The 144,179-nt window shown below is 43.2% G+C and overlaps 1 pseudogene across 1 annotated transcript; it reads right to left on the bottom strand.

Annotated features, from left to right (window-relative positions):
- Positions 1-23,702: 23,702 nt before the first annotated feature.
- LOC310824649 (cytochrome P450 3A27-like) lies at positions 23,703-87,203 on the bottom strand (annotated as a pseudogene). The gene is made up of 14 exons: positions 87,199-87,203; positions 45,198-45,267; positions 44,859-44,896; positions 42,347-42,446; positions 42,100-42,213; positions 41,574-41,662; positions 41,328-41,463; positions 40,866-40,970; positions 40,668-40,743; positions 40,301-40,461; positions 37,305-37,524; positions 36,939-37,101; positions 25,367-25,753; positions 23,703-23,864 (listed from the first exon to the last, which is right to left on the bottom strand). The product of its transcript is annotated as a cytochrome P450 3A27-like (transcript).
- Between the last annotated feature and the right edge of the window lie 56,976 nt (positions 87,204-144,179).

The following is a 144,179-nucleotide window of genomic DNA, read 5'->3' on the forward strand; positions in this document are numbered from 1 at the left end:
TGTAAACTATATACAATTATTTATTTCCTCTGGGAAAACACAACACAAGACACACGCCAAGGAGAAAAGGGAACTATGAGCGGTGCCAAAGCAAAGAAATCATAAACAAAGGTGATGTCCTAAACTAGTGCAATAGTAATCTATACTACCAGGGCTATGCTAAAGTGCTATGCTACACTAGACTAGAACATACATGGGGCGGCACCCACTCCTAACCTGGTGAATTGTAACAGAGATGAGCCTACGTGTTGGAAATGTAAACCCATGGGTCTCTTACCTATTCACCTTACCCCTATGGCGTACATTTAACAGACAGACAAATATTGAGAAAAAAACTATACGTAAACAATGACGCAAGTATACCAAAAGAAAACTAAATGTAAATAAGTACGTCGGAGGTTTCGAACAACTAAGCAACAGCGAATCGACAGCAAACATAAGCTACGGTACAACTGGGTCGACTCCCGAGGGGAAGGCCAGCGGGGCTTTTAAATGACACGGACAGCCCTCTGATTGGTCAGGAATGGTGATGACTGATTGGGACGAATGGCCAATTGCTGACGGACACCTGAATGTAGAGTGACAGGTCAAGGGAAAAACAGAAGGAAACACAAAACACAACAAGGAAACGCACATGTAGGAGTGGGAACGTAACAATGCCAAACAAGGCTACGGATAACAGACGCAAGGGAATAACTTACAGAAATTCAAAATAATCAAACAGGAACCTTAAAGGGAAACTTTCTGATTAGAAGTGAATGGGAGAGTAGTGGAGCGCCTCCTCACCTTGAACTATGAGATCATGGGGTTCTCACTCTGCTTCAGTAAGGACAGGTCTAACCGTCTCTGGTAGTCCTCTAGTCCCTGTAAGGATAGGAACGTGCACACACACACACACACACACACTTATGAGCACTGAACAATCACACATGTTGTCCTGTGGTAAATCATGAATCATTATATTACTAACCAAAACATTGAACATACCACAAAAATAATGACAGGTGCTTGCTAATATGCATTCTGACCAACTTGTGCAGCTCAGTGGCATTCTAAACGACCTGCTCCTTCATTTTAAGCATTTAAATCACAGTCCTGGTTGTCCGATCACAAGTATTATCCGATTACCAGTATCAATATCAATAATTTACGGAAACAAGTAATATGAGATCGGCACACCCCTCATCGGCATGTGACCACCAATGTTGGGTCTAATCAATGGCGTCTATTCACACGGTCCTGGTTACCTGTTTGTTCTCTGCCTCTTTGACGGCCTGGTTAACATAGTTGAGTATCTTCCTGCAGCAGTCTCCTGTCCTCTTCACCTTGACCCTCTCCTCCATCTCCTCTAGGGGTCAAAAACAACAACCAAACGTCAACCAGTCATCCATCAACTCATCATCTCATTGTTAATGTGGGCCGATAAGTGCACTACACCAGAAAGTGAGCAAGTGTTTTGAGCTGGAGGGGGTGGGTTGGGGGGTGTTAGGTAAAGGGGGCGGAGGTGCAAAAAAGGGAGGTGAAAGAGAAAGCAGTTTTAAAAAGACAAGGTTTAAAAAGTGTGCAGGTGAGGCGAAAAACACATAGGGGGCTTGTAGGAGAACCTCACCACAGGAACATACATGTATTGTAGTCGTTGTGAAATCGTAGTAGTCTATGGTACGTGTGTACTTGGCTATGCTCTCAAGCAGTAGAGGATACTTGGTCAGCCTCTGCATCTCCACAGGAATGATGTCCTTCAGCTGCAGTCGGCGACACTGGCGGTTACTCTCGGTTATTCTCCGCCGTACCGTGGTGGGCGGACAGAGAGGCGGTCGAAATCCACATCAACCTGCTCAGACAATAAAACTATAGGACACTGGTTAGAAGACCCTAGCCTACCTAACTTGCGGTTACTTTCCTGATTCAACTTTGTGTCTACCTTCTTGATTCAACTTGCTTTACCTTCCCTGGCTCCCCCTTCCCCCTTCCTCTTTCATCGTTAGCTGCTCCGCCTTTTTCTTGTTGTGACCGTCTAATTGTCACCTCAGATTTCCATCCCCAAACCTTCCAATCTACCTTCCTCGACCCGTTCCGTAACTTCTTTATCTTACCAGCAGCATGGTACAAACAGTTGACCTTTTAAAACATTTTCGAAAACATTTTACTGTATTACTATATGCTGAGTAAAAGTGATTCTTAATTGAAGAGTTTCATGTTTAGGCTCAGACTGATTCATTTCACATTCTAGGGTTCCATATACACTCATACACACATCACACACTCACACATCTTACACACTCACACATAATCATACAAATATAGACACCCACTCATTCTTACATTCTCACACATACAAATACACTCTCAAGCACACATACATACATGCAAATACACACAGTTGTTGGTTATACCTACGTTTGATTCCCAGGGTATAAGACACCAATTGTGATTAGGATATCTCAAGCTGATTCCAAAGCTGCTTCCTAACATATTTCTTTAATCTCACAGTGATATCCTAGATAACCAAAAATACAATATTGTTCTCTTTTGACAAATTGCAGAAAAGAGTGAAAATGAAGACATTTTACAATAACCCTAAAAACAATTACTGCAAAAGGAAAGACAAAAGGGAAAATGGAGAAAGGGATTACCATAGTAACTCCAGTAGAAATATTAGAGAATAAAAACCCTCTTTTGAATAACCAAATAAGAGAGATGTCAGAAAAATGGGAAAAACGAACCAGTAAGAATTATACTAAGTGGCCTAAGGAAGGGACATTTGATGTTGCAGTGTGTAAGGAAATGGGAACACTGGTAAAAAAAAACACAAACCTTGAGTTAATTCAAAAAAGAGACAGGAGAAAAGAGAGAGAGAAATAGACCTTTAGATTTTAAAATTGTTAAAACAGTAGGATTCTCGGGACAAGCGCAGTTAATTCCAATGGCAACTCCAGTAAGTCTGAAGATAGGAGACAGAGCCCACAACCCTGCCCATACTGATCTCTGACCAGACACCGGTGAATCTCTTGGGGAGGGATGCATTATGCATGCTGGGGATGAAAATATGGTGTTCCCCAGAAGGTGTATATGTAGATAATACGGCAATAAAGACACAAGAAATACCAATAAATGCAAGCGCAAATGTTTACTGGTTAGAGGAAATAAACCATGAAATAGAGCAAACTTGGTTAAAATGGAGAAAATGTATTGAAGCCCAATTGCCAGATGCACGAAAACCACGATTTGACTACCACTGCACAATGCAGTTTGACTCAAATTGCGACTCCTACCAGGAACAAACTAAAAATGTGGTTGTCCCATTAATGTCACAATACATCATAGTGGGAAAACAGGGAGCAGCTATGAAAATAGATGAATCAGAATTTGTACAAAAATTGTATAATATACCTAATGCTGCTCCTCATGTGTCATTAATGGTAAATAAAGGGTATAGAGCAAGAGACTTGGGACCAATGATGAGAACCGCATTAAAAAGTGACTGGAAAAAAACAAGTAACCCATTGGTAAAACATTCTGCAGACAAGGAATTCATAAAAATAATATGTGCCACGCCTATGAATGGTATACCACAGGAAGTAGCCATATTGGTTAAACAACAAGTTCAGATGAAAGAAAAATCAGATAATCAATTGAGCGATGACATGGAAAAACAGATTCCAGAAAGTCTCTGGTCAAAACATGACACTGACGTGGGCTTAGTAAAATCAGCAAGCCCTATAATTATGAGAACAAAACAGGGCAGTGTATTACCAAGAAAAGCCCAATATCCTATGAAACCTGAAGCTGAGGAAGGAATAAGCAAAACAATAGAGGGTTTGATAGCAGCGGGAGTTTTAGAAAGAATAAACAGCCCGTGCAATACCCCCCTTCTTCCAATTCTAAAAGCAGATAAGTCAAAATGGAGATTGGTGCATGACTTAAGAGCAGTAAATGAGGTGGTGCAGGATTGGCCAGCAGAAGTACCAAATCCTCATACACTGTTAACAAATGTTCCTCCGACAGCCAAATACTAGACAGTGATAGATTTATGCTCAGCTTTTTTCAGTGTACCGTTAGCAGAAGAAAGTTGGTACTTGTTTGCATTCACCTACAGAGGACAACAATACACATACACTAGAATACCTCAAGGGTTCAAACATTCGCCTCATGTGTTCAACCAGGTGCTAAAAGCAGATCTAGAAGACCTGGAGATAAACAGCACAGTAATCCAATACGTGGAAGATTGGATTGGAACAATGTCATGAGGACCCAATAAGAGTTCTCCAAAAATTGGCAAAGGGGGGACACAAAGTGTCAAAAACTAAATTGCAGTATTGCTTACCTCAGGTTGACTATCTGGGAAGAACTATAGCGCATGGGTCAAAAGCAATATCACCAGGACAATTAGAAGGCATAAGTAAAACACCAAAACCAGTAAATGTGGGCCAAATGATGACATTCTTGGGAATGACAGGATTCAGCGGAGATTGGATAGAGGACTATGCGATAAAAACAGCAGCTCTGAGGGTGCTGATGAAAACAGCGGGTCAGCAGAACTTAAGAGCCCCTTTAATATGGACAACAGAAGCTACAATGGCATTTGAAATGTTGAAAAAAGAAATGCAGCTATGCACTATGCCTATGAGAAGGCCTCGTCAATCACAACAGGCTACCCAATAACAATATACACACACATCACAAGACAGTGGAACTGTTAGAACAGGGAAGGTTTGTTCTAACACAAGCTAGGAACCTGTCATATTTGTCGTTATTAACATACCCAGACATCACTATCAAGAGATGTAGCACAGTAAATCCAGCTGAGTTAATACCACTGGCAGATGAAGGGGAAGAACATGATTGTATAGCACACTCGCTAACATTCACCAGGTTAAGACCAGATTTAGAATCAACACCCTTACTATATGCAGAAGAGACATATTTTGTAGATGGTTCATGTTATAGAGATCATTTAGGAAATCATGCAGGGTACGGCATAGTCAAACAAATAGGGCAGACATTCAGCTGTCCACAACCGTGTTCTGCCCAGTTGGCAGAACTAAGGGCACTGACAGAAGCCTGTAAAATGGGGGAAGGCAAATCAGTGAACATTTTTAATGACTCAGCGTATGCGCATGGAGTCTGTCATCTGTTTGGGGCAGTATGGAAACAGAGAGGCTTTTTGAAAAGTGATGGGTCACCCATACAGCATTGTGAGCAAATTAAGGAATTGATGTCGACTATGATGAAACCAAAACGGTTAGCGATCATCAAATGTCAGGCGCACCAGAAAGGCAATGATTACATTATTCAGGGCAATAATGCTGCTGATGAAGCGGCAAAGCGAGCCTCGAAGTGTGAGGTGGCCGTGTTGGCCCCAATGGTATTAATAGAACCAATAACGCAGCTAGAGGATATAATACGCATGCAACAGATTGCAGGGCCGTATGAGCAATCCATGTGGCTCCAAAGGGGGGCAAAAGGAGACTCTACAGGATTGTGGAGATTGCATGAGGGTACGATAGTGGCACCTACGGTGCTACTGGGGATTTTGATCGCTGATGCGTATGGTTTTGACCATTGCGCAAGGAGGGAAGTTTTGAGAAAGATAAAACTCCAAGGGTATTGGTCACCCTATTTACAGGCAATGGTAGAAAATGCATTGGCAGAATGCACAGTATGCGCACAAAACAATGTGAGAAAGGAATCAAAACACCCTTAGGACACATACCGGTTCCAGACGAACCATTTAAACATTTGGTAATGGACTATGTAGACAGGATAAAAAAGGTCAATGGAAAAGATACATGCTTGTTGTCATAGATAGATTTAGCAGATGGGTAGAAGCAACGCCATCGGCAGAATTAGGGGCAGGAACAGTGGTTACATTTCTAACAAGAGAAGTAATACCCAGATTTGGAATACCTAATGAGATTAGCTCAGATAATGGTGCAGCATTTATTCAGAAAACTGTGAAACAAGTCATACAGCAGTTAAGGATAAAGCAAAGATTGAGTTGTGTCTACCATCCACAATCACAAGGAATGGTAGAAAGAATAAATGGTACCCTCAAAACAAAGCTGAATAAGATATGTGCCTTATAATATATACCTTACTAAGGACCACCACTGGAACAACTCCAGATGGAACTAAAGCAGTACATGAAACAACTAACTGAGATACATAAAGTTATATATTCACAGGAAAAAGACTAGCAGCCGGAGCCGGAGCCACCCCTGCCCAATCCGATAACTCCAGGAGACCAGGTGTACATCAAAGTCTTCCGGAGGAAGTGGAACGAGCCAAGGAGAGAGGGACCGTACGAGGTAGTGCGAGCCACCCCCACTGCAATACAAGTCCGAGGGAGTCTAACCTGGTACCACTTGAACCACTGCACCAGGGTCCCGAGGCAAGAAGAAAAAGCAAACCAGAGAAGAAGACGAAGGAACGGGTAAGATCGTACAGGAGCACAGAGGAAATGAAGGAACAGGTACAGAGGCTGAACAGGGGCCGGAAATCCAGCCCCCAGCCGAACGGGAAGGACAGTAGAGCCTGGGGGATCCTGGGGAAGTGACTAGTGATATATGCTGTCCCAAATAGAACAGGCCCTGCCTAGAGAATTGAGTCAGGAGGTGAAGCAAACACAGGTTGAAACCAAAAGAGATAGGGACAGAGAATATAAGGTAAATACATTATGGGAACAGGCAAAGCAAAATTATTGGTATAAATGGGTAGAGTTTACAGCCCAGTCAGTAACAGAAGGAGATTGCCTCATGTGTTGTCCATCACCACTTAAAAAACTACGAGTTGTACCTAACTCACACACATACCAGGCATGTGCACAGTTATATAAAAAGTCCTGTCCCATAGAAGAATCAAAACGACCATATTGTCCAGCCGAATGTTTGGGTATCTTAAGCAACACCAGATACCAACCGTTTCATGATCAAACTTTTAGAGACCAATGCAGAAAAATAGATGTGACAATAGATGAGAAAAAGAGGGAGATCCCCGGATTCAATTGATGGGAAGCAAAAGTTTGAATGCTTCGACAAACCACTTAACATAACATATGGCACCGCAAACCTGGGGAAATTTAAAGGGGACTGTCACGTCACGTGGCGTATTGTACCTTGGAATATGGAACAACCTAGGCCAAAAGTAGCTTATAACCAAGCAATATACCAATGCGACCCGTAAGGTAGTACTAAAGTAGCCCTAACATGTTTGAGACAGAAGAAGAAGTATCCAATGAGAGGCGCAGGATAAAACAAGATAGGCAAAGAAACTGTTCTGGACCACTGGTACTGAGATTAGGGGCTCCTGGGGCACCAGGAGGCATACCTCTAATCGATATATATCTTAGCCAGAATGAGCCAGTGGCAGATTACTATTGGGTATGTGGAGAAGGAAGGCTAATGGCGGCATTACCCGCTGATTGGTCAGGAATATGTGCTAGGGTTCGGAATCGGAATAAATATCATGACTTTAAAATACCTCTCCGCACGTTTTAAAGTTTGATTAGTCTAAATAGCTTGAACGCTGTAGGAGGAGTAGCATACCAAAAAATCGGAAGAATTGGAATAATAATGATAAGAAAAAGAAGAATAAGTATGAGCAATAACAATAGTTAGACTCTCTCTGAACCACTCAATATTTGTTGTGAAACAACACAGCACAAGTCCAAAATGCATGTAGGTGACTAGCAAGCTAGCTAGTTCAAGCTAAAGCTAACAATGCTACCATTGCTACTAACTGACAAATAGTCATGCCATTACCCAGATACATTTGTTGACTGTGTCTACTACTGTAAAATGTAATTAAACGTCACATACCCGCTTCGAAGTCGCTCTCGCTGTCCTCCCAACGGGAGCCCTGCAAAAAAGAAAACAATAACAACAACCTGTCGAAGAAACGGCTGCCCCAGTCCACGCACAGCCAATCATGAAAAACACGAAGGCATTTTTCAGGCCTTCCTTGCTAATGCTAATGTCGTAGATTTAAGTTATAATACTTAAAAATAAAATACCGTTAACCAGAGCTGTTGATTCATTCAAAGACTTTATTCCCGCAGAACATGAGAGCCGACCCCGTTATCTCCTCAGTCACCTGTCTTTATAGATTTCACACAGGTTAACGCCTTCTATTCAACGTGTTTCTGATTCCTGTCTACATACACCAATAACATTCAAGAACTACATTTCGTCATCAAGTTTTGTCTAATCAGGCCTTTTGTTCTGACTGTTTGACTTTGTTTATTACTTAATAGTCTTAGTCTTGAATGTTAGTCTTGGTTGCGATAAAAGTTTCCTCTGCACAGCCTCAGCTTTTAACCCACTAACAAAACGGTCACGGAGTGCATCATTAAGATGTGCACCAAACTCACAATGAGTTGAAAGTTGCTTCAAAGCTACTATGTAATCAGACATACTCACCGTCTTGTTGATTTTTTTTTTGGAAAACGGAAACGTTCCGCGATGACAAGCGGTTTCGACTTGTCATGCTCACTGAGCGACTCGCTTAGCTCCTCGTAGGTTTGTGTGCTAGGTTTTTCAGGACTGACTAAATTCTTTAAAAGTCTGTAGGCATCCGCTCCGATTACCGACAGAAACACGCTGACCTTTTTGTCAGTGTCCACCTCGTTTGCGATCATCCACTGTTCCAGTCTTTCCAAGTAAGATTCGAAATCTTCCTGTCCTTCTTTGTATTCAGCTAACGCACCGATTTGGAAACTAGTAGCCTTTAGCTACTTAGCTTCCGTTTGCTAGCCTCTTTCTTTCGAGCTACAAAGTTCGTTTATTGCGTTCTACTTGCTGCAAAGTTGTCTCTCGTCATCTTTCATTAGATATCCCATCCTCGTCGCCAAATTGTAATATATTTAGAGTTATATATATTCCCGGTTTCAATAACGGAGACCGAACATTACGTGGATGCTCGTTTACTGATCAATTTTAAGACAGAGTACAGCGCATGTGCACAACAGCTAAGGACTCTTACACAGCCAATAGGGAAAGCCCTTATTAATACATTGGAAACACAAAGTTGTAATAATGCCAATACATTACAGTGACGTATTTTTGAAAAGTGTTGAAAATACATGTCATGCATCAGTATTACAGAATAATTAGTGCTACTGACAATTGTCGTTGCTAGGATTGCGTGTTTCTTGTGCCATTTCCCCAGCAACGTGTGTGTAAGACTAGAGTGGTAGGTTAGAACAGAGCCAAATAAGGTGTAATTAAGCCATTACAACAACAACAATCAAATGACCACACAAACCTGACATCACTGTCCTGCCCTCCCATCAGGCAGAATATCTAGCATGTGTGTGTGAGTGTTGTACATAGTCAGAAGGTAGTCCTAGATGATGTACCAGGAAGAACGAAACCCAGATAACAATTCCCAAACCTATCACTAGGTAACATAGAGTAGGCCATTAGAACACAAATCCAATAAGTGTTGTTCAATATGCTTCAGCTGGGTAGTTGAGACCTAGTGACTTTGGAGTCTGCTATTGATGTCTGTCAACATGAAATCTGTCAAGAAATCTGCCTTATTTCACTCTATGGGAAATCCCATAGGAATGATTTTCGTCCAGTGGAGAGATAGAAATAGAAATTCCGCAAAGTGTCTTATTGGTCAATAATGGTCTGTAATGAGAGTTGGTGTCATTACAGATTCACACAAAACAAACTCAAGCAGTAGTCAGTCACCATTTCAAGTTATATTTAATAGTCTAGGACAGTTCAGATTAAAATACATGTTCATCTGGGTTTAAAGGTGAGAGCATAAAACCTGAAAAATTGTCTTATCATTTGTATAGATAAAATCTAAATTATTTTGAGGTGATTTGAGAAGCCAAAAGGATCATCCTTAGAATGCACTGTAAGCAGATAATGGAGGGCATACCTGTATTTTGTTTCCCTTTATGGAAAGCCCTCTCCATGCTCTCTCTGGCAAACTCCAGGTTCGCCGCCATTACTCTTTTCTTTTCAGTCTTCTCCTTCTCTCTCTCCATTTCTGTCTTCATCCTCTTCACGACATCTTCTGTAATCTTTGTCATCAACTCTTTCACTTCCCTCTCCCTCCTTTCCACCATATTATTTATCATCCCATCCATCTCTTCTCTCATGCGTTTAACGTCATCTTCTTTCTCCTTCAGGATTTTCTCCATCTCTTTCTCGACCACTTCTACTCTCTTCATTGCCTCCAACTCCTTTTTCACCCATTCAATATCCTTTTCTTTCTCCTGTTCATTCCTGTTTCTCTGTCTCTCCTCCTCTGCCCATTTCATCACCTCCATCCTCTCTTTCACTTGTTTCACCTCCATTTCTTTCTCCTCCAGGATTCTCTCCATCTCTTTCTCGGCCTCCTCTACTCTCTTCATCGCCTCCAACTCCTTTCTCATCCATTCAAAATCCTTTTCTTTCTCCTTCTCACTCCTGTTTCTCTCTCTCTCCTCCTCTGCCCATTTCATCACCTCCATCCTCTCTTTCACTTGTTTCACCTCCATTTCTTTCTCCTCCAGGATTCTCTCCATCTCTTCTACTGTCTTCATACCCGCCTCCATCTCCTTTCTCATCCATTCAATATCGTTTTCTTTCTCCTTCTCAATCTTCTCCTTCTCCCTCTCCATCTCTGTCTTCATCCACTTCACGACATCTTCTGTAATCTTTCTCATCTCCTCTTCCACTTCACTCTCCCTCCTTTCCAACATATTCTTTATCACATCCATCTCTTCTCTCACGTGTTTAACGTCACATTCTTTCTCCTCCAAGATTCTCTCCATCTCTCTCTCCATATCTTCGACTCTCTTCATCGCCTCCAACTCCTTTCTCATCCATTCAAAATCCTTTTCTTTCTCCTTCTCACTCCTGTTTCTCTCTCTCTCCTCCTCTGCCCATTTCATCACCTCCATCCTCTCTTTCACTTGTTTCACCTCCCTTTCTTTCTCCTCCAGGATTCTCTCCATCTCTCTCTCCATCTCTTCTTCTCTCTTCATACCCGCCTCCATCTCCTTTCTCATCCATTCAATAACCTTTTCTTTCTCCTTTTCAATCTTCTCCCTCTCTCTCTCCATCTCTGTCTTCATCCTCATCTCCTCTTTCACTTCCCTCTCCTTCCTTTCCACCATATTCTTTATCATCACATCCATCTCTTCTCTCACACGTTTAACGTCGCATTCTTTCTCCTCCAGGATTTTCTCCTTCTCTCTCTCCACCTCCTCTACTCTCTTCATCACCTCCAACTCCTTTCTCATCCATTCAATATCCTTTTCTTTCTTCTTCTCATTCCTGTCTTTTTCTCTCTCCTCCTCTGCCCATTTCATCACCTCCATCCTCTCTTTCACTTGTTTCACCTCCATTTCTTTCTCCTCTCGGATTCTCTCCATCTCTCTGTCAACCTCTTCTACCCTTCTCTTCATCACCTCCATTGTTTCGGTCTCCTTCTCACTCATCTTTAATCTCTCTTCGCTCTTCTTTACCTCCTTCTCTCTCTCCTGCACCACCCTCTCTCTCTCCTCCACCTCCTTCTCTCTCCTCTTCATCTCATTTCTTGTTTTTTCCATCTCCCTCTGGAAAGTCTCCTCCATCTCCTTTGTCACTTTCTCCACCTCCTCCACCTCTTTCGCCTTTATTTCCAACTGGACAATCCTCTCCTCCAAATCCTTTTTGTTATTTTCCTGCGTCTTTTGAATGCGACTGAGTATTGCATTGCATTCATTCACTTTCTCAGTGTCTCTATCCAACACTTTCCTCTTCCTCTCCATATTATCTTTAAGATGGTTGACTATCTTCCTCTTCCTCTCCACCATTTCTCTGTCCTTGTCCACCATTTCTCTGTCCTTGTCCACCCTCTCTCTCTCCTCCATCAGCCTCTCCTTCTCTGCATCGGTGTGCTCCTTCACCTTATGCAGAAGGTTTTGGGCTCCCTCCACCTCTTCCGCTCTCACCTCTTCCTTTCTTTCTTTAGCCACTCTGGCCCTCTCTCTCGTGTGCCTGGCCCGTCTTGATGTCCTCTGTGGGAGTGGGGTGTAGGCTGCGAAAGCTGCCGGTCCTGCTGCCTCCATCATCAGGGCAGCCTGATCCTCTTTACACTCCTGTGGACATACAGTGAACACACTACAGGTGCAGTCTCGAGAATGTCTCTATGAATGTATTTGTCTTTTCTGAGTATAAAACCATTCAGTTGTCTCCAGTGATCTTTACATATTGTCTATGTTTAGCCATCCTGAATGGGGTGAGTGGGTAGTTATCAAATACAGTAGCATAGGGCTTTGAAACTTCCTGATGGAGATGACAGACACAATGACAGGGAAACGTCAAGAAATATGATTGTGTTAGATAACAGGCTTCCCTCGCAAAGAGATTGCGGTACCTCACAATGTTCTCAAGAATAGGCTGTTGCGTTCCCAATTTCCCAAAAGGGGCTCTCTAGTTTTGCCTTTAAAAAAGGCCTACATCTACCTTTTATTCAACATATCCGACACAATTTATATTGCAAATTATGTAGGCCTGTACAGTAAGTAATTGTAGGCCCTTTGCAAAGTCAACTTACGACTTACTTAAGGAAAGGTCCTGTCGATTAAGACCTATTAGTGCCAACTATGTTTGGTTATATTTTAGATAGGGCCTACCTGAAAACATCAAATTAACCATTTTGATATTGTTCTGTCAATCATCGTTCTTCGATAGTCCCTCCTCTATAGGTTATTTGCGTTTGTCAAGCTAAAAAGAGAATCTGTCTCGTTTTAATGTTGATCTTTAAAATGGTTGATTTTGCAGCCACATTTCTCTCTGTAACAACGATTGAGCTCGTCCCGTTTCACTTTTTAGGCTGTTACGCTGCTCTTTCACTGACAAACAGCTGTTTTTGGAATTGCGCGCTCACCGAAATTACCGCGATTTGACTTGATGTTGGGATCAAACTGTCTGCCGAGTCGGATGAATTACTTCCCAGCGATCTAACAACAAAGAGTAGCCAATTAAGGGTATTTCTTTGCAGTAGGTCTAGGTCCTGATTGTGGGGGAAATGTTGCTTTGAATTGTAGGCTACTTTGACTGGACGATAACAATCGAATACAAACAAGTGTACAGTAACATGTTGTCACCACGGATGATAGAGCTTGATTTGATTAAATTTGATTAATTTTCAGCCCTGCTTCTTACAGCTTTGCGTTTACTTGAAGGCAGTTCACGGACTTGAGGTAGGCTGAAAATATACAGGAGCTTGTAGGCCTAGTGCTTATTCGATTAAGGTAGGGGGGATCTGCGCGAAGCCCACACATCGTGTCGCTCACCGGCCCCGCAGCCCACAGATCGACCGGCCCACCAGCAGCCATGGCACAGCCCTTTACACAACATTTAGGCAGCACCCCCTCTCGAAAGATACATCCTACGTCCTTGGACATTTGGCCCAAGTATTGGGGCAATTTAATGTAAAGTATTCCCGTTTATTTAAACTAAAATAGAGCAAGGCAAACTTACCTGCGGCGGGTCCCACCAGTTTTTCTCCATTGTGTTGAAATGTAATTGAATCTATTTCCACTAATGAGCGTACCACATTACAAATGACAATCAGCAAAGGCTATTTGACAACTGGAGGTTCAAGTGACCAAAGTGATTTTTACATAAATTTACGTCATTGCTAGCAGCGTCATCAAGACAACAGCATTATGACGCAGGAGATATTTATTTGATTACAGATATGCTCATGTTGTTTCTTGGAAAATATACGTCGTTGGGATTAATCATCATCATATTATTAATTAATAGACAACACACAGACATAGATATAGGTATATAAATCAGTGGTAGGGGCTCGGGGTCGTTTCTGGACATGGCCCTCCATTGTAATTTACATTTACATTCATGGAATTTAGCAGACGCCTTTATCCAAAGCGACTTACAACAATACATTTGTTTAAGTAATTGAATCATCTATCCAACAGTCATCATAAGACAAAGTAATCAATGCTCACACCAGGGGCCATAGTCAGTCGGCTATTTCATTTTATTTGTATTAGCAGGAGAGAACTTGTACAAGGGGGGTAGCGGGGATGAAGAGGTCTCTGGGTGGGGTTGGGGTTAGGGTTAGTATAGGGGGGGGGGATAAATGGAAAACATACTCGTGGTTCAGGTATTAACTGCCAACTGAACTTAGTTGGAACAATACAAATTACAATGTAAAACAATAACAATATAATATCAACATTTCAGTATTATATCAAAATAATGATTTAGAAATATGGTACAACCTGTGAGCTGCCTGGTTGCCTTGGCAACGGTAAACTACAGCGCTGTTCATCAGCGGTTCGGGCTCTGGCTCTAACCGTCTACCTTCTCTTAACCGTTAGGAGAAAACGAAGAAAAACAAAGAAAATGTAAACTACAAAACACTCTAACATTAAATCCTACACATACATCTGTATCAGTGGAGTCAGGCAAACGTTACACCAGACTCCCTTCGACATGTTTTGTCAGGTGTCATTTGACAACAACCACTCATCGTAAACGGCAAGCTAGTGCTAACTCGTCCTCGTTTAGGATACCAAGCTAGCGCAATTACCGCTAACAGACTACAAACTTCATATGCTACTATGCCTAACGGTACACTAAATAGAAAGCCTACATTAATGACAAACTGTATTAATGCTTATGCTTAAGAATAAATGGAAAACACACTAGTGAGTCGTCTGGTCCTCAGTCTTTACTGGTTCAGGTATTAACTGCCAACTGAAGAACGCAGCGCAAGCCACAGCTTATATACCCGCAGGTGATCTAGTGCCTTTTATACTCCAAATAGAAATGCGTGAAATTGAATGGGGGGAGTCTGTAAACATGCAAGATAAAGTGCATACATATAAAATAACACATTTACGTAAGTGGCCAATTACATATAAATATATTATGTGCCACATAAACAGTGGAAAAAGCAGTGAAGCCCTTAGCAGACATAGGGGAAAATGTACAGTATATACAAACATGTACAGGAGCAGGACGTATTGTGTCTCTGTTAACACAGTTGTGTCATGTGTAATTGTGTTAAATGATCCATAATAAGTGCTGTCCAGTTTCCTCTATATTATATATAACATGGTGAATAACTCCCCGATATTTCTTTAAGGCCAATATCAGATATGTCTGTCAAGCTCTAATTACAATGAGCTGTCCTACCATTTCTACCTCCATCAGCCTCCTGTTGCACAGTAATGAGTGATAAAGACACCTGATGACAAGGATGAGAAATGTAAAGATCACGGTTTCATCCAAGGCCCATCTACCTTTCATTCAAATTATGCTAAGATTATTATCATTGGTGATTTTAACCTACATGTGGACAATAAGACTGACTCGACAGCCATGGATTTGATGAATCTCTTGAATTCTACGGACTTTATTCAGCGAGTTACTGGGCTCACCCATAACCACTGCCACACCCTGGACCTAGTGATTACAAAGGGTCTTACTCCTGTTGCATCCTCTATTATTTATCTAGCCATGTCGCTGAGCAGATGAGATTCATGATGATGAATATGAATAGTACACCATCAACAGCTTCCTCCTGTGATAATGATTTATTAACCAGCTTCAACACCAAACTAAGGGCAACTATCGACTCTGTAGCACCAGTCAAACAGTTTGATTGATTTCCTGGTGAAATGCATTGCAGACATATGGATGTCACAGAACTAGTCATTCGAGCAAAAACCGAAAGAGAGAAACTGTCTGCATACTTAAAGACACTTCTACTTACAGTAACACTAAGCACCAGGCAAAAAACAGAGGTGTCACCATTGACTCAGATCTTAATTTTGAAACCCATATCAAGAATGTGACTAAAACATATTTGTATCACTTAAAGAAGAGTAAGTAAGTTTGTCGGAAATCTGCCATCGTGGAGAAATTCTGTCTGAAGTTGTCCAAACGACAACATCCTCCCTTATAATAATATAACCCCCCGAAATGAACTTGCAGTGTTGGACATTAGCTGTTGTGTTTCTGCATGCGCACACGATTGGAAGAGGCAGCCCCCAGAGACAGAAAGGTGAGTCCACTCCCCTATAACACCCCTGGCAGTAACAACATGTTTATATGCAAACCGAGTGTCCAGGTAGGACACTCCATTTTAAAAAGCGTGTTTTCCGAACCAAAACAGCGTTTGTAAATGAAATATTTATTTCAAGGGATCTCGTTCCCTGATCTCTACCGATTAAAGATAGTCATTACAACCTTTAGGAAGCTTTTAAAAAGGTTGAATATTACATGGACCTTTACAGAACACAGCTGTAAAGATGCAACCTTTCCTCTCCCAGGCTGACACTGAGAGACGAATGCATGCTTGTATTACTAGCAGCCTTGATTACTGTAACACTCTCCTGTCTGGTCGACCAAAGAAAGCTATTGGCAAATGATACAGAATGCAGCAGCACGAGTCAGATGGAGAGCACATATCATAAAAGTCTCTGCACTAATAACCTGTTCGTTTTATAATTTATTTTAAGATAATTGTATTAGTTTAGAAATCACTCTATGGTCACGCACACCACTGCATGTCAGACATGCTTTTAAGGTATATACCCTGTAGATCCCTCAGGTCCTCAGGTACTGGCCTTTTAACTATTCTGAAGATTCCAACAACACCTATCTACTTCCTGTTTCAAATGAATAATACTGGGCAGAAGTCTGCACAGGGATGCTACAGACACATTAGCACACTGCAAAATACTGTCACCTATCTAACCATCTGTTCCAAAGCAATAGTAATAGATACTGTAGGAGTCTGCAGTGCACAGGGGTTACACACTCATCAGTACCCTCTAAAATACTGTCACTATCATATTTCCTGTTCCACATGAATAGTACTATATAGGAGTCTGCAGAGGGGTTACCTTGTTGGGAAACACAGTGTCTATCTCCTCCTGCAGCTTGGTCATGATGTGAGGGCTGGTTGCCAGATTGTAGGCCAGGAAGGACAAAGAGCTACTGGTGGTCTCATAGAGTGTTTCCACAGTGTATGTCAGTCTAATCAATGAAATCGATAGCTTCATTTATTGAGCACAAAATGATTGAGACTGAAAGCTATATGGAGGAAGTTGTACTGACTGTGAGGAACAGTGGGCTGAAGATGTCAAACTTGAGCATTTTCTTGATGTTGGTCACAAAGGGGTCAGAGGGGTTGTGGAGGGAGTCGATGTCGACACTGAATGAAGTGCTGACGACCACATCCATACTGTATGGTCCAAAGAACCTGGAACACAACCACACAATCTTTGACCACCAGAACCACAACCACAAAATTAAAGGGGGAGTTCACTGAAATTACAAATTCACCTTATCTTCTCGGAGAGAAATACTCACTCTTTTAGTTCAATGGGCTCTTCGTTATTGGCCGTCTTCTTCAGATTGCTGACCAAATTACCAGAGTGCTGCTTCATGATCCCGAACATCTGAGTTGGGAAGGATACATGGAAAAATATGATGATTGATACATGGATTAATATGTGCAAAACATGGGTTAATATCATGTTTGAAACAGGAATTATTTTAATGTTTATATAGCCTGAGAATATACATTCATACAGGATACATTATGTATATAGTCAAGGAATAAGTGACTCCAAAGATGAACTATTATTCTAAACTCTGTCATCTGACCACTGAACTTATCTAAGATAAGATTAAATATACTTTGTTGTCCCGGATGGAAATTTGTCTTGGACAATTAAAGTTGCTGCTTCACACAACACACATAGTACAAATCACATAAACACACACACACACACGTCAGAGTTGTTAGTCATTCATTTATTTGTGTTGTTGGAATGAATAAAAGAAAGAGAGGAGAGATGGGACTGTAACTCTTTGATCCGCCCACTGGTGAAGGAGGGAGACAGGACACTACGGATCCGTCTCCATGCATCATCCTCAGCGATAAACACGGCGTCATACAGAGGCCCGTTGAGATAAAAATTCTAGAAAAATAACAATGATTATATATTGCAAAATTAACCGAATATTAATAATGCTATAATAACAATGATATTATCTATTTAAGGAGCCCTTATGTTTTTTTCCCCATACAACAACTTCAATTTAACGTATTTTCCTCCTGTTAGTGAAAAGGGAGTAGCATTCCTTGATGAGGATGGTTTTGATCATGGCTGTGTCCATGATACACAGGACGGGCTGACGGCCATCATAGATCCTACAGACCAGCAAAAACAAAGATAGTTAGATATACACTCACCCAACACTTTATGAGGAACACTATACTAATACTAGGTAGAGCCTCCCTTTGCTCTCAAAACAGCCTAAATTCTTCGTGACATTGATTCCTTTGAGATTCTGGTCAATGATGACATGATTGCATCACGCAATTCCTGCACATGTTTCAGGTGCACTTTCAAGATGTAAATCTCCCGTTTTGCCACATCCCAAAGGTGTTCTATTGGATTCAGATCCGGTGACAAGGAAGGCCACTGAAGAACACTGAACTCATTGTCATGTTCATGAAGCCAGTTTAAGACGACGTTTGCTTTGTGACATGGTGCATTATCATGCTGGAAGTAGCCATTAGAAGGTGGGTAAATTGTGGCTATGAAGGGATGCACATGGTCAGCAACAATATTTAAATAGGCTGTGGCATTCAAGCAAATATACCGTAGATAGAGACAGACAGACCCATCACAGATCCTGCACTCTTTGAAAAAGTGCTACCTAGAACCAAAAAGGGTTCTTCTTCCACTGTCCCTTTGAAGAAACCTTTTGGGTTCCATGTAGAACCCTTTCCACAGAAGGTTATACAGTACCGTGCGTAAGTAATGGGACAGTGAAGCATTTTTTCTTCTGTTTGGATTTGAAATAAAAACGTAGAGATTTTTATTTTTTATATAATGTACATATTGGTTTATCATTCAGAAATTCCAACACTTTTATGCATAATCCCCCTATTTCAGGCTACACAAAAGTGATAGGACAATTGGCTTGACAAGTGTGTTCGTCAGGTGTGTTCCGTCACATAATTTGTGCAGTCTGCTATTGGTGTCTTGTCAACATGAGGACCAAAGAGATGTTATTGAAAGTCAGGGAAGCCATTATGATGCTGAAATATCAGAAAAAAAATAAACATAGCCAAAACCTTAAACCTACCAAAATCAACAGTTTGGAACTTCATTTAACTTCATTAAAAGGAAAGAAAGCACTGGTGAGCTCAGAAATCGCAAATTACCTAGTAGGCCAAGGAAGACTTCCATTGGATAACCAAAGAATGCTCACCATAATTGAGAATCATTTATTTACATCTTGTCAGTCCAAGTACAAGTAAATGGCTCCAAACTCATTGGACAGCATTTCATCATACAGCAGGACAATGACCCAAAACATACTGCCATAGGAACTAGGGAATTTTTCAGGGCCAAAAAGTGGAAAGTTGTTGACTGGCCAAGTCAGTCTCCAGATTTAAATCCTATAGAACATGCATTTCATTTGCTCAAGAGGAGACTTAGGGCAAAACATCCTAAAAAAACAACAACAGTCGCTGCAACATAGCATTACCAGAGAAGATACCCAGCATCTGGTTGGGTCAATGGGTCACAGACTTTTGCACTTTTGCATACAAAGGATTGGGGACCAAATACTAAACATGAGTGCTTAATTTAGACATTTGATAATGCAAAAGAAGGAAAAATGCTTGGGCACCAAAATGGCTAGAGCCAGCCCTGATTAACAGAACCTTTATCGAGCGCACAACATCACATTAATGCCCATAGGAAGAATGAGAATAGAGTATCAACAAAATAACCAATTTAACACAATTTAAAACAACATACGTCTGTAAGTTTTAACCATACGTTAACGTGCGTCAAGGACAACGCGGGAGAATGATGCCCGTGATGGGCCTAAGCCAAAACTCAAAGAATATCTCGCTGTCCCTCTCCTTAAATATCATTCCCAACAAAGGACAAGGTGTTAGATACATTACAATAGCAAAGGAATTGACAAATGGTGAAAGCTGAAAAATCTGAAACATAGTCAAAACCTTAGACTTGCCAAAATCAAGCACTGATGAGCTCAGCAATCGCAAATGGCTGAGGCTTCACTGCAAGATGCAAACCACTAGTTATTATTAAAAAGGATAGTCAGGTTACAGTTTGCTAAGAAGTACCTAAAAAGCCTGCAGAGGTGTGGAAAAAAGTCTTGTGGACAGATAAGATGAATATTATCAGAGTGATTGCAAGAGGAAAGTTTGGAGAAAAAAGGATCTGCCCAAGGTTTACAGCATACCATCTCATCTGTGAAACATGGTGGAGGGGATGCTATGGTTTGGGCATGTATAGCTGCCACTAGAACTTGCTAACTTATCATAATTGATGATGTTACTGCTGACAGCAGCAGCACAATGTATTCTGAAGTGTACAGAAATATCTTGTCTGGTCGAGTAAAAGCAATGCTTCCAAATTCATTGGATGGCGCTTCATCATACAGTAAGACAATGACCCAAAACATACTGCCATTGGAGCTAGGGAGATTTTCAGGGCGAAAAAGTGGAAAGTTCTTGACTGGCCATGTCAATGTTTGGATTTAAATCCTATTGAACATGCATTTCATTATCTGATGGTAAGATTTTGGGCAAAAAGACCTGGCAAAAAGATGGCTGGCCTGGCAGAATATCACCAGAGAAGATACCCAGCACCTGGTGGGGTCAATGGGTCCCAGACGGTTATTGCATACAAAGTATTGTCGACCAAATACTAAATATGAGTGCATAATTTCGACCATGTATACCAATACTAGACAAAAGAAAAGAAAAGAATCTAGCAAAAGCAAACTGTGTTCTGACAGGGTTTGACTCATCTAATACGACATCAGATCTGGATAGGTTCCTTGATTTCCTCTGAAAGGTGACATAGGCTTGAAAACATGTACACAACATCAAGAAGAAACCATTGATTAAAGCCAAATCAATTGACAGAGGCATGGCAGAAAATGTGTGTTGTCTCCTTAAAAGAAATGTTAAAAATCTCTTTGTTTTCCCTGAATGAAACAAAGCACAGGTGTTTAAAAGGCCAGCCCCACCCCTGATTACAATGATCCACACATGGAGACAGCCAAAGCAACATAGATCAATAAGACATCCCACATGTCACACCAGAATGTGTGTTGGCAAGAGTGTGCCCTTATAGCCAGGATCCACTCTCTGGTCACATCTCCCTGATGTTGGTTATGAAGAACTTTATCAAACGTTTGGATTTGAAATTAAACAATTACTACAAGGTTAAAGTAGAGATTCTCAGCTTTTATTTGATGGTATTTGTATTGTGACGGCCGCCGGGGTGTGCGGGCGCGTCACGGACCCAAACAGTGTAAGCAGAGAGGTCCACACCAGAATTAGAATCCAAGATATTTATTCGGTTAGCGGGGAGAGGGAAATGATAGAGAGAGGGTGGGGGTGAGAAGGCGTCGTGTCGTGAAGATAGCAGGGGGGTTCGGTACACGGTGGGTGGTCCTCTTACGTTCCAGGTCGGGGCGGCAGCGGGGTAGTCAGACAGGCGAAGGTTGGCAACGTAGCGGGCTCTCCTATGGTCAGGGGTCATACACTGGACAATGGTGACTTGGCTTATTCTCTCTCTCATCAACTGCTCCTTGGTTCGCCGTAGCAACTCCTCCCCACTGGGTGCTCCGTGGGCTACTTTTGTACAGTCTCTGCTGCTCCTGCTGATGCCCTTCACCTGTGCCTTGATGGGCAGGAACTCCATGTATGGGCATACGGTGATTATCTCCACGGGTTGCAGCTGTGGCCCCTTGGGGCGCAGGAACTCCATACATGGTCCTGCCAAAGACAACACGGGGCAAGAGAGGGACAGCAGAAACAGCAGAGACAAAGCGAGGCGAGATATATACTCCATTTACCACCGTCCCACACTCGCGCATGGGCTTAGGCATTGGCCGGGCGCCACATATCCCCCTCCTGAGCTCCGACCTCGCGGGAGGGGCGGCCCAGCCTCCTAGTGCGTTCCGCCGTGAGAGAGCGTCGGCGTTCCCATGCGCGGCCCCGGCTCGGTGGACCACGTCGAAGGAGTAGGGCTGAAGGGAGAGGAACCAGCGGATGACCCGGGCGTTGCTGTCTTTGTTCCTCGCCATCCATACCAGTGGTGCGTGATCGGTGACCAGGGTGAACTGCCGCCCCAGTAGGTAATACCGGAGGGACTCCAGTGCCCATTTAATGGCCAGGCATTCTTTCTCTATCGTTGAGTAATTTTTCTCTCTTGGGAACAATTTACGGCTGATAAACATGATGGGATGTTCCTCGCCTTCTCTTAGCTGGGAAAGGACGGCACCCACCCCGGTCTCCGATGCGTCCGTCTGTACCACTAGCGGCTGTGGGAAGTCCGGGGTCACCAACACTGGGTCCGTGCAGAGGGCCTCCTTCAGCCCTGCGAACGCCTGTTCCGCCTCCGGCGTCCATTCGACCCGATCCGGCATGCGCGTGCGGGTGAGGTCGGTGAGGGGTCCTGCCAGGGAAGAGAAGTGGGGAACAAAGCGCCGATAATAGCTGGCAAGCCCTACGAAAACCCGTACCTGTTTCTTTGTCTGGGGGCGGGGCCACCCGCGGATCGCCTCGACTTTCCCTACCTGGGGCTTGACACACCCTCTCCCGATCGTGAACCCCAGGTAGTTTGCTTCTTGGAGGCCGAGCCGACACTTGGCTGGGTTTGCGGTGAGCCCCGCCTCTCGTAGGGCTTGCAGCACAGCCTCCATCTGTTTCAGGTGGGCCCCCCACTCCTCTCCGTGGATGATGATGTCGTCAATGTAGGCGGCCGCATATTCGCGGTGGGGACGGAGCACGTGATCCATAAGCCTCTGGAACGTGGCCGGCGCCCCGTGAAGCCCGAACGGTAGCTGTACGAACTGAAATAGTCCGTCCGGGGTGGAGAACGCAGTTCTCTCTCTGGCCTCAGGTGCGAGGGGCACCTGCCAATACCCTTTAGTGAGGTCCAGGGTGGTGATGTACCGGGCCCTGCCCAGCCTCTCGATCAGCTCGTCGACCCGTGGCATTGGGTAGGCATCAAATTGCGAGATCGCGTTGAGCTGGCGAAAGTCATTACAGAAGCGAATGCTCCCGTCGGGCTTGGGCACCAGCACGATGGGGCTGCTCCAGGCGCTCCGCGACCGCTCTATGATGCCAGCCTCCAGCATCGCCTGCACCTCCTGGGTTATGGCCGTCTTTCGGGCCTCGGGGATACGGTAGGGCCTGAGTTTTACCGTTTTCCCTGGGGTTGTTATGATGGGGTGGGTGATCAGGGTGGTGCGCCCGGCGGTGGAGGAGAAGACGTCGCGGTGCCTGGCGACCACCTCGGTCAGGTCGTGTCGTTGTCGTTCGGTCAGCTGCTCCCCGAATGGCACGTCCTCCGACTTGGGTTTCTGTGTGGAGAGGGGGTTTGACACAGACAGCATGGCGGCGGGGGCCACCCATTTCTTTAATAAATTCACATGATAAATCTTGGTGGGCTGCCGCCTTCCCGGCTGTCTTACCCGGTAGTTGACTGGTCCTACCTTCTCCATCACCTCGTATGGCCCGTTCCACTTTGCCAGGAACTTGCACTCGGAGGTAGGTACCAGGACAAGGACCTTGTCTCCCGTCACAAACTCCCTCGGCTGCGTCCCCCTGTTGTAGGTTCGGGCCTGTGCGGTCTGGGCCGCCTCCATGTGTTCCCTCACCAGGGGCCACAGGGTGGCCATCCGTTCCCGGAGCTCCTCCACGTGCTCGACCATCGTGCGGTGGGGGGATGGCTGGCACTCCCAGGCCTCCTTAGCCAGGTCTAGCATTCCTCGGGGCCGTCTCCCGTACAGCAGCTCGAAGGGTGAGAACCCCGTGGAAGCCTGGGGCACCTCCCGTATGGAAAACATCAGGAATGGGAGGAGCTGGTCCCAATTCCTCCCATCCAACTCCATCACCTTTTTTAACATCTGTTTTAGTGTCTGATTAAACCTTTCCACTAAGCCGTCTGTTTGGGGGTGGTATACTGACGTGCGAATTTGCGTTATGCGCAGGAGTCGACACACATCCTTCATAATCTTGGACATAAATGGGGTGCCCTGGTCAGTTAAGATCTCGTCGGGGATGCCGACCCGCGTGAACATTACCACCAGCTCCTTGGCGATACCCTTGGTGGCCATGGTGCGGAGGGGAATGGCCTCGGGGTACCGGGTTGCGTAGTCCACTATCACCAAGATGTACTGGTACCCACTGCTGCTCTTGGGGAGGGGCCCGACCAGGTCCATCGCAATGCGGCTGAAAGGAACAGAGATAATAGGGAGGGGGATTAAGGGGCTTCGTACATGGGGACGGGGCGCCACCATTTGGCACTCGGGGCACTGCCGACAGTGAGTCTCCACCGCTTTCTTCACTCCGGGCCAGTAGAACCGTGCCTGAATCCGATCCAGGGTTTTCGCTACCCCCAGGTGCGCTCCCAGGAGGTGGGTGTGGGCCATCTGGAGAACTGAGGGAATATAGGCTTTGGGCACCACTAGCTGTTCCTGTCTGGCCCCGTTAGTCATGTTCATACGATACATTAGACTGTTCTTAATGGCAAAATGTGGGTTTGGCAAGTCCCGTACCCCGTCCATCCGCTGCCCATCAACCACGCTCACCTGCTGCAGCACACTGGCTAGGTTGCGGTCCTCCATCTGAGCTGTCCCGAACCTCCCCTTCAGGCGGGCGGGCAGTGGGGCGGCGTCGGAATCCTCCAGGAACATCCCCATTAAGTCGGCGCCATCGTCAGGGGAGGGTGAGTCGCTGTCCGTGACGACGGCTTGGGTCTCCGCGAAGGCCCGTTCTGCGGCGGCGCTGCCGGCGCCCTCGGAGATGGGGTCCGTGGAGTCTCCCGCTCCCTCCTCGTTCACGGCGCACAGTTTGGGCGGTCGTGGGGTTCTCTTCCCTCGGTGGGCCCCCCGGGCCGGGTCTTCTCGGGTCATGTGGCTCCACAGTTCCTGGAATAGGGGAGTGTCCCTCCCGATCAGCACCTCCACGGGCAGCTCCGGGACGACTCCAACCGTCCCCTGGAAGACGCCCCGGGTGGTTTGGAGCCGGACGTGGGCAGTGGGGTAATGCCTGGTCTCCCCATGGATGCAGGTTACGGCGAGGGTTTCGGGTAGGTAGGGCCGTTGGGTGTACTGGGGCCTGGCGAGCGTCACCGCGCTACCCGAGTCCAGGAGCGCCGTGGCGTCCTGCCCATTGATGCGCACCGGGGTGATCGGGGGTGTTCCCGTCGGCTGAGCCCAACAGGCCGTCAGGAGCCCGCAGGGACGTCCGGGGTCGCTCGCCGAGGGCATGGACGCCTCCTGGGCGTGGGGGCAGGCCCAGGACAGATGACCCACCTCACCACAGGAGAAACAGCGTCTCCGGTCGGCCGTCGCCTCCGGGCGACTCGTCGGAACAGGGGCGGGATTCTTTTCGGTGTCCGGGCCACCCTCATCACGCCCTGGGCGGCCTGGTAGCCTTCCACCAGGGATACCAGCTGCTCGGCGCTCTGGGGGTTGTTCTGGCACGCATACCTCCGGGCCTCGTGGGGCAGTGCCCTCATGTATCGGTCCATGACCACCCTCTCCACCGGCCCCAGGGAAGGGGGGTCAGATACCAACCACTTGTTGGCCACCCAAGTCAGTTCGTGCATCTGGGCCCGGGGGAAAGCGGCTGGGTCGAAGGTCCACTCGTGGAGCTGTTGGGCCCGGGTCAAAAGGGTGTGGCCGAGCCGCTTGACGACCTCCGTCTTCAAGGTTGGGTATGGCACAAGCCCGTCCGCGCAGAGGTCCTGATAGCAACTTTGGGCCATGCCAGACAGAAATGGAGCCACCAGGCCTGTCCATTGATCGGGGGCCCAGCCTTCCCTCTGTGCTGTCCTCTCGAATATCTGGAGGTACGCCTCCACGTCGTCGTCCCCCGTTTGTTTGACCAGGAATTGGGCCGGAGTGGCGGACTTGTGCTGGCCCTTGGCCAGCAGGCCGGCGACGAGCTCCTCATGGCGGGCTTGCTGCTTGACATTGAGGTCCACGAGCTGCGCTATCAGCGCCTGGAAATCCGTACCAGTGGCCATGGCGGGGTGTGGACTGGTTTCCCGGTGCTTGGCCCCCTGGTGTCTCTGCGGTTCACTGCGTTTGGGTCCCGGGTCGCTATGCCCGCATTCTCCACCAAATGTGACGGCCGCCGGGGTGTGCGGGCGCGTCACGGACCCAAACACAGTGTAAGCAGAGAGGTCCACACCAGAATTAGAATCAAAGATATTTATTCGGTTAGCGGGGAGAGGGAAATGATAGAGAGAGGGTGGGGGTGAGAAGGCGTCGTGTCGTGAAGATAGCAGGGGGGTTCGGTACACGGTGGGTGGTCCTCTTACGTTCCAGGTCGGGGCGGCAGCGGGGTAGTCAGACAGGCGAAGGTTGGCAACGTAGCGGGCTCTCCTATGGTCAGGGGTCATACACTGGACAATGGTGACTTGGCTTATTCTCTCTCTCATCAACTGCTCCTTGGTTCGCCATAGCAACTCCTCCCCACTGGGTGCTCCGTGGGCTACTTTTGTACCGTCTCTGCTGCTCCTGCTGTTGCCCTTCACCTGTGCCTTGATGGGCAGGAACTCCATGTATGGGCATACGGTGATTATCTCCACGGGTTGCAGCTGTGGCCCCTTGGGGCGCAGGAACTCCATACATGGTCCTGCCAAAGACAACACGGGGCAAGAGAGGGACAGCAGAAACAGCAGAGACAAAGCGAGGCGAGATATATACTCCATTTACCACCGTCCCACACTCGCACATGGGCTTAGGCACGGGCCGGGCGCCACAGTATACACATTGGTTTCACCATTTAGAAATTACCCCACTTTTATGCATAATCCCCCTATTTCAGTGTACCCAAAAGTAATGGGACAGACTTATCAAATGTCTAAATGAAGCAGTCATGTTTAGTATTTAGTGGACAATCCACTAGTATTTAGTGGACAATAACTGCCTGAAGTCTGCAACCCACTAACCCCACCAGACGCTGGGCATCTTCTTTGGTGATGCTCTGCTAGGCCTGTACTGCAGCCATCTTTAGTTGTTGTTTGTTTTGAGGTCTTTTTGCCTAAATTCTTATCATTAGGGAAATGTAATGCATGTTCAATTGAATTTTAATCTGAAGATTGACTTGGCCAATCAAGATCTTTCCACTAGTTGCTATGGCAGTGTTTTGGGTCATTGTTTTATTGTATGGTGTGGCTCCATCCAATGCATTTGGAGGCATTTGCTTGCACTCAAGCAGACAAGATGTTTCTGTGCACTTCAGAATACATTCTGCTGCTGCCATCAGCAGGTACAATCATCAATTAAGACAAGTTAGCAAGTTCTAATGGCAACTATACATGCCCAAACTTAACACCCCCTGCACCATGTTTCACAGATGAGGTGGTATGCTGTAGATCTTGGGCAGATCCTTTTTTCCCCAAACTTTTGTCACTCTAGTCCATGATAATATTCATCTCATCTGTCCACAATATCTTTTACGAGACCTCTGCAGGCTTTTTAGGGACTCTTTTTTAGCAAACTGTGACCATCCTTTTTGATGATAACTAGTGGTTTTTGATGATAAATGTGTCTTCCTCTTAGTTATAAACAAACCAGAATTAAATGCATAGGTCTATGTATGTATGGATGGATGGATGTTCTCATTGGAACAGCTGGAAGACTTTCTCTGCATCCCCGAAAAAACACATGTACGCAAGCACGCACAAACACAGACACACACGCACGCACGCACGCACGCACGCACGCACGCACGCACACACACACACACAGAGGCATGTTTAAGATATGCGTAGCCCATGTTTATTAGTTGACTTAGTTGTGGGGTTAGTTTAGATACAGCGCACGATGCAACAAACAGGTATAATATCAGCACACCTCAGCATTGCTACACCCACGTGCCACCCCAGGGAACTGGTACCCGTATAGTTAGATATGGTGCTGGTCCCACACCAGAGAGAACTGGTATGTTCCAGATCATTATACGAGGTAACTAGGTAGTAAATTATTAATTACTAGAAAGTGCTCAGTAGTCCTAGGGCTACAAACACAAGCTGACCAACCCTCCTGCAAACAGGGTGCTAATATTTCTCAATATTACCTTGTCAAAGCTAGCCAAGGTTCTCAGCTGTCCGGAAACAACAAGTAACTTAGTTAGCCGTCTGTCCCAAGTGCTAGCTGTAGCCTACACATGTGACCTTGCAAGTTCTAATAATAACCTGAGGAATTATCGTCGAGCTAGGGTTCAACAATAACAAAGAATTGAGAGCTCACAGGTTAGCCTGTTAGCTCAGAGAGTTAACAGGTGCTCAGAAGGTGAAAATCATCGTTGAGCTGAACCATAGGATTCTATCAGAGACAATCTAATGCCCCGTGAGAATCATAGGCTGAGGTGTAGCCAGCTACAACAACACAACTACAGTACACTTTTCAACCTAACGCCCCATGAGAATCATAGGCTGAGGTGTAGCCAGCTACAACAACACAACTACAGTACACTTTTCAACCTAACGCCACATGAGAATCATAGGCTGAGGTGTACCCAGCTACAACAACACAACTACAGTACACTTCAGACAGTCAGAGAGTGAAGAGTGGAAAGGATGAAATGGTGCGCTTGTAGCATCCCTTTATTGGGACAGGTGATAGGCGTTGCTATCACTTGCAAGTGTGTACGAGGTGTGATTCTGTGAATCAAGATGTAAGTACAGTGCTCTCGGAAAGTATTCAGACCCCTTCACTTTTTCCACATTTTGTGATGTTACAGCCTTTTTCCTCATCAATCTACACACAATACCTCATAATGACAAAGCAAAAACAGGTTTTTAGAAATTGTTGCTAATTTATTCAAAATAAAAAACTGAAATATCACCTTTACATACGTATTCAGACCCTTTACGTTTTTTGTTGAAGCACCTTTGTCATTATTGCGTATTGTGTGTAGATTAATGAGGAAAAAAAATAATTTCATCTATTTTTGAATAAGGCTGTAACATAACATAATACGGAAAAAGTGAAGGGGTCTGAATACTTTCAGAATGCAGTGTATGTGCCTGTTATAGTCCCATTGTGTGATTGGTGTGTGTACTGATTTCTGGCACAGGCCTTAACTGATCCAACAAGTTCACCAATCATCAATGGTGTGATATGAAGTTGATGGATTTTAATGTTACATGCTACACCAGTGCGTGTGTAAAGTGTTGACATTGCGCGGCTGCTGCAGCAGCAACGCAAAATGATTCTTGGAGTGCTGGTATCAATGCTTTTTGGACGCTTAAAAACATATTCAATTAGTTTCATAGTATGGTAAAGTAATAGAAACATAGATTATAGAAATACATACAATAGTGGTACCTGTATGAAAAACAAAGTGATTGTCCTCGTTTATATTTGGAGGTAGAGGACAAACCCCAACTCTAAGATATTCAGACTTGACAAGACTCTCAACATAAAACAATGTACAGAATCCATAAATTAGAAGTTCCTTGCAGAAACAGACTGGGAGGCTATTTCTTCTGCATCCACACGTGCAACTGGTCACGTTTCTGGTGTAAGAGTAAATACTGCCATCTAGGGTTTAGAGATGGTTAACAGGAAATGGATACATTATTTTACGGATGTACTTCAGGCCTACGTTTGAGTAATTTAGCAGAAGCTCTTATCCAGAGCGACTTAAAATAAATAGCTACATCACGGTCATCACAAGTAAGACTTTCTATAATAATAAATGCCACAAGCAGTCACAGTGGTAGAGAAAGGAAGTCAATTTAATTTAATGTTCAACTTAATTTATTGAACTTAAGACAACTATATAAATTGATTTGCTATGTATCCCTAAAAAGCGGCCAATTGTGTTGAGGTTTCCAGGCTAACGGTGTCGGCATGTGCAGTCCCCTGTCTTATCTCTGCACCCCCACACGCTCTCAGCCAGGGCCACATCAACAAGGCTTTTGACAGAAAGGCTCGTCCCCTGGTTTGCCTGATTGTGTACCAGCTGAGCCATCAGAGGAGTCGCTCTCAACGAGAACATGAGGGTTGGGGCATATCTGGAGCCATCGTTCATCTGAAATTAAAAAAGTAACATCAGAGGGGAGTGCAAGGTGAGACAAGAATTGGACAAATTCAACTGAGAGTTGAAGGTCATGGACTAAATGCTATAGTAAAACTAGCAACAATCACCTTCATCTACTTAGTCTATAGGTTCTCTACCATCTCTCTAATCGTCACCATGCTCACCTTCTTCAATGTCTCCCTCTCCTGTTCTAGCTTCTCTTTTTCCAGACTCTGTTTCGCTCTTTCTTCAGCCACCATCACCAGGGCCTCTCTCCTCTTGATGGCCTCTATCTCTTTTTCCATCTGTTTCTTATCCTTTTTAAATGTCTCCTTCTCCTTCCACATCTTGAGCATTTCTCGCTCCACATCCTGCCCGTCTCTTTTGATTTTCATCCACTCCTTCTTTATCATTTGCAACTCTGCTCCGACCTTCTCTGTCTTTCTAAGCATCTCCATTGAGGTCTCCTTTTCCTCCTCTAGCGTCTCCTTTTCCTGGCTCAGTTTAAGTCTTTCTTCGGCCTCCATCACCAGGGCCTCTCTCCTCTTGACTGCCTCCATTTCTTTTTCCATCTGTTTCTTGGCCTTGAGAAATGTCTCCTTCTCCTTCCACATCCCGAGCATTTCTTGCTCCACCTTCTGCCCGTCTCTTTTGATTTTCATCCACTCCTTCTTTATCATTTGCAACTCTGCTCCGACCTTCTCTGTCTTTCTAAGCATCTCCTTTGAGGTCTCCATCTCCTGCTCTTCCTTCTCTTTTTCCTTGCTCAGCTTAAGTCTTTCTTCGGCCTCCATCACCAGGGCCTCTCTCCTCTTGACTGCCACCATATTTTTCTCCATCTCTTTCTCCATCTGTTTCTTGGCCTTGAAAAATGTCTCCTTCTCCTTCCACATCCTGAGCATTTCTTGCTCCACCTTCTGTCAGTCTCTTTGGATTTTCACACTCTCCTTCCTCATCATATTTAACTCTGCCTCTGCCTTCTCAGCCTTTCTAAGTATCTCCTTTGAGGACTCCTTCTCTTTCTCAATCTCCATCATGAGGATCTTGATCCCACTGTCCATCTCCTCCCTCTCCCTATTGAACTCATTCCTGTCCTCCTGCAGTCTTTCTGCCTTTCTGGCCAGGATCTCCTCCTCCCTCTGCCTAACTTTTTGGTCCCTTCTCTTTTGTTTCTCATATTCCTCTATCTTTTTCTCAAACTCTGCCTTCTCTGTCTTAATCCTCTCATGCTCCTTCCTAATATCCTCAATACTCATATATATTTTCACCTCCATTGTTTTTATGCACCTACAGTAGATAGAACACAAACAAAAATGATTGAAATAATCTCCACACACCCATACTATAATGCAACAGGAATGTCAGAAAGATTCCCCAAATGAGAAAGGGATAACAATCTTTGAGTTTGCCCTTCTGAATCAGTCAACAAATACCAGTACACCGATTGGCAGCAAAGAAATGTTATTATCTATAATGTGCGTTCGGCTGGCGTCATAATGGGTTTGGAATGACTATCATGGTAATTCACTGGCTAACAACTCTTATCAGCGTTCGATGCAATGGTTCGAAGTGACTTGGTCCTGTCAGAGGCCTATGTTAGAGTCAGCAAAAGCTTCCAGTGTGGGTTGGCTGGCTATGTTTGTTGACACGCCTTGAAATATAGCCTACAATTGTGGTCAACAGGTCAAATATCAGTGGCCATATAATGGGCACATTTTATTAACTGGAATCGGCCTGGTACAGGTAGGAGCCTATAGGCAAAGAAGCAGAAGACCTCCGCAAAATTAAAATAGCCCTAATTCAATTCATGCATTTAGGTCTCTAATAATAATAAAAAATATATTTGATTTGGAATGTGTTTTTCATTTGTAGCCGACAATTTCAAAGCCTGTGCAGTTGAGTGCAATAGACACACAAACAAAAACACAAACAAAACACTAACAACAACAAGAGGACAGGACCTAAAGGAAGGCCTTTCTAAAGATGTGAGTTTTTAGGCATATAGAAATATCCAACGCTGAATTCGACTTAATGGGAATATCATCTCCTAGTGACAGATATCTCTCAGTGACATTTTTACGCTTCCCTTGTCCAAATGCTGTAAAGGTAGTCGGCCTATGCCGTCTCAAGTATTTACAAATACAAGTGTTATAAAACTATACTATATGTCAACTATACTACATCTCTGGCCTACATTAGCCTACCTCAGTCAGTAGGCTGTGTATAAGCGCCGAATCTTCCGGTTATAATCTCTTTATATCTCACTCTGGTAATACTGATTGCACAGGTTCAGGTTGCGTCTTAGCTCGTTATGCCACTGAACTAAAAGTTCAAGAACTTTGTGTATTATTGCAGAACATTCTCAATTCTGTGTACATATCAACGTCATAATGATACCAATAGCAACGCATTTTGGGTGGAATCCTAACTCCAAATCCGCGCGCGTAAATCTTGCATTCATGTCAATGGGAAATTGATTCGATTTACACGCGGATCTCGAGTTAGGATTCCACTGCAATACACATTTAAGTTTAAGTTCATTTGAATTTATAGTGCATTTTACCCACAATATACGGCTTACACAAAAGTAGCCTACAAGACAAATACAACATTTGAAAAAACATATTGCATAGAATCAAATTTGGGGATATACAGGTTTTTTTTCTTTATAAAGTACATTACAAACATAAAGTCTCATAAAGTACATTACAAATACGAAACAATTATTAGTCATATTTTTTATTAGTAATAATAATAAGTATTTTATATTTAATACAAAATAGATTAAATGGTGAAATTGGTGTGTATAAATATAATAAACTTGACTCATAATTCGTATAGTGCTGTTTTTGGAGTAATTACTAATTACTAGTAATTACTAGTGTGTGCGGACTGCGCTCCCTGTCCCGTCTTTCTGCTGTGGGGCAGCGGAGCACTCTTGCCCCATCGTTGCGAGGGGAACAACGTGAGCGTGTTTGGCGTAAGCAGGGAAAACCTCACGCAAATTATATTGGGTATGAATTCTGCCTAGCAACAGGTGGCGAAAAACTATTAAACGCTAATGTCGTTAACGTGGTCTGACATGACAGGAAATAATCACAAAGCAATTCAGTTCATCTACTGTACGTCTATCGCTAATGCTAGCTAGCTAAAGTTTTCACAATGAATCGTGTAGATTATTTGTTGACCATGCGGTTTAGTACATTGCCTTTGGAAGAGAAGTTGGAGATAAAACGTTTAGGGCCAACAGGAATGGTTTGACAAAAAGAGATGGCTAACCGCTACCACCTCGAAACATGCGCTGTTCTGTTTCCCATGTATGATTTTTGGTGGAGACTATTTGGGCATCGGCTGGATTCAAAGACATTATACATCTGTCAGAACAGAACAGACACCAGCGACTGAACGGCCGTGACATGATTTCCATTGAAAATGCATTGATCCAGGGACAGATGGATTTCAACAGTAAAGTCATCGAGAGGTTTGCTGAAGCAACGAACCGCCGCGCTACTTTCCTATTCAAGTGAGCGGGTCTGTTTGGACATGTATGACAAATGGACAATGCGCCGTTCACTGTAGACTATATTGCTTTTGTTTTGTAGTCATTTTAAACGTTATACTGGCTGTGATATAAAGTGGAGGACTAAATGTTACGTATAGGCCTAATATCTAGACCGTTGATGGGCACACTTGTTACTTGTCGCTTTCAGAACCCTGGACTAGGCTCGGGCTGTATATTCATATAGTTCCGTTAATTAGCCTAGCCTACTTTCCGTGATTTAATGTGACTTTTGTAGTGTGTTATAGCCTCTGCACTGATGCTATTTATTTCACATTTAAAATAATACAATTGATAAAACCTGATTAAACTTTCCTTCAAGTTAACGATGTGCCGAATGCTTGTATTTTGATTAAACATGCAAGTTATTGAAGACACGTGTCTGTCTCATCTTTTTACTTTGTTGCAGTATAGGCGTTCTGTGTCGCGCTGAAGCGTATGAAGTGTATTCAGTTATGGGGTTTACTGTACATACCTTTTCTCTGCACTGTTCCTGCTGCAGAGGATGCGTAAACGATTTTCCCATGTTGTTTTTTGGTTGTGGTCTGTGTTTATACATTTAGGCTATTAGTTGTATCCTACTTTTCAGTTTTACAAGTCAAATCTTATGACAGATGAGATGGCACTTCAACCGATAAAATGCAGGTACATTTTGACTACTGCTGCACTACGATACCCATAGATAGACCCAATACATTGGTAACTGCACTACTTATACAGCTCATATACTGCTTATACTGTTCATACTGCATTCTATATTTATTCTGCTTATAATGTTACTGTTAATACATATATTGCTTATAATGCACTACTTATACTGCTCATATATTGCTTATACTGCTCTACCTGTATATATTGTTCACATTGCACTTTTCTGCTTTTTTGCACTTCTGGTTAGACGCTAACTGCATTTCGTTGTCTCTGTACTTGTACTCTGCACAATGACAATAAAGTTGAATCTAATCTAACACCTATTTATTGTCATGTTTTGATGGCATGTTGTTCATTCTCATGTTATGATTTAGTTTGTGATTATACACACGTTTTTAGCGTGATGATAGAGACCCACTACCAGACGAGTACAAAACATACACAAGTCACATGCAAATCCCTGCACTGCAGACGACAGACAACAACTGTCTCTGTACAACGAGTCCTGGACCTCCACTAATAGACAGATACAAAGAGAGCAGCATACAGTAGCAGCAGAGCCCAGAGGCGAGGCGAGGCAAGGCAAGGCAAGGCAAGTTTATTTATATAGCACATTTCATACACAGAGGCAATTCAAAGTGCTTTACGTAAAATAGATAAAAAGTTAAGAGCATGAAAGAAAAATTAGAATAAAAACGCATAAAAGACATAAAAAAAGAATAAAAGTCACAGTGCATTTTAGGGTCACAGTGCAATTATTAGCGCCAATTTAGTTTCAATTTAAGGCAAAAGCGAAGCCCTTTTTTTTTTTTTTCCCATTTTTGAAAGTAGCCAGTGTTGGGGCTGATCCTAGATCTATGTGTAACATAATAACTGAGAGACCTGCAGCAGGGCAGGTCCTCATCACTGGCTGTCTGCTTTGAGCTGGTTGTCGTTGGACTCCTGGCAGCGGAACAGCAGCTTGAGTTTGATGGGCCGTATGGGCATCAGAGTGTTCTGTAGGTCCATCTCAATGGGGATCTGGTGAGAGTTGACACACAGTTAAAGTATGAAGGAACGAGTAAAACAGATGTCAGCGTTACACTATGAATGTTACCTAATACAGTGTCACTGTTACGTTCGGGTAGCATTGCACTATAAATTCAAATAAACTCAAACTCCTGGACAACCTCTCTTGGGTCGACATACATTAAAATGGCCCTATGAAATCTCGAGGGAGTTTTGCAGAAATACAAATAGCTTTTTTTTAAATCTCACACTTCCATCATTTAGTAGGTAGCCTATACTGAGGATGATTGGCGCCTAGTACTGAAAAATGCAATCTGGGAAATTAAATGGGGAGTATTAAATCATGCAGTACGCAAGTACAGAATTGTAGTATGGGGGTTCAAACCCGGGTCTCCCATGTGGAAGACACAAACGCTACTATTAAGCCAAGAGAACATCCTCAAGGTCTGAGGGCGACACTTCAGTTTACATGTCTCAGGCAGGGCTACCTCATCACGCGGTGTGATTCCAAAATCACCTCTGCTACATATAGAAACTGTTAGGAATTATTTTTATGAAAACAGTTGCATTATAATGCTCAATAGCAGACAAGTAAATAAAGCTATTCAGTTCTTTTTTAGTTGATTAAAATAATTGTATTTGATATGTCATGTGCAAATCAATTGAATTAATATGTTTTTAATCATCTGATTCAGGAAATATTTATCTTTGATAATCATTAACTTTTGATTGAAAAGTTGTTAATAATTGTATTTGATATTTCATGTGCAAATCAATTGAATTAATATGTTTTTAATCATCTGATTCAGGAAATATTTATCTTTGATAATCATTAACTTTTGATTAAGAAGTTGTTGATAATTGTATTTGATATTCCATATCCAAATCAATTGAATTAATATGTTTTTAATAATCGGATACAGGGAACATTTGTTTGATAATCATTAACTCTTGATTGAGAAGTGTTGGAAAACATTATTATAAGAAACAGTTTATTATTGCTATAAAAATATATTACTGCAGTGTGTTAAATTTACTAATGTGATGGAGATGAATCAAGCATTAGTTCCATGGTACTTGGATTAATACATGAAGAGGTAAGGGTCAGGTCATCAAGATAGATGCTCCAACACACACATAACATAAGAATGATGTAATGGAAAAATACTAGGGTAGGAAAGGACAAATCAGAGTAGGTGTATGTTTTCTTCAACAGGTCAACTCGTCCCTCAAAGGGAACGGACCGGCGATATCTCCACCTGGAACGGATCGAGTGTCAGGGGCTGGGACCAGCCTAAAACACCAACGAGAGGAGAGACAAGTCTAAACCGCGGCTCCTCCCCAACCAAATAGCCAATCATAATCATTCTGTATACTGTAAAATGTTTTGTTTGACATATTGAATGTATCCATTTTTGGAAGGTTGGTTACAGATTAACAGCTTGCTGACTGTGATTTTCTTCGCCAAAAGTGGTCCTTGTACAAGTCTAGAATTTTGACATATAAATAAATAGCTAAAATTAAGAAGTAGTTTGTCTTCTCTTCAAATAAAGAACACGTTTTCCCACAAAACGCAACAAAGTCATAGGTACAAAATTATATTTACAATCATTGTATCATTATTTTGTCTCACCTCTGTCTCTTTGCAGACGGTGAAGTTGAACCTCTGTAGAATCTCCACCATCGCCAGTTTCATCAATACCAGAGTGAATCGCATCCCGATACAGTTCCGTGGGCCCAACCCGAACGGCATGTAGGTGTATGGGTCGATGCTCTCCTTGTTCTCCTTACTGAACCTACACACGGAGAGTTCAGAGGAGGAGGGGTTAAAGAACATATCAATTAAATCACAGTAATATGATGGTTATACATGGTTGAAGAAACCTGTTTGTGTTTGGTCGTCGCATTTAGGTTTGTTTTATGGTTGTTTGTGGAACACTGCTCTTATCGTTGCTGTTGTGATTGATATTGTGGTTGTGGTTAAGATGTGGCCCATTACCTCTCTGGTTTGAACTCCTCTGGGTCTTCCCACACATCGGGGTCACGGTGCAAGGTCCAGATGGGTATCATGATGACCATACCCTTGGGGATGGTGATGCCGCAGATCTCAACAGATTTCTTGGCGACTCTTTCAAGTCGATGGGGTACAACCTGAGAGACTCGTTGATCACGCTGTCTAGATAGTCCATCTGCATCAGAGCCTCGTACTGGATAGGAGCCTGCACAGGGATATTACACTCACATGAGCACTAGTGATTGGTCGTTCATGTAGCCGTAGCCCAGAACTAACTCTTTTTCGTCGCAAATCTGAAGAGCTGTTAGTTTTTTGTGTTTTTTGGGGGGGAAATGAACACAGTACTATACTTATTCTAATCTGCATAGCCTAATTTCATGACACCCGCATACAGAACGCCATTACTTTCAATGTACGTGTGTAATAGTGTCTTGCTTTTTTGTTATACATGAATAAACAAAAAAATCGCTAAATAATGTTATCTTGATAGTTAGAAGAAAATACATTTAGATTCCACTGAACAATGTAAATGATAGATGTACACAAGGATCAATCAGAAGTCAAAATGCCACTAAACTGGGCTGCTTTTAGTGGATTGACTGCTTGGAATACTGAATGTGCTACAGTCTATTATTTCCTATCACAGTCGACAGACTACAAGAAAACTGTCAGGTGGTTCAAATGTGAATAACTTGGTATCCATTCCATTAACTGTGGCCGGGCAGCACCGAACAGCCCAGAGAACATTACCATGGTGCTTTTGAATATTAGGTCCCTATCTGGCAAAACCTTTATTGATCTTATCTCAGAGCGAAAGCTGCACTGTAATGTTTTTATCTGAAACCTGGCTAAACATGAATGCATGTCAGTCTATTAGAAGTGGGGAAAAAATATATTTTCACTCTATTATTTATCTAGCCATGTCGCTGAGCAGATGAGAATTTCATGATGAATATGAATATGAATAGTACACCATCAACAGCTTCCTCCTGTGATAATGATTTAGCAACCAGCTTCAACACCAAACTAAGGGCAACTATCGACTCTGTAGCACCAGTCAAACTGAAAAAGGCTGTGGCCAAATTTAAAAGAATTTGCAGAAAGTCTGAGCGGACAAAAACTGCAGGTCCACCTTGATATTCTTCGAGAGCATCTTTCTGCTTTTAATAAGGCAATAAATAAACGCCAAGACAGACGGGATCATTTCTCAAAATTGATAATGAATCATAACAACTCAAACAGTGCTCTTTTCAACGATTGACAGCCTTATAAATCCCGCCCACAAGACACCTGGTGATCTGCTCTCCACCTACAAATGTGAGGAATTTGCAACATACTTCTGAGATAAGAGAAACAATATTAGGTGAGGAGGATCACTCAGGCAAGACCTGAAGATGTGTTTGATGACTTGTTACCCCACCTTCCACCACATGGAAGCACTATGAACTCTTTTGCAGTGGTCATACAGAAATGCTCAGCCAAGTGGGGGTCTGTTCATCTGCACCTAAAACTACCATGGTGAAACCCCTCCTGAAGAAAAGTAACTTAGACTCTTCAGTCCTTAGCGATTTTAGGCCAATCTCCAACCTTCCCTTTTTAAGCAAAAAAATAATAATTCTTGAAAAAAAGGTGTTCAAACTGTTAAATAATCTCCTTCTTCCCAACTGTACCTTTGACATGTTCCAATCTGGCTTTTGTGCCGATCATAGCACTGAGATAGCACTATGTTGTTAAGTTATTAACTAGGTTCTTAATGACCTTAGAATTAATTAATTAATGCTGATGCCAAAATGCTCTTTGTCCTTGTCCTGGTCAAACTGTCTGCACACTTAAAGACACTACTTACAGTAAAACTAAGCACCAGGCAAAAAAACAAGGTGTTACCATTGACTCAGATCTTAATTTTGAAACCCATATCAAGAATGTGACTAAAACATATTTGTATCACTTAAAGAAGAGTAAGTAAGTTTGCCGGAAATCTGCCATCGTGGAGAAATTCTGTCTGAAGTTGTCCAAACAACAACATCCTCCCTAATAATAATATATCCCCCCGAAATGAACTTGCACTGTTGGACATTAGCTGTTGTGTTTCTGCATGCACAGACGATTGGGAGAGGCAGCCACCAGAGAAAGGTCAGTCTACTCCCCTAGAACACCCCTGGCACTCACAACATGTTTATATGCAAACCGAATGTCAGGTAGGACACTGCATTTTAAAAAGCGTGTTTTCCGAACCAAAACAGCGTTCATAAATGAAATATTTATTCATAAGGGATTTATTATAAGGGATCTTGTTCCCTGATCACTACCGATTAAAGATAGTCATTACAACCGTTAGGAAGCTTTTAGAAAGCTTGAATATTACATGGACCTTTACAGAACACAGCTGTAAAGGTGCAACCTTTCCTCTCCCAGGCTGACACTGAGAGACGAATGCATGCTTGTATCACTAGCAGCCTTGATTACTGTAACACTCTCCTGTCTGGTCGACCAAAGAAAGCTCTTGGCAAATGATACAAAATGCAGCAGCACGAGTCAGATGGAGAGCACATATCACACAAGTCTCTGCACTGATTACCTGTTAGTTTTATAATTTATTTTAAGATAATTGTATTAGTTTAGAAATCACTCTATGGTCATGCACACCACTGCATGTCAGACATGCTTTTAAGGTATATACCCTGTAGATCCCTCAGGTCCTCAGGTACTGGCCTTTTAACTATTCTGAAGATTCCAACAACACCTACTTCCTGTTTCAAATGAATAATACTGGGCAGAAGTCTGCACAGGGATGCTACAGACACATTAGCACACTGCAAAATACTGTCACCTATCTAACCATCTGTAGGAGTCTGCAGTGCACAGGGGTTACACACTCATCAGTACCCTCTAAAACACTGTCACTATCATGTCACTATCACACTGTCACTATCACCTGTTCCACATGAATAGTACTATATAGGAGTCTGCAGAGGGGTTACCTTGTTGGGAAACACAGTGTGTATCTCCTCCTGCAGCTTGGTCATGATGTGAGGGTTGGTTGCCAGATTGTAGGCCAGGAAGGACAGAGAGCTACTGGTGGTCTCATAGCCAGCAAAGATGAACATCATTGCCTGGGACAAGATCTCATGGTCACTCAATCCTATGATGATGGGAGAAATGGGGTGGTAGGTGTGTTTGTAGGTATAGGTGTTTGAGGCAGGTACTGTATGTGTGTGTGTTAGATGCTAGTATACAGTGTGTGTGTGTGTGTGTGTGTGTGTGTGTGTATGTGTGTGTGTGTGTGTGTGTGTGTGTGTGTGTGTGTGTGTGTGTGTGTGTGTGTGTGTGTGTGTTTAAGGCAGGTACCTTTACTCTGCTCCTCTCCCTTTGAGTTGCTGTCTTTCTGCGAGTCTATCATCAGCTGCAGGAAATCTACCCGACTCTGGAAGCAGGCTTACGTCAGATCAAAATCACATGAGAACTACCAGATGCTACCAAATCTCTACAATTGTATTACACAATACTGGCTGAAGATCGTATATTTGATCAGTTATATTTACATACCTTCCTGGTGCTAGCCACGCGATTGGACTTGATCTTCTGAAAGACAGCGTAGAAGAAATCTGTGACCGAGGCAGGGAATAGGGATACCTCCATGTTTGCCACAACAGGACCCATGAAGGGGAAGAATGCTGGACGGACAGGAAATGCCACGGTTACAAACAGGAACAGGAAATACCATGATACGTGACTCCAATCCTATTCAATGCACAGCCCTGTCCAGAAACAACTCCTAGGCTCTATCCCTAGACAGTTCTGTATCCAATCCACTCAGATCTCCAAGTGTCCAGCATTTAGGAACTAGAGGTTGGTTCTGGACAGGGCCCATGTGTTTGTCAAATGAGTAGAGCGCAAACCATTGGCAGTGTGGTTTATGTCAGTCTAATCAATGAAATCAATAGCTTCATTTATTAAGCACAAAATGACTGAAAGCTATATGGGGGCAGTTGTACCGACTGTGAGGAACAGTGAGCTGAAGATGTCAAACTTGAGCATTTTCTTGATGTTGGTCACAAAGGTGTCAGAGGGGTTGTGGAGGGAGTCGATGTCGACACTGAATGAAGTGCTGACGACCACATCCATACTGTATGGTCTAAAGAACCTGGAACACAACCACAAAATCTTTGACCACCAGAACCACAACCACAAAATTAAAGGGGGAGTTCACTGAAATTACAAATTCACCTTATCTTCTCGGAGAGAAATACTCACTCTTTTAGTTCAATGGGCTCTTCGTTATCGGCCGTCTTCTTCAGATTGCTGACCAAATTACCAGAGTGCTGCTTCATGATCCCGAACATCTGAGTTGGGAAGGATACATGGAAAAATATGATGATTGATACATGGATTAATATGTGCAAAACATGGGTTAATATCATGTTTGAAACAGGAATTATTTTAATGTTTATATAGCCTGAGAATATACATTCATACAGGATACATTATGTATATAGTCAAGGAATAAGTGACTCCAAAGATGAACTATTATTCTAAACTCTGTCATCTGACCACTGAACTTATCTAAGATAAGATTAAATATACTTTGTTGTCCCGGATGGAAATTTGTCTTGGACAATTAAAGTTGCTGCTTCACACAACAACAAACAACAATGAATACACACTATACACATAGTACAAATCACATAAACACACACACACACACGTCAGAGTTGTTAGTCATTCATTTATTTGTGTTGTTGGAATGAATAAAAGAAGGAGAGGAGAGATGGGACTGTACCTCTTTGATCCGCCCACTGGTGAAGGAGGGAGACAGGACACTGCGGATCCGTCTCCATGCATCATCCTCAGCGATAAACACGGCGTCATACAGAGGCCCGTTGAGATAGATATTCTAGAAAAATAATTATTATTATATACTGCAAGATTAACCTAATATTAATAATGCTATCATAACAATGATATTATCTATTTAAGGAGCCCTTATGTTTTTTTCCCCATACACCCACTTCAATGTAACGTATTACCCTCCTGTTAGTGAAAAGGGAGTAGCATTCCTTGATGAGGATGGTTTTGATCATGGCTGTGTCCATGATACACAGGATGGGCTGACGGCCATCATAGATCCTACAGACCAGCAAAAACAAAGAGAGTTAGATATACACTCACAGAGCACTTTATGAGGAACACTATACTAATACTGGGTAGGGCCTCCCTTTGCTCTCAAAACAGCCTCAATTCTTCGTGGCATTGATTCCACAAGATGTTGGAAACATTCCTTTGAGATTCTGGTCCATGATGACATGATTGCATCACTCAATTCCTGCAGATTTTTCAGGTTCACTTTCAAGATGTGAATCTCCCGTTCTACCACATCCCAAAGGTGTTCTATTGGATTCAGATCCTGGGAAGGCCACTGAAGAACACTGAACTCATTGTCATGTTCATGAAACCAGTTTAAGACAACTTTTGCTTTGTGACATGGTGCATTATCATGCTGGAAGTAGCCATTAGAAGATGGGTCAATTGTGGCCATGAAGGGATGCACATGGTCAGCAACAATACTCAAATAGGCTGTGGCATTCAAGCGAATATACCGTAGATAGAGACAGACAGACCCATCACAGATCCTGCACTCTTAGAAAAAAAGTGCTACCTAGAACCAAAAAGGGTTCTTCTTCCACTCTCCCTTTGAAGAAACCTTTTGGGTTCCATGTAGAACCCTTTTCCACAGAAGGTTATACAGTACCGTGCGAAAGTAATGGGACAGTGAAGCATTTTTTCTTCTTTTTGGAGTTGAAATGAGAACGTAGAGATTCTCATCTTTTATTTGATGTTATTTGTGTACATATTGGTTTATCATTCAGAAATTACAACATTTTTATGCATAATCCCCCTATTTCAGGCTACACTAAAGTGATGGGACAATTGGCTTGACAGGTGTGTTCGTCAGGTGTGTTCCATCACATAATTTGTGCAGTCTGCTATTGGTGTCTTGTCAACATGAGGACCAAAGAGATGTTATTGAAAGTCAGGGAAGCCATTATGATGCTGAAATATCAGAAAAAAATGAAACATAGCCAAAACCTTAAACCTACCAAAATCAACAGTTTGGAACTTCATTAAAAGGAAAGAAAGCACTGGTGAGCTAAGAAATCGCAAATGGCAAGGAAGACTTCCAGTGGATAACCATAAAATGCTCACCATAATAAAAAAAATAAAATAAAAAAAAACTGCCCCATAGATTAGGAACACTCTCCAGGAGGTAGGCGTCAATGAGTCAGAGACTACCATCCGCAGAAGACTTCACCAGCAGAACTACAGAGGCTACACTGCAAGGTGCAAACCACTACTTAGCCACAAAAACAGGCTGGCCAGGTTACGGTTTGCTAAAAAGTACCTAAAAGAGCCTGCAGAGTTCTGGAAAAACATGTACCAGAGTGATGGCAAGTGTAAAGTGTGGAGAAAAAAAGGAACTGCCCAATATCTACAGCATCCCACATCATCTGTGAAATATGGGGGAGGGGGTGTTATGGCTTGGGCATGTATGGCTTCCACTGTAACTGGCTCACTTGTCTCCTTCGATGAGGATGAATTCAGAAGTGTTCAGAAACATCTTGTCAGTCCAAGTACAAGTTAATTGCTCCAAACTCATTGGACGGCATTTCACCATACAGCAGGACAATGACCCAAAACATACTGCCATAGCAACTAGGAAATTATTCAGGGGCAAAAAGTGAATCTTATAGAATCCTATAGAACATGCATTTAATTTGCTGAAGAGGAGGGCAAAACATCCTAAAAAAACAAACAACAATCGCTGCAATATAGGTCTGGCAGAGCATTACCAGAGAAGATACCCAGCGTCTGGTTGGGTCAATGGGTCACAGACTTTTGCACTTTTGCATACAAAGGATTGGGGACCAAATACTAAACATGAGTGCTTAATTTGGACATTTGCATAATGCAAAAGAAGAAAAAATGCTTGTCCCATTACTTACGCAGGGCACTGCAAATAGAACCCATAAGAGTTATTCAACCAAAGAATCCTTTTAGAACCCTTTTTTTCTTTATTTTTTTTAATTACATTTTTGCCCTTTCAATGACATGGAGGGAAGACACAATCACTTCCGATTTGAATTCTGACATGTCGTGGCTACTCTTTATTCATGCAGTTTGAGACGTGCTCAGAGGCAATTTTGGAGCCTCAACCAATGAGAATCCAGGATGTTGTCAAACGTTGTCAAACAAGTTGTGTTTGGGACCATACTACAGAATACTTAAAAGCTTAAAACTTAAATCGCTCAATAACAGATTCAAATTATTAATGGGGAAGCATGAAATTGTTGCTTGGGCAGTGTACATTGCATCAAGACAGATCATTTGTCTTGGTGTATGAGACCATTTCGTCGGTTGGATCGTCTGTGTTTGTGAAAATCGCACGGTGTCCGCCTGGTTTAAGAGTGTATACTGTAGACACTGAGAGATACATATATCCATCATAGTTAACAATAACCAGGATCAGTTTAGCAGACTCACCCCCACAGTTTCCCATATTTCTGGAAGCTCTCTGTGTCAAAATTGGTGAAACCACCCTGGGAACAAAAAAACTAAACAAAAAAATAGCCAGTTCATAAATGCTTGTCATAAACCTGAACTGTGGCTTAGTTTATGATGGCCCTTTTCCACTACAGACCGGCTCCCACTCCTCTCTTTTTGTTTTCGTTCAAAAGCTTTATTGCCCATTTTTCTGGGTAAAACAATTCATATTCAGCTCCCATGGCTTTCACCACAACAACACACATCATGGATGAGTCTACAATGTTGTTGTTTATGGGCTTAATCTCTACAAACCTTCTTATATCCCATCATCGTCCCGAGGAAAGGGATGGGTTTGGGACCAGGAATGCCTAGTTTTTTTAATATTCCATATGGCCAGTATCCATACCTGGTCAGAACAAATATAAATCAACAATCTGACTTTTAGATTAGATTAGATTAGATTCAACTTTATTGTCATTGTGCAGAGTACAAGTACAGAGACAACGAAATGCAGTTAGCGTCTAACCAGAAGTGCAAAATAGCAGAAAGTGCAATGAACAGTATTTACAGGTAGTGCAATATATGATCAGTAGTAGTGCAGTATAATATAGTATAGTATAAGCAGTATATATAGCAGTGCAGTATAGCAGTATGTGATTAGCAGTAGCATTATAGCAGAATAAATAGTTACAGTATGAGCAGTGTAGCAGCATATGAGCTGTATAGGTAATGCAGTCTAGCAGTATATATGTATTAACAGTAACATGAGGTAGATGCAGAATAAATATAAATATGGAATGCCGTATAAACAGTATAAACAAGTATGTACAGTATGTGCAGTAGTATTAAAGAAAATATAGGATATGTGCATTATGTGCATTATGAACAGTATGAACAGTATGGACAGGTATGTACAGAAGAGCAGTGGTATTGAGTAAGAGTAAGAGCAGGGGAGGGGAGTAATAGTGCAATAGTGCAATTGTCCGGGTGGGGGGGGGGGGGGGGGGGGGGTTGCGGGGGTAGTAGGTTGTCAGGTAGGTGTAGTGTTCGTGTTCAGCAGGGTGACAGCCGCAGGGAAGAAGCTGCCTCTGAACCTACTGGTTCGGGTGCGGAGAGACCTGTAGCGCCTCCCGGAGGGGAGTGGGGTGAAAAGTCTATGGTTGGGGTGAGAGATGTCCTTGACGATGCTGCGTGCCTTACGCAAGCATCGTTTGCCCTGGACAGCCTCGATGGAGGGGAGTGAGGAACCGGTGATGCGTTGGGCAGTTTTCACCACCCTCTGCAGTGCTTTCCGGTCCGATGCCGAGCAGTTGCCATACCATACTGTGACACAGTTGGTAAGGATACTCTCGATGGTGCAGCGGTAGAAGTTCACCAGGATCTGAGGAGATAGATGGACCTTCTTTAGTCTCCTCAGGAAGAAGAGACGCTGGTGAGCCTTCTTTATCAGGGTGGAGGTGTTGAGGGTCCAGGAGAGGTCCTCAGAGATGTGGACACCCAGAAACTTGAAGCTGGTGACTCGCTCCACCTCAGTCCCGTTGATGAGGATGGGGGTGTGTGCGCCAGCTTTAGACTTCCTGAAGTCTTGAAACAAAAGCAAAACGATCAAGTCATAGGTATCATTGAAACTGTTAGATAACTGTAATTATCAATACTATCATTTGTATGTATTATCACAACTAACTAACTAACAAATAATATTTTTTATTAAAACTTCTTACACTACGATCAGAGTGATGAGTAAGGCAAGGAGAGTCCATGTCTCGGTGGAGAAGTACGGAAGGTAACCCATCTTTACAGGTTCAATCGCTTCTTCTGAGTAACCCCGGACACGTCTGCTGAAGTGATTATTTTATCCCGTCATGACACCTGTGTTTCAGATCATGAAACACAGGCGAAAGAGTATGTGAGAGGTGAAGTTGAAGCCATGGCTAGTGAATGATTGAAAGGGGATCCCTGCGCAGAGGGCAACACTCAGTGATGTTATTGTCGGCCTTTATCTTAACATCCTGCTAATAGTTGCTGCCTGTTTGATCCCTATTGGGTTTTAATAGTTTGCAGACCCATTGATTCAAGAAGGACTATGGGGCAAATATTTTTGGGCAAATATTTTCTTTCGTGTAATACTGAATTTTACATATTTGAACTCCTCTAAAAATGTGTTATGTTCTTTACATGTATGCACTTGTTTTATATCATTAGCTCCTAAAAACAGTATTTCAAAATACTAGTTCAAAAAACATCACATATTACAGTAATGAAGCAACTGATTAACATGAATACAGTGCTCTTCATAAGTATTGGAAAGAGGAAGGATTTTCTGTTCTTTTAGCTCTACACTTGGATTTGAAATCAAACAAATATTACTTTAATTCAATGGGTTTTTAAAAAAACATTTGTAAACATACTCCCACTATTTCAGGGCTTCAAAAGTATCATATAATGTCCAAATAAAGTACTAATGTTTCGTATTAGGTCAACAATCTGCCTGAAGTCTGCGACCCCACCAGGCACTATCCACTATCCACTATCCACTATCCACTCATCTTTAGAAAATCATTGACATTTCCACATGGTATTGTGTCATAGACTAGCCTCCCTACAGCAATATTATCTTGACATTGGGATCCTTTGTCCAAACCATATTTCAGGGTGTATGTTTGGTTGCAGGGGCCCAGGCTGTGCTCTCTGACTGCTCCAACTGTAGTAGACCCTGCAGTGAGGAAGAGGTCAACATGCTGCAGTACCGTCAGCCAATCACACACAAGAACCAACAGATCGCCAAGACCTCCATTGCACCATGCACGCACGCACACACACACACACACACACACACACACATACACACACACACACACGCACACACACACACACACACACACACACACAAACACTGTCTCAACAGCCCCTTCCTTCACTCTCACTCTCTCTCTCTGTAGGTGGGTCAGGCTGCGTATTCAGCCTCTAAGGGGGGTATTGTTGGGATGACTCTACCCATCGCCCGAGACCTGGCACCCATGGACATCCGTGTGGTCACCATCGCACCCAGTCAGTAAACACACACACATACATACGCACTCTTTCACACACTCCTCCCCCCCCCCCTTCCTCTCCATATCAGACAACCTCTCTCTCCCTCTCCTTAGGTCTGTTCTCCACTCCTCTCCTGGCGGGTGAACCTGAGAAGGTGCGTTCATTCCTGGCCCGCCAAGTGCTCTTCCCCTCGCGCCTGGGAGACCCTGCAGAGTTTTCCCACCTGGTGACATCACTGGTTGAGAACCCCATGATCAATGGAGAGGTCAACAAACTGGATGGAGCTATCCGCATGCAGCCCTGAGAGAGAGTGAGTGTGTGTGTGTGTGTGTGTGTGTGTGTGTGTGTGTGTGTGTGTGTGTGTGTGTGTGTGTGTGTGTGTGTGTGTGTGTGTGTATGTGTGTGTGTGTCTGTGTGTGATCCAAGGTATACCACTGTGACAGCTCCGATGTGTGTGTGCATGTGAGGTGTGTGTTCATGTCTGGTACTCCAAGCTCTGCTGTACTGTACGCTCCATGCAGTTTTGTTTTGTTTTGTAAACTGATCCAGTAATAAACTTCTAATGAGTCTGAGTCTCTCCTCCTCTGTGTCTGTGTAAAGTGAGGTCAGTAGGAGCTAATAGGACAAATGAAACAAGAATGAGCCTTATGAGGCAAGTGTACCTTCATTTGTCCTATTAGAAGTGAATAGAACGCCTGGACACAGGAAATGCTAAATGCTAAAGCTTTCATAACATCACACCTGCACCAGTGTGTAGCTTTATGTACATGTCATCCACAACATTTGAGTGAAGGGAAAGGGACACATTTCTTTTGGAATGGAAAGGAGTCGAGGTACAGTATCTTGGTATACACACGTTTGCTCCAGTTTTGTACCCATTGACTGTGACCCTGTTTGTGTAAGAGGCTAGGGCTGACCCATTCTGATTCAAGATGTTTGTGTAAAAAAGGTATTTATTGCATATATTGTCAACTAAAAAGCAGATGATGGTACAAGTGTAAGGGACCAAGTGCTCCAACCTCAGTCTAGCCTGAAGATCATTCCATATCTGAGGAGCACAGCAGCTAAAAAGTTCTTCTCAATTCTGTAATCACTTGTAGCACATTAAATAGTAACAAGCTGCAAGTTTGATCGCCACTAAGTCGCCATAAAAGCAATGATGTGAGGTAAAATGGGAGTTTTAAAAGAACTGCTTCATATACAGATGAAATCCAATGATAAGCCCTTCTCAACGTCAAAGAATCCCAACCCACAGACTGATACAAAAGACAATGGTGGGTACAGAAAACATGCCTACAAATGAACTGCAGAGCAGAGTGATAAATCGGGTCTAGTGGTTTAAGAATTGAGGCTGTCGTGTGATTTTAAATTGTGTCACCATAATCACGGACAGGGAGGAGCGTTGCCAAGACAATCTTCCTCCTATTATCAAAGGTGAAGCAAGACATTTCTTTACAAAACAAGTACAAGTCTAACTCACAAACTCTTGATCACTTTTTCAACATGTATTTTAAAAGTGTATCATCTATGTAAATGCACAGGTACTTATAATGGGGAACTTGTTCAGTTTGGGTTCTTTTCAGGGTACAAATATGTTGATCATTGTAATCAATATTATGGCATATAGAGAAAAACATAACAGACCTCATGCATACCTCTTCAAATTAAGGTTTACCCAGATTGTTTCTAATCTAACCCATGTGCATACATGTGCCATGTTTTTTCTTCCTCAACTTGTAAATGTAAAAAACACAAACACCACCACTTTGTCTTTTTGTGGTGTTAGGAATACAGACCTCACAGATAAAAATGTTTTGATAAAGGTCATAAACCGAAACGTCGACACAATAAATAAGCACAGGTAACAATCGTGTGTGCAGGAGTATTCATTTTTTACATACCTTTTCTTCCTAAACTCATCATCACTCAACATAGTTTACAGCTATGCAACTTGTAAAATACAGCATTTCAAACATGACACACAGTTTGCCTTTGAATATGACTTTAATGAAAGAGAATTGAAACGGCAAGTGTAGTTATAGTGGTAGTATGCAGGGTAGTTATTGTGGTAGTAAGTTCGGGATAGTTGTGGATTTCCAGAATTGTCTCTGTGTTGAAATATCTGAAAGAGAAAAATTGTCTTATCATTTGTATAGATAAAATCTAAATTATTTTGAGGTGATTTGAGAAGCCAAAAGGATCATGCTTAGAATGCACTGTAAGCAGATAATGGAGGGCATACCTGTATTTTGTTTCCCTTTATGGAAAGCCCTCTCCATGCTCTCTCTGGCAAACTCCAGGTTCGCCGCCATTACTCTTTTCTTTTCAGTCTTCTCCTTCTCTCTCTCCATTTCTGTCTTCATCCTCTTCACGACATCTTCTGTAATCTTTGTCATCAACTCTTTCACTTCCCTCTCCCTCCTTTCCACCATATTATTTATCATCCCATCCATCTCTTCTCTCATGCGTTTAACGTCATCTTCTTTCTCCTTCAGGATTTTCTCCATCTCTTTCTCGACCACTTCTACTCTCTTCATCGCCTCCAACTCCTTTCTCATCCATTCAAAATCCTTTTCTTTCTCCTTCTCACTCCTGTTTCTCTCTCTCTCCTCCTCTGCCCATTTCATCACCTCCATCCTCTCTTTCACTTGTTTCACCTCCATTTCTTTCTCCTCCAGGATTCTCTCCATCTCTTCTATTGTCTTCATACCCGCCTCCATCTCCTTTCTCATCCATTCAATATCGTTTTCTTTCTCCTTCTCAATCTTCTCCTTCTCCCTCTCCATCTCTGTCTTCATCCACTTCACGACATCTTCTGTAATCTTTCTCATCTCCTCTTCCACTTCACTCTCCCTCCTTTCCAACATATTCTTTATCACATCCATCTCTTCTCTCACGTGTTTAACGTCACATTCTTTCTCCTCCAGGATTCTCTCCATCTCTCTCTCCATCTCTTCGACTCTCTTCATCGCCTCCAACTCCTTTCTCATCCATTCAAAATCCTTTTCTTTCTCCTTCTCACTCCTGTTTCTCTCTCTCTCCTCCTCTGCCCATTTCATCACCTCCATCCTCTCTTTCACTTGTTTCACCTCCCTTTCTTTCTCCTCCAGGATTCTCTCCATCTCTCTCTCCATCTCTTCTTCTCTCTTCATACCCGCCTCCATCTCCTTTCTCATCCATTCAATAACCTTTTCTTTCTCCTTTTCAATCTTCTCCCTCTCTCTCTCCATCTCTGTCTTCATCCTCATCTCCTCTTTCACTTCCCTCTCCCTCCTTTCCACCATATTCTTTATCATCACATCCATCTCTTCTCTCACACGTTTAACGTCGCATTCTTTCTCCTCCAGGATTTTCTCCTTCTCTCTCTCCACCTCCTCTACTCTCTTCATCACCTCCAACTCCTTTCTCATCCATTCAATATCCTTTTCTTTCTTCTTCTCATTCCTGTCTTTTTCTCTCTCCTCCTCTGCCCATTTCATCACCTCCATCCTCTCTTTCACTTGTTTCACCTCCATTTCTTTCTCCTCTAGGATTCTCTCCATCTCTCTGTCAACCTCTTCTACCCTTCTCTTCATCACCTCCATTGTTTCGGTCTCCTTCTCACTCATCTTTAATCTCTCTTCACTCTTCTTTACCTCCTTCTCTCTCCTCTTCATCTCATTTCTTGTTTTTTCCATCTCCCTCTGGAAAGTCTCCTCCATCTCCTTTGTCACTTTCTCCACCTCCTCCACCTCTTTCGCCTTTATTTCTAACTGGACAATCCTCTCCTCCAAATCCTTTTTGTTATTTTCCTGCGTCTTTTGAATGCGACTGAGTATTGCATTGCATTCATTCACTTTCTCAGTGTCTCTATCCAACACTTTCCTCTTCCTCTCCATATTATCTTTAAGATGGTTGACTATCTTCCTCTTCCTCTCCACCATTTCTCTGTCCTTGTCCACCATTTCTCTGTCCTTGTCCACCCTCTCTCTCTCCTCCTTCAGCCTCTCCTTCTCTGCATCGGTGTGCTCCTTCACCTTATGCAGAAGGTTTTGGGCTCCCTCCACCTCTTCCGCTCTCTCCTCCATCTCCCTCCTCCAACCCTCCTTCTCTTCCTTTCTTTCTTTAGCCACTCTGGCCCTCTCTCTCGTGTGCCTGGCCCGTCTTGATGTCCTCTGTGGGAGTGGGGTGTAGGCTGCGAAAGCTGCCGGTCCTGCTGCCTCCATCATCAGGGCAGCCTGATCCTCTTTACACTCCTGTGGACATACAGTGAACACACTACAGGTGCAGTCTCGAGAATGTCTCTATGAATGTATTTGTCTTTTCTGAGTATAAAACCATTCAGTTGTCTCCAGTGATCTTTACATATTGTCTATGTTTAGCCATCCTGAATGGGGTGAGTGGGTAGTTATCAAATACAGTAGCATAGGGCTTTGAAACTTCCTGATGGAGATGACAGACACAATGACAGGGAAACGTCAAGAAATATGATTGCGTTAGATAACAGGCTTCCCTCGCAAAGAGATTGCGGTACCTCACAATGTTCTCAAGAATAGGCTGTTGCGTTCCCAATTTCCCAAAAGGGGCTCTCTAGTTTTGCCTTTAAAAAAGGCCTACATCTACCTTTTATTCAACATATCCGACACAATTTATATTGCAAATCATGTAGGCCTGTACAGTAAGTAATTGTAGGCCCTTTGCAAAGTCAACTTACGACTTACTTAAGGAAAGGTCCTGTCGATTAAGACCTATTAGTGCCAACTATGTTTGGTTATATTTTAGATAGGGCCTACCTGAAAACATCAAATTAACCATTTTGATATTGTTCTGTCAATCATCTTTCTTCGATAGTCCATCCTCTATAGGTTATTTATAAAGCTGTCTCGTTTTAATGTTGATCTTTAAAATGGTTGATTTTGCAGCCACATTTCTCTCTGTAACAACGATTGAGCTCGTCCCGTTTCACTTTTTAGGCTGTTACGCTGCTCTTTCACTGACAAACAGCTGTTTTTGGAATTGCGCGCTCACCGAAATTACCGCGATTTGACTTGATGTTGGGATCAAACTGTCTGCCGAGTCGGATGAATTACTTCCCAGCGATCTAACAACAAAGAGTAGCCAATTAAGGGTATTTCTTTGCAGTAGGTCTAGGTCCTGATTGTGGGGGAAATGTTGCTTTGAATTGTAGGCTACTTTGACTGGACGATAACAATCGAATACAAACAAGTGTACAGTAACATGTTGTCACCACGGATGATAGAGCTTGATTTGATTAAATTTGATTAATTTTCAGCCCTGCTTCTTACAGCTTTGCGTTTACTTGAAGGCAGTTCACGGACTTGAGGTAGGCTGAAAATATACAGGAGCTTGTAGGCCTAGTGCTTATTCGATTAAGGTAGGGGGGATCTGCGCGAAGCCCACACATCGTGTCGCTCACCGGCCCCGCAGCCCACAGATCGACCGGCCCACCAGCAGCCATGGCACAGCCCTTTACACAACATTTAGGCAGCACCCCCTCTCGAAAGATACATCCTACGTCCTTGGACATTTGGCCCAAGTATTGGGGCAATTTAATGTAAAGTATTCCCGTTTATTTAAACTAAAATAGAGCAAGGCAAACTTACCTGCGGCGGGTCCCACCAGTTTTTCTCCATTGTGTTGAAATGTAATTGAATCTATTTCCACTAATGAGCGTACCACATTACAAATGACAATCAGCAAAGGCTATTTGACAACTGGAGGTTCAAGTGACCAAAGTGATTTTTACATAAATTTACGTCATTGCTAGCAGCGTCATCAAGACAACAGCATTATGACGCAGGAGATATTTATTTGATTACAGATATGCTCATGTTGTTTCTTGGAAAATATACGTCGTTGGGATTAATCATCATCATATTATTAATTAATAGACAACACACAGACATAGATATAGGTATATAAATCAGTGGTAGGGGCTCGGGGTCGTTTCTGGACATGGCCCTCCATTGTAATTTACATTTACATTCATGGAATTTAGCAGACGCCTTTATCCAAAGCGACTTACAACAATACATTTGTTTAAGTAATTGAATCATCTATCCAACAGTCATCATAAGACAAAGTAATCAATGCTCACACCAGGGGCCATAGTCAGTCGGCTATTTCATTTTATTTGTATTAGCAGGAGAGAACTTGTACAAGGGGGGTAGCGGGGATGAAGAGGTCTCTGGGTGGGGTTGGGGTTAGGGTTAGTATAGGGGGGGGGGATAAATGGAAAACATACTCGTGGTTCAGGTATTAACTGCCAACTGAACTTAGTTGGAACAATACAAATTACAATGTAAAACAATAACAATATAATATCAACATTTCAGTATTATATCAAAATAATGATTTAGAAATATGGTACAACCTGTGAGCTGCCTGGTTGCCTTGGCAACGGTAAACTACAGCGCTGTTCATCAGCGGTTCGGGCTCTGGCTCTAACCGTCTACCTTCTCTTAACCGTTAGGAGAAAACGAAGAAAAACAAAGAAAATGTAAACTACAAAACACTCTAACATTAAATCCTACACATACATCTGTATCAGTGGAGTCAGGCAAACGTTACACCAGACTCCCTTCGACATGTTTTGTCAGGTGTCATTTGACAACAACCACTCATCGTAAACGGCAAGCTAGTGCTAACTCGTCCTCGTTTAGGATACCAAGCTAGCGCAATTACCGCTAACAGACTACAAACTTCATATGCTACTATGCCTAACGGTACACTAAATAGAAAGCCTACATTAATGACAAACTGTATTAATGCTTATGCTTAAGAATAAATGGAAAACACACTAGTGAGTCGTCTGGTCCTCAGTCTTTACTGGTTCAGGTATTAACTGCCAACTGAAGAACGCAGCGCAAGCCACAGCTTATATACCCGCAGGTGATCTAGTGCCTTTTATACTCCAAATAGAAATGCGTGAAATTGAATGGGGGGAGTCTGTAAACATGCAAGATAAAGTGCATACATATAAAATAACACATTTACGTAAGTGGCCAATTACATATAAATATATTATGTGCCACATAAACAGTGGAAAAAGCAGTGAAGCCCTTAGCAGACATAGGGGAAAATGTACAGTATATACAAACATGTACAGGAGCAGGACGTATTGTGTCTCTGTTAACACAGTTGTGTCATGTGTAATTGTGTTAAATGATCCATAATAAGTGCTGTCCAGTTTCCTCTATATTATATATAACATGGTGAATAACTCCCCGATATTTCTTTAAGGCCAATATCAGATATGTCTGTCAAGCTCTAATTACAATGAGCTGTCCTACCATTTCTACCTCCATCAGCCTCCTGTTGCACAGTAATGAGTGATAAAGACACCTGATGACAAGGATGAGAAATGTAAAGATCACGGTTTCATCCAAGGCCCATCTACCTTTCATTCAAATTATGCTAAGATTATTATCATTGGTGATTTTAACCTACATGTGGACAATAAGACTGACTCGACAGCCATGGATTTGATGAATCTCTTGAATTCTACGGACTTTATTCAGCGAGTTACTGGGCTCACCCATAACCACTGCCACACCCTGGACCTAGTGATTACAAAGGGTCTTACTCCTGTTGCATCCTCTATTATTTATCTAGCCATGTCGCTGAGCAGATGAGATTCATGATGATGAATATGAATAGTACACCATCAACAGCTTCCTCCTGTGATAATGATTTATTAACCAGCTTCAACACCAAACTAAGGGCAACTATCGACTCTGTAGCACCAGTCAAACAGTTTGATTGATTTCCTGGTGAAATGCATTGCGGACATATGGATGTCACAGAACTAGTCATTCGAGCAAAAACCAGGTAGGACACTCCATTTTAAAAAGCGTGTTTTCTGAACCAAAACAGCGTTTGTAAATGACATATTTATTTCAAGGGATCTCGTTCCCTGATCGCTACCGATTAAAGATAGTCATTACAACCTTTAGGAAGCTTTTAAAAAGGTTGAATATTACGTGGACCTTTACAGAACACAGCTGTAAAGGTGCAATCTTTCCTCTGCCAGGCTGACACTGAATGACAAATGCATGCTTGTATTACTAGCAGCCTTGATTACTGTAACACTCTCCTGTCTGGTCGACCAAAGAAAGCTATTGGCAAATGATACAGAATGCAGCAGCACGAGTCAGATGGAGAGCACATATCATACAAGTCTCTGCACTGATAACCTGTTCGTTTTATAATTTATTTTAAGATAATTGTATTAGTTTAGAAATCACTCTATGGTCACGCACACCACTGCATGTCAGACATGCTTTTAAGGTATATACCCTGTAGATCCCTCAGGTCCTCAGGTACTGGCCTTTTAACTATTCTGAAGATTCCAACAACACCTATCTACTTCCTGTTTCACATGAATAATACTGGGCAGAAGTCTGCACAGGGATGCTACAGACACATTAGCACACTGCAAAATACTGTCACCTATCTAACCATCTGTTCCAAAGCAATAGTAATAGATACTGTAGGAGTCTGCAGTGCACAGGGGTTACACACTCATCAGTACCCTCTAAAATACTGTCACTATCATATTTCCTGTTCCACATGAATAGTACTATATAGGAGTCTGCAGAGGGGTTACCTTGTTGGGAAACAGTGTCTATCTCCTCCTGCAGCTTGGTCATAATGTCAGAGCTGGTTGCCAGATTGTAGGCCAGGAAGGACAGAGAGCTACTGGTGGTCTCATAGAGTGTTTCCACAGTGTATGTCAGTCTAATCAATGAAATCGATAGCTTCATTTATTAAGCACAAAATGATTGAGACTGAAAGCTATATGGAGGCAGTTGTACCGACTGTGAGGAACAGTGAGCTGAAGATGTCAAACTTGAGCATTTTCTTGATGTTGGTCACAAAGGTGTCAGAGGGGTTGTGGAGGGAGTCGATGTCGACACTGAATGAAGTGCTGACGACCACATCCATATTGTATGGTCCAAAGAACCTGGAACACAACCACAAAATCTTTGACCACCAGAACCACAACCACAAAATTAAAGGGGGAGTTCACTGAAATTACAAATTCACCATATCTTCTCGGAGAGAAATACTCACTCTTTTAGTTCAATGGGCTCTTCGTTATCGGCCGTCTTCTTCAGATTGCTGACCAAATTACCAGAGTGCTGCTTCATGATCCCGAACATCTGAGTTGGGAAGGATACATGGAAAAATATGATGATTGATACATGGATTAATATGTGCAAAACATGGGTTAATATCATGTTTGAAACAGGAATTATTTTAATGTTTATATAGCCTGAGAATATACATTCATACAGGATACATTATGTATATAGTCAAGGAATAAGTGACTCCAAAGATGAACTATTATTCTAAACTCTGTCATCTGACCACTGAACTTATCTAAGATAAGATTAAATATACTTTGTTGTCCCGGATGGAAATTTGTCTTGGACAATTAAAGTTGCTGCTTCACACAACAACAAACAACAATGAATACACACTATACACATAGTACAAATCACATAAACACACACACACACGTCAGAGTTGTTAGTCATTCATTTATTTGTGTTGTTGGAATGAATAAAAGAAGGAGAGGAGAGATGGGACTGTACCTCTTTGATCCGCCCACTGGTGAAGGAGGGAGACAGGACACTGCGGATCCGTCTCCATGCATCATCCTCAGCGATAAACACGGCGTCATACAGAGGCCCGTTGAGATAGAAATTCTAGAAAAATAACAATGATTATATACTGCAAAATTAACCGAATATTAATAATGCTATAATAACAATGATATTATCTATTTAATGAGCCCTTATGTTTTTTTCCCCATACAACTTCAATTTAGTGTATTACCCTCCTGTTAGTTCAAAGGGAGTAGCATTCCTTGATGAGGATGGTTTTGATCATGGCTGTGTCCATGATACACAGGACGGGCTGACGGCCATCATAGATCCTACAGACCAGCAAAAACAAAGATAGTTAGATATACACTCACCCAACACTTTATTAGGAACACTATACTAATACTAGGTAGAGCCTCCCTTTGCTCTCAAAACAGCCTCAATTCTTCGTGACATTGATTCCTTTGAGATTCTGGTCAATGATGACATGATTGCATCACGCAATTCCTGCACATTTTTCAGGTGCACTTTCAAGATGTGAATCTCCCGTTGTGCCACATCCCAAAGATGTTCTATTGGATTCAGATCCGGTGACAAGGAAGGCCACTGAAGAACACTGAACTCATTGTCATGTTCATGAAACCAGTTTAAGACGACTTTTGCTTTGTGACATGGTGCATTATCATGCTGGAAGTAGCCATTAGAAGGTGGGTAAATTGTGGCCATGAAGGGATGCACATGGTCAGCAACAATACTTAAATAGGCTGTGGCATTCAAGCAAATATACCGTTAGATAGAGACAGACAGACCCATCACAGATCCTGCACTCTTTGAAAAAGTGCTACCTAGAACCAAAAAGGGTTCTTCTTCCACTGTCCCTTTGAAGAAACCTTTTGGGTTCCATGTAAAACCCTTTCCACAGAAGGTTATACAGTACCGTGCGTAAGTAATGGGACAGTGAAGCATTTTTTCTTCTGTTTGGATTTGAAATAAAAACGTAGAGATTTTTATTTTTTATATAATGTACATATTGGTTTATCATTCAGAAATTCCAACACTTTTATGCATAATCCCCCTATTTCAGGCTACACAAAAGTGATAGGACAATTGGCTTGACAAGTGTGTTCGTCAGGTGTGTTCCGTCACATAATTTGTGCAGTCTGCTATTGGTGTCTTGTCAACATGAGGACCAAAGAGATGTTATTGAAAGTCAGGGAAGCCATTATGATGCTGAAATATCAGAAAAAAAATAAACATAGCCAAAACCTTAAACCTACCAAAATCAACAGTTTGGAACTTCATTTAACTTCATTAAAAGGAAAGAAAGCACTGGTGAGCTCAGAAATCGCAAATTACCTAGTAGGCCAAGGAAGACTTCCATTGGATAACCAAAGAATGCTCACCATAATTGAGAATCATTTATTTACATCTTGTCAGTCCAAGTACAAGTAAATGGCTCCAAACTCATTGGACAGCATTTCATCATACAGCAGGACAATGACCCAAAACATACTGCCATAGGAACTAGGGAATTTTTCAGGGCCAAAAAGTGGAAAGTTGTTGACTGGCCAAGTCAGTCTCCAGATTTAAATCCTATAGAACATGCATTTCATTTGCTCAAGAGGAGACTTTGGGCAAAACATCCTAAAAGAACAACAACAGTCGCTGCAACATAGCATTACCAGAGAAGATACCCAGCGTCTGGTTGGGTCAATGGGTCACAGACTTTTGCACTTTTGCATACAAAGGATTGGGGACCAAATACTAAACATGAGTGCTTAATTTAGACATTTGATAATGCAAAAGAAGGAAAAATGCTTGGGCACCAAAATGGCTAGAGCCAGCCCTGATTAACAGAACCTTTATCGAGCGCACAACATCACATTAATGCCCATAGGAAGAATGAGAATAGAGTATCAACAAAATAACCAATTTAACACAATTTAAAACAACATACGTCTGTAAGTTTTAACCATACGTTAACGTGCGTCAAGGACAACGCGGGAGAATGATGCCCGTGATGGGCCTAAGCCAAAACTCAAAGAATATCTCGCTGTCCCTCTCCTTAAATATCATTCCCAACAAAGGACAAGGTGTTAGATACATTACAATAGCAAAGGAATTGACAAATGGTGAAAGCTGAAAAATCTGAAACATAGTCAAAACCTTAGACTTGCCAAAATCAAGCACTGATGAGCTCAGCAATCGCAAATGGCTGAGGCTTCACTGCAAGATGCAAACCACTAGTTATTATTAAAAAGGATAGTCAGGTTACAGTTTGCTAAGAAGTACCTAAAAAGCCTGCAGAGGTGTGGAAAAAAGTCTTGTGGACAGATAAGATGAATATTATCAGAGTGATTGCAAGAGGAAAGTTTGGAGAAAAAAGGATCTGCCCAAGGTTTACAGCATACCATCTCATCTGTGAAACATGGTGGAGGGGATGCTATGGTTTGGGCATGTATAGCTGCCACTAGAACTTGCTAACTTATCATAATTGATGATGTTACTGCTGACAGCAGCAGCACAATGTATTCTGAAGTGTACAGAAATATCTTGTCTGGTCGAGTAAAAGCAATGCTTCCAAATTCATTGGATGGCGCTTCATCATACAGTAAGACAATGACCCAAAACATACTGCCATTGGAGCTAGGGAGATTTTCAGGGCGAAAAAGTGGAAAGTTCTTGACTGGCCATGTCAATGTTTGGATTTAAATCCTATTGAACATGCATTTCATTTTCTGATGGTAAGATTTTGGGCAAAAAGACCTGGCAAAAAGATGGCTGGCCTGGCAGAATATCACCAGAGAAGATACCCAGCACCTGGTGGGGTCAATGGGTCCCAGACGGTTATTGCATACAAAGTATTGTCGACCAAATACTAAACATGAGTGCATCATTTCAACCATGTATACCAATACTAGACAAAAGAAAAGAAAAGAATCTAGCAAAAGCAAACTATGTTCTGACAGGGTTTGACTCATCTAATACGACATCAGATCTGGATAGGTTCCTTGATTTCCTCTGAAAGGTGACATAGGCATAAAAACATGTACACAACATCAAGAAGAAACCATTGATTAAAGCCAAATCAATTGACAGAGGCATGGCAGAAAATGTGTGTTGTCTCTTTAAAAGAAATGTTAAAAATCTCTTTGTTTTCCCTGAATGAAACAAAGCACAGGTGTTTAAAAGGCCAGCCCCACCCCTGATTACAATGATCCACACATGGAGACAGCCAAAGCAACATAGATCAATAAGACATCGCACATGTCACACCAGAATGTGTGTTGGCAAGTGTGTGCCCTTATAGCCAGGATCCACTCTCTGGTCACATCTCCCTGATGTTGGTTATGAAGAACTTTATCAAACGTTTGGATTTGAAATTAAACAATTACTACAAGGTTAAAGTAGAGATTCTCAGCTTTTATTTGATGGTATTTGTATACACATTGGTTTCACCATTTAGAAATTACCCCACTTTTTATGCATAATCCCCCTATTTCAGTGTACCCAAAAGTAATGGGACAGACTTATCAAATGTCCAAATGAAGCAGTCATGTTTAGTATTTAGTGGACAATCCACTAGTATTTAGTGGACAATAACTGCCTGAAGTCTGCAACCCACTAACCTCACCAGACGCTGGGCATCTTCTTTGGTGATGCTCTGCTAGGCCTGTACTGCAGCCATCTTTAGTTGTTGTTTGTTTTGAGGTCTTTTTGCCTAAATTCTTATCATTAGGGAAATGTAATGCATGTTCAATTGAATTTTAATCTGAAGATTGACTTGGCCAATCAAGATCTTTCCACTAGTTGCTATGGCAGTGTTTTGGGTCATTGTTTTATTGTATGGTGTGGCTCCATCCAATGCATTTGGAGGCATTTGCTTGCACTCAAGCAGACAAGATGTTTCTGTGCACTTCAGAATACATTCTGCTGCTGCCGTCAGCAGGTACAATCATCAATTAAGACAAGTTAGCAAGTTCTAATGGCAACTATACATGCCCACACCTAACACCCCCTGCACCATGTTTCACAGATGAGGTGGTATGCTGTAAATCTTGGGCAGATCCTTTTTTCTCCAAACTTTTGTCACTCTAGTCCATGATAATATTCATCTTATCTGTCCACAATACCTTTTACGAGACCTCTGCAGGCTTTTTAGGTACTCTTTTTTAGCAAACTGTGACCATCCTTTTTGATGATAACTAGTGGTTTTTGATGATAAATGTGTCTTCCTCTTAGTTATAAACAAACCAGAATTAAATGCATAGGTCTATGTATGGATGGATGGATGGATGTTCTCATTGGAACAGCTGGAAGACTTTCTCTGCATCCCCTAAAAAACACATGTACGCAAGCACGCACAAACACGCACGCACACACACACACACACACACACACACACACACACACACACACACACATACACACACACACACAGGCATGTTTAAGTTATGCGTAGCCCATGTTTATTAGTTGACTTAGTTGTGGGGTTAGTTTAGATACAGTGCACGATGCAACAAACAGGTACAATATCAGCACACCTCAGCATTGCTACACCCACGTGCTACCACAGGGAACTGGTACCCGCATAGTTAGATATGGTGCTAGTCCCACACCAGAGAGAACTGGTATGTTCCAATTCATTATACGAGGTAACTAGGTAGTAAATTATTAATTACTAGAAAGTGCTCAGTAGTCCTAGGGCTACAAACACAAGCTGACCAACCCTCCTGCAAACAGGGTGCTAATATTTCTCAATATTACCTTGTCAAAGCTCGCCAAGGTTCTCAGCTGTCCGGAAACAACAAGTAACTTAGTTAGCCGTCCGCCCCAAGTGCTAGCTGTAGCCTACACATGTGACCTTGCAAGTTCTAATAATAACCTGAGGAATTATCGTCGAGCTGGGGTCCAACAATAACAAAGAATTGAGAGCTCACAGGTTAGCTTGCTAGCTCAGAGAGTTAACAGGTGCTCAGAAGATGAAAATCGTCGTTGAGCTGAACCGTAGGATTCTATCAGAGACAATCTAACGCCCCGTGAGAATCATAGGCTGAGGTGTAGCCAGCTACAACAACACAACTACAGTACACTTTTCAACCTAATGCCTCATGAGAATCATAGGCTGAGGTGTAGCCAGCTACAACAACACAACTACAGTACACTTTTCAACCTAACGCCCCGTGAGAATCATAGGCTGAGGTGTACCCAGCTACAACAACACAACTACAGTACACTTCAGACAGTCAGAGAGTGAAGAGTGGAAAGGATGAAATGGTGCGCTTGTAGCATCCCTTTATTGGGACAGGTGATAGGCGTTGCTATCACTTGCAAGTGTGTACGAGGTGTGATTCTGTGAATCAAGATGTAAATACAGTGCTCTCTGAAAGTATTCAGACCCCTTCACTTTTTCCACATTTTGTGATGTTACAGCCTTTTTCCTCATCAATCTACACACAATACCCCATAATTACAAAGCAAAAACAGGTTTTTAGAAATTGTTGCTAATTTATTCAAAATAAAAAACTGAAATATCACCTTTACATAAGTATTCAGACCCTTTACGTTTTTTGTTGAAGCACCTTTGTCATTATTGCGTATTGTGTGTAGATTAATGAGGAAAAAAAATAATTTCATCTATTTTTGAATAAGGCTGTAACATAACATAATACGGAAAAAGTGAAGGGGTCTGAATACTTTCAGAATGCACTGTATGTGCCTGTTATAGTCCCATTGTGTGATTGGTGTGTGTACTGTTTTCTGGCACAGGCCTTAACTGATCCAACAAGTTCACCAATCATCAATGGTGTGATATGAAGTTGATGGATTTTAATGTTACATGCTACACCAGTGCGTGTGTAAAGTGTTGACATTGCGTGGCTGCTGCAGCAGCAACGCAAAATGATTCTTGGAGTGCTTGGAAATGGTATCAATGCTTTTTGGACGCTTAAAAACATATTCAATTAGTTTCATAGTATGGTAAAGTAATAGAAACATAGATTACAGAAATACATACAATAGTGGTACCTGTATGAAAAACAAAGTGATTGTCCTCGTTTATATTTGGAGGTAGAGGACAAACCCCAACTCTAAGATATTCAGACTTGACAAGACTCTCAACATAAAACAATGTACAGAATCCATAAATTAGAAGTTCCTTGCAGAAACAGACTGGGAGGCTATTTCTTCTGAAATCCACACGTGCAACTGGTCACATTTCTGGTGTAAGAGTAAATACTGCCATCTAGGGTTTAGAGATGGTTAACAGGAAATGGATACATTATTTTACGGATGTACTTTAGGCCTACGTTTGAGTAATTTAGCAGAAGCTCTTATCCAGAGCGACTTAAAATAAATAGCTACATTCATCTTCAGCTACATACATCACGGTCATCACAAGTAAGACTTTCTATAATAATAAATGCCACAAGCAGTCACAGTGGTAGAGAAAGGAAGTCAATTTAATTTAATGTTCAACTTAATTTATTGAACTTAAGACAACTATATAAATTGATTTGCTATGTATCCCTAAATAGCGGCCAATTGTGTTGAGGTTTCCAGGCTAACGGTGTCGGCATGTGCAGTCCCCTGTCTTATCTCTGCACCCCCACACGCTCTCAGCCAGGGCCACATCAACAAGGCTTTTGACAGAAAGGCTCGTCCCCTGGTTTGCCTGATTGTGTACCAGCTGAGCCATCAGAGGAGTCGCTCTCAACGAGAACATGAGGGTTGGGGCATATCTGGAGCCATCGTTCATCTGAAATTAAAAAAGTAACATCAGAGGGGAGTGCAAGGTGAGACAAGAATTGGACAAATTCAACTGAGAGTTGAAGGTCATGGACTAAATGCTATAGTAAAACTAGCAACAATCACCTTCATCTACTTAGTCTATAGGTTCTCTACCATCTCTCTAATCGTCACCATGCTCACCTTCTTCAATGTCTCCCTCTCCTGTTCTAGCTTCTCCTTTTCCTGGCTCAGTTTAAGTCTTTCTTCGGCCTCCATCACCAGGGCCTCTCTCCTCTTGACTGCCTCCATTTCTTTTTCCATCTGTTTCTTGGCCTTGAGAAATGTCTCCTTCTCCTTCCACATCCCGAGCATTTCTTGCTCCACCTTCTGCCCGTCTCTTTTGATTTTCATCCACTCCTTCTTTATCATTTGCAACTCTGCTCCGACCTTCTCTGTCTTTCTAAGCATCTCCTTTGAGGTCTCCTTCTCCTGCTCTTCCTTCTCTTTTTCCTTGCTCAGTTTAAGTCTTTCTTCGGCCTCCATCACCAGGGCCTCTCTCCTCTTGACTGCCACCATATTTTTCTCCATCTCTTTCTCCATCTGTTTCTTGGCCTTGAGAAATGTCTCCTTCTCCTTCCACATCCTGAGCATTTCTTGCTCCACCTTCTGCCCGTCTCTTTGGATTTTCACGCTCTCCTTCCTCATCATATTTAACTCTGCCTCTGCCTTCTCAGCCTTTCTAAGTATCTCCTTTGAGGACTCCTTCTCTTTCTCAATCTCCATCATGAGGATCTTGATCCCACTGTCCATCTCCTCCCTCTCCCTATTGAACTCATTCCTGTCCTCCTGCAGTCTTTCTGCCTTTCTGGCCAGGATCTCCTCCTCCCTCTGCCTAACTTTCTGGTCCCTTCTCTTTTGTTTCTCATATTCCTCTATCTTTTTCTCAAACTCTGCCTTCTCTGTCTTAATCCTCTCATGCTCCTTCCTGATATCCTCAATACTCATATATATTTTCACCTCCATTGTTTTTATGCACCTACAGTAGATAGAACACAAACAAAAATTATTGAAATAATCTCCACACACCCATACTATAATGCAACAGGAATGTCAGAAAGATTCCCCAAATGAGAATGGGATAACAATCTTTGAGTTTGCCCTCCTGAATCAGTCAACAAATACCAATACACCGATTGGCAGCAAAGAAATGTTATTATCTATAATGTGCGTTCGGCTGGCGTCATAATGGGTTTGGAATGACTATCATGGTAATTCACTGCCTAACAACTCTTATCAGCGTTCGATGCAATGGTTCGAAGTGACTTGGTCCTGTCAGAGGCCTATGTTAGAGTCAGCAAAAGCTTCCAGTGTGGGTTGGCTGGCTATGTTTGTTGACACGCCTTGAAATATAGCCTACAATTGTGGCCAACAGGTCAAATATCAGTGGCCATATAATGGGCACATTTTATTAACTGGAATCGGCCTGGTACAGGTAGGAGCCTATAGGCTAATAAGCAGAAGACCTCGGCAAAATTAAAATAGCCCTAATTCAATTCATGGGTTAGGTCTGGGTTAGGTCATTTAGGTCTCTCATAATAATAATAAAAAATATATTTTATTTGGAATGTGTTTTTCATTTGGAGCTGACAATTTCAAAGCCTGTGCAGTTGAGTGCAATAGACACACGAACAAAAACACAAACAAAACACTAACAACAACAAGAGGACAGGACCTAAAGGAAGGCCTTTCTAAAGATGTGAGTTTTTAGGCATATAGAAATATCCAACGCTGAATTCGACTTAATGGGAATATCATCTCCTAGTGACAGATATCTCTCAGTGACATTTTTACGCGTCCCTTGTCCAAATGCTGTAAAGGTAGTCGGCCTATGCCGTCTCAAGTATTTACAAATACAAGTGTTATAAAACTATACTATATGTCAACTATACTACATCTCTGGCCTACATTAGCCTACCTCAGTCAGTAGGCTGTGTATAAGCGCCGAATCTTCCGGTTATAATCTCTTTATATCTCACTCTGGTAATACTGATTGCACAGGTTCAGGTTGCGTCTTAGCTCGTTATGCCACTAAACTAAAAGTTCAAGAACTTTGTGTATTATTGCAGAACATTCTCAATTCTGTGTACATATCAACGTCATAATGATACCAATAGCAACGCATTTTGGGTGGAATCCTAACTCCAAATCCGCGCGCGTAAATCTTGCATACATGTCAATGGGAAATTGATTCGATTTACACGCGGATCGGATTCCACTGCAATACACATTTAAGTTTAAGTTCATTTGAATTTATAGTGCATTTTACCCACAATATACGGCTTACACAAAAGTAGCCTACAAGACAAATACAACATTTGAAAAAACATATTGCATAGAATCAAATTTGGGGATATACAGGTTTTTTTTCTTTATAAAGTACATTACAAACATAAAGTCTCATAAAGTACATTACAAATACGAAACAATTATTAGTCATATTTTTTATTAGTAATAATAATAAGTATTTTATATTTAATACAAAATAGATTAAATGGTGAAATTGGTGTGTATAAATATATAAAACTTGACTCATAATCCGTATAGTGCTGTTTTTGGAGTAATTACTAATTACTAGTAATTACTAGTGTGTGCGGACTGAGCTCCCTGTCCCGTCTTTCTGCTGTGGGGCAGCGGAGCACTCTTGCCCCATCGTTGCGAGGGGAACAACGTGAGCGTGTTTGGCGTAAGCAGGAAAAACCTCACGCAAATTATATTGGGTATGAATTCTGCCTAGCAACAGGTGGCGAAAAACTATTAAACGCTAATGTCGTTAACGTGGTCTGACATGACAGGAAATAATCATAAAGCAATTCAGTTCATCTACTGTACGTCTATCGCTAATGCTAGCTAGCTAAAGTTTTCACAATGAATCGTGTAGATTATTTGTTGACCATGCGGTTTAGTACATTGCCTTTGGAAGAGAAGTTGGAGATAAAACGTTTAGGGCCAACAGGAATGGTTTGACAAAAAGAGATGGCTAACCGCTACCACCTCGAAACATGCGCTGTTCTGTTTCCCATGTATGATTTTTGGTGGAGACTATTTGGGCATCGGCTGGATTCAAAGACATTATACATCTGTCAGAACAGAACAGACACCAGCGACTGAACGGCCTTGACATGCTTTCCATTGAAAATGCATTGATCCAGGGACAGATGGATTTCAACAGTAAAGTCATCGAGAGGTTTGCTGAAGCAACGAACCGCCGCGCTACTTTCCTATTCAAGTGAGCAGGTCTGTTTGGACATGTATGACAAATGGACAATGCGCCGTTCACTGTAGACTATATTGCTTTTGTTTTGTAGTCATTTTAAACGTTATACTGGCTGTGATATAAAGTGGAGGACTAAATGTTACGTATAGGCCTAATATCTAGACCGTTGATGGGCACACTTGTTACTTGTCGCTTTCAGAACCCTGGACTGGGCTCGGGCTGTATATTCATATAGTTCCGTTAATTAGCCTAGCCTACTTTCCGTGATTTAATGTGACTTTTGTAGTGTGTTATAGCCTCTGCACTGATGCTATTTATTTCACATTTAAAATAATACAATTGATAAAACCTGATTAAACTTTCCTACAAGTTAACGATGTGCCGAATGCTTGTATTTTGATTAAACATGCAAGTTATTGAAGACACGTGTCTGTCTCATCTTTTTACTTTGTTGCAGTATAGGCGTTCTGTGTCGCGCTGAAGCGTATGAAGTGTATTCAGTTATGGGGTTTACTGTACATACTTTTTCTCTGCACTGTTCCTGCTGCAGAGGATGCGTAAACGATTTTCCCATGTTGTTTTTTGGTTGTGGTCTGTGTTTATACATTTAGGCTATTAGTTGTATCCTACTTTTCAGTTTTACAAGTCAAATCTTATGACAGATGAGATGGCACTTCAACCGATAAAATGCAGGTACATTTTGACTACTGCTGCACTACGATACCCATAGATAGACCCAATACATTGGTAACTGCACTACTTATACAGCTCATATACTGCTTATACTGTTCATACTGCATTCTATATTTATTCTGCTTATAATGTTACTGTTAATACATATATTGCTTATACTGCACTACTTATACTGCTCATATATTGCTTATACTGCTCATATACTGCTTATACTGCACTACTTATACTGCTCATATACTGCTTATACTGCACTACTTATACTGCTCATATATTGCTTATACTGCTCTACCTGTATATATTGTTCACATTGCACTTTTCTGCTTTTTTGCACTTCTGGTTAGACGCTAACTGCATTTCGTTATCTTTGTACTTGTACTCTGCACAATGACAATAAAGTTGAATCTAATCTAACACCTATTTATTGTCATGTTTTGATGGCATGTTGTTCATTCTCATGTTATGATTTAGTTTGTGATTATACACACGTTTTTAGCGTGATGATAGAGACCCACTACCAGACAAGTACAAAACATACACAAGTCACATGCAAATCCCTGCACTGCAGACGACAGACAACAACTGTCTCTGTACAACTAGTCCTGGACCTCCACTAATAGACAGATACAAAGAGAGCAGCATACAGTAGCAGCAGAGCCCAGAGGCGAGGCGAGGCAAGGCAAGGCAAGGCAAGTTTATTTATATAGCACATTTCATACACAGAGGCAATTCAAAGTGCTTTACGTAAAATAGATAAAAAGGAAAGAGCATGAAAAAAAAATTAGAATAAAAACGCATAAAAGACAGAAAAAAAGTCACAGTGCATTTTAGGGTCACAGTGCAATTATTAGCGCCAATTTAGTTTCAATTTAAGGCAAAAGCGAAGCCCTTTTTTTTTTAAGCCCATTTTTGAAAGTAGCCAGTGTTGGGGCTGATCCTAGATCTATGTGTAACATAATAACTGAGAGACCTGCAGCAGGGCAGGTCCTCATCACTGGCTGTCTGCTTTGAGCCCTTTGTCGTTGGACTCCTGGCAGCGGAACAGGTCCATCTCAATCTGGTGAGAGTTGACACACAGTTAAAGTATGAAGGAACGAGTAAAACAGATGTCAGCGTTACACTATGAATGTTACCTAATACAGTGTCACTGTTACGTTCGGGTAGCATTGCACTATAAATTCAAATAAACTCAAACTCCTGGACAACCTCTCTTGGGTCGACATACATTAAAATGGCCCTATGAAGTCTCGAGGGAGTTTTGCAGAAATACAAATAGCTTTTTTTTAAAATCTCACACTTCCATCATTTAGTAGGTAGCCTATACTGAGGATGATTGGCGCCTAGTACTGAAAAATGCAATCTGGGAAATTAAATGGGGAGTACATACTCATGCAGTACGCAAGTACAGAATTGTAGTATGGGGGTTCAAACCCGGGTCTCCCATGTGGAAGACACAAACGCTACTATTAAGCCAAGAGGACATCCTCAAGGTCTGAGGGCGACACTTCAGTTTACATGTCTCAGGCAGGGCTACCTCATCACGCGAGTGTGATTCCAAAATCACCTCTGCTACATATAGAAACGCAACAAAGTCATAGGTACAAAATTATATTTACAATCATTGTATCATTATTTTGTCTCACATCTGTCTCTTTGCAGACGGTGAAGTTGAACCTCTGTAGAATCTCCACCATCGCCAGTTTCATCAATACCAGAGCGAATCGCACGGATACAGTTCCGTGGGCCCAACCCGAACAGCATGTAGGTGTATGGGTCGATGCTCTCCTTGTTCTCCTTACTGAACCTACACTCGGAGAGTTCAGAGGAGGAGGGGTTAAAGAACATATCAATTAAATCACAGTAATATGATGGTTATACATGGTTGAAGAAACCTGTTTGTGTTTGGTCGTCGCATTTAGGTTTGTTTTATGGTTGTTTGTGGAACACTGCTCTTATCGTTGCTGTTGTGATTGATATTGTGGTTGTGGTTAAGATGTGGCCCATTACCTCTCTGGTTTGAACTCCTCTGGGTCTTCCCACACATCGGGGTCATGGTGCAAGGTCCAGATGGGTATCATGACAACCATACCCTTGGGGATGGTGATGCCGCTGATCTCAACAGATTTCTTGGCGACTCTTTCAAGTCGATGGGGTACAACCTGAGAGACTCGTTGATCACGCTGTCTAGATAGTCCATCTGCATCAGAGCCTCGTACTGGATAGGAGCCTGCACAGGGATATTACACTCACATGAGCACTAGTGATTGGTCGTTCACGTAGCCGAAACCCAGAACTAACTATTTTTCGTTGCAAATCTGAAGAGCTGTTAGTTTTTTGTGTTCTTTTTTTGGGAAATGAACACAGTACTGTACTTATTCTAATCTGCATAGCCTAATTTCATGACACCCGCATACAGAACGCCATTACTTTCAATGTACGTGTGTAATAGTGTCTTGCTTTTTTGTTATGCATGAATAAACAAAAAAATCGCTAAATAATGTTATCTTGATAGTTAGAAGAAAATACATTTAGATTCCACTGAACAATGTAAATGATAGATGTACACAAGGATCAATCAGAAGTCAGAATGCCACTAAACTGGGCTGCTTTTAGTGGATTGACTGCTTGGAATACTGAATGTGCTACAGTCTATTATTTCCTATCACAGTCGACAGACTACAAGAAAACTGTCAGGTGGTTCAAATGTGAATAACTTGGTATCCATTCCATTAACTGTGGCCGGGCAGCACCGAACAGCCCAGAGAACATTACCATGGTGCTTTTGAATATTAGGTCCCTATCTGGCAAAACCTTTATTGATCTTATCTCAGAGCGAAAGCTGCACTGTAATGTTTTTATCTGAAACCTGGCTAAACATGAATGCATGTCAGTCTATTAGAAGTGGGGAAAAAATATATTTTCTCTCTATTATTTATCTAGCCATGTCGCTGAGCAGATGAGAATTTCATGATGAATATGAATATGAATAGTACACCATCAACAGCTTCCTCCTGTGATAATGATTTAGCAACCAGCTTCAACACCAAACTAAGGGCAACTATCGACTCTGTAGCACCAGTCAAACTGAAAAAGGCTGTGGCCAAATTTAAAAGAATTTGCAGAAAGTCTGAGCGGACAAAAACTGCAGGTCCACCTTGATATTCTCCGAGAGCATCTTTCTGCTTTTAATAAGGCAATAAAAAAACGCCAAGACAGACGGGATCATTTCTCAAAATTGATAATGAATCATAACAACTTAAACAGTGCTCTTTTCAACGATTGACAGCCTTATAAATCCCGCCCACAAGACACCTGGTGATCTGCTCTCCACCTACAAATGTGAGGAATTTGCAACATACTTCTGAGATAAGAGAACCAATATTAGGTGAGGAGAAGATGTGTTTGATGACTTGTTACCCCACCTTCCACCACATGGAAGCACTATGAACTCTTTTGCAGTGGTCATACAGAAATGCTCAGCAAAGTGGGGGTCTGTTCATCTGCACCTAAAACTACCATGGTGAAACCCCTCCTGAAGAAAAGTAACTTAGACTCTTCAGTCCTTAGCGATTTTAGGCCAATCTCCAACCTTCCCTTTTTAAGCAAAAAAATAATAATTCTTGAAAAAAAGGTGTTCAAACTGTTAAATAATCTCCTTCTTCCCAACTGTACCTTTGACATGTTCCAATCTGGCTTTTGTGCCGATCATAGCACTGAGATAGCACTATGTTGTTAAGTTATTAACTAGGTTCTTAATGACCTTAGAATTAATTAATTAATGCTGATGCCAAAATGCTCTTTGTCCTTGTCCTGGTCAAACTGTCTGCACACTTAAAGACACTACTTACAGTAACACTAAGCACCAGGCAAAAAAACAAGGTGTTACCATTGACTCAGATCTTAATTTTGAAACCCATATCAAGAATGTGACTAAAACATATTTGAATCACTTAAAGAAGAGTAAGTAAGTTTGCCGGAAATCTGCCATCGTGGAGAAATTCTGTCTGAAGTTGTCCAAACAACAACATCCTCCCTAATATTAATATATCCCCCCAAAATGAACTTGCAGTGTTGGACATTAGCTGTTGTGTTTCTGCATGCGCACACGATTGGGAGAGGCAGCCACCAGAGAAAGGTCAGTCTACTCCCCTAGAACACCCCTGGCACTCACAACATGTTTATATGCAAACCGAATGTCAGGTAGGACACTGCATTTTAAAAAGCGTGTTTTCCGAACCAAAACAGCGTTCGTAAATGAAATATTTATTCATAAGGGATTTATTATAAGGGATCTTGTTCCCTGATCGCTACCGATTAAAGATAGTCATTACAACCGTTAGGAAGCTTTTAGGAAGCTTGAATATTACATGGACCTTTACAGAACACAGCTGTAAAGGTGCAACCTTTCCTCTCGCAGGCTGACACTGAGAGACGAATGCATGCTTGTATTACTAGCAACCTTGATTACTGTAACACTCTCCTGTCTGGTCGACCAAAGAAAGCTCTTGGCAAATGATACAAAATGCAGCAGCACGAGTCAGATGGAGAGCACATATCACACAAGTCTCTGCACTGATTACCTGTTAGTTTTATAATTTATTTTAAGATAATTGTATTAGTTTAGAAATCATTCTATGGTCACGCACACCACTGCATGTCAGACATGCTTTTAAGGTATATACCCTGTAGATCCCTCAGATCCTCAGGTACTGGCCTTTTAACTATTCTGAAGATTCCAACAACACCTATCTACTTCCTGTTTCAAATGAATAATACTGGGCAGAAGTCTGCACAGGGATGCTACAGACACATTAGCACACTGCAAAATACTGTCACCTATCTAACCATCTGTAGGAGTCTGCAGTGCACAGGGGTTACACACTCATCAGTACCCTCTAAAACACTGTCACTATCATGTCACTATCACACTGTCACTGTCACTATCACCTGTTCCACATGAATAGTACTATATAGGAGTCTGCAGAGGGGTTACCTTGTTGGGAAACACAGTGTGTATCTCCTCCTGCAGCTTGGTCATGATGTGAGGGTTGGTTGCCAGATTGTAGGCCAGGAAGGACAGAGAGCTACTGGTGGTCTCATAGCCAGCAAAGATGAACATCATTGCCTGGGACAAGATCTCATGGTCACTCAATCCTATGATGATGGGAGAAATGGGGTGGTAGGTGTGTTTGTAGGTATAGGTGTTTGAGGCAGGTACTGTATGTGTGTGTGTTAGATGCTAGTATACAGTGTGTGTGTGTGTGTGTGTGGATGTGTGTGTGTGTGTGTGTGTGTGTGTGTGTGTGTGTGTGTGTGTTTAAGGCAGGCACCTTTACTCTGCTCCTCTCCCTTTGAGTTGCTGTCTTTCTGCGAGTCTATCATCAGCTGCAGGAAATCTACCCGACTCTGGAAGCAGGCTTACGTCAGATCAAAATCACATGAGAACTACCAGTATTACACAATACTGGCTGAAGATCGTATATTTGATCAGTTATATTTACATACCTTCCTGGTGCTAGCCACGCGATTGGACTTGATCTTCTGAAAGACAGCGTAGAAGAAATCTGTGACCGAGGCAGGGAATAGGGATACCTCCATGTTTGCCATAACAGGACCCATGAAGGGGAAGAATGCTGGACGGACAGGAAATGCCACGGTTACAATCCTATTCAATGCACAGCCCTGTCCAGAAACAACTCCTAGGCTCTATCCCTAGACAGTTCTGTATCCAATCCACTCAGATCTCCAAGTGTCCAGCATTTAGGAACTAGAGGTTGGTTCTGGACAGGGCCCATGTGTTTGTCAAATGAGTAGAGCGCAAACCATTGGCAGTGTGGTTTATGTCAGTCTAATCAATGAAATCAATAGCTTCATTTATTAAGCACAAAATGACTGAAAGCTATATGGGGGCAGTTGTACCGACTTTGAGGAACAGTGGGCTGAAGATGTCAAACTTGAGCATTTTCTTGATGTTGGTCACAAAGGGGTCGGAGGGGTTGTGGAGGGAGTCGATGTCGACACTGAATGAAGTACTGATGACCACATCCATACTGTATGGTCCAAAGAACCTGGAACACAACCACACAATCTCTGACCACCAGAACCACAACCACAAAATTAAAGGGGGAGTTCACTGAAATTACAAATTCACCTTATCGTCTCGGACATAAATACTCACTCCTTTAGTTCAATGGGCTCATCGTTATCAGCCGTCTTCTTCAGATTGCTGACCAAGTTACCAGAGTGCTGCTTCATGATCCTGAGCATCTGAGTTGGGAAGGATACATGGAAAAATATCATGATTGATACGTGGATTAATATGTGCAAAACATATATTAATATCATGTTTGAAACAGGAATTATTTTAATGTTTATATAGCCTGAGAATATACATCCATACAGGATACATTATGTATATAGTCAAAGAATAAGTGACTCCAAAGATTAACTATTATTCTATACTCTGTCATCTGACCACTGAACTTATCGAAGATAAGATCAAATATACTTTATTGTCCTGGATGAAAATTTGTCTTGGATTAATTAATTAAAGTTGCTGCTTCACACAACAACAAACAACAATGAATACACACTATACACATAGTACAAGTCACACACACACTCTCTCACACACACACACACACACACACACACACACACACACACACGCGTCAGAGTTGTTAGTCATTCATTTATTTGTGTTGTATAAAGGAATGAATGAAAGAAGGAGAGGAGAGATGGGACTGTACCTCTTTGATTCGCCCACTGGTGAAGGAGGGAGACAGGACACTGCGGATCCGTCTCCATGCATCATCCTCAGCGATAAACACGGCGTCATACAGAGGCCCGTTGAGATAGATATTCTAGAAAAATTATAATTATTATATGCTGCAAGATTAACCTACTATTAATAATGCTATAATAACAATGATATTATCTATTTAAGGAGCCCTTATGTTTTTTTCCCCATACAACAACTTCAATTTATTACCCTCCTGTTAGTGAAAAGGGAGTAGCATTCCTTGATGAGGATGGTTTTGATCATGGCTGTGTCCATGATACACAGGATGGGCTGACGGCCATCATAGATCCTACAGACCAGCAAAAACAAAGATAGTTAGATATACACTCACAGAGCACTTTATGAGGAACACTATACTAATACTGGGTAGGGCCTCCCTTTGCTCTCAAAACAGCCTAAATTCTTCATGGCATTGATTCCACAAGATGTTGGAAACATTCCTTTGAGATTCTAGTCCATGATGACATGATTGCATTACTCAATTCCTGCAGATTTTTCAGGTTCACTTTCAAGATGTGAATCTCCTGTTCTACCACATCCCAAAGGTGTTCTATTGGATTCAGATCCTGGGAAGGCCACTGAAGAACACTGAACTCATTGTCATGTTCATGAAACCAGTTTAAGATGACTTTTGCTTTGTGACATGGTGCATTATCATGCTGGCAGTAGCCATTAGAAGATGGGTCAATTGTGGCCATGAAGGGATGCACATGGTCAGCAACAATACTTAAATAGGCTGTGGCATTCAAGCAAATATACCGTGGATAGAGACAGACAGACCCATCACAGATCCTGCACTCTTAGAAAAAAAGTGCTACCTAGAACCAAAAAGGGTTCTTCTTCCACTGTCCCTTTGAAGAAACCTTTTGGGTTCCATGTAGAACCCTTTCCACAAAAGGTTATACAGTACCGTGCGTAAGTAATGGGACAGTGAAGCATTTTTTCTTCTTTTTGGATTTGAAATAAAAACTTTTTTATTTTTCCCCAACGCGGGAGAATGATGCCCGTGATGGGCCTAACCCAAAACTCAAAGAATATCTCGCTGTCCCTCTCCTTAAATATCATTCCCAACAAAGGACAAGGTGTGAGATACATTACAATAGCAAAGCAATTGTGTGGGGGGACATGCAGCGTTCGGCCTGTAGAGGGAGCTACAGGACCGTGGCCGGGGTTGTGTCGGCGAGACTTTTGTTGCACACCTGCTGCGAATTAAGTCTCGCCGGCAAATGTTTAAGATGTGTGTGCTTCTGCCATTTCAGGAGAGAGGCGAGGTGAGCTGGGAACGGCGAACGAGAGAGAATTAGGCTGTTTGAGAAGCTTTTGAATCCTAGGCAACCTGCCCAGTGGAGAGGCGAGGTGAGCTGGGAACGGCGAACGAGAGAGAGAGAGAAAGAGACGACGGCAAAGTCGCCGAGTTATCATTGAGGAGGCTGGAAAGCCAAAAGGACATTGTTACCAGAACTATATGAATAAACGGGAGAGATTCCCTTACCGTAACGCTGCGTCTGCCTCTGTGTACAACGGACTTTGTTACATTGGCGCCCAACCTGGGACACAGAGGGAAGGCAGAATGGAGGCGTTGGCAGCGGCGATGGCGAGGATAGCGCTTGTCCTCGAGCGGCAGACGGCCCTGCAGCAGACCCAGCAGACGACGCTGGAGGAACTAACGGCGGCGAGGAGCACGGACAGTGCCCTCCTTCAGGACTTCACCAGGGTCGGCGGGCCGGCGCCGGGGACCGGAGCGGCACCAGGTCCCCCCAAGGTCCAGTACCACCGCCCCCAGGACCTCCAGACCGCCGTCGGACAGGCCGAGGACCATCTCTCCCTCCCACCGCGGGGGCCACAACGACCAACCCCGGCCCCGCGGCAAGGGGGGGGGGGGCAACGCCCAGGAGGAGCCGGGGGAGCAGAAGGAGAGAGGCCGGCGCCAGCCCCGAGGACGAGATGGCAGGGGCGCACCTATCCGGAACCGACCCCGGCCCCACAGGGAGCACCTCGAGCGACAGGGGGGGTGTGTTGGCGGTGCGGACGGCCGGGCCACGTGCAGGCCGAGTGTCGGGCGATGGACGTGGGACGGGTCGTCCGCATCGGCGACATACCGGGCCCTCCCCCCGGACCAGGAGCGGCGTATCGTATTCCGGTAAGGATACAACATGATACGCACCAGGCATTCTTGGATTCGGGCTGCATGCAGTCCATGATCCAGGAGCGCCTGGTTCGGCCGGGGGCATTGTGGAAGGCATCGAGGGTGCGGGTGAGGTGTGTGCATGGGGACATTCACGAATATCCGGTGGTCGCTATCGAAATTCATTTTGAGGGGAAAACCCATAGAGTACAGGCGGCGGTTAGCCCACGCCTCACGCATCCCCTGATTCTAGGTGTGGATTGGGAGGGGTTTCCTCAAGCGGTAAAGAGGGCTACCGGGATGCGTGCACGACAGCTAGGGAGGTGTGTGGCGTGTAATGTGCTCTGTGCCGAGGCGGCGCCTCGCGACACTGCCGGGGAGCCGGAGCCGGCGGGGGCGCCTCACCCCGAGACTTCCTCGCCGAACTATCCGCTGCTAGGCGACTTCCCCCTCGAGCAGTCTCGTGACGAGACCCTCAGATCAGCCTTTGACCAAGTGATAGCAATTGATGGTACTTTGATACGGCCAGACACAGTGCGCGCCCACCCCTATTTTGCGATTATCAGCGACAGGTTATATCGAGTAAGTCGTGACTCACATAGTCAGGAGGAAGTAACCCAGTTGCTGGTTCCCCGCAGCCGCCGCGAAATGGTCTTCCAGGCGGCTCATTTCAACCCCATGGCGGGCCATCTAGGGTATGACAAAACACTGCACCGTATAATGGCTCGATTTTATTGGCCGGGGATTCGGGCAGAGGTGCGTAGGTGGTGCGCATCCTGTCGGGAATGTCAGTTAGTAAATCCCCCGGCCATCCCACGGGCCCCCTTGCGGCCCTTACCATTGGTCGAGAACCCGTTCGACCGCATTGCGATGGATATTATCGGGCCATTTGAACGGAGCACACAGGGTTATCGATTTGTGTTGGTCTTGATAGATTACGCCACCCGATACCCCGAGGCAATACCTCTGCGCAATACCTCTGCCAGGAGTGTAGCGCAAGCATTGTTTCAAGTCATCTCCCGCGTGGGAATCCCGAAAGAGATTCTCACCGATCAGGGCACTAATTTTATGTCACGCACCCTCAAGGAACTGTATGGCTTGCTGAACATCAAGGCGATTCGAACCAGTGTTTACCACCCGGCCACGGACGGCCTTTGTGAGCGGTTCAATCGGACCTTGAAGTCAATGATCCGGAAGTTTGTCCACGAGGATAGTCGGAATTGGCATAAATGGCTAGATCCCCTGTTGTTTGCGGTGCGGGAAGTTCCCCAAGCTTCCACCGGGTTTTCCCCGTTTGAATTACTCTACGGCCGTAAGCCCCGGGGTGTCCTAGACCTGTTTAAAGAAAATTGGGAGGAAGGGTCTAGCGACAGTAAGAGTGAAATCCAGTACGTCCTCGACTTGCGCACAAAGCTCCACGCCCTAGGGGCTATCTCACGTGAGCATTTGCTGCAAGCCCAGGAGCGTCAGAAACGCCTGTATGACAGGGGGTCTACCCTACGAGAGTTTACACCGGGAGACAAGGTGCTCGTACTGTTACCCACCTCCAGCACGAAATTACTCGCGAAGTGGCAAGGACCGTTTGTGGTCACACGTCGCATGGGGGACGTGGATTATGAGGTTGTACGCTCGGACCGGGGGGATAGCTTGCAGGTGTATCACGTCAATCTCCTAAAAAAATGGAACGACGTGGTCACGGTTGCTCTGGCTACGGTAATTCCGGAGAGAGAGGAGTTCGGTCCGGAAGTCCCAAAATCGAAAGTTAGCACTCCGGTCGATATTGATAACCATCTCTCTGCTAGCCAGGCCGCGGACGTTGCAGATTTGCAGCTTAAGTTCGCTGACGTGTTCTCTCCCCTGCCCGGTCGGACTACGCTCATCGACCACCATATAGAAACGCAGCCGGGTTTAACGGTGCGCACGCGTCCCTATAGGTTGCCGGTGCACAAACGAAACGTTGTGTGCACGGAGTTGGAAGCCATGCTGGAGCTGGGTGTGGTCGAGGAGTCCCGCAGTGATTGGTGTAGCCCCATCGTGCTTGTCAACAAGCCAGATGGGACTATACGGTTCTGTGTGGATTATAGACGGGTTAATGCGGTCTCCAAGTTCGATGCCTATCCGATGCCCCGGGTCGACGAGCTCTTGGACCGGCTTGGTACGGCCAGGTACTTCACGACATTGGATTGCACGAAGGGATACTGGCAGATTCCACTCTCGCCGGTGTCCCGGGAGAAAACGGCATTCTCCACTCCGCTCGGGTTATTCCAGTTCACCGTGCTCCCTTTCGGGTTGTTCGGAGCCCCAGCCACTTTTCAGCGCCTCATGGACCGTATTCTGCGGCCGCACGCCGCCTATGCTGCGGCCTACCTAGATGACATTGTCATTCACAGTGACACCTGGCCGCAGCATGTGCGGAGTGTGGCTGCTGTTCTGCGGTCCCTGAGGCAGGCGGGGCTGACGGCCAACCCGAAAAAGTGCGTGATCGGGCGGAGGGAGATCCGGTATCTGGGGTACCACTTGGGACGGGGGGAGGTGCGGCCGCAGATTGAAAAGACTGCGGCCATCGCCACCTCTCCCCGGCCCAAGACAAAGAAGGAGGTGAGGGCCTTCCTGGGGCTGGCGGGATATTACCGCCAGTTCGTACCAGGGTTTTCGGAGCTGGCCAGTCCCTTGACGGACCTCACCCGGAAGGGTGCCCCGGATCCGGTCCAATGGTCGGGCCAGTGCCAGGGGTCGTTCGAGGCCCTTAAGGGGGCTCTTTGTGGAGAAACGGTCCTGTATGCGCCTGATTTTAACCTCCCTTTCTCCCTACAGACGGACGCGTCGGATAGAGGGCTGGGAGCAGTACTGACCCAGCGCGTGGAGGGGGCCGACCGGCCGGTGCTGTACCTGAGCCGCAAGCTGTCGGAGAGGGAGGGCCGGTACAGCACCGTGGAGAAGGAGTGCCTGGCCATCAAGTGGGCGGTCGGCACCCTCCGCTACTACCTGCTGGGTCGCGCCTTCACCCTCTACTCCGACCATGCCCCCCTCCAGTGGCTCCACCGCATGAAGGATGTAAACGCGAGGATCACCCGGTGGTACCTCGCGTTGCAGCCCTTCAACTTTTCCGTCGTGCACAGACCGGGTGCGCAGATGGTCGTGGCAGACTTCCTCTCCCGTGCAGGGGGGGGGGAGTAGGTCGTCGGCCGTCGGTTCCCCGGCCTGTGTCGGGCGGTGGGGGTATGTGGGGGGACATGCAGCGTTCGGCCTGTAGAGGGAGCTACAGGACCGTGGCCGGGGTTGTGTCGGCGAGACTTTTGTTGCACACCTGCTGCGAATTAAGTCTCGCCGGCAAATGTTTAAGATGTGTGTGCTTCTGCCATTTCAGGAGAGAGGCGAGGTGAGCTGGGAACGGCGAACGAGAGAGAATTAGGCTGTTTGAGAAGCTTTTGAATCCTAGGCAACCTGCCCAGTGGAGAGGCGAGGTGAGCTGGGAACGGCGAACGAGAGAGAGAGAGAAAGAGACGACGGCAAAGTCGCCGAGTTATCATTGAGGAGGCTGGAAAGCCAAAAGGACATTGTTACCAGAACTATATGAATAAACGGGAGAGATTCCCTTACCGTAACGCTGCGTCTGCCTCTGTGTACAACGGACTTTGTTACAAATTGACAAATGGTGAAAGCTGAAAAATCTGAAACATAGTCAAAACCTTAGGCTTGCCAAAATCAAGCACTGATGAGCTCAGCAATCGCAAATGGCTGAGGCTTTACTGCAAGATGCAAACCACTAGTTATCCTTAAAAAGGATAGTCAGGTTAGAGTTTGCTAAGAAGTACCTAAAAAGCCTGCAGAGGTGTGGAAAAAAGTCTTGTGGACAGATAAGGTGAATATTATCAGAGTGATTGCTAGAGGAAAGTTTGGAGAAAAAAGGATCTGCCCAAGGTTTACAGCATACCATCTCATCTGTGAAACATGGTGGAGGGGATGCTATGGTTTGGGCATGTATAGCTGCCACTAGAACTTGCTAACTTATCATAATTGATGATGTTACTGCTGACAGTAGCAGCAGAATGTATTCTGAAGTGTACAGAAATATCTTGTCTGGTCGAGTAAAAGCAATGCTTCCAAATTCATTGGATGGCGCTTCATCATACAGTAAGACAATGACCCAAAACATACTGCCATTGGAGCTAGGGAGATTTTCAGGGCGAAAAAGTGGAAAGTTCTTGACTGGCCATGTCAATCTTTGGATTTAAATCCTATTGAACATGCATTTCATTTTCTGATGGTATGATTATGGGCAAAAAGACCTCAAAAACTGAAGATGGCTGGCCTGGCAGAATATCACCAGAAAAAATACCCAGCACCTGGTGGGGTCAATGGGTCCCAGACGGTTTGCATACAAAGTAGTGTCGACCAAATACTAAATATGAGTGCATAATTTCGACCATGTATACCAATACTAGACAAAAGAAAAGAAAATAATCTCACAAAAAGCAAACTATGTTCTGACAGGGTTTGACTGATCTAATACGACATCAGATCTGGATAGGTTCCTTGATTTCCTCTGAAAGGTGACATAGGCATGAAAACATGTACACAACATCAAGAAGAAACCATTGATTAAAGCCAAATCAATTGATAGAGGCATGGCAGAAAATGTGTGTTGTCTCTTTAAAAGAAATGTTAAAAATCTCTTTGTTTTCCCTGAATGAAACAAAGCACAGGTGTTTAAAAGGCCAGCCCCACCCCTGATTACAATGATCCACACGTGGAGACAGCCAAAGCAACATAGATCAATAAGACATCGCACATGTCACACCAGAATGTGTGTTGGCAAGAGTGTGCCCTTATAGCCAGGATCCACTCACCACCTCTCTGGTCACATCTCCCTGATGTTGGTTATGAAGAACTTTATGAATGTAGTTAAATGTATTTAATATTAATTATTGCCTTGGTTTATACTCGCTTCGGAATTGTAGGACTTTTGTACGAGCAAAGTGCTGAATATCTTCTCATAGATACACTGTGCTTAGCATGTACTGCTGAAGATTATGTTAATATTATGTTAAGATTTAAGTAGTCTCGTTCCCAGACACTTCTGCCCAAATGCCCAAAAGGTCTGTTGGACCAATGCGTTAAACTTCATTGGCCTTCATTAAGCCAAGAGCAAGAGCGTCAAAAATGGGGACGGGGCATAGCCATGGGCTTTACCTCGCATCAATCATCTTCCACAGCACATTCCACACATTTCTGATAAAAAGCTACACCTTGCAGCCGTGTGATTAGCTGAAATCAAATAATAACAAATACTTTAATCAGTAACCACCCTACGGCCAGGTTTGAGTCGTTGTTATTCCAGACTTATATGCGCTGTGAGCGATAGCCTGAGGACGAGGTTAACATTTAGGTAACCTGCGAATAACCTCATGCACTAGAAAATAAAACAAACTTAATTGCTACATGGCCTGTTAATTTCCATGCTCATCTTTGATGTCAAGTTTTTAGGTTGTTTTTTTTATCAGAGGGATATTTGGCTACTTTCAAGTGCCATAATTGCCAATTAAAAATGGGTAGCCTTTTAAAAGGGGCAATCCTTCATATATCCCACAATTCAACACCAATCTGTTCTCTGGAAAAATTAATAAAACATGAAAATATTGGGTTTATGCCCTAACCATTTTTTGTAAATTTGGGGCTAGACACTTCACCCATTTTCATCACATTTACATTTACATTTTTGACATTTAGTAGATGTTTTTATCCAAAGCAACTTACAACAAGTACATTTGTCTCAAGTAAGTGAATCATCTATACATCAGTCATCATAAGTGTGGGGGGACATGCAGCGTTCGGCCTGTAGAGGGAGCTACAGGACCGTGGCCGGGGTTGTGTCGGCGAGACTTTTGTTGCACACCTGCTGCGAATTAAGTCTCGTCGGCGAATGTTTAAGATGTGTGTGCTTCTGCCATTTCGGTAGCTAGGCTGGAAACGGCGAGAAAGGCGAGGAGAGCGGACAGTGGAGAGAGAGAGACGCTCTGACGAGGCTGGAAAGCCAACGAACTCTGATTGAACGATTACTGACTGTATGAATAAACGGGACCTTTCCCTCACTACACCGCTGCGTCTGCCTCTGTGTACACGGACACCACTACAATAAGAAAAACAAAACTATGCTAGGACCAGGGGCCATTGGCAGTCACAATGCTTTTTAAAAATGCTTTACAGTAGAGGAACTGTACAGGTGGGTAGTGGAAGGTGAAGAGGTCTTTAGGAGGGACAGTCCAGATGTAGCCTGAAGAGATGGGTCTTCTATCTACGGCAGAAGATAGGTAGTGACTCTGCAGTCCTGACCGCACTGGGAAGCTCGTTCCACCACCGGGGCGCCAAGACAGTGAAAAGCCGTGACCAACGAGCGCGACCACTGCATCCTCTTAGAGGCGGCCAGCCGAGGTGGAAGAACGGAGTGGTCAGGCTGGGGTTTGACATACAGTATGTATTCACCGTCAAATGTTGTTCACTTTCCCAAACCCCTGCCTGTGTAAGTAATGAGACAACAAATTTTTTTTTGTTCTTTCGGCTCTATACTCCAAACGTTTGGATTTGAAATTAAACAATTACTACAAGGTTAAAGTAGAGATTTTTAGCTTTTATTTGATGGTATTTGTGTACACATTGGTTTCACCATTCAAAAATTACCTCACTTTTTATGCATAGTCCCCCGATTTCAGTGTACCCAAAAGTAATTGTACAGACTTATCAAATGTCCAAATGAAGCAGTCATGTTTAGTATTTAGTGGACAATCCACTAGTATTTAACCCTACCAGACGCTGAGCATCTTCTTTGGTGATGCTCTGCTAGGCCTGTACTGCAGCCATCTTCAGTTGTTGTTTGTTTTGAGGTCTTTTTGCCTAAATTCTTATCATTAGGGAAATGTAATGCATGTTCAATTGAATTTTAATCTGAAGATTGACTTGGCCAATCAAGATCTTTCCACTCGTTGCTATGGCAGTGTTTTGGCTATGGCATTGTTTTATTGTATGGTGTGGCGCCATCCAATGCATTTGGACGCATTTGCTTGCACTCAAGTAGACAAGATGTTTCTGTGCACTTCAGAATACATTCTGCTGCTGCCGTCAGCAGGTACAATCATCAATTAAGACAAGTTAACAAGTTCTAATGGCAACTATACATGCCCAAACCTAACACCCCCTGCACCATGTTTCACAGATGAGGTGGTATGCTGTAAATCTTGGGCAGATCCTTTTTTCCCCAAACTTAGGCAGACCTCTGCAGGCTTTTTAGGTACTTTTTTTAGCAAACTGTGACCATCATTTTTGATGATAACTAGTGGTTTTTGATGATAACTGTGTCTTCCTCTTAGTTATAAACAAACCAGAATTAAATGCATAGGTCTATGTATGGATGGATGGATGGATGTTCTCATTGGAACAGCTGGAAGACTTTCTCTGCATCCCCGAAAAAACACATGTATGCAAACACACACACACACACACACACACACACAAACACACACACACAGGCATGTTTAAGATATGCGTAGCCCATGTTTATTAGTTGACTTAGTTGTGGGGTTAGTTTAGATACAGCGCACGATGCAACAAGCAGGTACAATACACCTCAGCATTGCTATACCATCGTGCTACCACAGGGAACTGGTACCCGCATAGTTAGATATGGCACTGGTCCCACACTAGAGAGAACTGGCATGTTCTAGATCATTATACGAGGTAACTAGCTAGGAATTATGTCAAACTAGAAAGTGCTCAGTAGTCCTAGGGCTACAAACACAAGGTGGCCAACCCTCCTGCAAACAGGGTGCTAATATTTCTCAATATTAGCTTGTCAAAGCTAGCCAAGGTTCTCAGCTGTCCGGAAACAACAAGTAACTTAGTTAGCCGACTGTCCCAAGTGCTAGCTGTAGCCTACACATGTGACCTAGCAAGTTATAATAATAACCTGAGGAATTATTGTTGAGCTAGGGTTCAACAATAACAAAGAATTGAGAGCTCACAGGTTAGCCTGCTAGCTCAGAAGGTGAAAATCGTCGTTGAATGTCGAGCTGAACCGTAGGATTCTATCAGAGACAATCTAACGCCCCATGAGAATCATAGGCTGAGGTGTAGCCAACTACAACAATACTACTACAGTACACTTTTTTTTTTTTTTTTTTTTTTTTTAACTTTTTATTATCATTTCCTTTTATAAATTGCAGTCATACAGTATGTCACAACAAATCTTTTTGATGGTACAGTAAGGTGCCGCGGGTAAGTCCACAGAAAGGTTAACAGTCCATGGATATCTTTCATCTTAACCAATATATATGTGAGGTATGATCATTATCTCAGCAATACCACATACATACAGTATAGATTACATTTGGTAAATTATAAGGTAATGTTCAACAACATTATCACCATTATCATCATCAACAATAACAATAACAACAACAATAATAATAACAATAACAACAATAATAATAACAGTAACAATAATCTTTAAAAAAATATATAATAATAATCTGCATTTCAATCATATCAAATGAAAATGTAGGGCAATGGATGACCATTTATTTAGGAATACATCTACTTTCAGTTGTAATAATGCTGTTGTATATTCCATGTTGTAAACGTTTTGGATTCTTTCCCTCCATTGTGTAATTGTTGGAGGGTGTGGCCTCAGCCAGGAGGCTGTGATTACCTTATTCGCTATTAAAAAGAGGATTCTCAGCAAGTATGTTTGACTGTTCTCTTCAAGATCAGTTGGCAGTACCCCTAGTATAAAGTGTAATGGTTTAAGAGGTAAATCTATATGGAGACATTTTTTTATTTCTTTTTGTACATTTTCCAGTATTCTGATATCTTTGGGCAGTCCCAAAATATATGTGTGTGATCTCCCACCAGGTCACAACCCCTCCAGCAATGATCTGAGGTGTTGCTCCATTTTGATGTTATAAGTGGAGTTCTAAAGTATCTCATTTTCATTTTCCATCCAAATTCCTTCCAGTTTGGACTACTGGATATCCTATGTCCCTGTCTGCATGAAGTCTCCCATTGCTCATCTGGGATTATTGTGTTCATTTCTAGTTCCCATTTTTCTTTAATATCTAAGTTATCTTCTTTTAACTCTTCCTGCAATATCTTGTAAATATGTGATATGAACTTTGTCTTCACTATTCCTTTAGTTGTTGATATGAAGAGGTGTTCCAATTTTGTTGGTAAGGAACAGAGCTGTTCCCATTCTTTATGACTTTGTAGATAGTGTCTAATTTGTAAGTACCTAAAGAAGTCTTGGTTTGGTAAATCATATTCCTCTTTGAGCTGTTCAAATGATTTTAGGACTGCTCCGTCAAACAGCTGGTCCAAAACCACTAAACCCCTTTCCTTCCATTTTAGGAATCCCTTGTCCAGCCTAGATGGAGAGAACTCACAGTTGTTTGCTATCATTATAGCTCTGGAAATGGTCATGGGAAGTTGTAGTTTTTTCCTCAAGATTGACCATATTTTTAAGGTGTTCTTGCTCCATACATTAGCAATTTTCTTTTTCCCCCATATGTCTTGGTTTAAGAATGGTATTGAATCTAAAGGCAAATTTGGGCATTCACTCTGTTCCATTCCCACCCATATAGTGTCAGTGTCTTGGGATATCCAAGCAATCATTGATCTGAGTTGGGCTGCCCAATAATATTTTTTCAGGCTAGGTAAGTCCAGGCCTCCCCTGTCTTTTGGGCAGAGTAGTCTTTTAAATTTAAGTCTGGGTCGCTTGCTTTGCCAAATAAACTTGGACAGCCATTTATCCAATATAGTAAAGGTGGAAGCAGGAACATAGATAGGTAGTGATTGGAAGAGAAAAAGCAATCTTGGCAAAATCTTCATTCTTATCGTTTCTATTCTTGAGTGGTAGAATTTCCCATCTTGTAAGGTCCCCTTTTATGTGGCCCATCAATTTCCCATAGTTGGCTTTAAACAATTTTGATAGGTCAGTTGTTATAGTAATTCCCAAGTATCTAAATCCTTGAGACCAGTGGAAATCAAGCCTTCCTGACATTTGAATTGGCCATTGTCCAACTAACATCATTGCCTCTGATTTTGATTGGTTGATTTGATAACCAGAGAGTTCTCCATAATTCTTTATAGTGTCCATCAGTGCAGGGACCGAAAGGACTATCAGTAATATCCCACTGTAGACAAGTGTTTGTGTTGTGGAAGATGCTAGTTTAGCTTGTACTATTGGCTTTCATGGTGATTATGTAAACTTACCTTTTATTTCTTCATGTGAGACCATACTAGCATTATATAAGAACACATTGGGTATTCTTGGTTATGTTAGCTAAGAGAGGATACTATATTTCAATGTTAATACAACACATTGTAGCTATATGTCGCTATTTCTTTGTTAGATCATCTCTGTGATGTATGGCAAGGCAATGTGTGGATGTGAAACCATATCATTGATTATTGTTTCTCTTTCTCAGTTTCACTCTTTCTAAGTCAATAAACCTGAAGTCAGACTGACATTCTGTCTCCAGACTCTTGGGAGGTGTTTAGAGGTGTTCAGCTATGTATGAGGACAGAACAGGTGTCTATAAGTATTAACAGATGTTTCTTTCTTTGTCGCCACAGCCTACCTGAGTATTGCTGCTGACCATGTCCATCCCTTTATGACCACAGTGTACCCATCTTCTGATGGCTACTTCCAGCAGGATAACGTGCCATGTCACAAAGCTCAAATCATCTCAAACTGGTTTCTTGAACATGACAATGAGTGACACTGTACTCCAATGGCCTCCACAGCCACCAGATCTCAATTCAATCGAGCACCTTTGGGATGTGGTGAAACGGGAGATTCACATCATGGAGGTGCAGCCTACAAATCTGCAGCAACTGCGTGATGCTATCATGTCAATATGGACCAAAATCTCTGAGGAATGTTTCCAGCACCTTGTTGAATCTATGCCACAAAGAATTAAGGCAGTTCTGAAGGCAAAAGGGATTCCAACCCGGTACTAGCAAGGTGTACCTAATAAAGAGGCCGGTGAGTGTATGTGTGCGCTCTACAAACATTATAAACCATAACTTACTGCATGAATACTTTATTCAGGTATGGCCATTCAGAATAAATATGGCTTCAGCCACGCTGGTGACTTGGTATTTGTTGTAGGCTTATTGTTTCACATTTTTTCTACTCAAGCTACTTTTTATACATATTTTTGCTGTTAGTCTCCTCTTACCTTTTGAATTCTCCTGACTGTTAATACACAGTTCATTTCAGCAAATTACCATTGTCCAGCTGTGGATAGACATCTGAGGAAGGAACATAAAGAGAGAGGTCCTGCTCAATGTAAATCAATCAACCAACCTATCAATGAATCTACAATCTAAACTGTTGAATCTATCAAAACAGTTTTCCATTAGCCCACCTTTGCATTGTGTTCGCTGTCTACTCTGCCAAGTGTGGCTGTTGGGTATTGAACTCGGGTCTGTTTACCCTTGGAAAAGACGGGAAAACTGTAGATAGATACAGAGGTAAGAAAGTGAACCAGATGAACAAAAAAGAAACACTAGAATTATAACTCAAAATGATCAAAAAATCTCAAGTAAGTGATGGCACTTCTCTCCTGTTCACTAATTACCTTTTCACTGTGACTAAAGCTTTGTTCCCTTGTTTTCTCCACTCCCTTTATTACTTTCACCTCCTCTTCACAGTATATTAAAAAAAATGTCTCATTTCTATTTTTGGCATCTGTCCATTATTCTTCATCAGTCTGGGGAATCTCTTTCTTTTCATCATACGATATTTTGGTTGTTTTCTGGGTCTTTTAAAACCATAGTCCACCCATTCAATCATTATTGTATGTTTTTCTTATTTTGGTTCAAGACTATGCATCTGTAACCTTTGATAAGCCTTCATCACTTTGTTACAGTACTTGGTTTGAGGTTACTTTTGATTGACGTTGGCATGAAATATAATGTGGGAAACATTGATTTCCGTTGATGGCAGTGAATGACAATGTCAGCCAGCGATGGCTGTAGCAAAGTAAAGATTAGTATAGGTTATTTGAGTATTGTTGCTGACCATGTGCATGCCTTCATGCCCACAATTTACCCATCTTCTAATGGCTACTTCCAGCATGATAATGCACCATGTCGCAAAGCAAAAGTCGTCTAAAACTGGTTTCAGAAACATAACAATGAGTTCTGTGTTCTTCAGTGGCCTTCCCAGCCACCAGATCTGAATCAAATAGAACACCTTGGGGATGTGGTAGAACGGGAGATTCACAGCTTGGAAGTGCACCTGAAAAATCTACAGCAATCGCGTGATGCAATCATGTCATCATGGACCAGAATGTCAAAGAAATGTTATAAACATCTTGTGGAATCAATGCCACAAAGAATTGAGGCTGTTTTCAGAGCAAAGGGAGGCCCTACCGAGTATAGTATAGTGTTCCTAATAACGTGCTCAGTGAGTGTGTATATACAGTGCGGGAAAATAAGTATTCAACACATCAACAAATGTATAATTTCCATTGCAGCCATTCACATGAAATTTAGATCAGACATAGGTATTAACTCAGTAAAACTACTCAGCTAAAGAATTTGTAACACCAATCTATAAAAAAAAGTTGTGCAATTCTCCAGGGGAAGGAGAAGGACTGGAGAGGAGGGGGAGCCCAACGGGCCTGCCGAGCCAGAGAAGAGCCACTCCAACAGCAGCACGCTGTCCGGCTGGCGGGACAACATCATCTTCATCAACGAGGTCTTCCACCAGGTACAGCTGACCCTGTATCCCTTGCTGCAGTGTTGACAGGAGGCTGCTGCTGAGGTTCCTCCACTGCTGCACTGCCTCACACATCCAGCAGGGGGCAGCAGCAGAGCAGCTCAGGGCTCTGCAGCACAGGCTGGATTTTTCCTGCTCCTCCTTTGTGGACCTGTCAGCATAGGAGCAGAGGGACACAGCACGGAGCTCATCCCACTTAGACACAGTCCGTCTGGGGTAAGGACAGACACACTGATCTCTGATGAGGAGGAGGGAGGAGGATTTCTCATTGTACAATGTACGCTCCCTCCTCTGTCTCCCCTCAGCTCCAGCAAAGCCCTCCTCCTGCAGCTCCTGTACCTGGTCCCTGTGGGAGGTGAGGCGTGCTGTGTCCCTCTGCAGTGCCCTTGGTGGAGAGCTGGACCTCAGTGAGACTACAAACCAAAGTTATACATAGTTAGTGTATAGCTGGTATATGATTCCAATTCTCAGAATGAGCCGTGAATCAGGAAATTTGGTGTTTCACATAATTACCAATGGTTTTTTTAATTGTTTTTTAATGACTGCCATGGGAGTGGCTGTGGACAAAATCTGCGATGGCCCTATATCCAATTACATTTTTGAAGTCCCTCTCTATCAGAAGAGGTTTTATGCTCTCATCTTTAAACCCAGATGAACATGTATTTTAATCTGAACTGTCCTAGTCTATTAAATATAACTTGAAATGGTGACTGACTACTGCTTGAGTTTGTTTTGTGTGAATCTGTAATGACACCAACTCTCATTACAGACCATTATTGACCAATAAGACACTTTACTACATTTCTATTTCTATCTCTCCACAGGACGAAAACCATTCCTATGGGATTTCTCATAGAGTGAAATAGGGCAGATTTCTTGACAGATTTCATGTTGACAGACATCAATAGCAGACTCCAAAGTCACTAGGTCTCAACTACCCAGCTGAAGCATATTGAACAACACTTATTGGATTTGTGTTCTAATGGCCTACTCTATGTTACTACTCTAACTCTAAGCCAGAGCTAACTTCGGAGCGTGCTCTCCATTTTATTAACCAAAATGCCACTAATTGAAAACAGGTACGGTCACGTGAATCTAGGGAAATGGCACAAGAAAGACGCAATCCTAGCAACGACAATTGTCAATAGCACTAATTATTCTGCTCTGCATTTAATGCGTTGTTTTTAGCACTAAATGTTATATTTATTTTGTGTTTGCGTGTCTGTCAAATTTTTTGGCTGTCTAATTTATTTTCTGTTTGTGGCTATCTAAGGACAGTACACTAGACGTTTACTTAAGACTGATGTAATATTCAAACTGTCTCACACTACAGGTATTCAACATGTTCTTCTCTCTGTTGTAGCTCCTGTAGGTGTTTACTATGCCCTGACTGATATCAGGACTTTGGCAGAGAAGATGGATAAATTGGCTAATGGTACTACGTAATCACGAGAAATGTTGGGAAATGAGACTAATATATAATAATATATGCAATTTAGCTACCGCTTTTATCCAAAGCGACTTACATTGCAGTGAGTGCATACTTTTTTCAGTATGTATGGTCCCAGCAGAAATCTAACCCACAACCTAAGCGTTGTTTGCGCCATGCTCTACCAACTGAGCCACAGAGGACCAGGAATAAAGTCCCAGAGACCCAAATTGTCAACATTCTAGAGCACCAAGGGCGACTTCTTCATTTTGTAGCCAATCCAAGTATTATTGCTAGGTGAATACCACATAAAACACTTGGCACTCCAGGTGGTGAGTGTACCGGAATTCTTTGGCAGTGAGTGAGTTAAACGCAGATGACGGTTCAAGATACAGCATCAGTAGACAAACATGTTTTGCAGCGCTCACTCAGTCCTGTACATCATGCATGCTCATGGTGTCAACTCAACGTATTGTATGTGTGAAATAGGACAAGCAGATCTCACTCACTAGTAAGATGAGGAAAGTGGTTCTTTTATATTTCCTGTTGTTACTTTTATATTTTTTCATGTTTTTATTATTCATTTTGGTAATTCTTGATTATTATACTTTGTTTAAAATAATCAAAGAGGGGACTGTTGGAATTGTACAATATTCTATGTGCCTCTCGACCTTTCACCTAGTGGTACCATGCCATAACCAGTACACAATGCAGAGACATGAAATCAGATGCTAGGGAATGGGGGGCCTAGGACCTGTAGCCCTCCAAGGCCAAATTCCATTGCAAGTCCATATATTCTAGTAGTAGTGTTACTATACTGGTACAGAGTACACAGTGTGTCTTTATTCTTGATGTAAAGTTGGAGGACATTACATATGAATTAGTTTAGTTGTGTTTACTTAATGTGGGGATGAAATATGTTCCTCTGACACTAGACACCAAAATCACTACTATAGAGAGTGAAATGTTTGATTCTGTCTTTGAGATTCTTATAGCCCAATTGTGTGCAATAATATCTATTTACTAAAATCTGATCTTTAAGAAAGATATTTTTCTCCCTCTTTACGCAGTCTTGGATATTGCTCTGTTAAAGAGAAACAATGTTTCTTCTGGAACTTTTTCAAGTTTAATTGTGGTATGATTTCTGAGTAGTTTCTTGACTATTAAAGTGATTCTACGAGATAATTTCTATAATCTCAGCCTACAGTTCTCAATGTAGCGCTAATGAGTTGGAAACGGGTCCCTGTTACATGCCCTCAGTGTGGTGCGTATGTGTGTGGATTCCACGTAGACCAGTGACATCGACACACTTAACAGTAATGCTGCTTCTAAAGTTGGCGATGATAAACTAGGGAGTCTGTGGCTGAATGAGAAAACAGTGATTCAATTGATTATATTTGTACAAACTATGCATTGATAATTTAGACACAAAATAAGAGGTTAAATAATACAGAAATAGTTATTGCCATATCCCGTAGCTTCTCTTTAATGATTCATTCATAGATAGTGACAATTCAAATAATTTGAAAATATGTGGCTGCACTGTTACTAATGCTATAAATGCAACACATGCTTATAATGTGCAAACTGAATTATAAACCCATTATAAAAGGAAACCTTAGTGTTAAGTGTCACCAAAAGAAAAGAAAACACAGAGACATTAAATCAATTTGAGATACTCCATCACTCATTTATTTGCAAATATATGTAATAAGTGTCTGTAAGTAAAGACAATGAGACTCCTGTGGCCCTGCATATCAGAGAGAGAGAGGGGAAAAGGAGAGAGAGGGGACATAACAAGAAGGCATGTGAGGTTATTATTTAAACTTTAACTAGAATACTTATTGGATGCTTGAGTTTGTTTTGTGTGAATCTGTAATGACACCAACTCTCATTACAGACCATTATTGACCAATAAGACACTTTACTGAATTTCTATTTCTATTTCTCATAGAGTGAAATAAGGCAGATTTCTTGACAGATTTCATGTTGACAGACATCAATAGCAGACTCCAAAGTCACTAGGTCTCAACTACCCAGCTGAAGCATATTGAACAACACTTATTGGATTTGTGTTCTAATGGCCTACTCTATGTTACCTAGTGATAGGTTTGGGAATTGTTATCTGGGTTTCGTTCTTCCTGGTACATCATCTAGGACTACCTTCTGACTATGTACAACACTCACACACACATGCTAGATATTCTGCCTGATGGGAGGGCAGGACAGTGATGTCAGGTTTGTGTGGTCATTTGATTGTTGTTGTTGTAATGGCTTAATTACACCTTATTTGGCTCTGTTCTAACCTACCACTCTAGTCTTACACACACGTTGCTGGGGAAATGGCACAAGAAACACGCAATCCTAGCAACGACAATTGTCAGTAGCACTAATTATTCTGTAATACTGATGCATGACATGTATTTTCAACACTTTTCAAAAATACGTCACTGTAATGTACACAAAAATACGTCACTGTAATGTATTGGCATTATTACAACTTTGTGTTTCCAATGTATTAATAAGGGCTTTCCCTATTGGCTGTGTAAGAGTCCTTAGCTGTTGTGCACATGCGCTGTACTCTGTCTTAAAATTGATCAGTAAACAAGCATCCACGTAATGTTCGGTCTCCGTTATTGAAACCGTGAATATATATAACTCTAAATATATTACAATTTGGCGACGAGGATGGGATATCTAATGAAAGATGATCTCAGTGACGAGAGACAACTTTGCAGCAAGTAGAACGCAATAAACGAACTTTGTAGCTCGAAAGAAAGAGGCTAGCAAACGGAAGCTAAGTAGCTAAAGGCTACTAGTTTCCAAATCGGTGCGTTAGCTGAATACAAAGAAGGACAGAAAGATTTCGAATCTTACTTGGAAAGACTGGAACAGTGGATGATCGCAAACGAGGTGGACACTGACAAAAAGGTCAGCGTGTTTCTGTCGGTAATCGGAGCGGATGCCTACAGACTTAGCAAAGAATTTAGTCAGTCCTGAAAAACCTAGCACACAAACCTACGAGGAGCTAAGCGAGTCGCTCAGTGAGCATTACAAGTCGAAACCGCTTGTCATCGCGGAACGTTTTCAACAAGACGGTGAGTCTGTCTGATTACATAGTAGCTTTGAAGCAACTTTCAACTCATTGTGAGTTTGGTGCACATCTTAATGATGCACTCCGTGACCGTTTTGTTAGTGGGTTAAAAGCTGAGGCTGTGCAGAGGAAACTTTTATCGCAACCAAGACTAACATTCAAGACTAAGACTATTAAGTAATAAACAAAGTCAAACAGTCAGAACAAAAGGCCTGATTAGACAAAACTTGATGACGAAATGTAGTTCTTGAATGTTATTGGTGTATGTAGACAGGAATCAGAAACACGTTGAATAGAAGGCGTTAACCTGTGTGAAATCTATAAAGACAGGTGACTGAGGAGATAACGGGGTCGGCTACATGTTCTGCGGGAATAAAGTCTTTGAATGAATCAACAGCCCTGGTTAACGGTATTTTATTTTTAAGTATTATAACTTAAAGTCTACGACATTAGCATTAGCAAGGAAGGCCTGAAAAATGCCTTCGTGTTTTTCAGGATTGGCTGTGCGTGGACTGGGGCAGCCGTTTCTACGACAGGTTGTTGTTGTTGTTTTTCTTTTTTGCAGGGCTCCCGTTGGGAGGACAGCGAGAGCGACTTCGAAGCGGGTATGTGACGTTTAATTACATTTTACAGTAGTAGACACAGTCAACAAATGTATCTGGGTAATGGCATGACTATTTGTCAGTTAGTAGCAATGGTAGCATTGTTAGCTTTAGCTTGAACTAGCTAGCTTGCTAGTCACCTACATGCATTTTGGACTTGTGCTGTGTTGTTTCACAACAAATATTGAGTGGTTCAGAGAGAGTCTAACTATTGTTATTGCTCATACTTATTCTTCTTTTTCTTATCATTATTATTCCAATTCTTCCGATTTTTTGGTATGCTACTCCTCCTACAGCGTTCAAGCTATTTAGACTAATCAAACTTTAAAACGTGCGGAGAGGTATTTTAAAGTCATGATATTTATTCCGATTCCGAACCCTAGCACATATTCCTGACCAATCAGCGGGTAATGCCGCCATTAGCCTTCCTTCTCCACATACCCACTAGTAATCTGCCACTGGCTCATTCTGGCTAAGATATATATTTGTAGCCCTATGGAAATTAGGCCTAACTATTAAAAGTTCATTAATTAATAAATAGTATATATAGAATAAGTTCATTAATAGAATACATAGGACTAAAAAGGGTAAAACTATTACTATGTTTGGTATTGGATATTGTGCAAAATGAATAGAGTTTCATGGGTTAAGTTCATGTGTTGAATTATTTACATGATGTGAAATGTATTTTGTTTTATTCTATACTATGTTCACAATGCTGGCAATATTGTAAAAGAATTTACTTTTGATTTCTGTGAGAAAATATTCAAATATAACGTTTGTGCATTTTGTTTATTTTCATAAGCCAATGAAAAAGTGAGTTGGAGGTCAGGTGTGAGGTGGAGGAGAAGGAGACGTGAGTTGGGAGAAGGCGAAGAAAGAGAACGGATGTAATATACTGCTGGCTGTGAAATCTAATAGTGTGGAAATAGGTAGCCCACTTATTTCTTGTTTAGAACAAGGTAATGCGAGTACACAACCCGTGAACTCTACAAAGTACTACGTTCGGCGTATGACCTGTTTAGGAACACTTTCTCTGTAGAGGAGTAACCGTTCCGACGGTCAACCAACTGGATTAGCCTAGCCTAGCTCAGAAGTGAGATAGCTAGTTTTTCCTTCGGAGGCTTATGGGCTGTGTGTTCGACCAACAAGGGAGTTCCAAACGTCGATAGCCACCGGGAGAGACAGTAGTACCAAAGAGTCCTGCCGTTGGAGAGAACTACCCCGGTTGCCGAGAGAGGAGCTTCGCGAGGCTGCCGGCTTACGGAACTGGGAGTTTGGTGTGTCGTCTATCTCGTGGGAGTGAAGGAGCCGCCATTTTAGGTGAGCTACAACGCACGCAAGCTACACGCGCCAGGCCTGCAACGCACTGGACTTTGGTATTGTTGTCGTAGTTATCATTGCCGGCTTTAGAATAGGTTTTATTTCTTTTAATTGAGGTTTACAGTGTTTACCATTTACATTTTGATATTTGTATGTGCATGTTAAGAGTTATTGTATTTAATTTCATGTACTCTATTTTGGGGATTTAATATAAATGAAAGAGGACTGATTTGAATAAAATAACAAAAGACAAGTAATTGGTGGGACTGTGTTAATATATAATAGACAAAGTAAACATACAATAATAGGTAGAGATACCATTTTATTTAAAGAATTCAGGTTAGCCACCCCTATTAATTGCTCAGACCAGCAAAGGGGCGCTACACTTATATATACAGTGCCCTCCATAAGTATTGGAGAGAGGAAGCATTTGTCTTCTTTTAGTATTCTATACTCCAACAGTTTGGATTTGAAACATTAATTCAATGTTTAATTTTTTAAGATTGGTTTGACCATTTAGAAATGACAACCCTTTTATGCATAGTCCCCCTATTTCAGGGCACCAAAAGTATTAATTGGCTTGACAGGTGTTTCTGGTTAGTCAGGTGTGTTCCGTCATAATTTGTGCAGGCATAAGAGAGCTGTCAATGTCTAGTCTTGATTCTCGGCTTGCATTTGTCTTTGAAGTCTGCTATTGCTGTCTGTCAACATGAGGACCAAAGAGACGTCAATGAAAAAATCTGTAAACATAGCCAAAACCTTAGACTTACCATAATCAACAGTTTGTAACTTCATTAACAAAGAATGAAAGCACTGGTGAGCTCAGCAATTGCAAGATTTTCAGCATACCACGTAATCTGTGAGCCATGGTGCTATGGTTTGGGCATGTATAGCTGCCACAAGAACTGGCTAACTTGTCTTAATTGATGATGTTACAGCAGCAGCAGAATGTATTCTGAAGTGTAAAGAAACATATTGTCTGCTCGAGTACAAACAAATGGCTCTAAAATTCATTGGATGGCACTTCATCATACAGTAAGACAATGACCCCAAACATACTGCCATAGCAAATAGGGAGGTCTTCAGGGCCAAAAAGCGGAAAGTTCTTGACTGGCCAAGTAAATCTTCAGATTTAAATCCAATTGAATATTTATTGGACATTATATGATTTTTCCAATACTTTTGAAGCCCTGAAATAGGGGGACTATGTTTAAATTGAATTAAACCTGAGAATCTCTACTTTGACCGTAGTAGTAGTAATTGTTTGATTTAAAATCCAAACTGTTGTATAAAAACTGGAATATAGAGCTAAAAGAAGACAAAATGCTTCCTCCTTCCAATACTTATGGAGGGCATTGTATATACTTATTTAAATGAAGCCCACATATTTGGGTAGGTTGGGAGCCAGTTTGAAGTCATGATAAACGGGAGAATGAGAGGCGCATAGTTTGTCTGTCTGCCTATACTGTTCGAATCACGCCTAGTACTCAGTGCCATGGGGAAAATGTGCTTACAGAAAAGTTTTGTTTCCAAAATAAGATTTTCTCTCCTGTCCCATCCCATCTCTTGCTATCGAGGGATTGTTGCCTCTTGAAGGCCATGTTGTTGTGTTTATTTGATTCATTTGGAGCCCAGGGATAGTATTCAAGCATCAATCAATGTATATTATTTTTGTAAACCGAAGGAGCTATTAGTCATCTGTCCTACAGAGTCTGGCGTCCAGTTAACCCACATTACGTGCCCTATAAAGCTTTGATGATTTACATGACTGATTCTTTGATTTGTGTGGATGTAGTGATTTAACCTTGCTTTAATAGCATTATTTGAAATCAGCCCACAGTTTTGGGTAATATGGTAGTCATGATGAGAGCACTGTTTGTGTGAGGGACATTACTATATTCGTAGCCCATGGCTCAGCCTGTTTAATTCAGTATCAACCTTGCTTTATTTTAACATTAGGTCTACTTGAGAGGAATCCCATTGAGCCTAAGCATTTCAGGGTTAGTTTGGAGTTGAGGTGATAGCTCGACCTCATCTGCACTCATCTGTCTTGTTCCTGGTGGTCATGGGACAGATCAAAAGTAGTCAGTAGTTTAGTCAGCACTTAAGAATCATTGGAATACCACATTTTGTATTTTAAAGAGCAAATAAAAGCTTACATATTGAATATAACTTATCGACAGATATAATTGGTGTAACTGTACAGTACAAATAACACAGTAAAATGTGAAGCACCAATACTTGATAACAAGTAAAGCAGAACACAAATCTGAAGCAATAATGACATGTGCAAGAAGGTTTGTACAATTTGCTAGTGTAAAAAAAAGTGAAAAAAATTAAAGTGGACACAAAATCGCTTCTTCTTTCATTGGCTATGCGCCTTTACGCAAATGTGTCTGTCCACAGACAAATCCAGCAGCTCTTATACTCCACCATGCAAACCACATTCAAAACAAATATTGATGTTTTCTGCTTGGTTATAACAAGCAATTGAGTTATATGCAAAAGTGTTCCAAATGTCTGTAATCGTGACAAATTTGTCCATCTCCACGCGCATGGATCTCGTGCCCTTTTCTGTAGCCCATATACTGTACACACACAGGTGGGGAACAATAAGGTCTAATAGGCTGAAATGGGTAAACTGTTCATAACAGTGCCATTTAGCTGACGCTTTTATCCAAAAGCGACTTACATTGCAGTGAGTGCATACATTTCAGTATATATGGTCCCAGCAGGAATCAAACCCACAACCTAAGCATTGTTAGCACCATGCTCTACCAACTGAGCCACAGAGGACCACATTTTGGGTGGGCCATTTTGGCCATTGTAAGGACCATTTTGAAATTGTAACAACGGTATTATGTTAAAAACAGGGTAAGTCAGGGAAGGAGTGGGACATGGGTTTCACAATGACTTATTTTATTATACAGTGGGCCAGTGGTTAATCGGTTCACGCCACTATCCCAGCGGTGGTCTACCTCAATGGCGCTGCTGGAGGAGACACAAGGTTTGAAGTGCTGCCGAAAGCCACCACAAGGCGGTGACAAGAGCTTTGAAGGATGTTTTTTTAGCAGCTCATGAATTACAGAGTCGAAATGGTTAAAATATCAGGTTATTTTAATGAGGACCAAGCAATGGGACAAACTCCTATCCACTCATAACATTGTCACACATTCTCTTTCAGCACAGACAAGTTTTAGCGCAATCTGACATGAATAAGCCTGAGTCGACTTTAATAATGAAGTTAGGGATTTTCATGCCAGACAGGAGTAAAGATTTTGGGTTTCAGTGGGATTGAGACTGGATAGAAAAATTGTTGTTGAAACAGTTGTTATCATTAAAAACATCATAATACTATGTGAATTTTCAGCAAGGGCAGCCTTCTCTCGTCCACTCAATGTAATAATAATAATAATGCAATTATTTTGTATAGCGCTTTTCATAATACTCAAAGATACTACATTTCAAACATTTATCATAACTGGCATCATGATTTAATATTTGGCGGATATTAAATAAAAATGTACCAGCTATTGATAACTGACAAATCCACTATTGACAGTTGAAGTTAATTTTTTATACTTTTTGACTAGTCAAACAGCAGAGAGATGCACCACCGCTAGCTGCCTAAACCAGCTAACAGTAAGGGATTGCAGTAGGCCTCCCTAACATTACATGGAAAGAAACTTGCGAGCTGGCCAAGCGGATGGCTCTCTCAACTAGCAGACATTACTTTGTTGCGAACGTATGGCGACTGTATGAATTTTCCAACAGACAAATTCGCTCACCTTCCCCCACTCCACACCTTCCCCCCCTATTTTGTAATCCACTGCCCATCACCGAAATTTTAAAAGACAGTTTGTTCTGTCAGTATAAATTACAGAACCCCCATCATCCTGATTGCCCCACTTATGGCAGCAGAGATGTTTGTCATGCTTCTGTGATCTGTCTAATGTTAGCCCACGTATGTTGCCATATTACGATGCAGTTGTCATAGAGAACACAAGTCTTTCTGTCTTAGCTCACTCCTTAATATACCGATAGCAACTTGCGCTTTGATATCACACTGGTTAGACTACTCCTAAAACCCATGCTTCCAAGCTGGGTAACCTAAAAATAATTTGAAATCCATAAATGAACACAACCATTTTATTATTTCCGTGATGTAAAATGGAATTGATTACCTGTTTTCTAAAATATGCATAATTTTGCCTACAGTAAAATCAATGTTTGCATGTCAATCTTCTATGAACTAACAGAATTTGTTAAATGAAGAACATTACTGTACTCAGCATTCAAATTGTGTCTCTCAAAGACTGTCTAGTGGCTAGATAAATTGTCACACATTTGTTTTGTTTGGGAAACGATTTGAGCTTGTTGTAAACGGAGCTCAAGGAAGCACACATAGTTTGTAGCCAATTATGATACATGATATGATGGACAGGGTCGAAAAAGAACAGCCAAATACAGACAGTAGGCAACTACAAATGACTTGTTGGATATGGGCAGTAAAACAGTGAATGTAATTTGTTAACAGATTAACAGTTGTGAGTTTTATATATAAGGCTATAGCCTACAGAATAATATGAATAAAAGCATGTCAACATGACAGCTTAATGTCCCTCACCTGCCTGTTCGACATTATCCCTTGACTTCTCAGATTTATTCTCATCATTGTAAATGGCATGTAAACATTTTTGATTGATTCATAAAAGCTCTCATTTCAATCATGTGAAATATGTTCAACGTGAACTTGCAGTGCCAGAGTGGAAAATTAATGTCACAAACTGCGCTCTTTGCTTTGTGAGCGTGCTGTGTCCATATAGCCTATAGAAATGCGCGGAATCAACTGAGAAACATTATATCGCTATGAGTTAATTAATATGCAATTTCGCAGACACACTGCCACATATATTTCATGTCTTCACATTTGATGAAGAGTTGATTGATTTATTCAAAATTAAGGTTTATCCAAGAACATAATTTCTCCGACCAGACAATAATATGCCCTTTTCCAAATTGAAACAACAACTCAAAAGCTACTCTTCACATAATTCATCAGGCGGCAATGTTTGTAAACACAGAAAGGCCTCGAAAACACACTGTAAGCATATCCATTCAAATTCCTCCTCAACGATGCCTCCTGGTGGATGTTTTGCCAAGGTTAATTACCTGAAATAAAACATGGTAAATAGTCGTCGCGTGAAGCTTTTAAACTCTGACATACTACCCTGTGGACCTCTGACGACTCGTGTTAATGACATATCCATGTTACAGGACAGCACACAATGATATTATCTTATCATAAAAATGTTAAAGGTACAAGATTGTAAAAAAATAGCACTATACAAACTACTATATATATACTAGTATATTCCAAGACAAAACACCAGTGCAAAGAAGTCATCACTGAAGCTAATGTGATACTTTTTATAATGTGAAAAAATATGATTTAGGTCTGCAATATCAATACAATATAGTATAAATATTACAAATTAAGAGGGGTTCACATAAGCAATATGCAGGTACGCATGCATGGTCAAAATCTGAAAAGCATACTAGAAACATTGTGCACCTAAACTCCTAAAGAAGAATTGTTTTGCCATTTGTTCTGAAGATAAACTACATTGGGCAAGCACATCCAGAGACAGGAGCGACAGCTGTAGGCCTAGGATAGTTTACAATCTCAGCAAACTCTAAGTAGAAGAGTAGTAATATTATTATAGGACCAATACGTTTGACTTCTATAAGTCCCCTCGTCATTGAAACACAAACTGTAGTATAATACAAGGCACAAAAAGCAGAGCTTGCACTGACTGTTGAACTTTGGTTCTATGGAAAATAGAATCGAAGCTTTTAATGGTGAAGCAACACTATTGTCAGTATATGAACTGTTAATGTGTCTGCCATATGTGTGGTTTTAATGTATTATTTAATTTACAATAAATTAATTTAATTTATTGTGCAAACACAATTCTGACTTTTGGGATAGATACACAAATGCATTCTACAGTGCAATGTCTAGGAAATTGTGGCATGGCTATTGATAATATGTAATAGTAACTAGAGTCATTTGATCACCTGACGACCACAGTACAATGAAAAAATGGTAAACTAATGCTCTCTGTACTTTTAAAATATATTTATTTTATAATAAATGATAATGCATTATATGTGTGTGTCTCATAGAAAGTGTTAGGGGTATCTATAGGATGTGTGTGTGTGTGTGTGTGTTGTAAACCCTGGCACACAACCACAGCTCTGATGAATATGTCTTTGAGGTCCTATGTTTGGCAGTCAGCATACCCCTCAATAGACCCTAAACAATGGCATCAGAAGGTGCCAAATGGCCAGCACAGGCCTTACATTGGGACCAGCACACATTTCAAACACACCCACCCTCCTGATGACAGGAGAAAGGCATGAAGAGTTTTTGCTCAATTTTAACAACAGAGCAGTAACCAGCTCTGCACAACTGAAGACGAAGGCAGCTTGCTCTCTACCAGGGAGAGGCCCAACCATGAAGCAAGCCCACTAATAATAATAAGAATAAGTATGAGCAATAACAATAGTTGGACTTGCTGAAGCAAGCCCATTAATTCTGATCTACCATGCAACAACGGAACACTGCAACCCATTAAACATTGTTATTGGAACAACAAGAAGAGGCCACATTTTATAGGGATTCCATGAGAAAATCAATGGTTTGAGATCATTGTGTAACACATAAATTGTGATTGTAATGTGATGATATGTAGGTAATTGTCCATGTGTGAGGAGTCCTCCTCATCCTGCTGCTTCCCCTACTCATTGTTTTCCTTATTCTTCTCTTTTAGTTAATTGTCCTCACCTGTGTCTTGTTATTCTGCAAGCTTATAAGCCTGGTTTTTTGCTTCACCTGTCGATCAGTCGTGAACTAATGTTCCATGGATGTACCTGTACCTGTACCTGTACCTGTACCTGTACCTGTACCTGTACCTGTACCTGTGTGTCCGTCCGTCCGTCCTGTGACGGTTTAAAGTAAAGCTACATTTGAGTTTGGTAACTCTTGAGTCCTGTCTCTCTACACTTGGGTCCACCTTAAGCCATCTGTTACACCATGGACAGGATAGAGTGTGGTGAATGACTGTTTGTATTATTTCTATGTTTTACTATAATGTTTTACCTTATTGTTCTAGCCTGACAAAGAAATGAATGAAGATTAGGCATGAGATCTATTAGCTTAGGGGACAGTTAGTGTAGCCAGGGGCAACTATGTGACTAACCAAGCTATTAGTCAACTTGCTTTGGTGGCCTGCATGGCCAATTCCTCTCTCAATGTCATGCTCCAAGAAAACTGAACAGTGTAAATGTTTATATCCCTACGACCAATAACATAGAATAAGAGTGTGTTATGGTTTGGAAATGTTAGCCCTTATTCAGTGGGAATAATTATACGTGCACATGCAGCTAGAATGAAAGATTGAGTGTGTTGTCATTTGAAATGATCACGCATGTGACAACTGCTTACTCTGGTCCATGATCGAATTAAACTTCTATCAAATGTGCACTGGGAACCGCAAACTCATTCAAACCTGCACTATGGAAAGAAACATTTTCCACTCTGCAAACTGCCAAGACCAAATGAACATGTGGTTTTGGATGGACAGGATTTCTTTGCACTGTGGGTTTCCTACAGTGCTGGTTTCATTGAACAGCGTTTGACTGCTGGTGTTCCAGCCTTAGATAGCATACATGTGACCAATTAGCATTACGTAACATACAATAGAAGCGCTTTATGATTTAGAAATAATAGTATATGGTCCTGGAATGCTGTGTACTGCTCATGATTACACAACACAATTACACTCACACACACTATAAAAATATGTATGGAGCGATTTCGCAACATTAGAGGTTTTTAATGGGGAATAACTTTTAGCCAGACCTGGCAACCCTGCTGTGCGGTAAGCCACAGGCTAAAAGGCTGGAAATTAAATCAACACAAGACGTACAGCAAAGTGAGTCTATAAATGCAGATTTGTATGTGATTGTCTCACCGAAGAAAATCCCATTCATAGTGTATTCATTATTAAAAGGCCAAAAATAAAATCACATCTAAAAATTATCATTTGCCTGTACTTTGTGCACACCTCAAATTAGTTTTTTCTTTTTTTTACTACTTTATAGAGGAGGCTTTTCATTTTGTCGTTCATTTGTAATTGTGTGTGTGCAAATCAATAAATAAAATAAAATCACACCTTGTAAGACACTTACTACACTAGTAACTTTACTCATGACTCAAAAAGTACATCCAACTTCTGAGCATAGAGAAGAGAATATTATACTGATAACTTTAAATACAAACAAAACAAAAGTATGAAAAAAATTAAATTCAAATATTTAATTTAATACACAACACTTAATAATCAACCCAATTAACAAGTCTAGACTATTCAGAGACTAAATAACCAAAACTATATTCATGCACTGGCATATCCAGATTATTACAGTTCCCACAACAAACCACATGTCCAACAGACAATTCAACACTTCAGACATTTTACTGGTCAAACACCTCCTTAGAGTAGGGGATCAAATTGAAAACAAATAGTCTCCACGCAACTGTTAGGGCTTTGAATCTAAATACATACTCTTCATTGGCACAAAGAAGGAAATTTGACATATTAATGAGTTAACTCACCCACGAAAAGACTATCCAGGGGCTGACACACTGAGAGAACTTGCCACTGAGCCTTTCAACATTCTGACAGTGAAAGATTATGGAATGTAAACTCCCCCCTGATAAATGATTAACATGCACTGAGAAAATGGTTTTGAGCAAACGCATACGTACAAATACTTTAAAGTGTTGAAACTTTATATTTTAAACTTATAAACTTTCTTTTTATTTTATTATAAACTTTCATAAGAGTATGAAAGTTTCAACACATGATAGTATGTTATGGAAGATTTTGCAACTGAGAATGCTCTTCAGCCAAAAGGGTCATGCCTTTGGCCTGGAGGGCTAACCACATAATTGACCTCCTCCTGTATGTATGACCCCACTGCCATCTCCTTGACCCTCTCCTGACTCTCTTTGACTGGCATCTGAGAGGGAGCAACCACATCGGCTAGAGATATTCCTTCTCCACGGCCTCAGATTCTCACCCTCGGAGTCACACAAACATGCACCCCAGCCAGGTCATTACACAATAACAAACTCATCCCCCTAACTGGCAACCTGGTAGCCTCATAGATCGCCTAACAGAAAGTCTAAGTTTGCTTCCTGGAGTAGTATCAAGTGTCAAATTCGTCATCAAATCATTCAAGTGTCATAAACTGCAGAATGTAAACATAACTGGAGACACTCTTGTCCATTTTGGAGACAGGCCGGACTGATAAATAATTAATGGTAAACATGTCTATTACTATTCTAAGAGGACTGTTTCGCCACAAGAATAACAACGTTTTCAAGCTATATACTGTATTTCGTCATTCACTTGTATTTTGCCCCCAAGGTTAAGTTTGCCATGTAAATATTACAGGTCACAAATTAACTCTGTTAGTAGAATCACCCTGAATTTACGGTGGATGTTTCTCCCCAAGGTTAAAAATGTTTTCAAGCTAAATCTTTACCGAAAGGGCCACACCTTGCAATGTCCATGAGCATCAGCCTTTCTTTCTAAAGTTTTTAGCCTAAAGCGAAGGATTGTCTGGTTTAATGAGGCAATATATTTATTTGTATTATATCATAGGAGTATGATAACCGTAAAGCCAAGGCTCAAAGTCTGAGGTTAATCGTTTAACAATTAACCTTCCATAGTGTACTTTTAAAGGGGCAATCTGGGATGAAATGTATAAATCACTCATGACCCTAACCCTAACCTTAACCCTTAGTTCAACTATTTTACCCCATCAGAACCCAAAATATAAATTAGTTTTACTCCATTGTATGTAAACAATGCAATTGTAAAACTGTATAGCTTCAAAACATGGTTAAAACTATCATTTTGATCTCATGGATGGTCAGTCCTTGCATCCATAGCTGTCATATATGTCTATGTAATTGTCGTAGAATTTAAATAATAGTATTTTGAAATAAAATACCGTTAACCAGAGCTGTTGATTCATTCAGAGACTTTATTCACAGAGAAAGAAGCCGGTTCAGATTTGCAAAGTTGAACACCCGTTCATGTCTACATACACCAATAACATTCAAGAACTACATTTCGTCATCCAGGGAGCTACTCCCACCTGACCTGGCATCGGTCAGTCTGTTGAAAGATCAATTGGCCCAGGCTGTTTACACAAGCCATCTGTCCTGGCTGTTTACAACTGTGTTAATTATTCATCTATCCCTGGCTGCTAATCCATTGTACTTATTGTATTCATTGTATTCACACCCTCTAGGTGCGAGGACCCCTCTTTTATTGCACTCTTCAAATATTTTAAGACTATCTGTTGTCCTTTGATCTCTTCACTGGGTGTGGGATTGCTAACCCTGCAATTGTCTTTAAATTTACCATATAATTGAGAGTGGTTACCTTTCTCGAACCCCATCCCTCAGCTTTTTACCAAAAAAGTGGTGGGAAGACCACTGTGTTGTTGTTTGTATTCCGGATTGCCCGTTTAATTATAGTATTAGTCTAATTAGTCTACTTATACTCACTTGCCCCTAACCTCATGACTGGATGATCATACTCTGCCCACTCCTCTATTCCACCAGGCCAATTTTTGTTTGGTCAGTCTCACATGGATTCTCTCTGTTGGCACTATCCATACTGTAAAGAAAAACTAAAAAAATCATTGCATTTAATCACTGATGTTTCGGTCAAGACCTTCAGAGTGTGCAGGTAAGCAGTGTTGCATGGCTTTTTTTCTATTCCTCTCTAACTGCACCTGCAGTTAGCTAACCCCCTATTATCAGTTATGCCCACGATCAGCTGTTTTCATTCACTGTTTACATTCATTTGAAAAAGACCAGAAAAATAACGGTAAATTCTCTCCTGCATAACCCCAAGGTATCTGATTACCAACTCTCATAACAATTCATTAACATTTAGCTAAGTTGTGAGTTTTAAAATATATCATGTTTTAAAGTAATGGGGGACTTGCTGCGAATCTTAAAATGTGACATTTGCGACAACTTTTTTTAGTTACTATTTAGTCAACCTCTGTTACAGATAAAAATCACATTTCATCATAGAAAGGTGGGTATTGCTTTCAGTTTGTGAAACCAATTATCATAATGATAAATTGTCATCACACTAACATACCACAAATTACATTTCATATATATATAATATATATATATATATATATATATAGAGAGAGAGAGAGAGAGAATTTATATATATATATATATATATATATATATATATATATATATATATATATATATGCACACTATTAATTTCCTATTTTCTGCATAGGTCCATGGAGTGTCGCGGCAGACCCTGTTGGACAGGATCAGTGGCCGGGTGACTCATGGTTGCTGCAGTGGCCCTGCTAAATTACTTGCACCAGAGGATGAGGAAGCTCTGTTGCAGTATTTGCACGCACCATGGGTTCTCCTTGACCAAGGCCCGGCTGCTGTACAGCCATACACCAGAAGAGGCACCCAGGGGAGAGAATCCCACCACTCAGGAAGAAGTGGTGGGAAATGTTCAGGGAGAGGCATGAAGACAGGCTCAGCATGAGGCGGGCATGAAGACAGGCTCAGCATATCTTAATCAGGTGGAGAGCAGAGTACACCACGCAGCCGATGGTGGACACCTACTTCCAGCTCTTGGAGAAGACCTTGGAGGAGAGCAGTTTGAGGGAGAAACACAGACAAGTCTATAACTGCGATGAGTCAGGGTTTCAGTTGGACAGGAGCAGGCACAGAGTACTGGTCCCTGAGGGCTGTAGACATCCCTATCACCAGTCACCGGGGACCAGAGACCACATCTCTGTCATGGCCTGCTTAAACACAGCTGGGGATGACATTCCGCCATTTATAATATTTGCAAAAGAATTCGCCAGCGACCCCTACACACAGGGAGTTCCCCCCAGTGCCCTGTATGGAAAGTCACCATCAGGGTACATCGACAAGGAGATGTTCAGGAAGTGGTTCCAGCATTTTGAAACATGTGGTCACGGAGAGCCCTCTCCTTCTGGTCTTTGACACACAGAAAAGTCTCCTGGAGGTGATTGTGGCGGCTAAAAGGGAAGGGCTTATACTTCTTTGCCTTCCACCACATTGCACCTATGTGTTGCAACCGCTGAAAATGTCAGTCTTTGGGCCGCTGAAGGAGTTCTCCAAGGTAACCGGACACCTCAGCCATTTCAAGAACTCAAACTTGATTAGCAGGTATTCCGCTACCCGTACCAGCAGTGCAAGGACCGGCGTGTTGTGGTGGAAGGTTTTAAGAAGTGTGGCATCTTTCCTTTTGACCCATCAGCTCGGGTCACGTTTGATGCCGTCTTGGTTCCTGTCAGGGCCCCGTGCCACCACCACCGCCTCTCCAGGAGACAGCCAAGAGCCATCCACCAGCTTGTCCTCATCTGCAGTCACAGACCTTTCGTCCCATCACCTGTCTGGCAGCACCCGCTAGTGGCAGCAGGGTTGATCCCAGAGGTCCTGGCGAAGACCCTCACTGCCATTCACTAACCATGGCAGAGGGATCTCAGAAGGTATCCTGTGACTGCCAGAGCCATCACTGACGAGGAATAAACAGAACTTATCCTGGAAAGGGCAAGTAGCAGTGGGCAGCCCTCACAAGAGAGAGGGGGCAGGAGAGGGCTGCCATCGACCAAACCATAGATGCCGTCATTGCCTCTGCTGGGACCCTGACAATGGCAACACCACTGTTATGGTTCCCCCTCCTAACCATCCCTCTGGCGCCACCTTGAGGCCCAGACGATTATCGCTGGAGCGTCCAGCTCCCAGTCGACAGTGCACTTGTTTCCTGTCTCCCCTCAGCACACCTGCAAACCATCTGCAATCACCGCCCTATAAGAACCCTGCCTGAACTCCACTCCAGTGCCAGATCGTACTGTGTCCATGATACCTCGTCCTCCCTGGTTTTTCCCTCGTCGACCCTTCCACGGACCTAGCCCCCTTACCGACTACTGGACCTCCCTGCCTCCCGACCATCTGCCTGTCCGACTACCCGTCTGCCTGCCCAACCATCTGCCTGTCCGACTACCCGTCTGCCTGCCTGACCGCCTGCCTGTCCGACTACCCGTCTACCTGCCCGACCTCCTGCCTGTCTGACTGCCCGCTCTCCTGCAGACCCCTGGACCGAACTTCGACTACTCTCTTTGGATTATCCACTTGTCCCCGTTCACTATTACCATTATTAAATACGCCTTCGGGCTCTCTGTGTGCCGTCGTTTGGTTCCTCAGACCTTCTGTGTAACAACCATAGGGGCACCCAGCTGCAGTAGCAGGCTATGTGCCTACTTCCCAGGTCATGCCATCAACACCCCTTAACTCCATTGGTACCACCAACTCCTCCAAGCCACCATCGGTGACTCTTCACACCACCACCACCTAGGAAGACACCACCAACCCTGTCTAAACTCCTCTGGGACCACTGCCTCTCCCACCTCCTGTGTCCATGCCACTGTCACTGTCTCTTCCGGCATGAATCCTACCTCCTGTGAAGGTACAGAAACCTTCAAAGGTAACCACATGACATTGTATAATGAAGTTATCATTCATCTGTTTATGTAATAAATTATGTCTAACAATTTTAACATTTTTAGCCCAGACCACTAGGAAGTCCACCTCGGTAGCTTCCTCCAAAGGTAAGGTGGAAAAGTAGACATTTGTAGCAAGGTGTACTCTACACTTATTCATGTACAAGTAAAAAGTGGTTGTCATGTATGCTTTTTGCCTAACTTGCTCTGTTTAACATGAGTTAACCTTTCCCCTCTGCAACCGAGAATAAAAGATCATCTCCTTCTGCCTCTGCTGCACCACCCATGGCATCACCTTCGTGTACTTAATGATTTGCTTTTAAATTAAATAAGTTGTTTTTTCTCTTTTTTTCTATTAGACCACAGGCAAGCCACTTCCTCCTCTGCCAAAACCACAGTTTGTAGTCTCTGTGGGGAGCATAACCCCCACAAGAAGAGGTGTGCTGCAACCTCTGCCCGCACTGGTCCCACTGCTGGTGTGTGCAGTGAGCAGATACTTTTAGTACAAAGGGACACTCCATACCCACAAAGAGACAAACTTTACTGGATACATATTCAATCAGACCTAGTAACAGTAACAAGGTTTCCGGGAAAAATCCGGGGGTGCGGTTAGGGTTGGGTTCATGTGTTAATAGAATAGAAATAGTATAGTACATAAATACTTTATTGTCCACACAATGTGGAACATTTCTATTTGCACACTTACAACAGTTTCATTACAGCTGTACAAATTGTGCAAAGTAGAAAATGTGCACAGTGGAAATACATCAACGTACATTATGTGCTTGAAAGCAAAGATTAAAAAAAATTATAATAAAACGTTTTTGGTATCTTGTAGCATTTCCTTGAGGATTTCAAGTTGAGGTAACTGGGTGATAATGGAAATTTACAATGTGAACAAAACCATCTTGACACACACCGAGGGGAAGTGATGTCTAATGCAAAAGTCCATCAACTTAAATAAACAAAACCGTGTGAAACGAAAAAAAGCATTGCATTTGAAAATTGTTGTTTAGGACACACTAGATTTTTTGGTCTTTGGGAGTGTGTGATTGGTTACGCGAGAACACGATAACTGGCTCAAACAGTACACCAGTTTTAAAAAACTATAGGTTTTAGTGATAATAACCAATAACAGGGAAAGCGATCATAAACCTTTAAGTTTGGTACAGTAATAAAAACATGACGTAAAGTTACTGAGCCATCATTGCAGTTCTTCTTCATAAAAAAATGTTTATCAATACCTACATACCTGAGATGAGACACTGATGTTCTTCAACCAGAGGCAAACCGGCATGCTACTACTTTCCCCATCTTAACACTGCTAAGCAATCCCTCTCTCTGAGAAAATCCCCAAGTCACAAATCCTTTTTTGTTCCCTTGGATTCCTAGGCCTTTGGTATGCGAGGGGAGGCCTAGGAATCCCCCAGTGAAATATGTGGTGGGTCTTGTATTACCCAATCCAAATATGAATATGAACCAATGCCAAAAAAATAAGATATGCACATTGATATGTTTGCTCACCAGAACTATCTACATATGGTTGTTTCAGCCTGCAAAGATCCTTTTTATCATTGCACGATTCCTAGACTTTTGTTGTTGTTAATTTGGTGGTTTACCCCAGGAAATAACAGAGCAAAGTTATCATAGTCACAGACTTGCATCCACTGGAATCATGCTTTACACTTTCAACATGTGACCCACACTGATACTGGATATGCACCAGCTCTGCCACTGACAAACACACTACAGTGCCTTCGGAAAGTATTCAGACCCCTTTACTTTTTCCACATTTTGTTGTGTTATAGACTCAATTTAAAATTGATTAAATTAAAAGAATTTGCCATCAATCCACACACAATACCCCAGAATGACAGTGAAAACAGGTTTTTAGAAATTTCAGTAAATGTATTCAAATTGAAATACAATTAGGCTTGGTGGTAAAAACCTGAAGCGGGACATTAGACTACTCTCATATAAGCGTCTCTGTCACAACCATACAGTAGAGGCATGGGACAGAAAATTGTATCTTCTCTACCCAGCCTATATTGCATGAACATTCATAACTTTATTCTATAATCCATAGGTTGCATTATCAAAGCCAAATTACAACTAAAATATTTCCCTCGTTTCTCCACACTGTTGTGCGTTGCTGCTGTGCATATGAGAGAATGCTTGATGACTATTACAAAAAGTGTGACGGTGGACAAGGATATTGTAAAAACACAAGTTGGTCCCTGTTAAGATAACATGATATTTAAACAATTTCCACTCTTCATCTCCCTGTAATTCATGATCTAACCTGCTATCTAATAAACTGTTACATTTAGGAGATATTCTGTAATATGTATAAGTCTATCTAGCACGCTGATTATGCGAAGCTCTGCAATCACAAACAATTTTAATTTGAGTGATTATTTTGTTACAAGGAGGGAACACAAATGTCAGCGCTGTCATTAATTTCAACCACAGAAGGATGGGTATTTTCAAACATCCTTCACAGCTCTTGCCTCTAAACTATTTGCGATAGCCCACCTCTACAATGACAAAATGTAGCAAAACGTTTTTGGTCTACCTTTCCTGTGTTGGAGACATGCAAATACAAACTAGGCTAATGTAACGGGGCTTATAAAACATGGCACTACTAATCTGGACTGAATCTTTGTAGCAGGTCATTTATAAACATTTGTATATTAAAGATAATGCCCGCTTTAGACGAGGTACTGCAAAATAGTACAAGATATATGTTTTACATACTGTGTTTTGACCCTTGATACTGAAGATCACACAATCTACATCTACTACAACATCCCCCAGCTAATCACAGATAGATAAATAAAAGACAAAGCACGTGTCAAGGCACTCCTGGTAGAAAGTTGCCCCCAAACATTGATCCCAAAACAGCTTATCCAGATACTCCGTCCTCCCTGGTGTTTCCCCTCGTCGACCCTTCCACGGACCTAGCCCCCTCCCCGACTACTGGACCTCCCGGCTTCCCGAACATCTGCTCGTCTGACTACCCGCCTGCCTGCCGAACCCCTGCTCGTCTGACTACCCGCCTGCCTGCCGAACCCCTGCTCGTCTGACTACCCGCCTGCCTGCCGAACACCCCTGCTCGTCCGACTACCCGCCTGCCTGCCGAACCCTGGACCGACCCACGATTACTCTTTTGGATTATCCTTCTCTCCCCTACCCCTTTTCCCCCTCTATTATTAAATACGCCTTCGGGCTAAACCCCCCACCATCTCTGAGCGCCGTCATTTGGTTTCGCTGATGTTCGAGTGTAACATATCCATCCCAATCCTTACAGGCCAAAAGCAAAATAGATATGTAGAATTACCATAAACAATCCCCAAAACCGTACAGAAACACATTCATGTGTTTCTAATATGCTTTAGTGTATTGTTTTTTTCACATGGGGTTTCCTTTTTGGAGTCATAGGCGAGATATGTAGCCTCGCCCCCCCTCAGCGTGCGCTGAAGTTCCTTACACATTACACGCTGCATACCAGAGGCCCCTCTGTGCGCGTATGCCACAAAATTCCTTATGTGTGCATACCACACTCCCTGCACACTGCATATCTTACCACCCAAACTCCTCCAACCTGCCCTCTGATGCTGCCACCTCACTATCTCATCAACCCCGCACCCCCTTCCCACTACAAACATACAGTAATCCATTCAAATCTAAACATGATAGCAAAAACACAAACCACACTTGCTTTAGAACAAACATTTTCTTTATTATATTTCCAGACAGCTTTTCATGATTTTTCCCCCATTTACTAGTGTGCTGTAAAAGTTGTGGTGGTGGCAACTTCTTCCATTCTCTCTTTTTGGAAAAGTTAATTCAGATTTTATTTGATAGGGTCTTCTGCTTACAAACTCTGTTCTCACCTTATCAGACAGGGCTGGCCAGTCAGCAGGAACTATAGGTGCTGCCTTAGAGGACTTACTAGAGTCCTAGAGGACTTTGCTGTAAGCTATGTTTCAGTGGAGGTAGATGGAGTGGATGGTTGTACATAAACATGGGGCTGGTGTTATGATAGGTGTCCTTTCACTTGCAGGTAAAGTCAAACACAGATGTATATCGTTATATACCCATTGTGTGTGTGTTGCTTAGACATATAACTTATATATTGGTAATAAAAGTGCTAATGCATTGTGCAATTCACAGGGCTCACGTGGTGCAGGCTGTGTTTCAGTGGAGGTAGATGGGGTGGATGTCTCTCCATCTGTAGGTTGTGTTGTACTTAAACATGGGGCTGCTGGTATGATTGGTGTCCATTCACCTGCAGGCAAAATCAATGTAGTTATTGGTAATAAAAGTGCAACTGTAATATGCAATAATAATAACTCAACACACAATTTCACAGTAAATAAATAAACTTGACTCGACCCACCTGTTGCAGGCTGTTATGCAGATGGAGGGTCTGTACCTTGACTCCTTTCCCAATAGCAGGGCCCCCGGGTTGTGCATTGGTGGGCTGTCCCAGATATTTCGTAAGTATACCTGGAAAGTTATGTAAGAGATGTAAGCCAAGACAAGCATACATGCATACATATGCAGTAGATTTATGTAGGTCCCAATCTGCAATAATACTGAGCAGCCTGACTAATCATTATGATTAAAGCAGCTGCAAAGTTTCAAATATGCCTGTCCCTTTTAATTGCCTGGCAGGCAATTTATGCAAAACGCATTTTTATAAGTGGTTATGAATTAGGCTATTCATAACTAGGGATGGGTATCGTTAGGATTTTATCGATTCTATACCATTATCGATACTGCTTAAGGAGTAGATTATTATATTATATTGATAACATTATCTATACTTTTTGGAGGAAAGAAGACAATTCTTAAGAACATAACTGGCATTGCTTTTATTGCTTAATATAACAAGCATACACTTTTCACAGCAATATTGTAAATAATACAGAAAAAACTGAGTGAAGGGAGTTTGAGATAACGTCAAACCATCTGGAGCAGCAGTGGTTTGGTGAGGGGTGACCATCTAAATTAATCAAATTGGCGAATGTTTCATATATTTTTACATTAGCATTAATTACTTTGTCATAGTCAAGGTAAGGGGCTTGCTACTTGCATACCCGTGCCCCACCCATTGCCCCCTTGCAAAAGAACGACCGACTACATATATTTCATTTCACTTCCTCCTTTTCTTTATACTTTTGTGAAAAGTAGCGAAGCCATGTTATTAACGAGTGAGTGATGGATGAGCACACTTAAGGCCTCTACATGCTTCTGCGTCACTTGTGCGACTAGTACGCGGTTCGCGCTACGCTACACTGTAGCAAGCACTCCGTAAGGGCCTCGACAGTATTGTTTGTGTTGTCAAGTGGAGGGCGTCTCCTTTCCTTGACTTTATATACAGTACAGAGGGCTGGGACTTTCGCTTGCGGCCATACCACCCTGAACACAACCGATCTCAGAAGCTAAGCAGGGTCGGGCCGGGTTAGTACTAGGATGGGGGGCCGGGATAGTAGTTATAGATAGGAGACCGCCTGGGAATACCCGGTGCAGTAAGCTTTTCCTCATTTCGACCAGTAGGGTGTACTATTGTCTCACCACTGTAGTTTGAACAGTGCTGTAGTGTGAACACAGCTCCAGTTTCATATTGCTGTTTTGAACAGTTTATACAGTTTGCTCCAAAACCACCTGCTAAGAATTGGTGACTCACTCAGCCTTCTCTTGAGCTCGATTCTAGACCGACAACTATGAACTATGAGCTGTGGAGTGGTAAAGCAATGTTAATTGCAGTTTTGGTGTTTTTCCCCCCCAGATAACTGTCATGTATGTACGCATGCGCATTGGAAAGAGAGATGATATATAAGCATGTAACGGCGGAAGCCTCGCGCTCTCTCATCAGTCCTATCTGTTGTACCAGTTAATAAACGCGATTGATACTGCCAGACGTAGCCATCATTTTATATAAGCTGAGACTTACACAATAACTCCCTGCCTTCTGCGTATCAACTGCAGTATTGTTTGTGTTGTCAAGTGGCGGGCGTCTCCTTTCCTCGACTTTATATACAGTGCAGAGGGCTGGTTCCTTCGCTTACGGCCATACCACCCTGAACACGCCCGATCTCGTCCGATCTCGGAAGCTAAGCAGGGTCGGGCCGGGTTAGTACTTGGATGGGAGACCGCCTGGGAATACCCGGTGCAGTAAGCTTTTCCTCATTTCGACCAGTAGGGTGTACTATTGTCTCACCACTGTAGTTTGAACAGTGCTGTAGTGTGAACACAGCTCCAGTTTCATATTGCTGTTTTGAACAGTTTATACAGTTTGCTCCAAAACCACCTGCTAAGAATTGGTGACTCACTCAGCCTTCTCTTGAGCTCGATTCTAGACCGACAACTATGAACTATGAGCTGTGGAGTGGTAAAGCAATGTTAATTGCAGTTTTGGTGTTTTTCCCCCCCAGATAACTGTCATGTATGTACGCATGCGCATTGGAAAGAGAGATGATATATAAGCATGTAACGGCGGAAGCCTCGCGCTCTCTCATCAGTCCTATCTGTTGTACCAGTTAATAAACGCGATTGATACTGCCAGACGTAGCCATCATTTTATATAAGCTGAGACTTACACAATAACTCCCTGCCTTCTGCGTATCAACTGCAGTATTGTTTGTGTTGTCAAGTGGCGGGCGTCTCCTTTCCTCGACTTTATATACAGTGCAGAGGGCTGGTTCCTTCGCTTACGGCCATACCACCCTGAACACGCCCGATCTCGTCCGATCTCGGAAGCTAAGCAGGGTCGGGCCGGGTTAGTACTTGGATGGGAGACCGCCTGGGAATACCCGGTGCAGTAAGCTTTTCCTCATTTCGACCAGTAGGGTGTACTATTGTCTCACCACTGTAGTTTGAACAGTGCTGTAGTGTGAACACAGCTCCAGTTTCATATTGCTGTTTTGAACAGTTTATACAGTTTGCTCCAAAACCACCTGCTAAGAATTGGTGACTCACTCAGCCTTCTCTTGAGCTCGATTCTAGACCGACAACTATGAACTATGAGCTGTGGAGTGGTAAAGCAATGTTAATTGCAGTTTTGGTGTTTTTCCCCCCCAGATAACTGTCATGTATGTACGCATGCGCATTGGAAAGAGAGATGATATATAAGCATGTAACGGCGGAAGCCTCGCGCTCTCTCATCAGTCCTATCTGTTGTACCAGTTAATAAACGCGATTGATACTGCCAGACGTAGCCATCATTTTATATAAGCTGAGACTTACACAATAACTCCCTGCCTTCTGCGTATCAACTGCAGTATTGTTTGTGTTGTCAAGTGGCGGGCGTCTCCTTTCCTCGACTTTATATACAGTGCAGAGGGCTGGTTCCTTCGCTTACGGCCATACCACCCTGAACACGCCCGATCTCGTCCGATCTCGGAAGCTAAGCAGGGTCGGGCCGGGTTAGTACTTGGATGGGAGACCGCCTGGGAATACCCGGTGCAGTAAGCTTTTCCTCATTTCGACCAGTAGGGTGTACTATTGTCTCACCACTGTAGTTTGAACAGTGCTGTAGTGTGAACACAGCTCCAGTTTCATATTGCTGTTTTGAACAGTTTATACAGTTTGCTCCAAAACCACCTGCTAAGAATTGGTGACTCACTCAGCCTTCTCTTGAGCTCGATTCTAGACTGACAACTATGAACTATGAGCTGTGGAGTGGTAAAGCAATGTTAATTGCAGTTTTGGTGTTTTTCCCCCCCAGATAACTGTCATGTATGTACGCATGCGCATTGGAAAGAGAGATGATATATAAGCATGTAACGGCGGAAGCCTCGCGCTCTCTCATCAGTCCTATCTGTTGTACCAGTTAATAAACGCGATTGATACTGCCAGACGTAGCCATCATTTTATATAAGCTGAGACTTACACAATAACTCCCTGCCTTCTGCGTATCAACTGCAGTATTGTTTGTGTTGTCAAGTGGCGGGCGTCTCCTTTCCTCGACTTTATATACAGTGCAGAGGGCTGGTTCCTTCGCTTACGGCCATACCACCCTGAACACGCCCGATCTCGTCCGATCTCGGAAGCTAAGCAGGGTCGGGCCGGGTTAGTACTTGGATGGGAGACCGCCTGGGAATACCCGGTGCAGTAAGCTTTTCCTCATTTCGACCAGTAGGGTGTACTATTGTCTCACCACTGTAGTTTGAACAGTGCTGTAGTGTGAACACAGCTCCAGTTTCATATTGCTGTTTTGAACAGTTTATACAGTTTGCTCCAAAACCACCTGCTAAGAATTGGTGACTCACTCAGCCTTCTCTTGAGCTCGATTCTAGACTGACAACTATGAACTATGAGCTGTGGAGTGGTAAAGCAATGTTAATTGCAGTTTTGGTGTTTTTCCCCCCCAGATAACTGTCATGTATGTACGCATGCGCATTGGAAAGAGAGATGATATATAAGCATGTAACGGCGGAAGCCTCGCGCTCTCTCATCAGTCCTATCTGTTGTACCAGTTAATAAACGCGATTGATACTGCCAGACGTAGCCATCATTTTATATAAGCTGAGACTTACACAATAACTCCCTGCCTTCTGCGTATCAACTGCAGTATTGTTTGTGTTGTCAAGTGGCGGGCGTCTCCTTTCCTCGACTTTATATACAGTGCAGAGGGCTGGTTCCTTCGCTTACGGCCATACCACCCTGAACACGCCCGATCTCGTCCGATCTCGGAAGCTAAGCAGGGTCGGGCCGGGTTAGTACTTGGATGGGAGACCGCCTGGGAATACCCGGTGCAGTAAGCTTTTCCTCATTTCGACCAGTAGGGTGTACTATTGTCTCACCACTGTAGTTTGAACAGTGCTGTAGTGTGAACACAGCTCCAGTTTCATATTGCTGTTTTGAACAGTTTATACAGTTTGCTCCAAAACCACCTGCTAAGAATTGGTGACTCACTCAGCCTTCTCTTGAGCTCGATTCTAGACTGACAACTATGAACTATGAGCTGTGGAGTGGTAAAGCAATGTTAATTGCAGTTTTGGTGTTTTTCCCCCCCAGATAACTGTCATGTATGTACGCATGCGCATTGGAAAGAGAGATGATATATAAGCATGTAACGGCGGAAGCCTCGCGCTCTCTCATCAGTCCTATCTGTTGTACCAGTTAATAAACGCGATTGATACTGCCAGACGTAGCCATCATTTTATATAAGCTGAGACTTACACAATAACTCCCTGCCTTCTGCGTATCAACTGCAGTATTGTTTGTGTTGTCAAGTGGCGGGCGTCTCCTTTCCTCGACTTTATATACAGTGCAGAGGGCTGGTTCCTTCGCTTACGGCCATACCACCCTGAACACGCCCGATCTCGTCCGATCTCGGAAGCTAAGCAGGGTCGGGCCGGGTTAGTACTTGGATGGGAGACCGCCTGGGAATACCCGGTGCAGTAAGCTTTTCCTCATTTCGACCAGTAGGGTGTACTATTGTCTCACCACTGTAGTTTGAACAGTGCTGTAGTGTGAACACAGCTCCAGTTTCATATTGCTGTTTTGAACAGTTTATACAGTTTGCTCCAAAACCACCTGCTAAGAATTGGTGACTCACTCAGCCTTCTCTTGAGCTCGATTCTAGACTGACAACTATGAACTATGAGCTGTGGAGTGGTAAAGCAATGTTAATTGCAGTTTTGGTGTTTTTCCCCCCCAGATAACTGTCATGTATGTACGCATGCGCATTGGAAAGAGAGATGATATATAAGCATGTAACGGCGGAAGCCTCGCGCTCTCTCATCAGTCCTATCTGTTGTACCAGTTAATAAACGCGATTGATACTGCCAGACGTAGCCATCATTTTATATAAGCTGAGACTTACACAATAACTCCCTGCCTTCTGCGTATCAACTGCAGTATTGTTTGTGTTGTCAAGTGGCGGGCGTCTCCTTTCCTCGACTTTATATACAGTGCAGAGGGCTGGTTCCTTCGCTTACGGCCATACCACCCTGAACACGCCCGATCTCGTCCGATCTCGGAAGCTAAGCAGGGTCGGGCCGGGTTAGTACTTGGATGGGAGACCGCCTGGGAATACCCGGTGCAGTAAGCTTTTCCTCATTTCGACCAGTAGGGTGTACTATTGTCTCACCACTGTAGTTTGAACAGTGCTGTAGTGTGAACACAGCTCCAGTTTCATATTGCTGTTTTGAACAGTTTATACAGTTTGCTCCAAAACCACCTGCTAAGAATTGGTGACTCACTCAGCCTTCTCTTGAGCTCGATTCTAGACTGACAACTATGAACTATGAGCTGTGGAGTGGTAAAGCAATGTTAATTGCAGTTTTGGTGTTTTTCCCCCCCAGATAACTGTCATGTATGTACGCATGCGCATTGGAAAGAGAGATGATATATAAGCATGTAACGGCGGAAGCCTCGCGCTCTCTCATCAGTCCTATCTGTTGTACCAGTTAATAAACGCGATTGATACTGCCAGACGTAGCCATCATTTTATATAAGCTGAGACTTACACAATAACTCCCTGCCTTCTGCGTATCAACTGCAGTATTGTTTGTGTTGTCAAGTGGCGGGCGTCTCCTTTCCTCGACTTTATATACAGTGCAGAGGGCTGGTTCCTTCGCTTACGGCCATACCACCCTGAACACGCCCGATCTCGTCCGATCTCGGAAGCTAAGCAGGGTCGGGCCGGGTTAGTACTTGGATGGGAGACCGCCTGGGAATACCCGGTGCAGTAAGCTTTTCCTCATTTCGACCAGTAGGGTGTACTATTGTCTCACCACTGTAGTTTGAACAGTGCTGTAGTGTGAACACAGCTCCAGTTTCATATTGCTGTTTTGAACAGTTTATACAGTTTGCTCCAAAACCACCTGCTAAGAATTGGTGACTCACTCAGCCTTCTCTTGAGCTCGATTCTAGACTGACAACTATGAACTATGAGCTGTGGAGTGGTAAAGCAATGTTAATTGCAGTTTTGGTGTTTTTCCCCCCCAGATAACTGTCATGTATGTACGCATGCGCATTGGAAAGAGAGATGATATATAAGCATGTAACGGCGGAAGCCTCGCGCTCTCTCATCAGTCCTATCTGTTGTACCAGTTAATAAACGCGATTGATACTGCCAGACGTAGCCATCATTTTATATAAGCTGAGACTTACACAATAACTCCCTGCCTTCTGCGTATCAACTGCAGTATTGTTTGTGTTGTCAAGTGGCGGGCGTCTCCTTTCCTCGACTTTATATACAGTGCAGAGGGCTGGTTCCTTCGCTTACGGCCATACCACCCTGAACACGCCCGATCTCGTCCGATCTCGGAAGCTAAGCAGGGTCGGGCCGGGTTAGTACTTGGATGGGAGACCGCCTGGGAATACCCGGTGCAGTAAGCTTTTCCTCATTTCGACCAGTAGGGTGTACTATTGTCTCACCACTGTAGTTTGAACAGTGCTGTAGTGTGAACACAGCTCCAGTTTCATATTGCTGTTTTGAACAGTTTATACAGTTTGCTCCAAAACCACCTGCTAAGAATTGGTGACTCACTCAGCCTTCTCTTGAGCTCGATTCTAGACTGACAACTATGAACTATGAGCTGTGGAGTGGTAAAGCAATGTTAATTGCAGTTTTGGTGTTTTTCCCCCCCAGATAACTGTCATGTATGTACGCATGCGCATTGGAAAGAGAGATGATATATAAGCATGTAACGGCGGAAGCCTCGCGCTCTCTCATCAGTCCTATCTGTTGTACCAGTTAATAAACGCGATTGATACTGCCAGACGTAGCCATCATTTTATATAAGCTGAGACTTACACAATAACTCCCTGCCTTCTGCGTATCAACTGCAGTATTGTTTGTGTTGTCAAGTGGCGGGCGTCTCCTTTCCTCGACTTTATATACAGTGCAGAGGGCTGGTTCCTTCGCTTACGGCCATACCACCCTGAACACGCCCGATCTCGTCCGATCTCGGAAGCTAAGCAGGGTCGGGCCGGGTTAGTACTTGGATGGGAGACCGCCTGGGAATACCCGGTGCAGTAAGCTTTTCCTCATTTCGACCAGTAGGGTGTACTATTGTCTCACCACTGTAGTTTGAACAGTGCTGTAGTGTGAACACAGCTCCAGTTTCATATTGCTGTTTTGAACAGTTTATACAGTTTGCTCCAAAACCACCTGCTAAGAATTGGTGACTCACTCAGCCTTCTCTTGAGCTCGATTCTAGACTGACAACTATGAACTATGAGCTGTGGAGTGGTAAAGCAATGTTAATTGCAGTTTTGGTGTTTTTCCCCCCCAGATAACTGTCATGTATGTACGCATGCGCATTGGAAAGAGAGATGATATATAAGCATGTAACGGCGGAAGCCTCGCGCTCTCTCATCAGTCCTATCTGTTGTACCAGTTAATAAACGCGATTGATACTGCCAGACGTAGCCATCATTTTATATAAGCTGAGACTTACACAATAACTCCCTGCCTTCTGCGTATCAACTGCAGTATTGTTTGTGTTGTCAAGTGGCGGGCGTCTCCTTTCCTCGACTTTATATACAGTGCAGAGGGCTGGTTCCTTCGCTTACGGCCATACCACCCTGAACACGCCCGATCTCGTCCGATCTCGGAAGCTAAGCAGGGTCGGGCCGGGTTAGTACTTGGATGGGAGACCGCCTGGGAATACCCGGTGCAGTAAGCTTTTCCTCATTTCGACCAGTAGGGTGTACTATTGTCTCACCACTGTAGTTTGAACAGTGCTGTAGTGTGAACACAGCTCCAGTTTCATATTGCTGTTTTGAACAGTTTATACAGTTTGCTCCAAAACCACCTGCTAAGAATTGGTGACTCACTCAGCCTTCTCTTGAGCTCGATTCTAGACTGACAACTATGAACTATGAGCTGTGGAGTGGTAAAGCAATGTTAATTGCAGTTTTGGTGTTTTTCCCCCCCAGATAACTGTCATGTATGTACGCATGCGCATTGGAAAGAGAGATGATATATAAGCATGTAACGGCGGAAGCCTCGCGCTCTCTCATCAGTCCTATCTGTTGTACCAGTTAATAAACGCGATTGATACTGCCAGACGTAGCCATCATTTTATATAAGCTGAGACTTACACAATAACTCCCTGCCTTCTGCGTATCAACTGCAGTATTGTTTGTGTTGTCAAGTGGCGGGCGTCTCCTTTCCTCGACTTTATATACAGTGCAGAGGGCTGGTTCCTTCGCTTACGGCCATACCACCCTGAACACGCCCGATCTCGTCCGATCTCGGAAGCTAAGCAGGGTCGGGCCGGGTTAGTACTTGGATGGGAGACCGCCTGGGAATACCCGGTGCAGTAAGCTTTTCCTCATTTCGACCAGTAGGGTGTACTATTGTCTCACCACTGTAGTTTGAACAGTGCTGTAGTGTGAACACAGCTCCAGTTTCATATTGCTGTTTTGAACAGTTTATACAGTTTGCTCCAAAACCACCTGCTAAGAATTGGTGACTCACTCAGCCTTCTCTTGAGCTCGATTCTAGACTGACAACTATGAACTATGAGCTGTGGAGTGGTAAAGCAATGTTAATTGCAGTTTTGGTGTTTTTCCCCCCCAGATAACTGTCATGTATGTACGCATGCGCATTGGAAAGAGAGATGATATATAAGCATGTAACGGCGGAAGCCTCGCGCTCTCTCATCAGTCCTATCTGTTGTACCAGTTAATAAACGCGATTGATACTGCCAGACGTAGCCATCATTTTATATAAGCTGAGACTTACACAATAACTCCCTGCCTTCTGCGTATCAACTGCAGTATTGTTTGTGTTGTCAAGTGGCGGGCGTCTCCTTTCCTCGACTTTATATACAGTGCAGAGGGCTGGTTCCTTCGCTTACGGCCATACCACCCTGAACACGCCCGATCTCGTCCGATCTCGGAAGCTAAGCAGGGTCGGGCCGGGTTAGTACTTGGATGGGAGACCGCCTGGGAATACCCGGTGCAGTAAGCTTTTCCTCATTTCGACCAGTAGGGTGTACTATTGTCTCACCACTGTAGTTTGAACAGTGCTGTAGTGTGAACACAGCTCCAGTTTCATATTGCTGTTTTGAACAGTTTATACAGTTTGCTCCAAAACCACCTGCTAAGAATTGGTGACTCACTCAGCCTTCTCTTGAGCTCGATTCTAGACTGACAACTATGAACTATGAGCTGTGGAGTGGTAAAGCAATGTTAATTGCAGTTTTGGTGTTTTTCCCCCCCAGATAACTGTCATGTATGTACGCATGCGCATTGGAAAGAGAGATGATATATAAGCATGTAACGGCGGAAGCCTCGCGCTCTCTCATCAGTCCTATCTGTTGTACCAGTTAATAAACGCGATTGATACTGCCAGACGTAGCCATCATTTTATATAAGCTGAGACTTACACAATAACTCCCTGCCTTCTGCGTATCAACTGCAGTATTGTTTGTGTTGTCAAGTGGCGGGCGTCTCCTTTCCTCGACTTTATATACAGTGCAGAGGGCTGGTTCCTTCGCTTACGGCCATACCACCCTGAACACGCCCGATCTCGTCCGATCTCGGAAGCTAAGCAGGGTCGGGCCGGGTTAGTACTTGGATGGGAGACCGCCTGGGAATACCCGGTGCAGTAAGCTTTTCCTCATTTCGACCAGTAGGGTGTACTATTGTCTCACCACTGTAGTTTGAACAGTGCTGTAGTGTGAACACAGCTCCAGTTTCATATTGCTGTTTTGAACAGTTTATACAGTTTGCTCCAAAACCACCTGCTAAGAATTGGTGACTCACTCAGCCTTCTCTTGAGCTCGATTCTAGACTGACAACTATGAACTATGAGCTGTGGAGTGGTAAAGCAATGTTAATTGCAGTTTTGGTGTTTTTCCCCCCCAGATAACTGTCATGTATGTACGCATGCGCATTGGAAAGAGAGATGATATATAAGCATGTAACGGCGGAAGCCTCGCGCTCTCTCATCAGTCCTATCTGTTGTACCAGTTAATAAACGCGATTGATACTGCCAGACGTAGCCATCATTTTATATAAGCTGAGACTTACACAATAACTCCCTGCCTTCTGCGTATCAACTGCAGTATTGTTTGTGTTGTCAAGTGGCGGGCGTCTCCTTTCCTCGACTTTATATACAGTGCAGAGGGCTGGTTCCTTCGCTTACGGCCATACCACCCTGAACACGCCCGATCTCGTCCGATCTCGGAAGCTAAGCAGGGTCGGGCCGGGTTAGTACTTGGATGGGAGACCGCCTGGGAATACCCGGTGCAGTAAGCTTTTCCTCATTTCGACCAGTAGGGTGTACTATTGTCTCACCACTGTAGTTTGAACAGTGCTGTAGTGTGAACACAGCTCCAGTTTCATATTGCTGTTTTGAACAGTTTATACAGTTTGCTCCAAAACCACCTGCTAAGAATTGGTGACTCACTCAGCCTTCTCTTGAGCTCGATTCTAGACTGACAACTATGAACTATGAGCTGTGGAGTGGTAAAGCAATGTTAATTGCAGTTTTGGTGTTTTTCCCCCCCAGATAACTGTCATGTATGTACGCATGCGCATTGGAAAGAGAGATGATATATAAGCATGTAACGGCGGAAGCCTCGCGCTCTCTCATCAGTCCTATCTGTTGTACCAGTTAATAAACGCGATTGATACTGCCAGACGTAGCCATCATTTTATATAAGCTGAGACTTACACAATAACTCCCTGCCTTCTGCGTATCAACTGCAGTATTGTTTGTGTTGTCAAGTGGCGGGCGTCTCCTTTCCTCGACTTTATATACAGTGCAGAGGGCTGGTTCCTTCGCTTACGGCCATACCACCCTGAACACGCCCGATCTCGTCCGATCTCGGAAGCTAAGCAGGGTCGGGCCGGGTTAGTACTTGGATGGGAGACCGCCTGGGAATACCCGGTGCAGTAAGCTTTTCCTCATTTCGACCAGTAGGGTGTACTATTGTCTCACCACTGTAGTTTGAACAGTGCTGTAGTGTGAACACAGCTCCAGTTTCATATTGCTGTTTTGAACAGTTTATACAGTTTGCTCCAAAACCACCTGCTAAGAATTGGTGACTCACTCAGCCTTCTCTTGAGCTCGATTCTAGACTGACAACTATGAACTATGAGCTGTGGAGTGGTAAAGCAATGTTAATTGCAGTTTTGGTGTTTTTCCCCCCCAGATAACTGTCATGTATGTACGCATGCGCATTGGAAAGAGAGATGATATATAAGCATGTAACGGCGGAAGCCTCGCGCTCTCTCATCAGTCCTATCTGTTGTACCAGTTAATAAACGCGATTGATACTGCCAGACGTAGCCATCATTTTATATAAGCTGAGACTTACACAATAACTCCCTGCCTTCTGCGTATCAACTGCAGTATTGTTTGTGTTGTCAAGTGGCGGGCGTCTCCTTTCCTCGACTTTATATACAGTGCAGAGGGCTGGTTCCTTCGCTTACGGCCATACCACCCTGAACACGCCCGATCTCGTCCGATCTCGGAAGCTAAGCAGGGTCGGGCAGGGTTTGTACTTGGATGGGAGACCGCCTGGGAATACCCGGTGCAGTAAGCTTTTCCTCATTTCGACCAGTAGGGTGTACTATTGTCTCACCACTGTAGTTTGAACAGTGCTGTAGTGTGAACACAGCTCCAGTTTCATATTGCTGTTTTGAACAGTTTATACAGTTTGCTCCAAAACCACCTGCTAAGAATTGGTGACTCACTCAGCCTTCTCTTGAGCTCGATTCTAGACTGACAACTATGAACTATGAGCTGTGGAGTGGTAAAGCAATGTTAATTGCAGTTTTGGTGTTTTTCCCCCCCAGATAACTGTCATGTATGTACGCATGCGCATTGGAAAGAGAGATGATATATAAGCATGTAACGGCGGAAGCCTCGCGCTCTCTCATCAGTCCTATCTGTTGTACCAGTTAATAAACGCGATTGATACTGCCAGACGTAGCCATCATTTTATATAAGCTGAGACTTACACAATAACTCCCTGCCTTCTGCGTATCAACTGCAGTATTGTTTGTGTTGTCAAGTGGCGGGCGTCTCCTTTCCTCGACTTTATATACAGTGCAGAGGGCTGGTTCCTTCGCTTACGGCCATACCACCCTGAACACGCCCGATCTCGTCCGATCTCGGAAGCTAAGCAGGGTCGGGCCGGGTTAGTACTTGGATGGGAGACCGCCTGGGAATACCCGGTGCAGTAAGCTTTTCCTCATTTCGACCAGTAGGGTGTACTATTGTCTCACCACTGTAGTTTGAACAGTGCTGTAGTGTGAACACAGCTCCAGTTTCATATTGCTGTTTTGAACAGTTTATACAGTTTGCTCCAAAACCACCTGCTAAGAATTGGTGACTCACTCAGCCTTCTCTTGAGCTCGATTCTAGACTGACAACTATGAACTATGAGCTGTGGAGTGGTAAAGCAATGTTAATTGCAGTTTTGGTGTTTTTCCCCCCCAGATAACTGTCATGTATGTACGCATGCGCATTGGAAAGAGAGATGATATATAAGCATGTAACGGCGGAAGCCTCGCGCTCTCTCATCAGTCCTATCTGTTGTACCAGTTAATAAACGCGATTGATACTGCCAGACGTAGCCATCATTTTATATAAGCTGAGACTTACACAATAACTCCCTGCCTTCTGCGTATCAACTGCAGTATTGTTTGTGTTGTCAAGTGGCGGGCGTCTCCTTTCCTCGACTTTATATACAGTGCAGAGGGCTGGTTCCTTCGCTTACGGCCATACCACCCTGAACACGCCCGATCTCGTCCGATCTCGGAAGCTAAGCAGGGTCGGGCCGGGTTAGTACTTGGATGGGAGACCGCCTGGGAATACCCGGTGCAGTAAGCTTTTCCTCATTTCGACCAGTAGGGTGTACTATTGTCTCACCACTGTAGTTTGAACAGTGCTGTAGTGTGAACACAGCTCCAGTTTCATATTGCTGTTTTGAACAGTTTATACAGTTTGCTCCAAAACCACCTGCTAAGAATTGGTGACTCACTCAGCCTTCTCTTGAGCTCGATTCTAGACTGACAACTATGAACTATGAGCTGTGGAGTGGTAAAGCAATGTTAATTGCAGTTTTGGTGTTTTTCCCCCCCAGATAACTGTCATGTATGTACGCATGCGCATTGGAAAGAGAGATGATATATAAGCATGTAACGGCGGAAGCCTCGCGCTCTCTCATCAGTCCTATCTGTTGTACCAGTTAATAAACGCGATTGATACTGCCAGACGTAGCCATCATTTTATATAAGCTGAGACTTACACAATAACTCCCTGCCTTCTGCGTATCAACTGCAGTATTGTTTGTGTTGTCAAGTGGCGGGCGTCTCCTTTCCTCGACTTTATATACAGTGCAGAGGGCTGGTTCCTTCGCTTACGGCCATACCACCCTGAACACGCCCGATCTCGTCCGATCTCGGAAGCTAAGCAGGGTCGGGCCGGGTTAGTACTTGGATGGGAGACCGCCTGGGAATACCCGGTGCAGTAAGCTTTTCCTCATTTCGACCAGTAGGGTGTACTATTGTCTCACCACTGTAGTTTGAACAGTGCTGTAGTGTGAACACAGCTCCAGTTTCATATTGCTGTTTTGAACAGTTTATACAGTTTGCTCCAAAACCACCTGCTAAGAATTGGTGACTCACTCAGCCTTCTCTTGAGCTCGATTCTAGACTGACAACTATGAACTATGAGCTGTGGAGTGGTAAAGCAATGTTAATTGCAGTTTTGGTGTTTTTCCCCCCCAGATAACTGTCATGTATGTACGCATGCGCATTGGAAAGAGAGATGATATATAAGCATGTAACGGCGGAAGCCTCGCGCTCTCTCATCAGTCCTATCTGTTGTACCAGTTAATAAACGCGATTGATACTGCCAGACGTAGCCATCATTTTATATAAGCTGAGACTTACACAATAACTCCCTGCCTTCTGCGTATCAACTGCAGTATTGTTTGTGTTGTCAAGTGGCGGGCGTCTCCTTTCCTCGACTTTATATACAGTGCAGAGGGCTGGTTCCTTCGCTTACGGCCATACCACCCTGAACACGCCCGATCTCGTCCGATCTCGGAAGCTAAGCAGGGTCGGGCCGGGTTAGTACTTGGATGGGAGACCGCCTGGGAATACCCGGTGCAGTAAGCTTTTCCTCATTTCGACCAGTAGGGTGTACTATTGTCTCACCACTGTAGTTTGAACAGTGCTGTAGTGTGAACACAGCTCCAGTTTCATATTGCTGTTTTGAACAGTTTATACAGTTTGCTCCAAAACCACCTGCTAAGAATTGGTGACTCACTCAGCCTTCTCTTGAGCTCGATTCTAGACTGACAACTATGAACTATGAGCTGTGGAGTGGTAAAGCAATGTTAATTGCAGTTTTGGTGTTTTTCCCCCCCAGATAACTGTCATGTATGTACGCATGCGCATTGGAAAGAGAGATGATATATAAGCATGTAACGGCGGAAGCCTCGCGCTCTCTCATCAGTCCTATCTGTTGTACCAGTTAATAAACGCGATTGATACTGCCAGACGTAGCCATCATTTTATATAAGCTGAGACTTACACAATAACTCCCTGCCTTCTGCGTATCAACTGCAGTATTGTTTGTGTTGTCAAGTGGCGGGCGTCTCCTTTCCTCGACTTTATATACAGTGCAGAGGGCTGGTTCCTTCGCTTACGGCCATACCACCCTGAACACGCCCGATCTCGTCCGATCTCGGAAGCTAAGCAGGGTCGGGCCGGGTTAGTACTTGGATGGGAGACCGCCTGGGAATACCCGGTGCAGTAAGCTTTTCCTCATTTCGACCAGTAGGGTGTACTATTGTCTCACCACTGTAGTTTGAACAGTGCTGTAGTGTGAACACAGCTCCAGTTTCATATTGCTGTTTTGAACAGTTTATACAGTTTGCTCCAAAACCACCTGCTAAGAATTGGTGACTCACTCAGCCTTCTCTTGAGCTCGATTCTAGACTGACAACTATGAACTATGAGCTGTGGAGTGGTAAAGCAATGTTAATTGCAGTTTTGGTGTTTTTCCCCCCCAGATAACTGTCATGTATGTACGCATGCGCATTGGAAAGAGAGATGATATATAAGCATGTAACGGCGGAAGCCTCGCGCTCTCTCATCAGTCCTATCTGTTGTACCAGTTAATAAACGCGATTGATACTGCCAGACGTAGCCATCATTTTATATAAGCTGAGACTTACACAATAACTCCCTGCCTTCTGCGTATCAACTGCAGTATTGTTTGTGTTGTCAAGTGGCGGGCGTCTCCTTTCCTCGACTTTATATACAGTGCAGAGGGCTGGTTCCTTCGCTTACGGCCATACCACCCTGAACACGCCCGATCTCGTCCGATCTCGGAAGCTAAGCAGGGTCGGGCCGGGTTAGTACTTGGATGGGAGACCGCCTGGGAATACCCGGTGCAGTAAGCTTTTCCTCATTTCGACCAGTAGGGTGTACTATTGTCTCACCACTGTAGTTTGAACAGTGCTGTAGTGTGAACACAGCTCCAGTTTCATATTGCTGTTTTGAACAGTTTATACAGTTTGCTCCAAAACCACCTGCTAAGAATTGGTGACTCACTCAGCCTTCTCTTGAGCTCGATTCTAGACTGACAACTATGAACTATGAGCTGTGGAGTGGTAAAGCAATGTTAATTGCAGTTTTGGTGTTTTTCCCCCCCAGATAACTGTCATGTATGTACGCATGCGCATTGGAAAGAGAGATGATATATAAGCATGTAACGGCGGAAGCCTCGCGCTCTCTCATCAGTCCTATCTGTTGTACCAGTTAATAAACGCGATTGATACTGCCAGACGTAGCCATCATTTTATATAAGCTGAGACTTACACAATAACTCCCTGCCTTCTGCGTATCAACTGCAGTATTGTTTGTGTTGTCAAGTGGCGGGCGTCTCCTTTCCTCGACTTTATATACAGTGCAGAGGGCTGGTTCCTTCGCTTACGGCCATACCACCCTGAACACGCCCGATCTCGTCCGATCTCGGAAGCTAAGCAGGGTCGGGCCGGGTTAGTACTTGGATGGGAGACCGCCTGGGAATACCCGGTGCAGTAAGCTTTTCCTCATTTCGACCAGTAGGGTGTACTATTGTCTCACCACTGTAGTTTGAACAGTGCTGTAGTGTGAACACAGCTCCAGTTTCATATTGCTGTTTTGAACAGTTTATACAGTTTGCTCCAAAACCACCTGCTAAGAATTGGTGACTCACTCAGCCTTCTCTTGAGCTCGATTCTAGACTGACAACTATGAACTATGAGCTGTGGAGTGGTAAAGCAATGTTAATTGCAGTTTTGGTGTTTTTCCCCCCCAGATAACTGTCATGTATGTACGCATGCGCATTGGAAAGAGAGATGATATATAAGCATGTAACGGCGGAAGCCTCGCGCTCTCTCATCAGTCCTATCTGTTGTACCAGTTAATAAACGCGATTGATACTGCCAGACGTAGCCATCATTTTATATAAGCTGAGACTTACACAATAACTCCCTGCCTTCTGCGTATCAACTGCAGTATTGTTTGTGTTGTCAAGTGGCGGGCGTCTCCTTTCCTCGACTTTATATACAGTGCAGAGGGCTGGTTCCTTCGCTTACGGCCATACCACCCTGAACACGCCCGATCTCGTCCGATCTCGGAAGCTAAGCAGGGTCGGGCCGGGTTAGTACTTGGATGGGAGACCGCCTGGGAATACCCGGTGCAGTAAGCTTTTCCTCATTTCGACCAGTAGGGTGTACTATTGTCTCACCACTGTAGTTTGAACAGTGCTGTAGTGTGAACACAGCTCCAGTTTCATATTGCTGTTTTGAACAGTTTATACAGTTTGCTCCAAAACCACCTGCTAAGAATTGGTGACTCACTCAGCCTTCTCTTGAGCTCGATTCTAGACTGACAACTATGAACTATGAGCTGTGGAGTGGTAAAGCAATGTTAATTGCAGTTTTGGTGTTTTTCCCCCCCAGATAACTGTCATGTATGTACGCATGCGCATTGGAAAGAGAGATGATATATAAGCATGTAACGGCGGAAGCCTCGCGCTCTCTCATCAGTCCTATCTGTTGTACCAGTTAATAAACGCGATTGATACTGCCAGACGTAGCCATCATTTTATATAAGCTGAGACTTACACAATAACTCCCTGCCTTCTGCGTATCAACTGCAGTATTGTTTGTGTTGTCAAGTGGCGGGCGTCTCCTTTCCTCGACTTTATATACAGTGCAGAGGGCTGGTTCCTTCGCTTACGGCCATACCACCCTGAACACGCCCGATCTCGTCCGATCTCGGAAGCTAAGCAGGGTCGGGCAGGGTTTGTACTTGGATGGGAGACCGCCTGGGAATACCCGGTGCAGTAAGCTTTTCCTCATTTCGACCAGTAGGGTGTACTATTGTCTCACCACTGTAGTTTGAACAGTGCTGTAGTGTGAACACAGCTCCAGTTTCATATTGCTGTTTTGAACAGTTTATACAGTTTGCTCCAAAACCACCTGCTAAGAATTGGTGACTCACTCAGCCTTCTCTTGAGCTCGATTCTAGACTGACAACTATGAACTATGAGCTGTGGAGTGGTAAAGCAATGTTAATTGCAGTTTTGGTGTTTTTCCCCCCCAGATAACTGTCATGTATGTACGCATGCGCATTGGAAAGAGAGATGATATATAAGCATGTAACGGCGGAAGCCTCGCGCTCTCTCATCAGTCCTATCTGTTGTACCAGTTAATAAACGCGATTGATACTGCCAGACGTAGCCATCATTTTATATAAGCTGAGACTTACACAATAACTCCCTGCCTTCTGCGTATCAACTGCAGTATTGTTTGTGTTGTCAAGTGGCGGGCGTCTCCTTTCCTCGACTTTATATACAGTGCAGAGGGCTGGTTCCTTCGCTTACGGCCATACCACCCTGAACACGCCCGATCTCGTCCGATCTCGGAAGCTAAGCAGGGTCGGGCCGGGTTAGTACTTGGATGGGAGACCGCCTGGGAATACCCGGTGCAGTAAGCTTTTCCTCATTTCGACCAGTAGGGTGTACTATTGTCTCACCACTGTAGTTTGAACAGTGCTGTAGTGTGAACACAGCTCCAGTTTCATATTGCTGTTTTGAACAGTTTATACAGTTTGCTCCAAAACCACCTGCTAAGAATTGGTGACTCACTCAGCCTTCTCTTGAGCTCGATTCTAGACTGACAACTATGAACTATGAGCTGTGGAGTGGTAAAGCAATGTTAATTGCAGTTTTGGTGTTTTTCCCCCCCAGATAACTGTCATGTATGTACGCATGCGCATTGGAAAGAGAGATGATATATAAGCATGTAACGGCGGAAGCCTCGCGCTCTCTCATCAGTCCTATCTGTTGTACCAGTTAATAAACGCGATTGATACTGCCAGACGTAGCCATCATTTTATATAAGCTGAGACTTACACAATAACTCCCTGCCTTCTGCGTATCAACTGCAGTATTGTTTGTGTTGTCAAGTGGCGGGCGTCTCCTTTCCTCGACTTTATATACAGTGCAGAGGGCTGGTTCCTTCGCTTACGGCCATACCACCCTGAACACGCCCGATCTCGTCCGATCTCGGAAGCTAAGCAGGGTCGGGCCGGGTTAGTACTTGGATGGGAGACCGCCTGGGAATACCCGGTGCAGTAAGCTTTTCCTCATTTCGACCAGTAGGGTGTACTATTGTCTCACCACTGTAGTTTGAACAGTGCTGTAGTGTGAACACAGCTCCAGTTTCATATTGCTGTTTTGAACAGTTTATACAGTTTGCTCCAAAACCACCTGCTAAGAATTGGTGACTCACTCAGCCTTCTCTTGAGCTCGATTCTAGACTGACAACTATGAACTATGAGCTGTGGAGTGGTAAAGCAATGTTAATTGCAGTTTTGGTGTTTTTCCCCCCCAGATAACTGTCATGTATGTACGCATGCGCATTGGAAAGAGAGATGATATATAAGCATGTAACGGCGGAAGCCTCGCGCTCTCTCATCAGTCCTATCTGTTGTACCAGTTAATAAACGCGATTGATACTGCCAGACGTAGCCATCATTTTATATAAGCTGAGACTTACACAATAACTCCCTGCCTTCTGCGTATCAACTGCAGTATTGTTTGTGTTGTCAAGTGGCGGGCGTCTCCTTTCCTCGACTTTATATACAGTGCAGAGGGCTGGTTCCTTCGCTTACGGCCATACCACCCTGAACACGCCCGATCTCGTCCGATCTCGGAAGCTAAGCAGGGTCGGGCCGGGTTAGTACTTGGATGGGAGACCGCCTGGGAATACCCGGTGCAGTAAGCTTTTCCTCATTTCGACCAGTAGGGTGTACTATTGTCTCACCACTGTAGTTTGAACAGTGCTGTAGTGTGAACACAGCTCCAGTTTCATATTGCTGTTTTGAACAGTTTATACAGTTTGCTCCAAAACCACCTGCTAAGAATTGGTGACTCACTCAGCCTTCTCTTGAGCTCGATTCTAGACTGACAACTATGAACTATGAGCTGTGGAGTGGTAAAGCAATGTTAATTGCAGTTTTGGTGTTTTTCCCCCCCAGATAACTGTCATGTATGTACGCATGCGCATTGGAAAGAGAGATGATATATAAGCATGTAACGGCGGAAGCCTCGCGCTCTCTCATCAGTCCTATCTGTTGTACCAGTTAATAAACGCGATTGATACTGCCAGACGTAGCCATCATTTTATATAAGCTGAGACTTACACAATAACTCCCTGCCTTCTGCGTATCAACTGCAGTATTGTTTGTGTTGTCAAGTGGCGGGCGTCTCCTTTCCTCGACTTTATATACAGTGCAGAGGGCTGGTTCCTTCGCTTACGGCCATACCACCCTGAACACGCCCGATCTCGTCCGATCTCGGAAGCTAAGCAGGGTCGGGCCGGGTTAGTACTTGGATGGGAGACCGCCTGGGAATACCCGGTGCAGTAAGCTTTTCCTCATTTCGACCAGTAGGGTGTACTATTGTCTCACCACTGTAGTTTGAACAGTGCTGTAGTGTGAACACAGCTCCAGTTTCATATTGCTGTTTTGAACAGTTTATACAGTTTGCTCCAAAACCACCTGCTAAGAATTGGTGACTCACTCAGCCTTCTCTTGAGCTCGATTCTAGACTGACAACTATGAACTATGAGCTGTGGAGTGGTAAAGCAATGTTAATTGCAGTTTTGGTGTTTTTCCCCCCCAGATAACTGTCATGTATGTACGCATGCGCATTGGAAAGAGAGATGATATATAAGCATGTAACGGCGGAAGCCTCGCGCTCTCTCATCAGTCCTATCTGTTGTACCAGTTAATAAACGCGATTGATACTGCCAGACGTAGCCATCATTTTATATAAGCTGAGACTTACACAATAACTCCCTGCCTTCTGCGTATCAACTGCAGTATTGTTTGTGTTGTCAAGTGGCGGGCGTCTCCTTTCCTCGACTTTATATACAGTGCAGAGGGCTGGTTCCTTCGCTTACGGCCATACCACCCTGAACACGCCCGATCTCGTCCGATCTCGGAAGCTAAGCAGGGTCGGGCCGGGTTAGTACTTGGATGGGAGACCGCCTGGGAATACCCGGTGCAGTAAGCTTTTCCTCATTTCGACCAGTAGGGTGTACTATTGTCTCACCACTGTAGTTTGAACAGTGCTGTAGTGTGAACACAGCTCCAGTTTCATATTGCTGTTTTGAACAGTTTATACAGTTTGCTCCAAAACCACCTGCTAAGAATTGGTGACTCACTCAGCCTTCTCTTGAGCTCGATTCTAGACTGACAACTATGAACTATGAGCTGTGGAGTGGTAAAGCAATGTTAATTGCAGTTTTGGTGTTTTTCCCCCCCAGATAACTGTCATGTATGTACGCATGCGCATTGGAAAGAGAGATGATATATAAGCATGTAACGGCGGAAGCCTCGCGCTCTCTCATCAGTCCTATCTGTTGTACCAGTTAATAAACGCGATTGATACTGCCAGACGTAGCCATCATTTTATATAAGCTGAGACTTACACAATAACTCCCTGCCTTCTGCGTATCAACTGCAGTATTGTTTGTGTTGTCAAGTGGCGGGCGTCTCCTTTCCTCGACTTTATATACAGTGCAGAGGGCTGGTTCCTTCGCTTACGGCCATACCACCCTGAACACGCCCGATCTCGTCCGATCTCGGAAGCTAAGCAGGGTCGGGCCGGGTTAGTACTTGGATGGGAGACCGCCTGGGAATACCCGGTGCAGTAAGCTTTTCCTCATTTCGACCAGTAGGGTGTACTATTGTCTCACCACTGTAGTTTGAACAGTGCTGTAGTGTGAACACAGCTCCAGTTTCATATTGCTGTTTTGAACAGTTTATACAGTTTGCTCCAAAACCACCTGCTAAGAATTGGTGACTCACTCAGCCTTCTCTTGAGCTCGATTCTAGACTGACAACTATGAACTATGAGCTGTGGAGTGGTAAAGCAATGTTAATTGCAGTTTTGGTGTTTTTCCCCCCCAGATAACTGTCATGTATGTACGCATGCGCATTGGAAAGAGAGATGATATATAAGCATGTAACGGCGGAAGCCTCGCGCTCTCTCATCAGTCCTATCTGTTGTACCAGTTAATAAACGCGATTGATACTGCCAGACGTAGCCATCATTTTATATAAGCTGAGACTTACACAATAACTCCCTGCCTTCTGCGTATCAACTGCAGTATTGTTTGTGTTGTCAAGTGGCGGGCGTCTCCTTTCCTCGACTTTATATACAGTGCAGAGGGCTGGTTCCTTCGCTTACGGCCATACCACCCTGAACACGCCCGATCTCGTCCGATCTCGGAAGCTAAGCAGGGTCGGGCCGGGTTAGTACTTGGATGGGAGACCGCCTGGGAATACCCGGTGCAGTAAGCTTTTCCTCATTTCGACCAGTAGGGTGTACTATTGTCTCACCACTGTAGTTTGAACAGTGCTGTAGTGTGAACACAGCTCCAGTTTCATATTGCTGTTTTGAACAGTTTATACAGTTTGCTCCAAAACCACCTGCTAAGAATTGGTGACTCACTCAGCCTTCTCTTGAGCTCGATTCTAGACTGACAACTATGAACTATGAGCTGTGGAGTGGTAAAGCAATGTTAATTGCAGTTTTGGTGTTTTTCCCCCCCAGATAACTGTCATGTATGTACGCATGCGCATTGGAAAGAGAGATGATATATAAGCATGTAACGGCGGAAGCCTCGCGCTCTCTCATCAGTCCTATCTGTTGTACCAGTTAATAAACGCGATTGATACTGCCAGACGTAGCCATCATTTTATATAAGCTGAGACTTACACAATAACTCCCTGCCTTCTGCGTATCAACTGCAGTATTGTTTGTGTTGTCAAGTGGCGGGCGTCTCCTTTCCTCGACTTTATATACAGTGCAGAGGGCTGGTTCCTTCGCTTACGGCCATACCACCCTGAACACGCCCGATCTCGTCCGATCTCGGAAGCTAAGCAGGGTCGGGCCGGGTTAGTACTTGGATGGGAGACCGCCTGGGAATACCCGGTGCAGTAAGCTTTTCCTCATTTCGACCAGTAGGGTGTACTATTGTCTCACCACTGTAGTTTGAACAGTGCTGTAGTGTGAACACAGCTCCAGTTTCATATTGCTGTTTTGAACAGTTTATACAGTTTGCTCCAAAACCACCTGCTAAGAATTGGTGACTCACTCAGCCTTCTCTTGAGCTCGATTCTAGACTGACAACTATGAACTATGAGCTGTGGAGTGGTAAAGCAATGTTAATTGCAGTTTTGGTGTTTTTCCCCCCCAGATAACTGTCATGTATGTACGCATGCGCATTGGAAAGAGAGATGATATATAAGCATGTAACGGCGGAAGCCTCGCGCTCTCTCATCAGTCCTATCTGTTGTACCAGTTAATAAACGCGATTGATACTGCCAGACGTAGCCATCATTTTATATAAGCTGAGACTTACACAATAACTCCCTGCCTTCTGCGTATCAACTGCAGTATTGTTTGTGTTGTCAAGTGGCGGGCGTCTCCTTTCCTCGACTTTATATACAGTGCAGAGGGCTGGTTCCTTCGCTTACGGCCATACCACCCTGAACACGCCCGATCTCGTCCGATCTCGGAAGCTAAGCAGGGTCGGGCCGGGTTAGTACTTGGATGGGAGACCGCCTGGGAATACCCGGTGCAGTAAGCTTTTCCTCATTTCGACCAGTAGGGTGTACTATTGTCTCACCACTGTAGTTTGAACAGTGCTGTAGTGTGAACACAGCTCCAGTTTCATATTGCTGTTTTGAACAGTTTATACAGTTTGCTCCAAAACCACCTGCTAAGAATTGGTGACTCACTCAGCCTTCTCTTGAGCTCGATTCTAGACTGACAACTATGAACTATGAGCTGTGGAGTGGTAAAGCAATGTTAATTGCAGTTTTGGTGTTTTTCCCCCCCAGATAACTGTCATGTATGTACGCATGCGCATTGGAAAGAGAGATGATATATAAGCATGTAACGGCGGAAGCCTCGCGCTCTCTCATCAGTCCTATCTGTTGTACCAGTTAATAAACGCGATTGATACTGCCAGACGTAGCCATCATTTTATATAAGCTGAGACTTACACAATAACTCCCTGCCTTCTGCGTATCAACTGCAGTATTGTTTGTGTTGTCAAGTGGCGGGCGTCTCCTTTCCTCGACTTTATATACAGTGCAGAGGGCTGGTTCCTTCGCTTACGGCCATACCACCCTGAACACGCCCGATCTCGTCCGATCTCGGAAGCTAAGCAGGGTCGGGCCGGGTTAGTACTTGGATGGGAGACCGCCTGGGAATACCCGGTGCAGTAAGCTTTTCCTCATTTCGACCAGTAGGGTGTACTATTGTCTCACCACTGTAGTTTGAACAGTGCTGTAGTGTGAACACAGCTCCAGTTTCATATTGCTGTTTTGAACAGTTTATACAGTTTGCTCCAAAACCACCTGCTAAGAATTGGTGACTCACTCAGCCTTCTCTTGAGCTCGATTCTAGACTGACAACTATGAACTATGAGCTGTGGAGTGGTAAAGCAATGTTAATTGCAGTTTTGGTGTTTTTCCCCCCCAGATAACTGTCATGTATGTACGCATGCGCATTGGAAAGAGAGATGATATATAAGCATGTAACGGCGGAAGCCTCGCGCTCTCTCATCAGTCCTATCTGTTGTACCAGTTAATAAACGCGATTGATACTGCCAGACGTAGCCATCATTTTATATAAGCTGAGACTTACACAATAACTCCCTGCCTTCTGCGTATCAACTGCAGTATTGTTTGTGTTGTCAAGTGGCGGGCGTCTCCTTTCCTCGACTTTATATACAGTGCAGAGGGCTGGTTCCTTCGCTTACGGCCATACCACCCTGAACACGCCCGATCTCGTCCGATCTCGGAAGCTAAGCAGGGTCGGGCCGGGTTAGTACTTGGATGGGAGACCGCCTGGGAATACCCGGTGCAGTAAGCTTTTCCTCATTTCGACCAGTAGGGTGTACTATTGTCTCACCACTGTAGTTTGAACAGTGCTGTAGTGTGAACACAGCTCCAGTTTCATATTGCTGTTTTGAACAGTTTATACAGTTTGCTCCAAAACCACCTGCTAAGAATTGGTGACTCACTCAGCCTTCTCTTGAGCTCGATTCTAGACTGACAACTATGAACTATGAGCTGTGGAGTGGTAAAGCAATGTTAATTGCAGTTTTGGTGTTTTTCCCCCCCAGATAACTGTCATGTATGTACGCATGCGCATTGGAAAGAGAGATGATATATAAGCATGTAACGGCGGAAGCCTCGCGCTCTCTCATCAGTCCTATCTGTTGTACCAGTTAATAAACGCGATTGATACTGCCAGACGTAGCCATCATTTTATATAAGCTGAGACTTACACAATAACTCCCTGCCTTCTGCGTATCAACTGCAGTATTGTTTGTGTTGTCAAGTGGCGGGCGTCTCCTTTCCTCGACTTTATATACAGTGCAGAGGGCTGGTTCCTTCGCTTACGGCCATACCACCCTGAACACGCCCGATCTCGTCCGATCTCGGAAGCTAAGCAGGGTCGGGCCGGGTTAGTACTTGGATGGGAGACCGCCTGGGAATACCCGGTGCAGTAAGCTTTTCCTCATTTCGACCAGTAGGGTGTACTATTGTCTCACCACTGTAGTTTGAACAGTGCTGTAGTGTGAACACAGCTCCAGTTTCATATTGCTGTTTTGAACAGTTTATACAGTTTGCTCCAAAACCACCTGCTAAGAATTGGTGACTCACTCAGCCTTCTCTTGAGCTCGATTCTAGACTGACAACTATGAACTATGAGCTGTGGAGTGGTAAAGCAATGTTAATTGCAGTTTTGGTGTTTTTCCCCCCCAGATAACTGTCATGTATGTACGCATGCGCATTGGAAAGAGAGATGATATATAAGCATGTAACGGCGGAAGCCTCGCGCTCTCTCATCAGTCCTATCTGTTGTACCAGTTAATAAACGCGATTGATACTGCCAGACGTAGCCATCATTTTATATAAGCTGAGACTTACACAATAACTCCCTGCCTTCTGCGTATCAACTGCAGTATTGTTTGTGTTGTCAAGTGGCGGGCGTCTCCTTTCCTCGACTTTATATACAGTGCAGAGGGCTGGTTCCTTCGCTTACGGCCATACCACCCTGAACACGCCCGATCTCGTCCGATCTCGGAAGCTAAGCAGGGTCGGGCCGGGTTAGTACTTGGATGGGAGACCGCCTGGGAATACCCGGTGCAGTAAGCTTTTCCTCATTTCGACCAGTAGGGTGTACTATTGTCTCACCACTGTAGTTTGAACAGTGCTGTAGTGTGAACACAGCTCCAGTTTCATATTGCTGTTTTGAACAGTTTATACAGTTTGCTCCAAAACCACCTGCTAAGAATTGGTGACTCACTCAGCCTTCTCTTGAGCTCGATTCTAGACTGACAACTATGAACTATGAGCTGTGGAGTGGTAAAGCAATGTTAATTGCAGTTTTGGTGTTTTTCCCCCCCAGATAACTGTCATGTATGTACGCATGCGCATTGGAAAGAGAGATGATATATAAGCATGTAACGGCGGAAGCCTCGCGCTCTCTCATCAGTCCTATCTGTTGTACCAGTTAATAAACGCGATTGATACTGCCAGACGTAGCCATCATTTTATATAAGCTGAGACTTACACAATAACTCCCTGCCTTCTGCGTATCAACTGCAGTATTGTTTGTGTTGTCAAGTGGCGGGCGTCTCCTTTCCTCGACTTTATATACAGTGCAGAGGGCTGGTTCCTTCGCTTACGGCCATACCACCCTGAACACGCCCGATCTCGTCCGATCTCGGAAGCTAAGCAGGGTCGGGCCGGGTTAGTACTTGGATGGGAGACCGCCTGGGAATACCCGGTGCAGTAAGCTTTTCCTCATTTCGACCAGTAGGGTGTACTATTGTCTCACCACTGTAGTTTGAACAGTGCTGTAGTGTGAACACAGCTCCAGTTTCATATTGCTGTTTTGAACAGTTTATACAGTTTGCTCCAAAACCACCTGCTAAGAATTGGTGACTCACTCAGCCTTCTCTTGAGCTCGATTCTAGACTGACAACTATGAACTATGAGCTGTGGAGTGGTAAAGCAATGTTAATTGCAGTTTTGGTGTTTTTCCCCCCCAGATAACTGTCATGTATGTACGCATGCGCATTGGAAAGAGAGATGATATATAAGCATGTAACGGCGGAAGCCTCGCGCTCTCTCATCAGTCCTATCTGTTGTACCAGTTAATAAACGCGATTGATACTGCCAGACGTAGCCATCATTTTATATAAGCTGAGACTTACACAATAACTCCCTGCCTTCTGCGTATCAACTGCAGTATTGTTTGTGTTGTCAAGTGGCGGGCGTCTCCTTTCCTCGACTTTATATACAGTGCAGAGGGCTGGTTCCTTCGCTTACGGCCATACCACCCTGAACACGCCCGATCTCGTCCGATCTCGGAAGCTAAGCAGGGTCGGGCCGGGTTAGTACTTGGATGGGAGACCGCCTGGGAATACCCGGTGCAGTAAGCTTTTCCTCATTTCGACCAGTAGGGTGTACTATTGTCTCACCACTGTAGTTTGAACAGTGCTGTAGTGTGAACACAGCTCCAGTTTCATATTGCTGTTTTGAACAGTTTATACAGTTTGCTCCAAAACCACCTGCTAAGAATTGGTGACTCACTCAGCCTTCTCTTGAGCTCGATTCTAGACTGACAACTATGAACTATGAGCTGTGGAGTGGTAAAGCAATGTTAATTGCAGTTTTGGTGTTTTTCCCCCCCAGATAACTGTCATGTATGTACGCATGCGCATTGGAAAGAGAGATGATATATAAGCATGTAACGGCGGAAGCCTCGCGCTCTCTCATCAGTCCTATCTGTTGTACCAGTTAATAAACGCGATTGATACTGCCAGACGTAGCCATCATTTTATATAAGCTGAGACTTACACAATAACTCCCTGCCTTCTGCGTATCAACTGCAGTATTGTTTGTGTTGTCAAGTGGCGGGCGTCTCCTTTCCTCGACTTTATATACAGTGCAGAGGGCTGGTTCCTTCGCTTACGGCCATACCACCCTGAACACGCCCGATCTCGTCCGATCTCGGAAGCTAAGCAGGGTCGGGCCGGGTTAGTACTTGGATGGGAGACCGCCTGGGAATACCCGGTGCAGTAAGCTTTTCCTCATTTCGACCAGTAGGGTGTACTATTGTCTCACCACTGTAGTTTGAACAGTGCTGTAGTGTGAACACAGCTCCAGTTTCATATTGCTGTTTTGAACAGTTTATACAGTTTGCTCCAAAACCACCTGCTAAGAATTGGTGACTCACTCAGCCTTCTCTTGAGCTCGATTCTAGACTGACAACTATGAACTATGAGCTGTGGAGTGGTAAAGCAATGTTAATTGCAGTTTTGGTGTTTTTCCCCCCCAGATAACTGTCATGTATGTACGCATGCGCATTGGAAAGAGAGATGATATATAAGCATGTAACGGCGGAAGCCTCGCGCTCTCTCATCAGTCCTATCTGTTGTACCAGTTAATAAACGCGATTGATACTGCCAGACGTAGCCATCATTTTATATAAGCTGAGACTTACACAATAACTCCCTGCCTTCTGCGTATCAACTGCAGTATTGTTTGTGTTGTCAAGTGGCGGGCGTCTCCTTTCCTCGACTTTATATACAGTGCAGAGGGCTGGTTCCTTCGCTTACGGCCATACCACCCTGAACACGCCCGATCTCGTCCGATCTCGGAAGCTAAGCAGGGTCGGGCCGGGTTAGTACTTGGATGGGAGACCGCCTGGGAATACCCGGTGCAGTAAGCTTTTCCTCATTTCGACCAGTAGGGTGTACTATTGTCTCACCACTGTAGTTTGAACAGTGCTGTAGTGTGAACACAGCTCCAGTTTCATATTGCTGTTTTGAACAGTTTATACAGTTTGCTCCAAAACCACCTGCTAAGAATTGGTGACTCACTCAGCCTTCTCTTGAGCTCGATTCTAGACTGACAACTATGAACTATGAGCTGTGGAGTGGTAAAGCAATGTTAATTGCAGTTTTGGTGTTTTTCCCCCCCAGATAACTGTCATGTATGTACGCATGCGCATTGGAAAGAGAGATGATATATAAGCATGTAACGGCGGAAGCCTCGCGCTCTCTCATCAGTCCTATCTGTTGTACCAGTTAATAAACGCGATTGATACTGCCAGACGTAGCCATCATTTTATATAAGCTGAGACTTACACAATAACTCCCTGCCTTCTGCGTATCAACTGCAGTATTGTTTGTGTTGTCAAGTGGCGGGCGTCTCCTTTCCTCGACTTTATATACAGTGCAGAGGGCTGGTTCCTTCGCTTACGGCCATACCACCCTGAACACGCCCGATCTCGTCCGATCTCGGAAGCTAAGCAGGGTCGGGCCGGGTTAGTACTTGGATGGGAGACCGCCTGGGAATACCCGGTGCAGTAAGCTTTTCCTCATTTCGACCAGTAGGGTGTACTATTGTCTCACCACTGTAGTTTGAACAGTGCTGTAGTGTGAACACAGCTCCAGTTTCATATTGCTGTTTTGAACAGTTTATACAGTTTGCTCCAAAACCACCTGCTAAGAATTGGTGACTCACTCAGCCTTCTCTTGAGCTCGATTCTAGACTGACAACTATGA

This window comes from Argentina silus (assembly GCF_951799395.1).
Source record: "Argentina silus genome assembly, contig: scaffold_59, whole genome shotgun sequence".
Taxonomy (NCBI): domain Eukaryota; kingdom Metazoa; phylum Chordata; class Actinopteri; order Argentiniformes; family Argentinidae; genus Argentina; species Argentina silus.